Source organism: Sceloporus occidentalis, unplaced genomic scaffold (assembly GCF_023333645.1).
Source record: "Sceloporus occidentalis isolate IW3139 unplaced genomic scaffold, rSceOcc1.0.p SCAF_5, whole genome shotgun sequence".
NCBI classification, from domain to species: Eukaryota; Metazoa; Chordata; class Lepidosauria; order Squamata; family Phrynosomatidae; genus Sceloporus; species Sceloporus occidentalis.
In genome coordinates, this window is record NW_028316985.1 from 35,487,743 (window position 1) to 35,631,921 (window position 144,179).

At 41.3% G+C, this 144,179-nt stretch overlaps 3 protein-coding genes and 1 non-coding gene across 5 annotated transcripts; 2 read left to right on the forward strand and 2 right to left on the reverse strand.

Annotated features, from left to right (window-relative positions):
* Nucleotides 1-15,380: 15,380 nt before the first annotated feature.
* RPL3 (ribosomal protein L3) lies at nt 15,381-24,654 on the reverse strand. The gene is made up of 10 exons (XM_089528222.1): nt 24,555-24,654; nt 22,377-22,569; nt 21,678-21,846; nt 20,510-20,645; nt 19,216-19,402; nt 18,613-18,773; nt 17,442-17,543; nt 17,087-17,182; nt 16,404-16,523; nt 15,381-15,485 (listed from the first exon to the last, which is right to left on the reverse strand). The coding sequence occupies exons 1-10, from the start codon at nt 24,555-24,557 to the stop codon at nt 15,441-15,443; spliced, it is 1,212 nt and encodes a 403-aa protein (XP_089384348.1). The 5' UTR covers nt 24,558-24,654; the 3' UTR covers nt 15,381-15,440.
* On the reverse strand, nt 19,016-19,108 carry LOC149311947 (small nucleolar RNA U83B). Its single transcript, XR_016281552.1, has one exon. It is a non-coding gene; the product is annotated as a small nucleolar RNA U83B (small nucleolar RNA).
* Nucleotides 24,655-36,622: 11,968 nt separating the features above from the next.
* On the forward strand, nt 36,623-83,893 carry SYNGR1 (synaptogyrin 1). 2 transcript variants are annotated; one of them, XM_089528224.1, is made up of 4 exons: nt 36,623-36,856; nt 59,952-60,189; nt 72,384-72,529; nt 76,548-83,893. In XM_089528224.1, the coding sequence occupies exons 1-4, from the start codon at nt 36,755-36,757 to the stop codon at nt 76,764-76,766; spliced, it is 705 nt and encodes a 234-aa protein (XP_089384350.1). In that variant the 5' UTR covers nt 36,623-36,754; the 3' UTR covers nt 76,767-83,893. The 2 variants fall into 2 exon arrangements, with proteins under 2 accessions (XP_089384350.1, XP_089384351.1); XM_089528225.1 differs by having other exon boundaries at nt 75,219-76,640.
* A 3,790-nt stretch (nt 83,894-87,683) lies between these two features.
* TAB1 (TGF-beta activated kinase 1 (MAP3K7) binding protein 1) lies at nt 87,684-106,027 on the forward strand. Its single transcript, XM_089528223.1, has 11 exons — nt 87,684-87,772; nt 90,999-91,135; nt 91,321-91,474; nt 92,521-92,607; nt 93,192-93,330; nt 93,642-93,755; nt 98,104-98,215; nt 98,322-98,466; nt 100,448-100,670; nt 102,922-103,078; nt 105,376-106,027. Exons 1-11 carry the CDS (start codon nt 87,740-87,742, stop codon nt 105,578-105,580), a joined length of 1,506 nt encoding a protein of 501 aa, XP_089384349.1. The 5' UTR covers nt 87,684-87,739; the 3' UTR covers nt 105,581-106,027.
* The last annotated feature ends 38,152 nt before the right edge of the window (nt 106,028-144,179 follow it).

Genomic DNA, 144,179 nt, shown 5'->3' on the forward strand with positions numbered 1-144,179 from the left:
CTTCAGCATTCTATCATGGTGCACGAGATTCCTTGATTTATCCTACAAACATTTCCAGGCAGATCGATTAACCACAATATGACTCTGCTGCTTGAGGACGTAGATACCCAAATCACTGCACAAATTTTGTGCAGTTGTAGACAAATGATTAAGGAATAGAATTATTGTTAAATGATGGAAACAAGACGTTGAAAACTGTCCCCTTGCCTCTGTTGTGTGACCCCCTCCCCTAATCTGTATACTTGAGTTTTAAACAATTTTATTCAGATTTTAGAATTCTCACTTTCTTTTTAAGAGTTTTTATTGGTTAATACGTATATAATTTTGTAAAAATCTATCTATCTATCTACACAGGCTGGACTTGATCTTTCCATGTTGCTCAGTGCTCTTCCTGGAAGTCTTGAGTGTAACCTCTCAGGTCCAGTGGTTGAAAAATGCTTCCTAGAAAATGTGATACACATTTTCTTCACACACACCCCAAAAAATTCCCTACTGTGGCATAGCTATTGCAGGCCATATCATCACAACATTTGGGGGGAAGTTAAGTCAGCCAGAGAGAGAAAGTAATTATATTTAGCTGATCCTGAAATTTGCCAGTGACAGCAAAGAAACTCATGACTGTCTTATACAGAAGGAACAAGAGCAACTTCCCCATAAAGATCACATGAAAATTCATGAAAGAATACTCCTTTCTAGGAAGCAAAGAGGTTCCCAAACAATCCTGAAACTAAATAGGCTAACTGGAGCAAAATGCATGCTCCTGGTGACCTCTTTTACCACAGAAGGGTGTAGTCTGGTACCCTCCAGATGTTTTGACCACAAATTCCCATCAGCCCCAGGCAACATGGACAGTAGTTGAAAATTTGTGCCCAAAAACCATCTAGTTTAGCACCAGATTAACAAATCCTGCTCTACTAGAACATGAGAGGGACTTCTCATTGCCATAGACTTCTGATACTTTGGCTTAATCAAAAATTTATAGAGTTGGAAGAGACCTCAAAGGACATTGTGTTCAACCTCCTGCCATGCAGTAATACACAATCAGAGCACACACACACACCAAGAGATGGCCAGCCTCTGTTTAAAAGCCTCCAAAGGAGAAGATTCTGCTATACTTAGAAGTTTATCGCACACCTTTCCCCCCCTTTATGGGAACTGGAAGGGGCTGTGCACGACCGGGGAAAAATGGATTTTATCGCATAGCAAATCATCTTCAAATGGGCCCCGTTCCATCCCCAGGTGCCAAGCTGTCCCCAGTCAGTGTGGAGGAACGTTAAATGTTCTGATTGGAGGTCTTCTGACCAAAGAAAATGGCATCCATCAGCACAGAATGGGGACGGCTTGGCACTGGGGGACAGAACAGGGTCTTTTTGAGGACGATTTGCTGTGCGATAAAATCCGTTTTTCCCCAGTTGTGCGCTACCCGAGAGTCCCCTTCCAGTTCCCATAATGGGGGGGAAAAGTGTGCAATAAACTTCTTAGTTGCAGCATATTCCAGTGTTGGAACAGCTCTTACTGTCAGGATGTTCTTTGGAATCCTCTTTTCATTTTCTTCATCATTTGTTTCTTCCCTCACTACCTCACTACATGAATCTCTTGGCCACATTTTGTTCTATCACAACTGTTGCTTACAAAATAACTGTGATAGACAAAATTGTCTCAACCAAAATACCAAAGATTAAACAAGGTTCTGTTTTGATTTCAGCATTTATATTTCCTTATTGTGGAATTCATACTCTCCAACTGTCCTAGCTTGGCAAGGACAGTCCCAATTAGTCCTCTGACGTCTCATTTTTTTTCCAGCTGCTTTTAAAATATCCCAGCTTCTTTCTCCTCCTCCTCTTGAACTCATTATTAAGTGAATTTAGAGTAAAAAAGTAGTTTGCACCCAGTTAATTCAAGAGTGGGGGGAAATCTTGCCCTTCACAGTTGATTTAGGGAAAAGCAAACTGTTGCAGTCTCTTTAGCATGTCTGTTTTAACTCATTAATAACCATTGCCATCTTGACCATACTCTGATCTTGCTGGGCCACATATGTCCTGTTTTAATCAATGAAATATTGAAGGGTATGGGAATTCTGTATTGCCTGCATGAGCTTAATGCACAGGAAAAGCTGTATAGCTATAGATCTCAGCCCCAGGACCTCCAGATGTTTGGGGTTTTGATTCCCAAAAGCCACAGCCATATATATCATGATTAGCTTAATTAATCTAAGTATTATTTTAGTGGGTTTTTTATTGTTAAATGTGCTTGACTTTTAAAATTATACTTGCTAGCTCCTTTAGGTGTTCTTTTGGTGATAAAAATGTAATTTAATAAAATGAGTCCAAAACAGCTGGAAGACCAAAACATAATCACTGCTACAGAGGTTGCAGTTCTGCAGAATGAGTATTTAATAGGAGTCTACAGGGTAAGCCGAGTAGAGGTTTAGGGAGTAGGTTTACTCTGTAAAGCACCCAGTGATGGCCCTATATATTAAGGTTAAGTCCTGAATAAGCATGACATTGCCTGAAAATCTTCGTCGCAATCGTGTGACTTTGCCGGGAGTATGCCTTTTTCTTCCCTGATTTCCCCCTGACTGATAATCTCCTATGCCAGTGTAGGGAAAGTATTCAGGATAGGGAAAGTGCCATAGCCAAACAGATTTTACATCCCCAAAGCTCCCAGGTCCAGTTTTAATTAAGGAGGTTAAAATCACCCAGAAAATGCTGGTTGCAACAGCATTATGCATCAAAAAACCTCTTCACCCCATGTACTTATAAGACCAACATTCTAACTAAAAATTGGAAGTGCAAACCAAAAATAGACGTCTGGGTTGTACTTTAAGCCTGTTTTCTGATTTTCAAAGGGTTGAAAGAGAACCATGTGGTGTAGAGGTTTGAATGCTGGACCATGATTGTAGACTAGGGTTCGAATCCCCACTTGGCCATAGGAACCCACTGAGTGAGCCTGGGTAAGTCACACAGCCTCAGAAGGCAAAGGCAAAGACCCCTCTGAAGAAATCTTGCCAAGAAACCCTGTAATAAGTTCACTTTAGGGTAACCATAAGTCAGAAATAATTTGAAGGCACTCAGCAACAATAATGGGTTAAAAATGGACACCGTTGCCCATTCCTGGCTTATATAAACAGACACATACATGGTATTTTGCTGAGCTACAAAGAGGAGTTTGGGAAACTACCCATTTCCCAAACCCCTACTCCTCTTACCCTTTAAAGAGAGTCCTTGCCACAAGGAGCTTACCAATAGGAGACAACAAAGGATAGCAGGTAAAGAAGTTGAGATATTATGAAATCCGTTTAAGGATATATGTACCGTGGGCCCTTGGTTCCAGGACCCCCTGTGGATAACAAAAAACGTGGATGTCCAAGTCCCATAAATACACTGGCATAGGAGATTATCAAATGGGGTGAAGTCAGGGAAGAAAAAGGCATTCTCCTAGCAAAGTCTCATGATTACAATGAAGATTTTCAGACAATGTCATGCTTATTCAGGACTTAACACATGAAGATCCAGGAATGCTCCAACAACAAACCATTCCCAGGACTTCCCAGGAATAGTTTGTTTCTGGAGCATTCCTAGATCTTCATGGGTTAAGTCCTGAATAAGCACAATGTTGTCTGAAAATCTTCAGTGAAATCGCACGACTTTGCTGGGAGTATGCCTTTTACTGCCTGCTTGCCCCCCCCCCCCCCCCACCACACACACACACCCCGTCTGATAATCTCCACAGCAAAATGGCAAAAATCAAGATTTGGTTTGAATATTTTCAAGCCATGGATGCTTGAATCTGTGGATACAGTGGGACAGCTGTACATAAGTTCCGTTAGGGGATGGTAACTGAGAAACATCTTAACCATTAAGAGCAGTTTGGCAAGTTAGGTAATTACTTGGGTTTTACTGAGTAGGGCATTAAACTAGTAGCCTAGAAGGCTCCTCCAACTCTGTGAATCACAGCTATGCTCAACAGTTGACACTGAGAGAGCAGAAACTATGGTTAAAAACATCAGGTATTTGATTCTGGGATTCTGCCAGTCATATCCTTCCTGTAGCCTTTGCATCTCACAGCCTCAGATCCTCTTGCCTGCTTCAGATTCCTCCTTCTTCTGTAAGCAGCTGTAAGGAATAGGGTTGTGTTTGGAAATAAACCAAGTCAATAAATAAACAAACACTTAAAATGGTAGAGAAGCATTCCACAGTCTGGGAAAACCTTCATGGAGAACCATTTTAAAAATAAATGGTCATAAGAAAGAGAAACTGCTGATAATGATAGCTCAGAAACTGAAATGGACCAAAGTTTCATGCAGAAACAGTTCCCCCCCAGTTATTTTCCCCAGCCCCACTTTTTCTGTTCTTTTTTCTGAGCAAGAGTAATTTCTGTGTCCACTTGACATTGTGGAAGCAATTGTTCTCAGAATACTGAACTTTTTTTACTTTATGTATTTGACTTTAAACTTTTATCCATTCTATGAGATTTCATAAGGTGCATCTGCAGTGTAGAAATAATTCAGTTTGACACCACTTTAACTGCATTGCTCAATGCTATGGAATTCTGGGAACTGTAGTTTTGGGAGACATTTAGCCCTCTCTGTCAGAGAGCTCTGGAGCCACAAGAAAGTACAGTTCCCAGAATTCTATAGCACTGAGCCTTGGATTATTTCAACAGTGCGGATGCAACCTTAGAGCCTGTCAGTTTGTAGCTCCATTTTTTAAAAGTTAAGAACATTTTTAAAAAAACTTCATAAATTTGGACCTATTGCCAGAATAAGAAGTCTTTTAATATTTAATATACCCACATATGGCAATTTTATATGCAAAGCAAGTTATATAATATACATTTTGGCTGGCATCTTGTTCACTCGGTCAATCGACTATAGTCTATTTAATCAACTATTAAATGGTAAGTGAACACTTAGATAAATCTAATGGATTCATCTACTTTAGTCAGGATTATTTTAGGCCAATGTTTTCTTGCAGTAACGAAGGTCTGGGACAGACACACAGGCGCTGCCATCTTGACATAAGTGACATTCAGCATATAGACGTTACTGCACATTGCTTATGTCACAAGTGTGCCATTGGCACACTCGTGACATGCACACGGTGACCCAAAAAGGACCCGTTTTTTCCGGGTTCTTTTTGGGGTGGAGGGACACCAGGTAGTTTAGCTGCTACAGTGTCCCTCTGGAGGAAAACTGTCCTGGGCCAAAGTGACATGAGAGCTTTAAAAATGAGTATTAGATATATACTTTTGAATATTTCCCCTTTCCCCCCTGGAAAACATCCCTCCTCCCCATCCATCTAACTCCTGTGAACCACCAGCTTCACCATTTCTAAAAATGTTAAATTTCCATTCTTTGTTATATTTATAGTCTTTCCTCCAAGGAATTCAATGTGGTACCAGTTATGTCCTTTCTCTTCCTCTTTCCTCATAAGGAAGAAGTTGTTCTTGACTCTTCCTCCACCCAGGATTTAGGAACAAACTGAAGACAGGATGGTTGGGTGCTTTTAAATTGAAATTGCAAAGAACGGAGAAAAGAAAGGGAGTAAATAAGAAAAGGGAAGATGGATGGAACTGTGTGGCAGGTGAAGACTAAGAACACTGTTACATTTCCTGGTTCATCTACAAGCTGGCATTTTGAAAATATGTGCACAAAGCTGGGCTTTAGCAAAATCATTCAGGAACTTTGCGGTATGTATATATATATATATATATATATATATATATATATATATATTAAAACCAGGATTGTAACTCCACCTTGTCAGTTCACTAATCCCAGGATAGGAAATATCTCAATGTTCCAGTTTTACATCAACTCCGTTGAGGCCTCTGGCTGCTGCTGTCATAAACTAATAAATAACAATTAAGGTGACGGAGAGTGAGCAGTTTGAAACTTGCCTGAGTCAAACCAAGCTACCACTTAAGAGAAACAAACCCGACAGCATGAAATATACACTCGCAGGTTAGATAGATCTCTCTGCATTAAAACAGCACGAGGCGGTGGATGGGTGTAATAATGATAAAAAATAATAATAATATCTTTCAGGGCAGAGCATGGGGGGAGCCAAGGCACCAGAGACAGCCGCAAGCAGCTTTATCCCCTTTAGGCACATTAATAAGCTGCTTTTCCATGTTGAGTGTACTTGGAGCACACCACCTGTCGCTCTGATCAAAGCCAGAGGCCTGCTTCAATGCTTGCATGTCAGATGGGCTGCTTGTGAAGCTAATTGTGGGAACAGAGAACTCCAAACTCAGCCTCACTACTTCCTTGTGAGCCTGAGGCAGCGCTGAGCACCTTCAAATGTCTTTATAGCAGAGAAGGGGAGAAAGCCACAGCTGCCTTCCTTTTCACCTCTGAAGAGGAGATGGCAAGGCAAAAAAAGGAGAGAGGTCTTGAACTTCTATTCAAGGCTGGCCCTGCTTCTTGGCAGAGGGAGGTAATTGCCTCAGCAAGCAATGAAGGCAGCACAACTGGTCTTCCTCCACAGGAAAGATACTTTCTGTGTTTGGGGATACGTTCTTCAGAAAATAGAAACAGTAAAAGAATTCCTGGGATCAAACATTGATAGCAACTGGGATTGCAGCCAGGAAATTAGAAGAAGATTAAGAATGGGGAGAGTGGCTATGAAAGAACTAGAAAAAAATCTCAAAATGCAAAGATATACAATGGAACACAAAAGTTGGAATCTCACAAGCCATTGTATTCCCTCTTACCATGTATGGATGTGAGAGGTGGGTAGTTAAGAAACAAGACAGGAAGGAAATCAGTTCATTAGAGATGTGATGCTGGAGAAGAGTGCTTAAGACACCATGGACAGGCAAAGGACAAACAAGTGGATCCTAGAGTAGAACAAGCCAGAAATCTCCCTGGAAGCCAAAATGACCAAACTGAGGCTGTTGTACTTTGGCCACATCCTGAAAATGCACAACTTATTGGGGGGGAAAACAATAATGCTAGGAAAGGTGGAGGGAAGTAGAAAGAGAGGAAGGCCACATGCTACATGGACGGACTCTATTAAGGAGGTCACATGTATGAGCTTGCAGGAACTAAGCAGAGCAGTGGAGGACAGGGAGTCGAGGTCAACCTGAGGGCAGTTAACAACAGCAAACATTCTTCAGAGGGATCCATTATGGGGTAGTGGCCTGAGCACTGTACTATGACTCTGCAAACTAGGGTTCAAATGCCACCTCAGCTATGGAAACACACTGGGTGACCTTGGGCAAGTCACACTCTCAGCAAAGGCAAACCGCTTCTGAAGAAACTTGCCAAGAAAACCCAGGATAGGTTCACTTTAGGGTTGCCATAAGTTGGAAGTGACTTGAAGGCACACAACAATAACAACAACCATTTTCTTCAGATCCTCTGAGCCAGCATGGTACATTGTGAGTAGCGGGAGCTTTCAAGCTCTACTCATGACCTGCATGGCCATTTTCCTGTCTTGGAGGCAAAACTAGCTAAACCTTCAGATACTCTCTAACTGTCTTGACTTGGCAAGGACAATCCCAGTTAATTCTCTGTCATTCCACTTTTTTGGCTGCTTTTAAAATGTCCCGGTTGCTCTTTCCTCTTCCCACTTTCCCACTTTGTCATCAGTAACTTCAGTTGCGGCAAACTGAGTTCAAAATGCAAAAAGTAGTTTACTCAATTATTCAGTTAATTCAGCAGTGGGGATGGGAGAGGAGAGGCAGAATCTTGCTCTTCCCATAGGCTAGGCAAAAGGCAAACTGCTGCAATTTCTCTTAACTTGTGTACTCTTCTTCATTAATAACTTTTGCCATGTTAACCACACTCTGATGTTGCTTGGCCTCATGTGTCCTGGCTTTCATCTGTGAAATGTGGAGGGTATGCTGCCTTCAAATGTGGTGATGCACCCTATCCCATAGCCAGTGCTGAAGCATGGAAACTTCAGCGCCAAGTCAAGGGACTTCTGGACCCGGAATATACATAGGTGCCATCTTATCCTTGCAGAAAGCACCCAGGAAGTTTCTGATAACACACTCATGTATCCCTTCTGGAGCACAGTTGCAGTTCTGTCAAGGCTAGACTTTGAAAGTCCAGGGCTCCACCTACCAGCAGGAGGATCCCCAAACACAGCAGCATGGATTTATTGCAGTATGAAGTGATATACTTCATCATCTAAAGCACCTACAGTACCCACCATTAGGTTGAGAGTTTAAAACTATGAAATGGCAGTGGTGGTGAAGGGGGCTGGGATGCTATTTACAGCCTTTGCAATATAACTTTGGCCTGATGCAGACTGGCGCTTTGCGCCAGCCTGGACAACTAGTAGGGTTGCCTGGGGGCGGAGTGACCACATGCCCTGCAACCCTACTAGGTGGCAGCGGTGTAACAATGGCAGCGCCCCGTGTACACGGGCACCGCCATTGTGACATAAGTGCTGTGCAGCATCTGCATGGCGCCGTGTGTTGCTTATGGCATGACATCACTGTGGCATCACACAAAGAAACCAGAAAGTCTGGGTTCTTTTTGCTCCACAGTGGCAGCGCACCATTTGGGGGCTGCGCCGTCCCTGAGGAGCAAAAATGGTCGCCAGCAGACCACCGTTTCTTGGCATTCTGTCCTGCGCCTCCGTAGAACCAACATTGCAAGTTTCAATAAAGGACAAGAGTCCCTGATCTTTCATAGTACACTAAAAAGAAAATGTTAGAACACATCTTTTGTCACAGGTTTGTAGTGTTGGGATAAGTGCACTACTGATGTTCTGTCATGCAGGTTGATTTTAAAGGCAGAGTTGCCTACTAGGCACCAGGCAAAAGCAACAAACTTACTGTTCAAAAAAAGTCCATATAAACTGATTGTAGGGAAGACTGGTGTTCCTTAGTTTTATAGCCCCCAGTATAACATTTTCAAGGTTCTCTCCACAGTCATTAAAAGCAAGGCATTCAATGCTGTGGCACCAATGCTAATTTTCCCTTTAGTATCTGATATGCTCCAGGATTTTCTGGGTTTAGATGTATGTTGAAAACTTGCCCATTTTTTTCCAAGCCTCCCTGTATAGTCCAGCATCTCTTTTATGTACAAGATAAATATTATATTTCATTGTGTGTATTGTTAAGTTTTATTATCATTATACATTGACTTGACTTACTCAGATCTAAGCAGTTTATAAATATATGCAGACAGACCATGAGAGAAATCCCTGTTCATTTTTTAAAACAGTCAGTTTGAAAACTCAGTGGCCAAGACATGCTTAAGTTCATCTACTGTAACAAAAATGGTTAAGCCTTAGATCCATCCAGAGGTCTCACTCTCCATGCTCTGAGGACCCTTTCACACTATGCATTCATAATGCTATGATTCCACTGCCATGACAACATCCTATGGAATCCTGGGATTTGCAGTTTAGGGAAGGAATTTCCATCCAGAGATCTCTGCTGCCTCACTATAGTATACATCTCAGGATTCCATAATATGCAGCCATGGTAATTAAAGTGGAATTGTTGCATTACAGATATGTAGTTTGAAAGGACCCCAGAATTCTTCTCCTTATCCACATATAAAGGGAAGGAATAGAACTTCAAAAAGCCCCTGGTTTATGACATTTAAGTAGCATAATTAGCTTTGAAAGAAACTTGACTCAAGTGTTTTGTTTTTTGTCACCTTCAGTGTTAGGAAGCAAGGCCATTAGGCACACACTCACCTGCAAATTTACTTTGAGACTACAACACCCAGAACCCTTCAACCAGCATAGCTATGCAATTCCATGGAAAATTATGGATTGTAGGAATTTCACATACTGCGTCTCCGATAATGAGAGATGATTGTGTTGGAACAGGCAAGGAACATGGCATTTCTGCACATTCTCTACCTCACACTCTTTCACCTGTCTCCATCCACTATATGCATCTGAGGAAGTAGACATAAGTCTTCAAAAGCTCATGCTGCCAACTTCTTTTATTTCAGTTAGTCTCAAAGGTGCTACAAGATCATACTGATTCTACAGACTAACACTGCTATATGTTTGAATTCTGTCTCTATCCAGCCACTTGACTGGGCAGCAATGTGGTCTTGCACAGGGCCAGCCTAACACATTTTGCACCCTGAGGAGCTGCAAATATATGGAAGTTGATACAATAGTCTCTTCAATCTTCCTTCCTTTCTTTTTTGGATAAATATCTTTTCAGACTACTTTGGGACTTCCAGAGACTAAAGATTTGCTTGCTTTTGACAAGGGCACACATACCAATGGGCCATACAAACAAAAGAACCAAGGGCTTCTTTAAGTAATTTGCCCTCTGCCCCCTTTACTAAGTCTCTGATCTCAGGCCATGTTATCCACACAGAAACCACTTATCCTCTTAGCCAAGTCTCTTCCACACTGCCTGAGTCCACTGCAAAGCAAAGGCCTAGCTGGTGACCTCACTCAATTGTTGGCCTGTTGCTTTGGAGATTGTGTGTATCCTAAACATAGAAGGCAGGCAGATCAGGGAGAGCAAAAGGAGACCACCAACTCCATCTACTGGATTGTTTGATTATCAAATGCAAGCTCTTGGCCGTACCCAAGGAGACTTTCCCAACCTGAGTCTGGCTCCAGCAGTATTAGACTGCGGCTCCCATTATCCATTACTAACAGCCCCCAAATACAAGTGGAAGATGCCAGGGTAGGGAAAGACTGGTGGAGCAATGTATATTAAATGGGAAACTGCAGGCACTGATGGGAATGACTATTCCTGGGCCAACACAGACATTTCCTTCACAAGAGTTACTGAAGTAAGAATCCCTTGAAGACTCCAGCTGAAAAATGTCCTGGATGATTTTGCTGCATATTGCCTGGATTGGCTTACTTCCCTCTCACCCGCCCCCAGGCTCTTTCATATTACACAATTATGGCACAACGTTCCCACTCTACCTGCCAAGGTTGCACCCTGTGGAGTCCTTGGGTCTGTAGTCTAATGCGGCACCAGAGCTGTTTGGCTGAGAATTGTGAATGTCTCTTCCTAAATGCCCCTGTGTTGTGTGCCTTCAAGTTGTTTCCAACTTATGCCAACCCTAAGGTGAATCTATCATTGGATTTTCTTGGCAAGATTTGTTAATTCCCTTTCCCGGAGGCTGAGAACCATGACTCCCTGAACTGTAGCTCAGCCTGCGTAAGCACATTGAAGTCACCAGATCCCATCTGATCCTGAAAGCTAAGCAAGGTCAGCCCTGGTTAGTACTTGGATGGGAAACCATCAACAAATACCAGGTGCTGTAGGCTATATTTCAGAGAAAGGAACTGACAAACCCACCTCTGTATACTCTAGGAAAACCCTATGGAATTCATGGAGTCAGCCGTGTTAGTCTTTAGAATCAGTACATAGAGAGATCTTGTAGCACCTTTGAAACTAACTGAAAGAAAGAAAACTACCAATTTCTTTCTTTCAGTTAGTCTCAAAGGTGCTACAAGATCTCTCTACGTGCAAATCCCAGGATGAAACTATGGTAGTTAAAGTGGAATCGAGCCTGTTACAGACTGCCAAAATAAAGCTGCTTCGGGTCTCTTTGGAGGTATGCTATTTAAATGATGCATGGATCCTAAGAGTCCGGAGGTCACGCCAAAGCCACACTCCATTCCTAAGCACTGGAGTGCAGCTTTGGTGCAGTTTCCGGATTCTTAGGACCCATGCATCATTTAAACAGCATACCTCCAAAGAGACCTGAAGCAGCTTTATTTTGGCAGTCTGTAACAGGCCATAGTGCTAGAATTGCAGTGTGAAAGGAGCCTCAGGTGGCTTCAAAAAGCTCTACATTGCTATAGGAAACTGCATCTTCCAGAGACTGATAACTCTTGAATTCTTTGCACATTTGTTGAGCTATTATTATTTGTACTATTCAAGCCAGTGTGGTGTAGTGGTTTGAGTGTTGAATTGTGACTCTGAAGACCAGGGTTCAAACTGGAAGAATTAACTTGAATTAATGACCTTGTTAGACACTTTTCACATACACTTTGGGGCTGGGAAAAGCTAGGAAGGCTGAGAATCAATTGGGGAAGTGCATTTTTCTCACCTGCTTGTATAGTTCTCTTACCTGGTGGGGGGCAGAGGGAGAGATAGATCATGCTTGCCACTTTTTGTTTGCTTCTCTGCAGAGCTTGGGAAACCCTCTTTCATTTGCCTCATCTTCTGGGGGGTGTACCCCAGCCCAAGAGCTCCTCATATATCCAGCAATGGAGATTTGATTCTCAACTAGGGGATAAGTCTGGGTAGAATTTGGGTCTCCAATTCTGCCATTGGCTGTGAGATGCTGGACTTCTTCTGGCAAAAAAGCCAGAAAGTTTCATCATTTGCCACCAATATAAGCTCATGCTAGAGCAATCACGAGTGTCCAGGTCCAAAAAAATCCTCCTAGCGAGGCCTAGAACAGCTCTGGCTTAATACACAGACTTTCAGATGTTGAAATGCAACTTCCATCAGCCCTGGCCATCACAGCCAATGCTGAGGGATGGTGGGAGTTACAGTCCAAGATCAAGTAGTCCACAACTTGCCGAGATCTGGCATACTAACTGCTGCTAGGTCCTAGGGTTGACTGTACCATAAAAATATTTGAAGAATCACAACTTGGTAAGATCAAGGCCCATCTAGGCCAGCATACTGTTCACACAAGTCAACCTGTTGCCTACAGAAAGCCCACTAGCATAAAAGTTCTAAGTACAGTTGGCCCTTCTTATACACAGATTTTTTTATACACAGATTCAAGCATACACGGTTTGAAAATGTTCAAAACAAGTATAAATTTCAAATATCAAATCTTGATTTTACATTTTTTATAAGGGACACCATTTTGCTATGTCATTATTATGCATGGATTTTGTTACACACGGGGGAACCAAACCCCAGCGTATAACAAAGGTGCACTGTATTCACCATCTGAAGCATGGTACCTCCAATAGTGTAGATAATACAGCCATTATGAGTAGCCAAACCATTAATAAACTGCATACTCCTATCACTCTTTAATTGTTCATTAGTAGCCATCACAGTTTATATCACCATGTGGTAACAAATTCATTTTAATGACTCAGTTTATGAAAAGGCATCCCAATTAGTTAATACAGCTGGGAAGACATAGTAAGATACTAGATGACAGAAATATGTGCTTCACCCCATGCTAGCTGGCTGTCCTAAGGTGAAGATGTTGTTCATGTGACTTAAGTACACTGAATGGGGTGACTCCTTGTCCTTTCACACAATACAAAAATGTTTTGGGTTGCCCCTACCATATCTTGGCTTAAGATTACCAAGGTCGGATATACACCACTTAAACCTTCAAGGCTTGAAAAGTTGTCATTACTTTCCTAATAGTTTACTTTCTCCTTCATATCACTCAGCTCCCTCTTCAAGCAACTACTTTTCTCCAGAATTTATAAGCATTGTGTGTCAAGTCATTCCTGATTTATGGAGACCCTAGGGTGAACTTATAATGGGTTGTTGGATTTGTTGCAGAATTTGTTCAGAGAGGATTTGTTTTTGTTTTCCTCTGATGAATATTTGACTTGCTTAAGGTCACCAGTATGAGCAGCCTTTATTCCCTGAATGACAAAAGAATGAGGAAATTTAAGTCTCATCACCTCTGCCATGAATTAGGTTGCACCATTTAATGTTATTTAAACATGTTCTAGGCAGTTACATGTCCCCTGAAAAACTGTATAGCTTAGAGGTAACTCTGGATTCATATTTAGTACTTCAGGCTTGTGATATCAGCAACTAAGGTCCAAAACACACTGCAGATATAATCCAGTTAGAGACCACTTTAACTGCCCTGGCTCAATGCTAGAGAATTCTGGGAACTTTAGTTTTGGGGCATTTAGCCAACTACAATTCCCATGATTCCCTAGCAGTGAGGCAGGGCAGTTAATGCAGTCTCAAACTAGATTATTTCTGCAGTGTTTTGGATTTAAGTCTTCTTTATCTGGTGTCTCAATTATGTCTATACTGTAGTTCATACACTGCTAACTTCAAACACCGATCATTCCAAGGTGATCTATGTTGTCCTTGTGAGACTGGCCAGCAATTTTGTAAAGCAACCTACTACCAAAATGTAATATTTTCACTGAAAGAGTTGCATCAGCTGCCTAGACACTGCTGAACTATGATTAAGTTTATACTAACATACAAGGTCCTAAACAACTTATGACAAGCTTGATACCAGATACCATCTTGTCCCCAGAATTAAAAAACATGTCAGTATGTAAAGGGATTTTGTACTACCTTTGAGACTAAGTTTAGGAAAGTTTCTTTCATCTCAAAGTTCACCGCCCATCCCTGACACTCTTCATAGTGCCCAGTCTTCAATTCTTGGTTCACTGAATTGAACCCAATCAAATTCAGAAGCACCTGAGAATTTGCTGCATGATTTGTGGGGCAGTCCTAAAAAATGTTTTGGTAGGATACAGCAAGAGATTTAAAAAGTCAATGTGATATGAACAGTTCTGTAGGCTTTTACATCTCCTGTAACAGCCAAAGCAATAAACACCTTGGAATGGATGATACAAGACAGTCTGCCTTGCTCCAATTTGAGTGGTACTAATGTGCAAGGCAAAACCAGTCCAGGCAGGTAATATTTTTGGCTGCTGCAGAGCAACACAATGAGGAAAGCTCAGTAGCAACATTTTCCCTCATTAAAAAATGGGTCCTTTGTTACAGCTCTAGAAAACACAACGATTAGCTATAAAGCACAGATTGGAGCTTTAAATGACTACAGTGGACCCTTGTTATCCACTGGGGTTTGGATCCAAGATCCCCTGTGTATAACAAAATCCGTGTATGCTCAAGTCCCATTACATATAATAACATAGCAAAATGGTGTCCCTAATAAAAATGGAAAATCAAGGTAAATTTATACTTTTTTGAAACATTTTCAAACCGTGTATGCTTGAATCCGTGTATAAGAAGGGCTGACTGTACTACCCATGAACTGCCATTTCTTTAGAACGTCACTTTTCCTTGGGATATGGCCAAAGCTGGGTGATAAAGGGTGCAAAGCCCAGTCACTGGTAACTTCATCTGGATAACTCTTCAGTCAGTGCAGACAATAATGAGGTACATGAACCAACATTCTGACTTGCTAATAAAGGCAGCTCTCCAATGAAAATCAAACTGAATTTTCATGTAGTTTAATATTAGAATCCATTGCTGCAACTTTCAGAAACTGGCATGGTTCCATCTATTCCCGTCACCCTAATGCTGACGTTATGTCTTCAAAGTTTACAGCCCACAGCAAGCACATCCAGTGACAAGAGGTTGTGTTTTGCTACAAACTACTTATGCTCACAGAACTGCCATTTGTTTTCTGTGCTTTATGGCCCAAGTCATTATCACATTTTCAAAGTAAACACTGATTACTACAATAGTCCTGTCATTCAAAAACAAGACAAAAATGGCATTGATATTTGTTGCTTTATTATAGACTACAGAAAAGAAGTGCAACATTTCAGATATTAGGCTGTTTCCTCTTTGGCAATACGGTCTTTCTTGAGTGGTCCCTGCAAAGAAAATTAAACATGTGATACAGTAGATCCTACTCACAAAAGCAACTCAAACTACTTAGTATTAGCCAGCTAATGTGTTCTGTTTGTTTTGTTTTTTCAAGTGAAAGTATTGAGTATGGTATGACATCAGAAACCAATTGCTGAAGCCACTGCCACCTACTGGTCACAATATTTTGTTCATTGATGGACTATTGGCTATATTTGTGGACTAAGGTAGCCATCTACTGGTTGCCGAACCATCCAGAGTACAAGTTAGGACAGGTGCCATCAAACCTAACTTGCTCTGACTTATTACATGTCTAATACTGAACAGACACGTTTATAGAGCAACATGAACACACAATGGACCACAAAAATCTCCGTGAATACAAGAAACTTCCTTTAGGAACTAGATGAAGGAAACCTCCCACTTAACATTTCACTAAGACATCGAAAGGCACAAACTGTACCAAATGAATCTGAATGTCCAAGAGTTTAATTAAGCCTTGAAGTGAAATTACATAAGAACCTCTAATAGCTCATTATTATATAATCATGTGGAATTTGGGATTTTAACTCTCATGTTCTATTTATTTCTAGCTCTCAGCACTACATAACTATTACAGAACAAGGGCAATGATCAAGGAAAGATGTCAGGCTAGAAAATGGTACTGCTTTTCTCCACTTAACTACTAATTCAGGGGAAGGGGAATACAGCTCTTTTGAAAATCAAATCTGCAGAAGAATGTGCACATTTCCAGGCACAAGATTATTTCCTTAAGTCTTGCAAGTGGCAAATACCATAGTATTGACCCTCTTTCTGAACAGTTAATCTTGCATATGATGTGAAACAAATGCATGCTTTGTTAAGTAGCTCAGCTTCACAATGGTTGAAGAGGACCAACTCACACTAGAGAAATGACTTATTCTTACCATGAAAGCTTTCTTCTCCTCTGCTGTCTGGAAGCGGCCATGACCAAATTTGGATGTGGTGTCAATAAATTTCAGGCCAATCTTCTCCAGAGCCCGACGCTTGGTTTGCACAAGCAAAGACTAAGGAGAAAGACAGAATTTGAATGAAATGGACTGGCAGCTGCAAATCTTTCAGCTGGAAAGAATATATGGAGATGTGTACAGAAAAACGAATAGCCTAGAAGTATGAACGAATCTTTCCGAGAAAACACCATAATAAATCCTATGTTCTCTTCAAATTAAATAAGGTGTCAAAACACTATCTCCTAGATCAAAACCCTGCATCTAAACATTCTGCAAATGCATAATTTAATATTTTAGGTGCAATTTACTATGGACCAGAGATTAACAACTGGTAGATGTTTCTGCATCTTAAAGAGTTGTTTGCTGGCAATCCTGGCCACTGAATATTCAAGGCTACTGCAATATATGTGATTGGCAAAAGTAGTCCACTCTCACACTTCTTGGGAAAACTGGACATATCAAAAATACTGTGCTTCTCTCGACAGTTTATTGAACACTGCCCAGTTCTGGTACAGGGAAAGACTTATCTAGCTTTCTGGCTTTATTTGTATAATCTGAGTATGTAAGACAACTATACTTTATCTCACACATACCCATGTCAATACCTACTGTGTACTCACCTTACGCAGAGTGAGAACTCTCTTCTTGGTCCCAACAACACAGCCTTTCAACATGATAAAGTCATTGGTCACTTCACCGTAATGGACAAACCCGCCCTGTATGACAAGAGAACAGGTGAAAGGTAATATTTAATACGGTGTTCCCACTACTTAATTCTGCCATTTCTGTGAGAGGACCTACTACAGGACATCCTCTGCTCACTAAAAGAAAATGAAGTGTTTGAGAACTGTTAAAAGTATATTATCATGCAGCTCCCACCATGAAGTGACAACCATTCATCATTTGATGGAGAGCTAACAGTATTCCATCCCAACATGATTTTTTCCAGGCTTCCAAGTATTAATTTTAACTCACCAGAGGGTTAATGCTCTTGTCAGACTGATCATATTCTGTTGAAGCATTGTTTTTAATTAGTTTCCCATCCTTGATTTGGTAACCTTGGCCAATTTTGTAAATCTAAGTGATTAAGAAGAGAAAATAAACATTCATCATATAATTATCAAAATGCTGATCCCTACTTCTGAGGTTTATTTCCACTGCAGTTTGATTTATGAGTCTCATTCTGAGCAGCAGAAGACACTTCCTATTTCTGACTGGGATAAATGAAAGAAAACTATTTTGATGAGGAAAAGTGCTTAATGAATAGATAGTATACACAGCATATGATTGGTTATATGCTGTCACTGGGCAGACTTAAACTGTTGTCTTCAATTCACTACCAAATCCACTCTTTTAACGTTGAAGGGAAATACTCCCCACGACAATGCCTTGCTCTCAATCACTCTAAATATGCTGGAAAATCCTGGAGAGGCAAGTGATGAGCACAAATTAAAGTGCCCAGTCATACTAGTATCTCTGGGCAATACTCAATTTTTAGGAATACTTTTTACACCTAAGGACTTACTTTCTCTAACAAATGTCATCAAGATTTGTTTTATGTCAGTTGGTCATCAGTCCACATATTATAAGATACAAAAATCATTCTGCCACCTAAATTTCTTCTAATCCAATTAGATGATCTACACTGAAATGCTGCATTCTTTCTCTTGTGGCTGCTGTAGGGCAAGTGTCAAGTGAAGCAGTCTTGCAGAAGAGTCTGGTGCAAAATTCCCAACATGTAGGCTCAAACGGAAGACAAATAAATCATTTTACTGACACTGTGTGTACATGCAGAGCAAGCTTCCTGTCAACTTATAGCAATCTTGTTTTAAGGCGGGGGGGGGGTATTATGTATATATGGATGTATTTTAACCTGTTGTACACCACTTTGATTGCCTGGCAAAAAGTGGGATAGAAATAAGTTGATTATTATTATTATTACCACCAGCAACCCTGTTTTCTTAAGACAAGGAACACTTTAGAACTGGTTGGGCACTGCTTTCCCCTGAAATATACCCTACAGCAAACAGTATTTCTTAACAGCCCATCATCCGCTAGATACAATGCAGTTACTTTTATCAAGCCCCAGAACGAGCATCTCCTATACCAGCTTAACAATGCATACTGCCAAGAACTCTTCCCTCACCTTCTTATTGATTTCTGTCCGGTGATGGTATCCCTTCTGACCAGCTCGAGCTACAGAGAAGGCTACACGAGCAGGATGCCAGGCACCAATACAGGCCACTTTGCGCAGACCCCTATGAGTCTTGCGGGGCAGTTTTTTGGTGTGCCATCGGCTGGTAACACCTAAGAATAAGTAAGACACCAAACAGTATAACTATTCAGCATTCTCAATTAACTGATCAATTAACTGAACTAAAGCAAATTATTTCCTCCTCCTTCTGCACATGAAGACAGTGTGCAAAGAGAGGAAAGTTACCAAGACACACAGTAAACAGACCATCACCACTTTACATTCTACAACCCAAGAGTATTATGCTGTGATAGTAACACACTCAAATTGACCAACTCCACTCTTTTTCTATAAAGCTGGTCTCAGAAGGAAGGCAGCATGGAACGACTCCTCATGAGTATCAGGCACTGTGCCCAGTGCATATTCCATGATCTCATCACTGAACAGCTTTTGCTTAGTGGACACAAGATACTATCCATGGTACCAAAAAGCCTAGACAGAAATGTATGGATACTCTTATGTCAGTTTCAGCTTACTATTGCTTGTGGATGTTACCTTTGTATCCCTTGCCCTTGGTGACTCCAATAACATCAATCATTTCATCCTGGCCAAAGACAGTTGACACAGGTACTTGCTGCTCCAACTTTGCCCGGGCCCAATCCACCTTTTCAGCCACAGTGCCACCATTCACTTGGATCTCCATCAGGTGAGATTTCTTTTGACGGAGTGGAAGCATGCGCATCTGGGAAGCCAGAGAAACAGGAAAGTCTAACTAAATCTGCTTTTGATATTTTTTTTCTCCATCAGATGACATTTCTAGCTCATTAAATCCAAAGTGAAGGGCAATTCTGAGTTTGGGTTTTTATTTCCTATTAAAAAAGGGCAATGTTAATGCATGGCTTGAATTTTGTCATTTACCATCACACTACTTGACAGTCCCGAGACCCTAAAATAATTCCCAAGGACTGTATCAATGATACATGTCATATTTCCTTTCTAAAATCTTCATCAACTTCATACAATTGAAACACTTCATAAGCAAATTATATGAAGGAGCAAGTAAATTATTAAATGGTGAATTCTTCACAGAAATCAATTGGTACTGCAGTTAAATGTTACTATATTTAGATCTTATTCAACATCAACCAATTATGTTTGACAAGCCTTTAGTACTGGGCCAGAAGTGGGGCAGCAAAGGATTTGACAGAAGTGGCAAGATCTGATAATATTCCATACAGTGGAGTGGCTGCTTTTTTTGTCTAATAATGTATTACCAGAATTTCCCAATGTTTTAAGAACACACAGCCAATTCAAAAACTAGGCAACTGCTACCCTGCTGCAAAGGGTTCACAAGATTGGTTAACTGTCCTTTTATGGAACAATGACATCTGCACTAAGTTACATTGACACCCCAGTTACAAGCAGGTCCTAGTAAACAGCAAAGTCTTGAAAAAGCCAGATAAGGTTTTTTTAAAAAAAAATTGGCAAGTAAGCAGAAATGTTTGGTAAGCGTTTAAAAATATGACCAAATGAATAACAGGCATTTTTTGTGAGAGGAAGACTGCTAGAACAGAAATTTCTGTGGCATTTTTCCTCAACAGTTGCTGGACCCAAACTAACCAGAAGAGCAAATCATCACACAGCAAAATGAACATTCATAGTAACATTTACTATCAGGAGAATATTAGCTTGTGACAACTAACCATCTGCCATGTTTGTGACATTTGATTAATCCAACTAAAGTCTACACAACTCTGAAATATGTTTTTATTTATGAATCATGCTTTTGTTCTTAACTTCTTAGCATGTATAAATCTGTATGTGCTGGGGAGAGAAGGTACAGACTCACCTGAGTATGAGCTATGACCCTGATAACCTGACAGTACTTCTTCATGCTGTTGAAATCCTTCTCCAGCTGCTTCTTGCCATCTTCATCCTGCCACTTCTTGCAATATTTAGTAAAGGCCTTCTTCTTGGACTTATGCCTTCAAGGAGGAGCAGAGAGTGGATTGGCATAACCCTTCATCAGCCCACCAAGAAAGGTGGTTGAGTGGAAGAAGTTGCCACAGTGGTTGGTTTTGGCTCATTGCCGGCTTCAAAGCAGCCTTTTCCACCGACAAGCGGAGCCTGGAGCTCATCAAACAAAAGCAAAACTGCCAGAGTTGAGCGGAGCTACCACAAATTCACCCAACAGACATTAGTATGCATTGTTCAGTACTGTTTTTAACAACAGCATTGTATGGTTTCAGAATAGCTCCTCTACCTTTCATTTAAGGCTACACAACACAATGGTTATCACTGGGGTTTGGTTCCAGGACTCCCTATGGATACCAAAATTCGTGGATGCTCAAATCCCATTATATAAAATGGCATAAGAAAAGGTGCCCCTTATATAAAATGACAAAATCACCGTTTTTGGAATTTGTATATTTTTAAAGTATTTTCAAACTGTGGATGCCTGAATCTATGACTATGGACAACCATCTGTATAGTTTTACAATCTAACAACATTAATGTTACCTTCCTAAAATAATATAACTATATTATCAAGGGCAACTTTTATAATCTGCCAACACCTAAGGAGAATTCAGGACTCCTGGAAAAAACTCCCTGAACATACCACTAGGCACTTTCTACTGTATATAATGTGGGAGAAGTTGTTCACCAGGCCTAGGTTAACCCTGGAACCCCACTGGAACATTGCATTACTCTGCAATAGTAAACTACTCAGTACTCGACAATCAGCAAAAAGCGCCAAAGGCGATTTTTTTATGTCCGCCCGTCGAGTAAATCATCATGTGTAGTCTTAATTTAACAAGTGTGTAACTTTACTCATACAACTCAATACACACAGATCTCCAACACATAGCTTTCAGCTCTACACTTAAATGAGTGCTCCTACTCTTAATTAACTCAGATTATAGGTAACCATTTATCCCTCCCTGTAAAAAATACAATGATTTGGAGAAAACCCAATTTTTCCAAGTAGGAAATTTTTGGCACTTTGGTCACCATACCAGTTCTTGTAGAAACGACGCTTGCATTCATCACTGATGTGCTCAGCAAATACAGTCCTGAAGGTGCGAAGGCCACGGGGAGTTTCCACATAGCCCACAATCCCCACAATGACCATGGGAGGAGTCTCCACCACAGTGACTGCCTCTACAACTTCCTTCTTGTTCACCTCTGTGGAATAGGTATGATACAGGTTAGCACCAGACGACAGCAGTGAACCTGCCTTTCTCTAATAGCAATCTAATTCTTCAGACCTGACAAATCAATTAAACCAAACCCCTCAGTCTAAGACCACATAAGCACTATCCTAAAAATCTGATGGCATAATTAAGTGGAAATATGAGTTATTGCTGATTTTTTTGAAACCGTCATCAAAGCAATTCACTTTTTTGCCCTACTTTATAGGAACTGGCGTAATATAATGTAAGAGCCAATAAATTCCTGAGGTAAGTATCACTCCAGTTATGAATCAAATGGGCTTTCATCTACAATATGGGAATGTCACTGCAAATAAATTTTACACAGCTGTATGCTTATATGAAAATATAAAACATCCTAAGCAAGGCATCCATTTCACCCCTTCATCCCAGAGTTTGGCAAAATTTCTTTTTTGGGGGCTTAAAACATCCACGAACCCTTAAACCAGTATGGCCAAATGCCTCTCCTAAGAACTTCTCTTTGTAAGAAGAAGGCATACATACTAGATCCAGGCCTGTCAACTTCACGGACAATGTGGGTCATGCCAGCCTTGTACCCGAGGAAAGCAGTGAGGTGGATGGGCTTGCTGGGGTCATCTTTAGGAAAGCTCTTCACTTTGCCTCGATGGCGGCGGCTTCGCTTCCGGGGCAGGAAGCCCAAGGATCCATGTCTGGGAGCAGAGAACTTGCGGTGGGACTGGGGGAGAGAGAGACAGACATATTTTGCTCATTAGATGATCCTAGTCATGTTCCCTTAGAAGATCAAGACTATACTTCAATGAAAGCCTTCTCCTAACTGGTTAAAATACAATCCCCATCAGCCCCAGGCTTAACTAGCTCCATTTTAGAGCAGTATAACCTAAGCCTGCTGTGCTTCCCTATCAACATCAACCTTTAGAACCATCTCAATCTATGGAAGTAGACCCAAGTCTACAAAAGCTCATGCTACCTGTTTCTTTCAGTTAGTCTCAAAAGTGCTACAAGATCCCTTTCTACAACCACAGTACTAATGGTTGGTTCTCTGCAAGTTGGACAAGAAGTCTAGCCATAAAGCATATGCCTCATGCTGGCTGCAGCTGAAGTAAAAACAAAACCAACACCCCAGTAAGCAAGAAATGAGTATATAATGGAAGAATGCAAACAGCTGTAGAAAAAAACCAGCTTGTCAATTCCATGTAATTTACAGGGTTTTTATACAGAAATGAGAGACGTTGCTTCTGGAAAAAGCTATATATATATATATATATATATAGACACACACACCCCCCTAGGAGCATCACTAGATTTTAGGTGCCTGGCCTAGTGAGTAAATAGGTGTAGAGAAGGGAAAAAACCCAGCTTCTTATTCAGAGAATACTTGTCAATTCCATGTGCCCTTTATGGGTTTTTTATACAGAATTAAAAATTGCTCTCGTGAGTCAACATCTGTAGGGAGAAAAAGCTTCTCATTCAGACAATATTTATTTATTGCATGTGCCCTTTACAGTTTTTTTTAATGTAGTAATTAAAAATTGCCTCTGGAAAAAAAATCTAGGAGCCCCACAGAGTTTTAGATGCATGGCCTAGTGTTTTTGAATCAGTCTCAAAGTGTTTTAATGTCTTTAAATATGCCTTGAACTTTTTGTAAATTTTTAACATACATACTTAAAAGATACACATGCATATAAAAACCGTAACACAAAAGACGTAACAGGGGGACATAACCATACAATTTATTCTTTGTGTTTAGGGGCACCAACCACGGAGTACTATTCCAAATCTACACTCCTAGCTTGCAACATAGACAGAATAAACCTGCCTATGGCTTACAGTCTACAAAAAACCCAATTAAATATAATGCATATTAGTACATGCTAACGTTTGATAAAGCAGACAACAGATTAAAATATCATTAGATAACAATCATGTAATGCCTGGGAAAGCTATGGGATGTTATCCCATTCTTTCCCATATCATCCATTGATCTTGAGTTTATCCATTCCAATGGCTTCATGCATTTTAATCTGCCAATCTTCCACAGTATGTTTTTTAAATATATATATGTTAAATATATATTTTTAGAAGTTTTATAAAAAAACTGAAACCAGATTAAAACACTTTTGAGACCGATTTAAAAACCTACAAAAGTAGAAACTGATAAAACATGTATCAATATTAAAAAATAAGCCTTCCCTGTGATGTTAAGGAGCATTCTGTTTTTCAAAAGCCTTCGTTAGGCATCACTAGACTTTCCTCCCCATTACCATCCTCTGCTGAGGCTTCCCTTTGTGTGCTGCCTCCACACTGCGGAAATAATCCAGTTTGACACCGCTTTAATTGCCCTGGCTCAATGTGGTCTGCTGTGGCACTAGAGCTCCCTGAGAAGGCTAAATGCCTCCCAAAACTACATTTCCCAGCATTCCCTAGCATGAAGTTAAAGTGATATCAAACTGGGTTATTTCTGCAGTGGGCCTGCAGCCCAGGCCAACTCCATTGAAAGAGGCCTAGGCCGCCTTCCAATAGACTGGAACCGGATTCACTTCCAGGGCTCCCTCTTCGGAAATAACGAACAAAGGCTCAAAATATCTATCTGGGAAAGCAAAGGGAAAACCCCAAAGCCAGAAAATCCGGGGTTGAAGGGGAACGAACACGACAAAAGAACGGATGGCGACGGATTACAATCCTGCCCCCTTCCATACCCACCATTTTGTCTCCGAGCCGACGCAGAAGGGAAGTAGAAAGCCGCGCATGCGCTATTTATCTACTCGCCGCCGGATGTACTTAAGAGTCACCCCGTCAAGGTTTTTCGCGCATGCGCCTTCCGAGTCGTTCGACCTTGGAGACCCGCCCGCGCGGTGTGACAGCGAGCAAGATCTCGCGAGAACGGGAAGACAACGGTGATTGCAGGGTTCCCCCCCCTTATTAAAAGGGACGGAGTGCAGAAGGGGTCAATTTTTGTCAGAAGGCGCAATTTTCAATGGGTCAATGTTTCGAAGGTAAATGCATTGAACACCAATGAGACCTGAATCTAGGAGTGTGTATGCAGAAGTATACCATGTGCAATAGCATCCCAAATCCACAAAACCATAGAAGTGCCTGTGGCTTCACAAAGGAAGGGGGGCAACTTGGATTTAAAGAGGAGCATCTCCTTTTGTGTTGTGAATGGAATGTGAACTACTACACCTACATAAGTCCTTGTGAGTCTACTCAGAGTAGTAAGGACAGAGTAGAAAGGGAAATATTGCCTAAATCAACCTGCTCCTTGCCTCTCCAGACTTTGAATACTGTATCTGAGGTCAGAATTTTGTGGGAGCTGCCTTGTACTGAATCAGACCCTTGGCCTATCCAACCCCCTCATTGCCATCTTTCACTCAGACAAGATTCTTTGTTAGTCTTACCAGGAGATTCCTGGTATTACCTGCTGAGTTCCCTTCCAACCATTAAACATATCCAGCTCTCCCTAGCTTCTTGAATCAAACAAGCATGGCATATTCAGGATGGTACAGTGCACTCAGGGTAGTATTCCTCTCCTCCCATTAGAAGTCAACTACTGGAATGCTTACAAGAAGCAAATGAGAAGCAGCCTTTCCTTGTTGTTTGTCCCCAGTATCTGATATGCAGGGATTCAGATAGTACCTCTGCAGTCAGCAGTGTCAGTTCTTATGATCAACAGGTTTATAGCTCCAAGAATGTGATTTATTTGAACTCTGGTTTCAAAGAGTTTGCTCTTGCAGTTCCATTTTCATAAAATTTGCCCAAAGCTTGCAGTGCCCACTCCATTCACTAGCTGGCAGACTTCCCTAACCCTTGTTTCAGACTGAACTACAGTGAAGCCAAGGACAATCTCTGGCAGTGGCCCTCCAGGCACCTCCATGTCCTTCCTTATTCTGCAGCAGGGCTCTCAAACTCTTAATTCTTAACCAGTTAAGAAAGAAAGAAATTGGCCTCCTGGATAGTAAGGGGCAATGGAGGTAGAGTAAGCAGAGGACAAGGCTGTGATAGAGGAACAGAAAGGATATTAAAAAAGAAAAAGAGAAGGAGAACAGAAATAAGAGAGTGTGCGCTGGGAGGAGGGGAATGAGGGGTTTCTAACCTTTGAGAAACTGGGTTTTTCTGCTAGTGTATATTTGGGCAAATTAACAATGTCATCTTCATGCTGAACTGAGAATACTCCAGGTATTGGTATATTGTGGCTTCTACAGTTACATTGCATTCTTCCCTTCTTTTATACTTTCACTTCCAGCATCCCATCCTCTGTACCTTCCCCTTCTATGGAAATGGAGGGAGGCATTGGATCTGGATGGTTTTAATGGTGGGGTGTTTCTGATGCCCTGCAAAGTCTTGGTCTCAATCTGAGGATGACTATATTTATCCCTCTTTCTGATGTAATCTACTGCTGTGACATCGCCCAGTCACATAAGGATAGTCCCAAACAGGTGCTGGGGCCTGAAAGGAAGAGAAGGAAAGAGTGTGGCCTTACATCTATAGTACCTACATCAACAAAATGCAGAGCAATAAAGATCTTGCGGTTTACCAACCAACCAGGAAGCAAATTACAACGCACAAGCCTGAACAAGCTCTGAGGCTGCCCCAAGCCCAGCTCATGGTACTGTACTTCTTGATATCTTCCATTTTTGTCAAAGTATACAAGCCATTGCTGCACCTCTTCTCTATCATAGGCAAAGTAGTTTTCTATTTGGTCACTGTTCATGTGACTGGGATTGTCACCCTGTGCTACTTCAGCCTAACAATGTCAGGTGTTTTGCAGTTAATTATCATTAGGAAGCTCAGAAGAGAAGTGCTAGCTCCAGCAGTCCAAGTCCTACGGCATTCCCTGGCAGCTGTAAGGAACTTTGGTTTTAATTTGGCCAGTGTCTTGCAATATTATGCTGCCAAATGGGTTCTCGAGTTGCTTTTTTCACTTCTGAAGCAAGAAACTTTGGCAAGTGTTTCATCTGGGAGGCATCGGCTCCACCATTTCACTCATCCTTTTCTTCAGGAGAACAGTGAAGCTTACCAGACTTTGTTGCGACCAGTCATGAAACAAATAGCTATTGCCCTTTTCCTGGGATTCCTCGATGTAGTTCAGGAAGCTTTCTGCTTGCCAATACAAGTGGTGAAATATGTACTGTGCCAACTTTATGACTACTGCAGGGCCACACAGCATTCATCTGGCAAAGACAGCATCTCAGAGGACATCACCTGCATCCTCCCACGCACCTGCATTCCCTTGAGCAGACGTTTTAAGCGCCCTGCCACTTCCATTCGCAAAGACATACCCCCAAGCTTTGCAGCACTTAAGTTTGTTGTGGCCACAAAACCCACTGTTAGTGGACTGGGCAGGTATGGTTTAGACATCACCAATATCCCTTTGCATGTGAGATTTCAGAACAACATCAGAATGATAAACGAATGTTCTTCTATGCAAGAAAAAGATTCAGCAGCGAAGTGGATCAAGGCTAGCTGTGCAGTCTTCTTGGCACTCTACCTTTCCATGATCTCCAACATTATTAAGAACATTAGATAAACAGACAGATGGTAAAACCTTTTATATGTTGATAGCTCTTTCATGAATTATATCTTAGTTTTAGCCCAGAGCTCAGCAACTGCATTCTGTCTTGGGACAGATTTTCTTTCCTTGGGACTCTACGGTGGCCTCACAGACTGGCAAAAAATAACAAAAACATTCAAGTAGCTAGACATCCAATTCTGGCTTTGAAAAAAAGTTTGTAAAAATCTTAAACAGTACAGGGAAAAGGCCTGGTACCTATTTAAAAGCAGATTGTATCTCACAAACAGAAAATATACTATCACAAGCAGAAGGTGAGCAACAACCTCACATCACTAGCACACCATGTTCAGACTCTAAACAGGCTTAGACTTCCTTGTAAAAACATATGAAGTAGGTTTAGTTACAGATAGTAAAAGTGCCATAACATGTTGTGGCTAAAGGTTTTGTAACATGGTCTTCAAACACCAAGGAGAGAGAACCGTAGACTACAAAATGGAGAACAAAGGCCTGTTACAGACTGCCAAAATAAAGTTGCTTCAGGTCTCTTTGGAGGTATGCTATTTAAATGATGCATGGGTCCTAAGAGTCCGGAGGTCGCACCAAAACCACACTCCATTCCTAAGCACTGGAGTGCAGCTTTGGTGCAGCTTCCGGATTCTTAGGACCCATGCATCATTTAAACAGCATACCTCCAAAGAGACCCAAAGCAGCTTTATTTTGGCAGTCTGTAACAGGCCAAAGAAAGCTCAGACTAATTGATACAAGAGGAGAGGGTATGGCTAAAACAAAACGGCAAACAACATCTACTGAGATGTATGCTACTGAGCATAGGCATGCTAAATTTGCTACCTCTAATATATTGCTACTCCTGAAGACTCTTGAGCAGCTACTCCCTTTTTTATATACTAGAACGGTCTGGAGGTCTCACTTTTGGTGAGTCACATGCAGCCCCAAAAGCACCCCTGCTTTAACAGTAACACTCTGCTTTTCCCTAGTAATGGAGATATACCAAAGCTTATTATGGAATCCAGAGCCAAACAAGGCTCTGTCTTTGTTTATACAGCTCTTTTGAATTAGGAGCTATTAACGATGTTCAGGCTTATGAGGCCATATCAACCAAGAGGTATTAATGTCAGGAAGGTTGCCAGGATGAAAAGGTGGTACCAAAAACAGAAACTCTAGATATTTTTAATAACAAATCATGATAGGGATATAACTGAAAACTGTTTTCTTGCAAATAGATATTCCATGGTCTGAAATGTGTTTACTATGTGTCTGGTTCTGGAAATGCTTGAATCCATCAGTTAAAACATGGACACAGAAGCAGAACCTGCCATGAGAAATGCAGGTGCTTGAATAGTAGCTGATAGGCTGAAAAGGTTCATACTCTGGAGCAAAAGTGTAGTGTGAACAACACACAGCCCAGAGATTACATGCGCCTAGACATTTTTGTAGCTGGGTAGGCTTTGTGGGACACTGCTGCTAAAGTTGCCACCACAGAGGTGAAAGCCTCAACATTTCCTTCTTTAAAAAAGGCATACACTCCCCATGTACCTTATTTACAAGTGGGAATGTATTCCCAGAGACAGTTCTGCTTGAGAACAAATCATGTGGGGAGTGCACACCTTGTTTTAAAACCTGCTGTTACATGCCTTCAACTCCCAACATACCACAATCCTATCCTAGGGTTTTCCTGGCAGGATTTATTCAGAGGAGGTTTGCCATTGTCTTTTTCCCCCCGAGACAGTATGACTTCCCCAAAGAGAAGATAAAAACCCATGGCTTGGAGGTCTTGGACACTTTTCACCAGACTTCAAAGTCATTTCTGTTTTACTTCCTAATTCTTTTTTTTTTTAATGGTATCTCCTGGGCCTAAAAATAGCTGGGAGATACATAGCAGTATTTCCTTCCACACCCCCTAGAAAGGTACAGAGGAGATTTTGAGCCAAAACATATAATTAAATAGAGAGGGGCCCTTGGGAGTCTAAAATGGCCTGGAGGCTACATTTCCCCAGCTGTATTTCAAAAGGAAAGTTTTGTGCATATTTTTTGCTACAGCAGGCAGGAGGTCCTAAAACCTGACTGACACATAGCACAGATCTGAAGAAATTGTTAATATCAATGAACAATGATCTCTACATGGGCCTGGTTGGTGAGAATTGGAATTCAACAACATCTGGAGAGTTACCTATCCCTCAAATCTCATCTAGGATTTCTGTGAAGTTCCTTGCAAAAGCAATACCAAACCAGACTCCATCCTGGGCATGTTGCTACTACCTGTATAGGAATAGTCACTTAATGAAGAGGGAAATGAAAACAAAACTTAGAATGGAAAAAAATGCCTCAGCAACCACAATAGGGTTATCAGTTTTACACTGGAAAATAAAGCATTCACAACACCATAATATCTTCCTAATCATATTCTGTAGAACACAAAATATTTAATATACATCAGCAGATATCACAGGCTGCTGTGTCATTCACTGATTTAAACCAGATTTTTCTGACAAGGCAAGATAGATAATGCTGTATAAATAGATTAGAATTGCAATCTGAACAGGTATTAATTGAGAGCCAGAGGATCAGTAATGAATTATTAACTTTTCTTTAGGCAAATGGAAAATAGTGCTGAAGGCAACGTATGGCAAGGCGTATCTTCTTAGACCTGTTTGGATTTGCCACTTCACAACTACTCTTCTAGCTAAATCTCTAATTCATGGGTATAGAATGTGTGGCCCCTGAGGTGCTGATAGATTACAATTCCCACCAGCCTAGCCAGTCATGAAGTATGAGTAGAGTTGCAATATAAGAAAATCTAGAGGTCCACACAGCCCCCATCTATGAAAGGAGAACTACAACACAATAGAAATCGCAGTCTCCAGCTGTTGAACCACAGCTCCCAGCATTCTTTACCACTGGCAGGCTAAAGCTACTGGGTATTTCAGTCCAATAATATCTGAAGGAAAGCAGAATTCCCACGCCTAATCTAAAGAGTATGCAAACACTTTAATTGCTTCAGGTTTTTGCTTTAACTTAGCTTGGTATTTTCAATAGCAAAACAATTGTATTCTGCTCAGTGCCACTAATGCAGACTTCTCCAAATAGCTATTCTCCAAATTGGTTTGATTACAGCCTCCATCATCCCCAGCCAATATAACCATTGGAAAAAATGGTATTGTACTGTGACACACCTCTAGGTTACCAGTTTAAGGAGCTGCACTACCCAGTTTGTTGGACTTCCATTGACAAAAGAACAATTTTAGCAAGCATTGCCTTCTGTAGCCAAGGGGAAAGGACATATGGTCCTTCAGATGTTATTGGGTTCCCATCAAGCTTGAGCTAGAACAACCAATGGTGAGGGCAGATGCAAATTGCAGGCCAACACCTGGAACACCACGTATTCCTCTGTAGTATTTTACTAGCCATTACACCAGCTAACTCTTCCTATGAAATTGCAAACACCTGCTTTTAAAGTTTATTTTTCCCATTTGGAAATCTTGGATATTCTTATGTTATTTAAAAGCTAACTTCCAAATTAATTTTGAAAAGTAATATCTACTCTTCTCCATTTTGCCAATTTAATTTCCATAATATAATTTCCAAAGAAATGCTATTTGTACTGTCACTAAATTCTAAGATGCAAATTGGTCAAATCTGAAAAATATCTGAATTAATTTATAATTAGCACCCGAACTGTTAGCTGGACTTTGAGCCTCTGGTTGGTGAGTTGTAGAAGATTCTAGCTTGCTAGTCAAAGTATAGCATATGTACAGAGCCTGGGAAATCTGCTTTGGGGGACCAAAGTTTCCAAAATCCACCATGCATGCTTTTCTGTGCATGACTTTTAAAAAGTAATGTTGTAAACTGTGCATAGGAATTAATGTGGCGAGGATTACTGCATGGACTGCTAGCTTATATTAGCCCTACTGTTAGGCATTATCAGTCCCCAGCCACATAAGCATCTCACAAAATAAGCTTTTCCTGATATATAGATAAGTGGTGAGAAAATGTATATTACTCAATGATTGTGTCTCATGCTGCTGTAATTAAAGTAGCAGACATAGAGTCAGTGAAACTTGGCATCGCTATGTAGAAGACAGGTTCCAGTCTGCTCCTGCATATGAGGAACTGTATGTACAAGAGATTTTATAAACAGATGCCAAGTCTGGGTTTAATCAAATCTAACCACAATAGTATTGACATGCCAAAGCAGCCTTTCTGAAATTCATTATACTCTTTTAATAATGAGATGGGTTATTAAGGGTAATATTGCTATACAACAGGGATGTTGGGTGTAACTCTTTTGTCCCAATAGCTGAACTGAACACAAACTTATCAGCAATGAGGGGGACGACACACACCAAAATAGGCAGGGCTACTGAAAGCATGCAATCCTTGATGCTGCATTTATTACATACTTATACCTTCTTACCCATCCCCTCTCCTTATCTATTTCTTAACCCGTTATTTGTTGTTATGTGCCTCAAAGTAAACTGATTTATAGTAACCCTCCCATAGGGTTTGATTGGGAAGATGATTCAGAGGAGTTTGTCATTGCCTTCCTTTTAGTCTGAGTGACTTGCCCAAGGTAACCCAGTGGATTTCCATGGCTGAGTGCTGATTTGAATCCTGGTCTTCTGAGTCCTAACATAACACTCAAAGCACCCCATCCTTGTGGGGGCATCCTAAACACTTCTGTTATCTTCACCTACAGGGTAGTTTCCCATGGTAAATTGGATTTGCCACTTAATTTCTACACACAAAGGCTAGTTCCCAATGCCTTTGTTCACAAATGACCATAGTTAAAATTGGACTTGCCACTTCATATCCATACACAAAGGATTTTGAATTTGAATTGACATTCTCATATACCAATGGCATATATATGGAGTTTATCACATGGGACGGATTCTGTGCAGAAACTGGATTTTCCAGACCCGTTGGGGTTAAGAAGCAATAATGTGACATTAACCCGAACAAAAAGTCAACAAAGTCCACTCCTTTTTACTTTCGGGATTTTCCTAAAGTAAAAAGGAGCGGGTTTTGTCTACATTCTGTTCGGGTTAATGTCGTGTTAATGCTCATTAACCCTTACGTTGTGTGAAAATCAACTTCCTTACAGCAGCGAGAATAATCATACCATGATGTTGGAAAACAAAAATAACTGTCAATACTATTGGCATGTCAATACTATTGCGGTTAGATTTGATTAAACCTGGAAGAGTGGTATAAAGAGGTATGGAAATTAGTGATGAATGATAAATTGACATGCAGACTGAAAGTAAAAAAGGATTATGGGGGGGGGGGGTGAGTGACTGATGAAATTTGGAAATAATTCGTTGAGAAAGTATTGAGAAAAGAAGATGGAAAACTACCTCCACGGGAGGAATTGAGATTTTGGATGGAATATAAGGGTGAAAATGGCTCCGGCGAAGGGGAGCACTGAAGTGGGATATAAAATAGCCAAGTTGTAATAGAATGTAAAAAATATGTATATGGAATTATGTATTGTATAAATTTTATATGTATAAGCTTTAGTTTCAATAAAATTTTTATAAAGAAAAGAAAAGAAAATCAACCTGCTTTGGGGTTTTTTGTCCACTTTCTGTTTGGGTTAACCCCTGATGCCATCTGAAAATCTACCCACTTTTGCGGATTTCCCCCCACTTTAAATTCAGCATGGGACCTGTCCTGTGTGTTAAACTCCTACGTCTATCCCTGGCTTCCACTCCACCAAATGCAACTAAGGAAGCAGAGTGAAATCTACGAAAGCTCATGCTACCAACTTCTTTCCTTCAGTTAGTCTCAAAGATGCTGCAAAATCTCTCTACATGCTGATTCCACAGACTAATATGGCTAGATCTTTGAATTCTACCAATATACTATTAGCCTTTCCAATCAGCTGTTTTTCACCTTTTCTGAACTATAATCTATTTTTCCCCAATCTCAAACCAGCATGGCCTTGCCCTCCTTGGCATTGAGGACATCTGGTCACCCTGCCCCTGGATATGTTTCCTTTAAAAAGCAGGAAAGAGTGTTAGCAACAAGGCAGGTCTGCAGCCTACCGCCACCGACTCTTTGCCTCAGTTAAAGGAGATTACCACAATACACTCTTTTGTTTGTTAACTGCCCTTGAGTCGATCTCAACTCATGGAGACCCTATGGATGAGATATCTTCAAGACCCTCTGTCCTCCACCGCTCTGCTTAATTCCCGCAACCCCATAAAACCCGTGAACTCCTTAATAGAGTCCATCCATCTAGCACGTGTCCTTCCTCTCTTCCTACTTCCCTCCATCTTTGCCAGCATTATTGTCTTTTCCAATGAGTCCTTCCTTCTCATGATGTGTCTGAAGTACGACAGCCTCAGTTGGGTCATCTTGGCTTCCAGGGAGGTTTCCGGTTTGTTCTGCTCTAGGACCCATTTGTTTGACCTTTTGGCTGCCCATGGGATCCTCGGCACTCTTCTCCAGCACCACATCTCAGATGAATGGATTTTCTTCCTATCTTCTTTCTTAACTGTCCAGCTCTCTTACATGGTAATAGGGAATACGATGGCTTGTATGATCCTAACTTTTATGCTCAGTTATATCTTTGCATTTTAGAATCTTTTCTAGGTCTTTCATAGCCACCCTCCCCATTCTTAATCTTGTTCTGATTTCCTGACTGCAGTCGCCATTTCTATCAATGTTTGATCCCAGGTATGGGAATCCTTTTACTATTTCTATTTCTTCATTGTCTAGGTTGAACTTGTGAAGGTCCTCGGTGGTCATTATTTTTGTTTTCTTTATGTTCAACATTAAGCCTGCCTTTGCATTCTTATAGTGCTGGTATTCCACTTTAACTGCTCTGGCTGCCTTCTGCTGAATTCCAGGATTTGCAGTTTAGGGAAGTGGCATTTAGAATTCTAAACCAGAGAGCTCTTAGGCCTCACTGAAGTACAAACCCCAGAATGCAACAGGAGGCAGCCAGAGCAGTAAAAGTAGAGTAACAGCACTATAAGAGAGTATCTGTGGAACGCACTCAAGGACATGGGGGTGCCACCACATCTGATAGTCCCGATAAGAAATCTGTACCAAGGACAAGAGGCCACTTTCAGAAATTGGAGAAACAGAATGGTTCCCAGTTGACAAAGGGGCCAGGCAAGGCTGCATCCTATCATCCTATTTATTCAATGTATATGATGAAAAGATCATAAGAAAAGCAGAGTTAGAAGAAACAGGAGTGAAGATAGGAAGAAGGAACATTAACAATCTAAGGCAGTGGTTCCCAAACCAGGTACTCCAGATATCTTGGACTTCATCTCCCAAAATTCCTGCTGGCCAAGGTTGTTAGGTCTTCTTAGAGATGAAGTACAAAACACCTGGGTCCACACTGCAGAAATAATCCAGTTTGAGACTGTTTTAACTACCCTGGCTCAATGCTAGGGAATTCTGGGAATTGTAGTTTTGTTAGACATTTACCCTTCTCTGTCAGAGATAGCTCTGGTGCCACAACAAACTACAAATTCCCAGGATTCCTTAGTACTAAGCCAGGGCAGTCAAAGCGGTCTCAAACTGGATTATTTCTACAGTGTGTTTTGGACCATTGATCCCCTGCCACTAAAGCTGCATCTGCACTGCAGAAATAATCCAGTTTGACATCACTTTAATCACCCTGGCTCGGTGGCAGGGAATCCTAGGATTTGTAGTTTGTTGTGGCATCGGAGTTCTCTCTCTGACGGAGAAGGCTAAATGTCTCATAAAACTGAGCCAGGGCAGTTAAAGCGGCTTCTTAAAAGTGGATTTATTTCTGCAGTGTGAGTTGGATCATTCCTGTTGTTTGCTGTTGTTGTTGGTCCCAAACACACTGCAGAAATATTATAAATCCAGTTTGAGACCACTTTGATGGTTCTGGGCTCAGTGCTAGGGAATTCTGGGAACTGTGGTTTTATGAGATATTTAGCCTTCTCTGGGAATTTGTAGTTTATCGTGGCACCAGACCAGAGCAATAACATGGAGCCTGGGGCACTTCAAGCGGTTCTTAAAAATGGATGATTTCTGCATTACGTTTTGGACTAGAGACTTGGATGAAAGAATAGAGGGCATGCTGATCTAATTTTCAGATGACACCAAATTAGGAGGAGTAGCTAATACCCCAGAGGGCAGGATCAGAGTTCAAAATGACTTTAATAGACTCCATAATAGATTAGAAAGTTGGGCCAAAACTAACAGAATGAATTTCAACATGGAGAAATGTAAGGTACTGCACTTAGGGTGGGAAAATGAAATGCACAGATATAGGATGGGGGGACACTTGGCTGAATGAGAGACTTACATGTGTGAAAGGTATCTAGGAGTCCAAGTAGACCACAAGTTGAACATGCGTCAACAGTGTGATGCGGCAGCTTAAAAGGCCAATGCAATTCTAGGCTGCATTAATAGAAGTGTAGTGTCTAGATCAAGGGATGTAATAGTGTCTCTCTATTCTGCCTTGGTCAGGCCCACCTGGAATACTGTCTCCAGTTCTGGGCACCACAATTCAAAAAGCATGTTCAGAAACTGGAGAGTGTCCAAAGGAGGGCGACTAAAATGGTGAAAGGTCTGGAAACCATGCCCTATGAGGAATGACTCAGGGAGCTGGGTATGTTTAGCCTGGAGAAAAGAAGGTTAAGAGGTGATATGACAGTCCTGTTTAAATACTTGAAAGGATGTCACATTGAGGAGGGAACAAGCTTGTTTTCTGCTGCTCCAGAGACTAGGACCCAGAGCAATGGATGCAAGCTCCAGGAAAAGAGATTCCACCTCAGCATTAGGAAGAACTTATTGAGAGTAAGGGCTGTTCGACAGTGGAACACACTCCTTCCTTCCTCGGAGTGTGGTGAAGTTTCCCTCCTTGGAGGTCTTTAAGCAGAGGCTGGATGGCCATCTGTCGGGGATGCTTTGATTGAGAGTTCCTGCATGGCAGAAGGGGGCTGGACTGGAAGGAGGCCCTTGGGGTCTCTTCCAACTCTAGGATTCTGAGTCTATGTATGGGGTGAAATGGGAGGGTGACACCATGAGTCAATGGGAGGGGGGTGACACCATGAGTGACTGCACTGGGTGACACCAGCCCTAGTGACGTCACTGCTCCCCCTATTAGAATGTTCTATGGCTCTAGCATTCCGAGGTGCGCTCCCGCCTCCCAGCGCTGGCGCATGCGCAGTTGGTGCTGCGAGGCGGGAGCGCGCCAGAGGGAGGCTGAAGGTGGCGGTGGCTGCTGCTGCTGGGTTTTCCTCTCCGCCGCCTCCTCCTCCGCCATCGAGGCCGGGCGCTATGCTGAGGTAGCTCCCATCTTCCAGTTGACAGCGCCGCCGGTTTCCCTCAGCCTCCCTCTGGTTCTGCTGCAGCTGCTGCTTCCGAGGGGAGAAGGAGGATGGAAGCTGTAGGCGCCTATGGAGCTGGCAAAGCCGGGGGCGCCTTCGACCCCCAGACCTTCCTCCGGCAGCCCCACACGATCCTCAGGATGGTCTCCTGGGTAAGGAGCAAGAGGGGCCTTTTATTTGGGGGGGGGTGTTTAAGGTGGGTCTCTCACGGGGTTCTGGGTGCGAAACCTGCGCAGGGAGGATTGGAACCCAGAGCCCAAGGGCGATTCTGCGTCTTGGCGGCCAGGGAGGGCAAGGCAGCCCTTACATGTAGGACTTACAGTTTACATCGAACTATCTATCTGTCTTCTCTATCTAATCTGTCTTATCTGTCTATCTATCTATCTATCTTTCAAAACAGTGGTCCCCAAACTGTGCCCTTTAAACGATGTTTGGACTTCAGCTTCCAGGATCCCAGACTATTGGCCAACAGGGCCGAGGTCCTCCATTTCCACCCAGTCCTCCATTTCCATCCAGGGTGACCAGACCTCCTCCATTTCGAGCAGGACTAAGAAGCACGAACTTGCATTTCTGTCTGTCTGTCTGCCTATATTTTACCAATCAGTCAATGTTTTAAAGCTTTGATTTGTCCAAGCCCTGCCTTTTTCGCCTCGAATGTCCTACCTTTCGGGGTGTGTGCCTTGTCCTCCATTTTGAGCCAAGGACACCACAGGCCCTCCTTTCCCAGGACCTGTCCTCCATTTCCACCTTCTGTCCTGGAGGAATTTCCAAAAAGGTCCTCTATTTTCATCCAGGGTGACAGTTTGGAGACCACTGTTTTAATATATATATATATATATATAGAGAGAGAGAGGGGGGGGGGGACCTTTTTGGAAATTCCTCATGAACAGAAGGTGGAAATGGAGGACAGATCCTGGGAAAGGAGGACATGTGGTCACCCTGACTCAAAATGGAGGACATTTTGGAGGTTCCTCCTGGAGAGAAGGTTGAAATGGAGGACAGGTCCTGGAAAAGGAGGACCTGTGGTCACTGGCTCAAAATGGAGGCCCTTATAGCATTTCTCCTGGACAGTTACAAGTGAAATGTAGGACATTCAAGAAAATGTAGGGGAACTGACCTATGTTTCATTCTGCATTTTATGTTTGTGGCTTTTTTTAAAGCATTGTATTTTAGTATTTTATTTTGTAGAAATAGTTATAAATGTTTCCTTCTGTTGTTAAGGTGCCATGTATATGTATTTTAATTGTTTTCTTTGTGTTTCAACATGTTGTACTCCACCTGGAGCCTTGAGGAGAAGAGGAAGAGAAATAAAAAATGGTTATGGCTATTCTTATATAAATAAATGATGATAACAGCAACAACTGGAAAGGGAGGCTCCCCAGTTCTCTGGGCTTCCTTGGAGGAGGAGGAGAGAGAAGATGTCCTCCCCAGCCATGTGCGTGAGGGAAAAATAGGATTAGGACAGCTTTGAAGGCTCCCTTCGCCTCCACATGAAGCAGGAGGGCGACTTTCCTTCTCCAGTCTTCCTTTCTCAGGACCTGCCCTACATTTCAACCTCACATCCAGGAGGAAGTCCCAATGTCCTCCATTTTGAGCCAGGATAACCAGACATCCTCTTATTCCAGAATCTGCTCTACATTTCAACCTTCTTTCCAGGAAGAATTCCCAAATGTCCTCCATTTTGAGCCAGGGTCACCAGATGTCTTCTTTTTCCAGGACCTGTCCTCCATGTTTGCCTTCTGTCCAGGAGGAATTCCCAAATGCCCTCGCTTTTGAGCATGGCTAGGAAGCAGAAATTTACATTTATAGGAGTGGTTTCAGCTTTTCTTTGGTTATGTCCTCCCTTTTTCTTCAGTGTCCCGACATTTTGTGGTGCCTTGTCCTCCTTTGAGGTGAGGGCATCTGGTCACCCTGGCCAGAGGAGGGGCGAAGAAAATACACATACAGCTAGTGACCAGATATTCTAACCACAAAGGAGTACGAGGCACCACAAAATGGAGGACATTCAGGGAAAAGCGAGGACATGACCAAATAAAAGCTAAAAGACACTCCTAGAAATATAAATTCATGCTTCTTAGTCCTACTCAAAATGCAGGACATTTTTAAATTGCTCCTGGACAGAATTAGGAATGTAAGACATGTCCAGGAAAAGGAGGACCTGGGGTTACCTTGCCCCAGCAGCACACACACACCATGCTCCTCTTGCCCAAAGTGACCTCTAAAATGGGAGCCAGGCAGTGTTGCTTCCCAGCCAGCCCAGCTCAGCTCAGGTTCCTTCTTCCATTTCTATTTGTTTTCTTCTTGTCCTCCAAGGAGCTGTTGCAGGGAAGGAGCAGTGTTTGCAAACTGGTGGGAGAGGAGGAGGTTAAGGTGGCAAAGAGGCGGCAAAAACGGCCTTACTGTTGGCCCTCCAGATCCACGGAATCTATCCACAGATTCAACCATCTGTGTCTTGAAAATATCCCTCCTATGTATGTGTCTGTGTATGTATGTATATGTATATATATGCAGTATATCTATGAATATTGGAGTCCTGGAACCAGACCTGAGCAGATACCAAGGGACCACTCTGGAAGTGTGTGTGTATGTGTGTAGTATATATTCCAAAAAGCAAACCTTAATTTTGCCATTTTATATAAGGGACACCATGTTACTACACCATTGCATTTAATGGGACTTGAGCGTCTACGGATCCACAAGAGATTCTGAAACCAAACTCCAGCAGATACCTATCTCTCCTTGCTCCTTCCCATTTTCTTTTCAGTGCCTAAATCTTCCAAAGTAAAATGTATTATTTAATATTGGAAGCTGCTTTCCTTTTTATATTTGAGTCCCTCCTGTCTTCTCCCCAAACTACTACATTTCTTTTTCTTTTTTCTTCATTTAAAAGAAATGGTTCAACTGTTTCTTCTTAAGTCTGACTGATTATTAATAGTAATCACAGTGGACAAGAAATAGAAGAGGACAGCAATTCATGTATGAGCTGTAAATACTGTACCGTGAAGGGAAAAAGTTGGAGGAGGAAATTAGCAATTCAGAACAGCTTGGTCCTTTCCTCACCTCACCCTTAATTTCTTTTCTTAGTTTGACTGTTAATTTCTTCCCCTACACATGTACTGCAGGAATAGGGAAGTTGTGGAGGGGAAAGAGATGAACGTTGGAAATGTGTGCTTTCCTCCAAACCTTTCCCCTTTCCTTCAGTTTAAGCATTTCTTTCCCCATCACTTTAATGTGTAGTTTTTATGTAAGAGCATCTCTGTGCAAGGGAGGAAGTGATGGAGTTCATGGAAAATCAGTCTGCAAGAGGGTGAAGGGGAGGAGGTTCCTTGCTTTCTCCTTCCCCCTTGGAATGGCTGGACTGAGTGGGGGAAGGTCACTTTGTCTTGTGACACTTTTGCCATGGCTGCCTGTGTCCCTGTGGAGCGTATGCAAGAAGGTCATTGGGATTAAGAGAGCAAGCTGCAAACACAAAGCTGGAGAGATTTGTCTCCTGTGGGAGTTGCCCTAGAGAGGGAAAGAGGAGGGCACAGAGAAGTAGAATGGGTCATGGAAATGAGTCGACCAAGATCAGCCGTGGGAGGGTGCAGGGTGGATAGGGAGAGGTGTGGGGTTAGCTTGGCCAGTCGCCTTGGCAGCTGAGATAAATCCAGAAGGGTGAGGAAACTGCCTTAAACATATAAAGGGGGGTGGGGGGGAGATAGTGACATTTCAGACTGAATTACTCCAAGAATCCTCCAGGCAACATTCAAGATGGCCATACTGATCTGGGGACCCTGGGGACTAGTCCAAAAAAGTAACTTTTCTAAACTTTGCTTGCATGAGATCAAACTGTTTCTTGGTCCAGCCCAAGGCAGCGGCTGAGACAGATGTTTTTCTACCACTTCATGAGACCTTTGTCATGCAGAGCTTGTGCTCTGCTTATGTCCCCCTGCAGCACTCGTCATCCACAGCCATACTAGCTAAGAAGAACAGAAGCTGTAATCCAACATATTTGGAGAGACCTGAGTTGAGAGAGGCTTCATAAGTTTAACCCATGTGTTTCCAACCCTTTATTTATTTATTTATTTATTTATTACTGTCAGTGGCCTTTTCCTTGCTGCCTGACTGCATATGACTTGAAGAAGTTTTGGACGAGGTATTTGGTGGTGGGGAGGGATATGCTGACAGAGAGAGAATGAATGAATCCCATTTTGGGAAAAGGGAAGGAGATAATTCAAATAAACGAATAAAATGTTGCAGAAATACTAGCATTGCCTTGAAAAGACTGAAGATAATATAATATGGTTAGTTTCTGTGACATTTCTATGGTAGAATTGGCTAATATTATGCTTACCAGAGAATAGAAGAGATGCTAGCAATAATCTCCTGGCTCACATCTGCCAATAAAATTCAGTTTTAAGTGATGGTGGAATAACCTTTTGTTGTACGAAAGCTTGAAGTAAAGCAGTAAAGAGCATAGGTGACAACACAGCAGCATTGGTCAATAGTGTTTGGCATGAAGTGATGCTGTTAAACTAGGGACACTTTCTGTCCTTGGTAATCTGGGACAGAATGTTCTTCCCTTTAAAGCTCTGACTTCATTCTGTTACTGCAGGGCTTCCCAGGTACAGGAGAAGAAAGAGGATTTCTGCAGTGTGCTGCTTCCTGATTCAGAATACTGCCTTATTGGCTCTCTTGATGAAATTAGATGACTTCCCAGCTGCAGAAAGGAAACTAGCATCCAATTTTTTTCTTGGATGTGCTCCTGTTTCTCAGAGATATTAACTGTTTGCTGTACCTTGACCTTGGGAATGACTTCTATACCTTTCTATTTCATGCTGTAGCCTTACCTTGCTTGATCAAGACATGAGTTGCAGCTTAGCATAAACACTTTACAAGCCATTCCTGTGCATGCTTGCTTGGAAATATGTCCACTGAGTACAGTAGGCTTACTCCCAAGCACATTCATAAGACTGAAGTTTTGAGAACTGCAGTATTGGTTTAGAGGGGTAAGCCAGGAATGAAGGCAGCTAGGAAATGAACCTTTTCTTTCATTATTTGAACATTTAAACATGTTTACTTATAAGCAAGCCCCCTTAACATTTTTGAGACATATTCCCATGAAAATGTGTGTAAAATTGTATGTAAATTGTATGTAAACCCTGCCATTTGTTACCATTTGAAGCATGTTTTTAATTATTCGTAATAAGAGATTGAAAAGTAAAAGATACTGTGTTCATTTCCATTAAGTTTGAAATGCTTAATAACAGATGTAAATACCAGTTTCCTTTTTTAAAGTTATATTTATTGCAGTGGTGATCTGTTGCACAATTTTTACCTTAAACATAGTCTCCAAAGTTCTTGAAAATTATATACAGTATTTTGTGTCATCTTGCAATGCTCAGCTCCTACATGGGTTTCTGGAACAGTTCTTTGGAACTTTCAAGCCCTTGAATGTTTTTTTAAAAGCAACATCACAATAATCATCATAATACAATTGAAAATACAGAGGGAATACCTGTTAAAAAGGGAGAGTCAGTGTGGCATAGTCGTTTGAGTATCAGACCAAGACTCTGGAGACCAGGGTTCGATTCCCGCTTGGCCATCAAACCCACTGGGTGACCTTGGGCAAGTCACATGCTCTCAGCCTCAGGGGAAGGCAATGACAAACCTCTGAAGAAATCTTGCCAAGAAAATCCCATGATAGGTTTGTTTAAGGGTCTCAATAAGTAAGAAATGACTTGAAGGTACATGACAGCAACAATCCATTAAAGACTGAGAAATCAGAAGATCAGAGCCAAGTTTAGACTTTTAGCTGCTCTGACTTCCAAATCTAGTTCATCTAGTTTCAACTCTTTTACAGTTAGAGCTTGGCAGCTCTAGAATAAAATACTGCAGAATTGATTCTAGTATATTTATCACTGCTAATATACCTGTACCATTTTTATATAGGTGATATGAATTTAAATGTACAAATAAGCAGGAGTCCCCTGATGCTATAGATTTCCATTATATCCTGAACAAAAATGCAGTGGGTCCTTGGTATCCGCTGGGGTTTGATTCCAGGAGCTCTGTAGATTCCAAAATGTATAGGTGTTCCAGTCCCATTATATACAATGGCATAGTAAAATGGTGTTCCTTATATAAAATTGCAAATTTAAGGTTTGCTTTTTGGAAATTCTTTTTCTTTGGGGGGGGGTCCAAACTGTGAATGGTTGAGTGTGTGGATGCAAGTCTGACTGTAACAGGATTTTTCAGTACTTATAAGAAGCATCTGATGTGCAAATTTCAGTGGCATATAAAAGCAAACTTTGAGCAAATGCTGTTATTTTAAGCCCCATTTGTTTTAGGTAGGGGATATAGCTCCATTCCTAATTTAGGCAAGAGCATCTGAGCTAGAGACAACAATGACTAAAAGAACTCAGAAAAATGTATACTTGAAACCTGGAATGCCATTTTGGAGTGAACATCATCCCCTTTGAAGTTTAATTTGAAAAGAAAGGTTATGTTGCAGAAGAGACATGTCATTGCTTTGGCACTGGATGACTCTTAGGGTCGATTTAACAGCTCAGTCCTCTCTATGTTTACTTGGTTAATATAACTGAGATTTACTCTTGAGTAGGTTTGTAGACTTGCACTAAGTATGTGCAAAATTCTGCTCAAAATTCTTCAACATAGATTCCAACCATACAAAGAAAGAGGACTCCCAGAGGTGCAAGTGGGTAGGTGTGCTGCACATCTCCCCTTCTCAAAAGGGCATGCCAACATGCATGTTCTTTTGGTGATGACAGGTAGATCTGGGCTAAAATTAGGAGAGGGAAATTTGTCCCTCTTGAGGCAAGTATAATTTACTGGAACAGCTTGATTCCTTAACGAAAGCAGAGATTAAAAAGAAGCTGTATCTAAAAGAAGATTCAGAGTGGGAGGGAAATATGCAGGTATGTCTTATTACATAGTGGGTTCCAAAGTAAGAGACATGCAGGGGATCTAATCCTGGCAATACCTTTTTGGCAGGACTTCTGTGCCTTAACAACTATCAAACAAATTCTAGAAAGCCTTTCTCATTTCTGTGTTAAGAAAAAAAACCCTGCTTTTTGCGATTTTGCTTGCCATTCAGTTGTGAAAAGTACAGAAATGCCATAGAATGTATACTACCATAGATATATACTACCATGTGTAAATTTGTTAGCTAAAAAACAAACACTTAATACAGTAACATTTTAAGTGTGTGTGTGTGTGTGTGTGTATTTAAAAGGACAGAATTGAGATTTGTGAGTAAACATGCTTAGGAGCAGGCTGCAATCTGTATCATCTGGGGCTAAACTGTGTGTGGTTGTCTGCTTTTTAGTTGGTTGCTGCACTCATACCTTTAGCAGTATCTCCATATGGAGATATTAAAAAACATATTTTCATTGTATAAAAAAGTGCCCACTCTCATATTTGTACATCAAGCTACATAAAGAACAACTCAAACTAGTTTTTCTGGTTGTCGAGCAACCCTAAAACTGTGCATATTTATCTGTACTTCTTTTTTTAAAATAAAATTTATTCAAAATATATCATACAAAATCTTACAATCATAAGACAATGGTATAAAGAATTTCAAATTATTGAAAATCTTTCCTTATTAAAATTAATAAGGTATTCCTTATTAAGGTTTTACACAATTCAAATTATTTAAAATAAATCTGACCATAAAGAACAGTGGCTAGATGGAGGAGAAACGGATATAAAATTTGTATTAATATAATCTATAAGGAGAGACCATTTTTCCTGTAAGGGTCTTTGATTTTGTTGTTTTGAGTTATATTTCATATTTTCTGATAATTTCTCCATAAGCCATTGATCCCAAACTCTATTCCACCAGCTATTGAGGGATACAAAACATGTTTTCCAGTTGTTAGCCACTTCTAATCGAGCAGCTGTCAACAAAAAAGAAATCAACTTTCTATTTTTAAGGATTTATTACTTCTTGTGTATATTGAAAATAATAAAAGAGCTGGGCAAAAGATTATTTTTTTGTTTTGTAATTAAAGCAGTTATTGATCATGTCATGCCAGAAGTGGTTAATTTTAAAACAGTCTGACCACATATGGATATAAGTCCCTAAGACTGGACAACCTCTCCAACATAGGGGTGATATAGAATTTATCATCTGTGATTTTCTAATAGGAGTTAAATACCATTTATGTACTAGCTTTAGAAAGTTCTCTCTGATTAAAGCTGAGCTTGACTTCAATACAGTAGATGACCAAATAGCATATCAATCTGAGTCCGAGATTGATATACAGTGTGTCCTCGGCTTACGCATGCTCAAGCCCCATTGGAATGAATGGGGCTTGTGCAGGTGGTGGTGCGCATGCGCCATGGGCGCGCACCCCATTCATTCCAATGGGATGCGCCGCCCTGTGCACTCCCGCGTGGCTCTACACAGGTTTGAGCGTATGCTCAAATCCGCGTATAGTGCACCCGCGTCATACGCGGGCGCACTGTATTCAGTTCACTATCCCACAATGTTGTAGTACATATGGTATCCTGAAAGAAGTTTGTCAAGATAAGATGATATATGTGGGAGACTGAGCCTTTACTATTTCCACTAGGGTCATTGCACAAATTTTCAAAGGGAGTCATAGATCTCAAACTTTCCCCTTTCTTGAGCAAGCTAGAGGAGAAGGTTTTTATTTGCGTAAACTGAAACCACGAAATCGATAATGGATCTAGAGATGATGCTAAGTCTTCAGTTGATTTGAGTTTATTATTCTTAAAGAGATCTTTAATTTGATAATTTCATTTTTCTTCCCAATCTTTGTATTGCCAGAATTTATCTATATGAAAAAAATTGAGTGATATAAAAACGGACAGTTAGGTGACAATTCTGGAGAGAGAATATCTTTCCATTTTTGCCAGACCTCAATAGTAGTTTTAAACCAAAGGTTGTTTAGTTCTTTAATCTCTTTTCTGATAGTTTTTTTTGAAGTTGCTGTAATAGGTGTGTTGATCTACATTAAGTTCCATTTTTACCCATGAGATATTAATACTTTTTTTCATTAAAGGAATTGCCTGAAATAGTTGAAAAGCTGTAAAGTATAATTGTAAATCCAGAATGGCTACCACCCCCCCCCCCCCAATGTTTGAAGGAAGGAATTTGATAGATTGAGAAAAACGAGGTTTTTTGTTATTGAAAATATATGAATTAATAAACTTTGCCACTTTTTAATTCTCAGGGTTGAAGGAGACATAGGTATCGTTTGGAATTTTAAAAAAGGTGAGGGGCAATAAACATTTTCACAAGAGCAATTCTCCCTAACATCGAGGGGAATAGATGTTTCCATCCTTTTAATTTTGCAATAATCCAACTAGTGTACTTCTTAGCCTCATTTTTTCCCTAAGGAGGATTGTTTTCTGTTGAATTCACAGGATCTTCTTTTAAGGATAACATGCTTCAGTTTGTATCTTTAAGTTGCATTAGTACTTAATACAAGACTGTTTTGATGACAATAACACGGATGGTGTTTAGAGATACTGTACAACAGTATCCTTAATGCTTTTTAGAAGAAAGGAAGCCTTTCATCTCTTATAGCTATACATCCTGAAACCGGGTTTTGGAAGAGGTCCTTCTTCGGACTACAGCTCCCAAAATTGCACAATTGTAGACCAAGAAGTACATTTCCTAAGCTCTATCTTGAACACTGGGTGGATGAGATTGTGTTTGGGCAGTCACCAATTAAAGACATTTTAACTAATGAGATGTATACGTTTTATTTAATAAAATCTGTACAGTATAACCTTGCCTATCTGAAAATAAAATAGTTCTGAAACAAAAATACACACTCATTTTAGTTTTTATGCCACAATATGCCTCCTCTTAGAAAAGTAATTCCATCCCCCCTTGTGAGTGAGGAATACCTATTATAACACGTTCACATTAGATGTGTTAAATATATATTTAAACACTTCTAAAAGGAAAGAATTGCCTGATTAACATTATAAATAGGAATTCTTTCAAAGTTTTTTTAATTAAATGAAATACTATAGTATTACAAGGTATACAGTCTGACACTGTAATAAATGAGGAATGCATGCATATGGCTGGAAGTGCATGGATACTCCCAGTAGCAGCTGGAAAACAACATATGAATAAGAAGAATGCTAACAAAATTATTGTTGTGAAGTCATATCATTTTTAAACATAGAAATCATATCCATTGAGGCTAATTCATGTAACTTTAAGCTCCATTCGAACATAGTTGGAATGATATTGGATTTCCAATATTTCGCGTATACTACCCGAGCAGCTGTAATCATATACAGTAAAACTCTCAGTTCATCTTGAACCATATTTTCGGTAATGGTGTTGGTTATATTTAGCAAAAACAGCTCTGGAGTCAATGGGATCTTCTTCTTAAGAGTAAAGGTGATGTTTTTATGAATCCTTTTCTAGAATTTTTTTTGCCTTATGACATGACCACCAAAGATGATATAAGGTGCCCTCGCTTCTGGTTGCACTTCTAACATTAGAATTGCCATGACTCCCAATTTTTGCTAGTCTAGATGGTGTAATGTACCAACGGAAGAACATTTTATAATAATTTTCTTTTAAATTATTACATTTCGTAAAATAGAGATTTCTTTTCCAAACGTTCTCCCAGTTAGCCAAAGGGATTTCTCTCCCTATATTCTGGGACCATCTTATGTTTGCTTTAACCGTCTCCTCCATCATTTCTATACTCAACAGAAGTTTGTAGATTTGTTTAATTACTTTTATTCTAGTTCCCTTCATAATTATATCAAATTCATTTTCCTTACTTTCTATACCGACTTTAGATGTAGCCCTTTTCCAATCCTCTCTTATTTGATAGTATTAAAACCAATTCATTTCATGACTATTTCCAAACATCTCAGCACTTCTAATTCTCCAGATTTTTAAAAAAATATTTTAAAATATTTTAACCAATTGCTTTTTAAAAATATTTTAACCAATTGCTTGCACACTTTTTATCGTTTTTATGGAAGGCCTCTTGTGAGGACGTCCATCTTGGCAGTTTTCTATACCAATATTTCTTGTATTGGTTCCAGATATTCAATAGGGCATTTCTAACAAAGTGCTGTCTAAATTCTTTTAGTTTCCTCTCCGTTCCATAACAAATATAAGCGTGCCATCCCACGTCTAACCCACAATTTTCTAAATTCATAATTTCATCATTTTCTAATAATACCCAGTCTCTAATCCATGACAAAGCACTTGCATTATGATATAACTCTGAATTTGGGAGCCCCAGACTGCCTCTATGATTCAAATCTTGCAAGACTTTAAATGTTATCCTTGGCCTCCTGTCTTGCCACAGAAACTTAGAAATGTCACTACTCCATGTTTTAAAGAGATTCTTATTGGTTAAAATCAGTAGGACCTGGAACAAAAATAACATTCTTGGCAAGACATTCATCTGAATTGTTGCTACTCTTCCTAATTAAAGATGTTTGTTGTTTTCCCCACCTTGTTAAATCAGATTTTATAATATTCCATACAGGTATATAATTGTTTTTATATACATCTGTATTTTTATTTGTCAAAAATATACCCAAATATTTAGTTTTATTTATCAACTGAAATTCTGTGATATGTTTCATTTCTTCCTCTTCTTTCTTGGTTAGGTTTTTGGTCAGCATACTGCTTTTATTTTTGTTAACTCTAAATCAGGGGTAGGCAACCTTTTTGAGCTGGGGGCCGGGTTGCTGTCCCTCAGACAACTGGGGGTCCGAAGCCAAAAAATAAATAATTAAATAATTTTTAAAAATTTAAATAAACAAATAAACCGGGACAAATGTAGGACAACATTTTCAAATGGTGGACACTTTTTAAAAAAAAGTGGAGGACACGCAAACAAAATAGCTGATTTTTTTAAAAAATGTTAATATAAATGCGTGTTTCTGAGGCATTTATAGACAATTGCCCCCCTTGCCCCTGCACGCAAGAGGCCAAAGGCCCTGGTGGCAATCGGCAGCAGGACCGGGCTGGGGCCGGTCCCAAGGCCTCGCTGGGCCTCATCCGGCCCGCGGGCCGCAGGTTGCCTACCCCTGCTCTAAATCCTGCAAACTTGCCAAAATTAACTAGAATGTCTTCTAGTCTTAACAGTTTTTCTTGGATTTTCTAAAATAATTACTAAACCATCGGCAAAGGCTCGGATTTTATAGTTATACTTAGAGACTTCCAGTCCTAGTATTTTATCATTCCTTATACTATTATTCAATACTTCCATTATCAAAAAGAGCAAGGGTGATAATGGACACCCCTGGCGAGTGCCTTTTCTAATCATAATTGATTTTGTCTTTTCTCCATTCAAATCAATTCTAGTAAATTGTTTATTATATATGTTCCTTATCCAGTTAGCAAATCTTCCATTAATGCTCCACTCCTCTAATAATATCTCTAGGAATTCCCAGTTTACATTATCAAACGCTTTTTCGATATCCAGAAACACCATCCCCAGTTTTCTTTCCTTATGTATTTCAGAAAATTCAATCACATTTATTATTACTCTGATATTATCTTTGAGGTGTCTTTGTGGAAGAAAACCTGTCTGTTCTGGATGGATCTTTAAAGATAGTACTTTCTTCAATCGTTCTGCTAAAGTTGAGTAAATGTTATAATCCAGATTTAATAAAGAAATTGGGCGATAATTCTCGATCAGCTCTAGATCTTTATTTTCTTTTGGAATCAATGTTATTGTTGAATGTCACAATGATTCTGGGTAGTTTCCAAAATCAATTTGTTTTACTTTTTCTAATAAGGAGGGTATTAATTCATCTTTGAAGATCTTATAAAACTTTGCAGTAAATCCATCAGGACTGGGGGCCTGGTTATCTTTCAGGTTTTTAATAGCTGTTGCCAATTCCTCCTTTGAAAATGACTTATTTAATGCCTTAGGTCAGTGATGGTGAACCTTTTGGAGGCTGAGTCCCCAAACTGCAACCCAAAACCCACTTATTTATTGCAAAGTGCCATGTCCTTCTGGCTTTCTAGTAACAAACTCTGGCAAACTCTGTGCTGGGACGACGGCACATGTGCCCACAGAGAGGGCTCTGAGTGCCGCCTCTGGCACGCGTGCCATAGGTTCGCCATCACTGCCTTAGGTTGTTCAGTAACCTGGATTTTACCTTCTTTCTTTATACATTCTCGTATACAAATTCTCTTTTCTTGAGTTACTTCTGTCATGTATAGTATCTTGTAATAATTTGTTACTATATCTTTTAATTTGTCCTGCTGTGTAACAGTGGTATTCTCTTTTCAATATGGCTCTTTTTTCTTTATCTTTTTAAACCTCTTTCCTACTTTGTTGGAATTTCACTCATATTCAAGCCCTATAGGCTTGAATGGGGGCGCATGCCTGCGAGCAGGCATGGGTGTGCGCCTCATTTTAATCCCCTTCGCTTGCTCCTCGAGAGTAAGTGAGGATCGTGGATACGAGGGTCCATACAAATAGAGGGGCAAGTATATATGTTTGGGGTAGCAGACCTGCAGGGTTTCATATGGGGGCCAATGCAGCTCTCTAACCTTCAATAGTTGCTCATCCATGTTTTAGATGATGAATAGTTCCCTATTAAGTTTACTGTAGTTGGGACTAACAACTAGCTGGGACCAAACGTTTGGTCATTTCTAGTGATAACTATTACAGAGAAGAATGCTTGTGACCAATTCCACCACTAGTAGCCTTAGCATTCATAAAATTAAATGTAAACAGGTATTCTTGCCTTAAAAGGCTATGTGAGAGAGAGCAGGCTTTCAGTTTCTGAAAAACCTTCTGTACAGATTTTGCTGTAAAGGCCACTTCCAATCCACAAATGAAATAATGGTGACTCAAACTATGGGAGGAAACAATCTTTCTTTCCATGCTGCTAAGCCTAGAAGGCAAAATATAGCCTGTGCACTTTTTTATGCCTCCATCAGCAAACAGAATGTTAATTGTAATGAGATATGCCTGTTGCGCATTGTTTCAGTTTTCCAGGTTGCCTAAAGACCTGTTCTTTTCTCTTAACAGCTGGACTGTTCCATTTGAAATAATCAAATTTCTTTGGGGTATCTGTTTTGCAATGTGAGGCCTTTTGAAGTGGCATATGTTCAAGAAAGCTAGTACACAAGACAGCTCCACCTGCCAAAAGCTAGCCTTCAAATGCAAGATGCATTTGAGTGTTCATAAAAGGCTGGGGCTGCTACCTTTTGTGCTGGTCTTTCTCCTGCACCTCCTGACACTCCCAAAAGCATACACATTTAATAGAACTTCTTTCTGAAATCTTGAGTTGTGTTACAAAGGATGATGTTGAGAACTTCCCAACCTCACCAATGGAAGAATGAGATTTTTTTCCAAGATGGTGTCTCCCAGACAGTTGTTAAAGGCACAGAAGTTCTGCCAGGAGAAAGAAACTGGTTACTTTACTTGTAACGATTAAACAAAATCCTTTGTCTTTGCTTTCAGATAAGAAAGCAGCTCTGTTATTGAGCAAACCATAGAACTATATGTTGTATATTTACATATTATTCAATCATTATCAACTACTTTGGGAGACCTTACTCTTGTCTTAGGGGCTCTTAGATAGGAACTATCATGTGAGTGGAAAAATGGCTGACTTCAAGAATCATGATAATTGTGTGATAAGGATTAAAAACAAGCTATACTTTGTAAAGTGGATTTCAGAAAAGGGTTTGTTAAAAAAAATCCAAGTGCCTACCTAGATCTGGAAGTATTTAAATACCATACAGTTGCAAGCAGCATACTAAATTGAATAGACATGAATTTCGCTGAACATAACAAACCAGTTTTTGGGCAAATGAGGATAGGTTGGGTTCACTTTCAAAAAACTGCAGAGAAGATAGAAGAAATCTGAAATGGTGAGCTAGATCAGAGGTGGCAGCTGTACTGTGAATTAAATGTGAACATGTAGTTGGGCATGGCAGCAAAGATATCCTTGTTATTTCATTTAAGATAAATAGAAGATCAGAATGGAAAAGATAGCCATTCCCTCTTCGGTATATTGAAAAAGAGCATTTTATGCTGCAATCATATACAGTTGCCCCTCTGTTTTCGCAGACTTGAGATCCATGGTTTTGATTATTTGAGGAGGGGTGACCTCCGTTAAAGTTAATGGCACATATGCCCATGACATGTGGCCATTCAAGCCTATGGGGGCTTGAATAGCCATGAATTTGCAGAGGGAGGTTCCGGAATGGATGCCCCGCGAATTTGGAGGGAGGACTGTATACACTTACTGGGTGGGATATATTTCCGAGTAGACCTCACAACGCTGTCTTAAATTTTCCCCAGTCCTGGGACTCACAGTGGAATACAAAAGTTAAAACAGATACAGCCAACATCATACAAAAATTAAAATATAATTAAACTATCAATATAATTCAAACCATGCTCATTAAAAATGTGTGGGGGAACCTAACAACTATAGACAATACAACACTTTATTAAAGCACTCAGTCCTCAAACCAACCCTGATTCTATGATTCTTCACCTGCTTATGGAAGGATAGCACTAGTCTAGCCTCTCTAGAAACTGAATTCAAAAGTCTGGGGACAGTCACCAAGAAGACCCTTGCCTGTGTTCCCACCAGAGCCATTACTGTGGAATCTGGTCAGAATTGTATGTATGGATTGTCTTGGGGAGCATAATTATTACTGTCTATGTGCTCCATCAGTGCTGACCTCTTCCTATAGAAGGTAAACCAGTTAATACTGTGGGATCAGCAATTAAGCTGCAAAAGCTTGTGATATTATTCAAAAGCAGGGAAAGAATGGTTTTCTGAAGGCTAGAGAGCAATTGACTGCCTTGTTGTTTCAATCACTTTCTACTTACAGGTGATGAATGTTTTCATTGCTTGACCACAGCTGCCTAACATGGTTATCACACATGATTCTGAAAACCCCAGCCTAATCAGGCTTCCCAGGTGCACCTTCAGGAGCATGGTTTGTGGCTCCCTACTGTTTATGTACCTGCTATGGATAACAATTTCTAGAAAGAATTATAATGTGGGGAACTCCCTTGTATACTTCTGCTGGTGAAGACCCTTTGAGAGCATGGTTATTGCTGCTGCCAAGAAGTGTGTATTACAGGGTCTTCTTACCCTCAAAATCTACATGATACAAATCCAGATGGATGTATTCTGAATCCTGCTGAGAAGTGTAGCATTGATGTTTTCTGCTGACTACTTGCTCTGAAAATAAGTGCCCAGTTCTTACAAGCACATAGGATCTTAAGACATCCCGGGAACAGAACTGGGTCTTGAATATTACCTCAGCTCCTCTCTGACACAGGTTATTCCAGGCCATGGCTCAGACATATTATGTAGGAAGTGCTGTGAAGCTTTTGCTGGCTGCACAATTGATTCTGTGCTAAATGAACAGTGTTATTTCTCCAAGGAAGTGATCCAACAGCAATCCTGAGATAGTAATAAAAGCATTCCATTTTTCCTTTTTAGTTTTTCTGGTGCCTGTTAGTTTCAAAAAACTTGTGGCAGTGAACCCTTTTTTTTATTCCTTTTGCCATAATGAATCATTCAGCAGGCATCACCTGAATGGTAAATGGTTGATGAACGTGCAGCCCAGTCCTGTAGTTGGTGCAAGATGTCATCACTCACAACATAATACATCTTTAAAAGTGTTTGAGATTTGAGCTCAACCTGTGTACATCTTATGGCATTAACTAAATAGTATTTTGTGAGAAAAGGAAGGGGTTGTGTCATGTTGGAGAGGAGGAGAAGCAAATAACAACACGTAATTCCCCCCCCCCCCCCCACATATTTTAACTGAACTGTTCTGGGTCGGACTATTGCTTGTTCTAGCCCAGTACAGTAACTGGCAGCAGCTGTCCCTGGTTTTGGGAAAGACATTTCCAGCCCGAACTGGAGATGCAAGGAGTTTGACCCGAGAAATACTGTATATGCTCATGTATAAGGGTAAACATTTTAGTTAAAAAATTGACCTAAAAAAGCTGAGCCAACTTATCCATGTACTTCAACTCTTATATAAAAAAGGATCCATTCCTTGGTGAAAGGCAAGAGTGTAATCTGCTGTGGAAGCATTGACCCACCTTTACTCTCTCATCCATCCAGCCTTTAGTGTGAGCACAATTATGCCTGCTCAAATTTTGTAAGTTCTTTGGCATCATTTTCCTTTGCTTCATTATTTAGTTCGTTTGTTACATACCCTTATATTTTATCCCTAATTTATCCACAGTTCATATCAAAATCTATAAGTTTGGCTCGAAAACATACCCTTCACTTATACATGAGATGGACTTGTAGTCGAGTATATACGGTAGGTGCTCTACCAATGTGCTATGTTAATAGCTGATAGGTACTCCATGGGGTTGACCTATATCAGGGGTAGGCAACCTGCGGCCCGCGGGCTGGATGCAGCCCGGCAAGGCCTTGGGACCGGCCCCCGCCTGGTCCTGCCGCCGATTGCTGCCGGAGCCTTTGGCCTCTCGCATGAGGGCGTGGGGCTTTTGGCCTATCAGGAGGAGGCAGGCAAGGGGGGCAAGCGGTGGGCAAGACGAGCAATTGTCTATAGAAGCCTCCGAAACATGCATTTATATTAACATTTTTTTAAAAATCAGCAATTTTTTTGTGTGCCCTCCAATTTTTAACAAAAGTGTCCTCCATTTGAAAATTTTGTCCTACATTTGTCCCGGGTTATTTATTTATTTAATTTTTTAAAAATTATTTTTTGGCTTCGGCCCCCCAGTTATCTGAGGGACAGCAACCCGGCCCCCGGCTCAAAAAGGTTGCCTACCCCTGACCTACATCAACAGGCAACTCGAAGGCACATGCACCCTCCATAACTATTATCCCACTTAAGCTGAAAAAGTGAAATTGTGCGCATGTAGTTTTCTAGAACTCATCCCTAGAGAGAAATATGTCTGTTTATAGAGCAGTTAAGCTCCACGAGAACCTCTTTACAATTCCTAGAATATCTATATTCGCTAATGACCAATGTGCCTGCCCCATAGCTATATTCTCTATATATATCCCAAATGAGAACCACAAGATCATATAGATGGCTGCCCAGCTCTGAAACTAGTCTCACACAAGAGATTTTGCCAAAATCTAAGTGAGAGTAGCATCTAGAATTGAGAGGCTGTGGCTCACCATAAGGATATTCTCACTATTGAGTTTTAAAGTGGCATTAGTTCTCAGATTTATTTCCATTTACAATTGGTTGTTATCCCAGCCTGAGAGATTATGTTAGACATTTATAGGGTAGTAATAGTTGATAATGTTCTTTTAAAATGGAATAATAAATGAGAGTACACAGAGGAAACTGTAAGATTGTTTCAGACTCTCCAGAGGTATCCAAGGCTTGCAATGTTAAATGGCAGCATACAAAATAAAATGGGAACTGAATACTGTAATCTGTAGCTAGCAGCTTGCTCATTTTTCTTGCTGTGAACTGGAAATAATTTCAAATACTGTATTTTATATAAATGGGAGTTTCTCCACTCATGTAGAAGAAAAATCTCTTTCTTTCCTCAAATGGAAGAAAAAACTCTTGTTTTATTCTGTCTGGGTTAGATTTGATTATAAATCTGGGGACAATTATATAACCAAACAATTTCCTTGTCATAACTGAATTTAAAGAGGGATGGGTGGGGAGGGAGCATGACTGGTGTATCAAGGTGAGTTAAGGGCTAGAAGGAATCAAGATAAGATGGGCATTTTCAAAAACAAAGTAGAAGGATGGTGAAGAGCAATTACAGTTTCCTTCCTGTGATATGCAAGAAACATTAATGGGCTGAGCTGCAGAGGCATCACATGATATTCAGGAGGGCTGAATGCACTGCTGGAAATGGGTATCATGCTGCAAGCATCACATGGTGCTCAGGAGGTTCATTATCCTATGCTGTCTGCTTAGTCTACTATGTTGTACTGGGGCCCAAAGAAGGGAGATCACTTTGGCAGCTCTACATTACTGGAGGTGATTTGGGAATAAAATATCTAGTGAAAATTTGAACATTACATGGAACATGGGGAGCTTTTCCAATGGCTGAGGGTACAATGCTGGTGTCCCTACATAGGGGTGAAAACTAGGTGGTTTTGGATCTACTACATAGTAGATCATTGGGTAAATCTGCAGTAGAGCTGGCTTTCAATTGTTTAGTTACAGGAGTAGTGAAACAACTTTCCGTCCAGCCTAAATTATACTGCTGAGATGGGGAGAGGTTGAAATCATCTGGAATAGATTCTGAGTTGCACTCAGTTCTGGTACACAAATCCTTGGACTCAGAATTCTTTATTTTCAACTATAAGTTTTTGTATCAGGTGGCAACTGGTGGCTATTGGGGTTCTAATATAAAGTAGCCCACATCCCTGAAAGACTGGTCTTGCACAGCAGTTCCTCTCTCTCTCTCACTCTGTAGAGGTGGTTGCTATGTAACGTAAGTGCTTGTTTCATATTTCTGTCTGTGTCTGTTTTTGTTTTGTCTTTTGACATATGTATTGATTGGTTCAGGCGATACAGAACCACCAGTTCATTCTATCCTCAATCAATAGCTAGGGGAACTTTATTATGTGGCCAGATTGTTTACATTGTTCAAAAACAACAGAAACAGGGCAGATCTTACTTGGAGGCAATGCAAAGCAGTTGTTTAAAGCAGCCAGTTGCAAGGGAAGTACAGTTTCCCTGCTTTAAATCTTTATATTTATATTAAAAGGGCAGAAAACTGCAGTCTGCATGTGAGACAGAGAAGAAGACCTATAATGAGCCCTTAATTTTGGCATAAGCTCATAATTATTCAACCCTTGAATTTTTCAGAATCTCCCATATCAATTTACATTGGCTTGTTTCTTCCTCCACTTTAAGACTGGACTGAGAAAGGGTATGTTTTTGAGCATATGCAGAGCATCTTTCCATCACCAATAAACAGCCAGTTCCGAGCATAATTATGCATATTAATAAGATCTCTCAGTGTTTTAGAGGAAAAAGCTTGTATACAGATGTTCTTGAGAATTAATCATGAAACTACCTCCTTTTTGGTGATCTACAAAAATCAACATTTGAACATTTTCCAGAGGTGCAATAAAATCCTTTTCTTTAAATTCTGGTGATGGCTAGGAAGACATACAGTGGAAGTGTGCGAAGGTGTGAAGTCTTAGGTTCTGTAATGCACTTGGATTAGTAGGTATGGTCAGGTGTATAGAATATCTTGCAAGGTTTACAGTTTCAGCATATGGGTTCCTTAGGTTTTTTCCCCCTTGGGACAAAATGTTCATCTTAATTGTTAAAACCATAAACAGCTTGGAATATTAAAGACAACCACCTCTCATATGAGTTTGCTTGACTTCTAAGGGCTTCCTCAGGCTGCTCATACTGCATAGCTGTATTATACATCAAACTGGTTAAAGGTGTGGGAGGGTGAAGAGGCCCCTTCCTTTTCAACATCTTGGATTGCAGTGGGGAAATAAAAGAAAAGAAAACTTCCTTTCTGGGTATCATTTGGCTCAGATATGAAATGCATGCCTACTTCCAACAGGAAGTTAATCTGCAATCTGTGTTGAGTGTTATGTCAACAGTGAAAATAAATCTATTTACAGAGAATGCTTTTGGAAATAAAAGCTGAACGGTAAACAGTATTCAGAGGTAACATATACATCCTGAGGCCCTTTCATATAGCGCTGTGATTCCACTTTACCTGCCATGGCTGCATCCTGTGAAATCTTGGGTTTTGTCATTTTGATGGGGCACTCTACCTGAGAATCGTAAATACCCCTACCTAAACTGCTAATCCCAGGTTTCCATAGGATGCAGCCATGATACTAAAAATGGAGTCATAGTACTATAATTCTGTAGTATGAAAGGACACCAGGACTCTTACTCCTGATTCCTCTACTTTCAGAAGAGCTTTTATCTCCCCCCCCCATCTCTCTTCTCTGGCACTGTCCTATGTCACATGGTTGACATCTCTTCCTCTCCAGCCCTCTCCCCCTATAACAGTGATGGTGAACTTTTTAGAGGCCGAGTGCCCAAACTGCAACTCAAAACCCACTTATTTATTGCAAAGTGCCATGTCCCTCTGGCTTTCTAGTAACAAACTCTGTGCTGGGGTGACGACACATGTGCCCACAGAGAGGGCCCTGAGTGCCACCTCTGGCACGCGTGCCATAGGTTCGCCATCACTGCCCTATAACATCCTCACATGAATGGGATTTTTCTTCTCAGAAAAAGAAGACCCCCATCCTTATTCCTTCTACTTCAGGTAGGCTGCTACGTTGAGAGGAAGGAGAGGTGGGTTGAAAGTGATAACTGCACTTTGTCAAACTTTCGTAGGTAATGATCCAAGTAGAAAACATTAGCTAGCTCCTTTGACCAACTGCTGCTTGATGAGTTGCTTCTAAGAATTCTCTCTAATTCCCCTAATGTTGGCTTCTGCTGGTGAGGATCTGGCTTGGTCTGTAAGTGGAGGGAGGAGGTAACTGGGGACAAGAAAGGGGCATGAGCAAGTTCCTAAGGGAAACCATACCACCATCAAAACAGACATCTGCATGTCTAGTGGTTCTCAATCTTTGGTGCTTCTAATAAAAATAATATTTATTTCTACCCTGCCTCTCCAACAAGATCGAGGTGGCTTAAAACCCATACAATACAACAGAATAAAATCCCACAATCCCCCTCCCTCCTTAACCCCAAATCATCAACAACAAGTATGACATAATAGTAACTATAATAAAATACAATTAAAATCATTAAAATTATTGCTAAGACAAAAATAGGACAGTCAGTGGGATAGTCAGTTAGGTGATACATATCAGTGGGGCGATTGAGTCAATTATCCTGGGAAGTCCTGTTGGAAGAGATCCATCTTTTATTTTGGACTTCAACTCACAGAAGCCTGAGCCAGCTTGGCCAGTGCCTAGAAATCCTGGGAGCTGAAGTCCAAAACAGTTGGAGGACCAAGATCTGGGAATCACAGAACTCACTTGTCTAGATAATTTCTAGTGACCCCCATGTACCTCTCCAGGCATTTCAGACCTTTCCTGTGCTTGTATTACAGTTTGAGAACAAAGGCTTGACCCTGCTATTAGAGTTAAGCAGTCTGCTTCCAGCGGTAGATTTTGAAGTTCTGTTGATGGGTAGTAAACTGTCAGTGATTTAGTTTCCATATTTTTACTACTTTGGGTTCATTTCACTTAGATTTTCTCTTGGGTTATTTCTGTGGAGAATCATGGTTTTAAATTAAAGTTTCCTGACAAGAAATGTAATGTTGTTGTGGCTGTTTTAGGGGCTTCCTGCTGTTTTGCCTCTGAATTATTAAGACAAGATAACTGTTATAGACCATGAGAAAGGTGGCCTATGATTGTGTGCTATGTAAATCAACTCTGGAGCAGGTTACAGAAGTGGGCCATGAACTTTTGCTTGGACATTAAATAATTACTAGTGTGTTTCATAGGTCTCTGTGTGAATTCATCTGCTGTATGAAATGGGGGGGGGGGGGTAATGCTCTCCTCTCTCATAGCCATTTTAACATAAAAGCACATTTTAAAAAATACTATAGCAGAGAAGTGGAATGAGTAATTGTAGTGGCTGCAGGTATTCCTAAAACTTTTTAAAAGAGCACATTTGAGAATTTGGATTCCAAATCTTTTTTGTGCCCTAACAGGAGAAGTGAGGCATGATGGAAATGTAATTCATCACAACCTAGAGGGCTGTAGGTTCCCCACCCCTGAGCTAGATAGATGTTATTTGGCAAAACCACCAAGAAAGTAAAGGAAACCAGAAGAATGCTTAATGAAAGAAGAATGAAACAAAAACACTGTCAAATAAATGAATGGGGTGTGGAAGGTCTGTAGTTGTAATATTTGGATAGACAAAGGCAGAAAACTGAGTTGACAGATGGGAAAATAAACTGCGGAGGGATGGTAAGTGGCAGACAGAGTGGGTGGTTGAAACATAGTGGTATAAATTACTAGACCTAGGTGACTGGAAACAACACTGATATTGTATTTAAACATATTTAGCCAGAGTAATTTTCATTTGAGATGGAAGGCAAATGGCAGCCACATGTAGAATGTTGTATTAAAACACCTGTGTTACAATTTGATTGCACTCATGCATGTTTAAGCGATAGTTATGCATGTGCTTAACTCTCTTCCATTGAAATGAATGGGATTTAAAAGTGCTTATCAACCGCTGAATTGCACCCTTGGTATAGGTTACATGTTTGTAGAAGAATCCTCTTTAACACTTATCTCACTTTCCTATATACTGTACAGCTTTTCTCCATTGTTGTATTTGGCTCCATTGTGAATGAAGGCTACATCAACAAGCCAAATGAAATGGAAGAATACTGTATCTACAACCGCAACCAGAATGCCTGCAACTATGGCATCACCGTGGGAGTCCTTGCCTTCCTCAGCTGCCTTCTTTATCTGGCGTTAGATGTCTACTTTCCACAGATCAGCAGTGTCAAGGACCGCAAGAAAGCTGTGCTCTCTGATATTGGTGTATCTGGTGAGCTTTTTAGTACATCAGCACTACATGATTTTCTTTAGAGATGTGTTTGTAGATAAGTCAGCAGTTCCATGTACACATTCTTGGGAATAAATTCCATTAATATAGAGTGGAACTTCTCAATAATTACACAAGGTACTGTGATGCACAGGAGTCTGTCTTGTTCTACAAAGCAGTGAGGAGCCATGGTAGTAAGAAATATATCTCTTTCTTTTCCTCCTCTCCACCATCTTTATTTATCTTTTTCCCCCATGATTTTTTTCATTTCATTCTAATTTATTTTGCAACTTTTATTACAGATCTCTCTGCCTGCTTTTCTCATTCTTTTCTCTTTTTTTTCTTTTTTCTTTTCTTTTCCTTTTCTTTTCTTTTCTTTTCTTTTGCAGAGGGGATAGCTCAGATGTAGAGCACAGGTTTAGTAACTTCCATGCTGCATTCCCTACCAATTCCAGCTGAAAGGATTCAGGATAGAGATTCTGAATCTTTTAAGAGATTCAGGACAGGGGGAAAGGACTACCATACTTAAAAACTCCATGTCTCGGTCATCAGCTTTGACTTCAGATGGCGCCTCTCCTCTCAATGACTGCCTTAAGGCAGTAATGGACTGGATGAGGGAAAACAAATTGAAGCTGAATCCAGACAAAATGAAGGTACTTATGGTATCGGCTCCGAACCCAGGTATTGGAATACACCCTTCAGTCCTGGAAGGAGTCACACTCCCCTCAAAAGACTGTGTCCGCAGTCTGGGGGTGCTCCTAGATCCATCTTTTCACATGACAAATCAGGTGAATGCGATGGTCAGGAGTGCCTGTTATCAGCTTCGGCTGATATGTCAGCTGTGCCCTTTCTTGGAAGTGAGGGACCTTGAGACTGTAGTACATGCACTGGTAACCTCATGCCTTGATTTCTGTAATCACTCTACATGGGGCTACCCTTGTGCTTGGTCCAGAAACTTCAATTAGTTGAAATCATGGCAGCCAGACTGGTCTCTGGTACATCCAGAAGAGACCATATAACATTGATCCTAAGATCACTTCCCTGGCTGCCCATTAGTTTCTGGGCCCAGTACTAGGTGTTGGTTATCACCGTTAAAGCCCTAAATGGCTTGGGTCCAACCTATCTTCAGGACTGTCCTTCCATATAATCCTCCCCCCACACTTACATCCTCAAGGAGGAATTTGCTACAGCCTTATAAAATAAGACTGTCCATGACCTCCCAAAGGACTTTCTCAGCTGTCGCGCCCAGATTGTGGAATGGCCTGCCGGATGAGATCCATCATATTGCCACTCTAAACAGCTTTAAAAAAGCTATAAAGACGGACCTCTTCTGGGCAGCCCTTTCCCGAATAGTTTCTCCGGCCATCAGAAGAACTCTTAAGAACTCCGGCCGCATTTTAGTCACAGTTTATGGTTTGTTGTATAATATTTTTTTTAATTTATCTTATTCTTATATATGTTTTAATTCTTACATTGTTTAATTGTATTTTAAGAGGGGGGATTAAGGGTGTTGGAATATATGTTTTTTAATCTTTGTAAGCTGCCCTGATTGCATCTTGTAGAGGGGTGGGATATAAATAAATTTTATTTTTATTATTATTATTAACAACAATAAAGCATACAGTTAAACTATGAAATTCATTGCCATAGGATATAGTGATGACTACCAACTCGGATAGCTTTAAAAAGAGGATTAGATATATTCAGGTTAGTGTTGTCAATGGCTGTTAGTAAAGATGGTTATATATCACTTTGTGTGTGAGTCATTAGGAGATCTGGCATGGGATGTACTGTTTCGTTCATGTTGTGTAAGGATTCCTGAGATTTGGTGCTTAGAATTCTCTGCTAAATAGCTTTAGTGCACTCCCCTGAACTACTGCAGTCAAGCTCTCTTGCAAAGAATTCTAGGTGCATGTAGCCATGACAGTTAAAGTTGTATCAAAGTGCCTTAATTGTGTAGTGTGGATATACTGCTAAAGTGAATTGGGTCAGTATGAATTCCACATAAGACAACTTCAAACATTTTCATTTCTTGAGTAGTTGTCAAATGTAACATTTCTCTGACCAGTTTTGCACAGGTTCTTTGTTCAGTGAAAGACCACTTAGTTCTTTCCTGAAATATCTTGACATAACCCACTTGGTTTGTGAGTTAATTTTCCCATGCTCAAGGAACTCAATCAAACTGGCATAAAGCACATCCATATTTATCAGGGACTATTCATTCAGAATCACTACAAAATGTTGGTAGTTTGTGGACCTCCAAGCAAGACTGCTCAACTGTTTGTTACATATACATTGATGAAAACCTCCTAGTTATTTAGATGTCATCCCCTGCCCGCCTCCCAGTCTCTATCACCAAATCTGCTTCTGGGAAATTTATAGTGGAGAATAAAAGAAAGAATTGCATTTGTATGTTACTATTTATTACCTTTCAGGGAGCCAGAATTAATTTGCAGCATGATCCCAGGTTGGTCATGTTTATATGTGCAAGAATTAATATGTAGTTATTGCAGGAAAAAGTTCTAGTTCTCTCTTTTGTGGAACAAAAATTTGTTATACTTCTCAGAGAATAATGTGGTTTCTGTCCTTTCTACTCTACTTCCATTGCATTATTATGGAAAGTAATCACTGATTCCAGAGAAATTTTCCTTTCTGCTTATTGTCCCTTATACAATTTCATATTTCCAAGAATAATGTAATTCTTATAAACTCGTATGTAACTCTTATAAACTCTTATAGAACATGGCCACATAGCCCGAAAAACCCACAAAAAACTAATAATGTAATTATTAGAGTTTGCAGTGTCAGATGCTCAGTGAATTAACCATAGAGTAGAATGCATAGAGGAAGCTTTCTTTTGGGTGAAAGTTAGTACATCAAATGCAGATTGGGTTCAGTTTATTGTATCTACATGTTGAGATGTAGATACTAAAAAGGACACATATACCTTAAGCAGTCTGCAGGAGGCTTAATTATTATTATTATTATTATTATTATTATTGTTATTATTAACCTTTATTTATGAAGCGCTGTAAATTTACACAGCGCTGTACATGCAGTCTTTTTAGTTAGACGGTTCCCTGCCCTCAGGCTTACAATCTAAAAAGACATGACACAGAAGGAGAAGGGAGTGGTGACGGGAAAGGGTAAGAGGTCCAGCAGTTCCTCTCAACCTCCGAGGCCTGGACCAAGGCAGATGGACAGGAGGGAGGGCTTGGCTTCAAAATGGAAGGTTAATCATTATCAGGGAAAATACATACTCACAAGTAGGATAATACATATACAGTACATAGCAATACAGGAAATGGATCGATAAACAGTCAACAGCAGAACATCAGATAGTAAGCGACAATTATGCGATGCCTGGGAAGGCTTCTCTGAACAGGATGGTTTTCAACTCCGTTTTGAAGCTGGTTAAAGAAGTGATGACTCTTGCTTGTGGAGGAAGAAGGTTCCAGGAGTGAGGGGCAGCAAGTGAAAAGGGGGCGAATCCGGGATGGGGCAGAGGAAATCCTGGGCTGAGACAGGAACCCTTGACTTCCAGAACGGAGGGCCCGAGTGGGAAGGTGAGGAGAAAGAAGGTCTGATAAGTAAGGAGGGGCCAGTCCATGGAGGGCTTTGAATGTCGACAGCAGGAGCTTATACTGAATGCGGAAAGGGAGAGGGAGCCAGTGAAGGGATGCCAACACAGGAGAGATGTGGTCAGAGCGGTGGGTGGAAGTGATAATGCGTGCAGCTGAATGCTGGACAGAGATTAAAGGACGGAGGTGAGAAAGAGGAAGCCCAGCCAGGAGGACATTACAGTAATCAAGTCGTGAGACCACTAGGGCATGGACCAGGATCTTGGCAGTAGAGGCGGAGAGATATGGTCGGATTTTGGCAATATTGTACAAAAAGAATCTACAAGCCTTGGCTGTGGTCTGGATCTGAGGGATACACGACAGAGAAGAGTCAAAGATAAATCCAAGACTGCGGGCTTGCTGGACTGGTTGAATGGAAGTGTTGTCCACAGAGACAGAAAAGGAGTGTTATGAATAATTATGAATAAAAGTAGCCAGAAAGGTTTTGCAGCATCAAAATGAGAAAAGCGGTTTTTAGGAATCTTTTATGTATAGAGTTGTAGTGTAGGTAATTGTGTATCTAGACTTTCAGCAATAACTTCACATTAGCCTTTTCTATCAAAAAAGATGTTAATCCTCAGCTATTGTCAAAAACACCAAATTAATAAACCTTTCAAAAGGTCACTTTGCAGACCTCCCATCTAAGCACTGATGTGGGGTTTTCAGGGCCTTACTCACTTTTTGACACTCATTTCAAAACTGAAGTGATTTCCTCCTCCTCCTGAACTAAAAGAAACAAATTAAAATGAAAGTGGAATGAGGAAGCACAGAGGCTGTAGTCAGCCTAGGGCTGTGAGGGCAGTTCTTCCACTGTACAGGGAAGATCCTGTCAGAGCTTTGGAGTGGAACTGAAAAATACTGCAAATATTAAGTGCAGTCTGTGTATGCTGGATATTTTCAGCTGGAGGGTTGTGGAGTCATGAGGAAAATCCGTGTGCTCATACCAACATCATTTATTATATGCCTCACTTCACTTCACTTCTTTCTTTTCTTTCTCATTCTTTTTTTCTTTCCCCTGCCCCCAGTCATATGTTCAGAGCTTCTTGCTTGGATGCTTTTCCCCAAGCTTCCCTTCAACTGTCCTATGCTAGAAAAAAAGTCATCCAGTGAGCTTCAAATGCAAATTGGAATTGAAACAGAGATCTTCCATAATCCTATGCCAGCAGTCTGGCACCCTTTGGTGGGCTCTACCTGGTAGCATCAGGCAGTGGCAATAGCATTGTGACTCACAGTGTGCAGCATGCAGTTGAAGTCTAATTTTCTGCAGTGTCACACCATAGCAACCCTCAAGGGCACTATGGAAACTGTAAATGCCCCCCCCCCCCCCCGTCCATAGGCCTCTGTTGTAATCCAGTATTAATTTTACTCAGTGCTTGCTGTTCTCAAAGAGAGACAGATTTTTCTGGGGAAAGATAATTTACAGTATAAGTGCTGGGGATGCTATCATGAAGGTGAAGCTACACCTAAAATGGCAGACTGGAGTGAAGGATGAAATGTTGGGTAAGGTGGCAGGCATCAGTGGTAGGGTTTTTTAGGAAGTTGAAATCTCTGCTAGATGTTGACAGTTCTTTTATAGTGTTCTCTCAATTCACTTGAGGGCTGAATCATCTTAGTGAGGGTCATAGAGATTCATATTAAGATGTCACTGGAGTCCCATAAATCTCAAGGCAAACATGATTTTATATTTAAAAAACAAGCACAAAGCTAAATGAAAGAAGAAACTAATGTGATATAAGCATGGGGGGTGGAGTAGGAACACTAGTTGTCACAGCACTGCTCTGTACAGAAGTACTGAAATCCAAAATATGTCTTACCCTAAGCTTCTGATTAAGTAAAAAAGTCTGATTACCATCTCATAGCAAAGTCTTACAATTCTGACACTTTTGCACACACTATTCCACTTTATAGTGCTCTGCAAAGCACATTGTGAGATGTTGTCACTCTATTTTTGAGAGATAAATTTTCCTCACCCAAGTTAGCTTACCCACTAACATTAAAACTGCTTTTGTGAGGGGTTGAGGAATGTTATGTGGAAGGGTGGAATTGTTCCCCTCTTGAGCGAGGTCACATCCATTGATCATGCCTCTGACACCATTTGGTCCTCAGGAGTTACCTTTGCCAAGTGTGGTTTTTCCCTAGTGAGATTCCGATCCCAGGCACTGGTGGCTTTGTATCTCTGGTGGTTTTACTCCAGCCCATTTGGGAGGCTATAAGGCAGGTGAAGTAGCCACAGCTGTTACTTCAGTTGAGAGGTTGGAGATGACAAAAGAGATTTCCCAGCACTCTGCTGGCTTTTGCAGTTTGCACAGAACATGACCAGTATATAGCTTGTGCATAATTGGTTACTTTTCAAGCACCTGATTGGTATTGATTTATAGTTGTTGTCATGTTTTCTGCTTATTTGCATAATGTAAAGTCTGTTGCAACAGGAACCTTAGATATTTAACACTGGAGGCTTGTAAATATTTATTTATTTCCTCCAAGGAGCTCAGGTCTCTACTTTTATCCCCACAACTACACATACGAGGTAAGTTAAGGTGAGAGGCAGTGGCTGGCCTGAAGTTGCCTAATAATCTATGTAGTTCATCCGGATGTAGAATTTTGGTCTACTTGATCCAAACTCAGTATTCGTGCCACTACCCCACATTCTTCTATGGTGTAAATTGCTGGCCACATGAAAACATGTGAAGAGAAAAACTTGCTTTTAGGCATCTGATTAAGAGAGCTTAGTAGTTGCAATTTGAAATCTAAAAAATAAATCTTAAAAAATCATTCTCAATTAGAAAGAGTTCTAAGATTTCAGATATACTGCTCTTGGAATCAGCTCAATAGCACCTTCATCCTTTAGACAACAAAGTCTGCATTTGGACTGAACAGCCTGTCAACAAATTGAGGACATGTAGGTATGCTATCAAAATTCAGATTCCCAAGATGCTTTGCTGGTGTAAATTACAATTACTGTTCATTGTGTGTGTTTATTCTACTGTTGCAAATTTCCCCAAGGAACTGGTTCTCATGCTGCCACTGCTTTTGATTCCTCTTTTTTTCTTGTCCATTGCAGTAGAAACAACTTTTGAGTACATAAATCACACATCTGGATAGTTAAATACACATGTCCACACAGACACACAAGCAGCATGGTATAGTGGACTAGGACACTGAGAGATCAGGGTTTAAATCCCTGCTTGACCATGGAAACCCCTTGGATGATGTGAAGTCGAAGGCTTTCATGGCCGGCATCCATAGTTTTTTGTGGGTTTTTTGGGCTAAGCGGCCATGTTCTAGAAGATTTTCTTCCTAATGTTTCGCCAGCATCTGTGGCATCTTCTGAAGATGCCAGCCAGAGATGCTGGCAAAACGTCAGGAAGAAAATCTTCTAGAACATGGCCACATAGCCCGAAAAACCCACAAAAAAACCCTTGGGTGATCTTTGGTAAGTCACTCTCTTAACCTTAGAAGAAGGCAATGCCAAACCTCCTCTGAATAAATCTTGTTGAGAAAACCCCATGATAGGTTTGCCTCACGTTCTCATAATTAAAACACTATTTGAAGGCACTGAACAGCAACGATAGATAGATAGATAGATAGATAGATAGATAGATAGATAGATAGATAGATAGATATTGCTTTAGGCTTCCTACCTCAGGCCTATGGAATTGTGGAGATTGTAGTTTGTTGTTGTGGCGCCAGAGTTCAAACTCCTCAGAACAAACTACAGTTCCCACGGTTCCAAAGCCTTGAAGCATGGCCTTTAAAAATAGGTGTCAAACTGGGTTATTTCTCCAGTGCGGACGCAGCCCTGATCTTCTGCTTTCTTGACTGCAGTCTCCATTCTGATTAATCTTGAACTGTTTCAGTGTCTTCACTGTCTGCTTACAAGTAACGACTTAAAGGTAATGACTTAAAAGTAACCACTTAAAAGTAACTACTTTATAGTTACACTTCCAATAAACAAATTTGAACAGATAGAGATAGATAGATGTGTGTGTGTGTGTGTATGAATTAAATACAAGCGCCAAATCAAGACACATACATATACTTTAAAATCGCCTTTCCTCAAGTCACACATATATGCAACAATATCTGCAGCTTTTGCAGCAAATATTACCGGTAAGTCTGATTTTCATAGCTACAGAATTTGAAAACAACCAGAAACACTCTGAAGCTTAATGAAGAGAAAGCTAAAAGGGGACAAGTTGCAGAGTACAGATTATTGTGGAAGAAGTAAGGATCAATACATATTGTTCATTAACAACCCAGTGGGAGAGCAGATTATTTAAATAAGGATCCAAAAGCATTTTGACAGTTCTTATGTCTTTCTCCCAAATTATAATGATGTGTATTATACTTCCTTATATGACACTTTTAGTCAAAGAAAACATTTGCCCAGTCTAGCTATATAATTTCTACAGAGAAATTACAAACACTTTTTCAGTTAATTTCATTACTGTGGCACGTTACTTGTTGACACTTTTATTAAACTGCAGAGTGTTTCCTTAAGGCTTAAAGTAAATCACTAACTTGTTCTTAAAACTTCATTCTGTGAACTTGATTCAGATTGTACTAAAATATAAATTCTAGACGCGTTACAGACCGCCTAAAAGCGGCGGTCTGCTGGCGCTGCTGGTTGCTCTGTGAGGGAGCTGCAGCAGCCAAACCGCGCAGCTCCCGCGCGGACCAAAAAAGCTCCAAAATGGTGCTTCTTCCCGCGGCACAGTTATGACGCTGCGAGGCACCAATGGCGCACTCGCGACATCATAAGCGACGTGCAGACGCTATGCGTCCGGAACGTAATAATGGTGGCGCCTGTGTGTATAGGGCGCCGCCATTATTACGCCCCCATCACGTGCTAGGGATGAGGCCGGTGTGGACGCTAGGTCCCCGGCCAACCCCTAGCACGTGATGGGGGCGCCTCAAGAGCCCGTCTGTAACGGGCCCTAGTCTTGGCTCTCCTGCAGTTGATGGCATGAGCCTGAACATGAGAGGGATGTTGGCTCAGTGTTTGTTCACTTTTTGGTTTTATATTTAAGAATTGAAATTTATCCATCCGTATTAGCTGGGTTGGATGGGGTACTCAACATCCATTGTAAACCATTCTGAGCGGGTCAGAGGGTAGTTCTCTTAACAGCATAAAGAACTATATAAATGCCAATGGTTAATAATACTTGTTCTTCGTGTTGTTAACTGCTCTCAAGTGACCTTGACTCATGACAACCCTGTTCTCAATACTCCGTGTACTGTATATATAAGTTTCTTACACAGGTACTTCATGCATCTGATCTGTTAGACTTAGACTTTGGTTCATGAAGTGCGTGGCACAGTTTAAGTTGTGAACAGTGAGTTTGCTGTATTAGTCTGTTGCAGCTAAAATGACATCAAATCTTACAGCATTTTAAACAATCAGGTTTTCTTTGGCAAAAGCTTTCATGAGCTGCAATCTGTATAATCAGTGTCACTGTTTAGATTGCTAAAGATTATTTTTGTGGTTGCTGTAACAGGCTTACATGGCTAGTGTTCTGAAAGTATCTTCCTCCAACTGAAGTGTTTCCATATGTATAGTATATGTGACAATGGCATTGCTCATTTCTACATTTGCCATTTGTGAGTTTGGAATAACACAGGTTTCAAGGAAATCGAAATTTGTTTGGGAGATGTTATGTTTCTTGCAGTGTACCCATACATTTCTTTTGTCCTGATGTTGGTTCACATATCATTGGTTTTACACGGCTTCAAACAAAGGAAGACATGCAAAACCTGTTCATTGGAATGGATGGAATAGGTGTGGGAAGAGAATCTATAACCAGGCTTCTCTCTTTTAAACTCCCTTCTATGAAAACATATTGTCTCTTCCCACACAGGTCTCTCTAGTTCTTGTGTTTAAATATGAAAAACCTAGGTCTCCTTGTTTTCTTTGTTGTTACAGGTTGATTTCCTTTGTCTGGTATTCCAAAATCTGAAATGTTCCAAAAACCAAACGTTTTTCATGGGTGGCTAGGATAGTGACACCATTGCTTTGTAATGGTTGAATGTACACATACTTTTTTAAATGCACAATATTATTTAAAATATTGTACAAAATCACATTCAGGCTATGGGATAAGGTGCAAATGAAAAATAAATGAATTTATTGTTTAGACTTGGGTCCCACCTCCATGATGTCTCATTATTTACGTATAGTTGGCCCTACGTTTTCTTGGAGGACCCACCCCCGTGAAAATGGAGATTCATGTGTTTTCAAGCCCCATAGGCTTGAATGGGGCATGTGCTGCAGGTTGCCCCTCCGTGAGTATTCAAGACCAGGGACCTCAAGTTCGCGAGAAAGGAGGGGTGACAATATATGCAAATACAGGTATTCCAAAATCTGAAATCCAAACCATGTCTACTCTCAAGCATTTCAGATAAGGGAGACTCAGCCCGTACTACTTTCTAATATTATTTTCTTCCTAATTCCCAGTCTGTTGTTGTTGTTTTCTTATATCCTGCCATTCTCCCTCCTTTTCCTGGCTGTACACCTCCCCCCCCCCCACACACACAGGACTGGTTATCAAAGAGGCAGCAGAGAGACTGGCCCTGGAGTCACTCCTCAGTAACCCCATGGGCAGCAGCCACAACCCCACAGTAGTCCCTGGCCCGGGGGCTAACCCAAGGCAGCTGGGCAGTTGCTGGGAACTGCTGGCTGGGCCTCTGTCCTGCCAAGAGGCAGCTCTCTCTGTGGTGGTGAAGGAGTCCCTGGGTGGAGGAAGAGGTGGCAGATGGGATGTGCAGTTGCTGAACAGCAGACAGACTCCCTCTCCTTCACTCCCAGATGATTTGTGGGAGCTCCTTACTTTTTGCAGGATGCTGTGATCCACGTAAAACTCCCCGGGTGATCAGACATACTTTGGTGCCTGAGGTAAAAGACAAGATGGCCGCCTTTCCCTATTTCATATACATAAACATATAACATAAACTAACATATTTCTTAGAATCATAGTGAGAAGAGACCACAAGGGCCATCAAATCCAACCTCCCTGCCATGCAGGAATTTACAGTCAAAACATCCCCGACAGAACTGTCAGGAAGTTCCTCCTAATGTTGAGGTGGAATCTCTTTTCCTGTAACTTGTACCCATTGTTCCGTGTCATATCCTCTGGAGCAGCAAAAAAACCAAGCTTGCTCCATCCTCACTATGACACCCCTTCAAATATGCAAACAGGGCTATCATATCACCTCTTAAAGGTCTCTTCTCCAAGCTAAACATACCCAGCTCCCTCCAGTCTCTCCTCATAAGCCATGGTTTCCAGACCTAACATTGACCCAGACCCAGTTTCAACATTGAGGATGGGATTGTATTATCCATCACACATGAGGCAACAGCCTAGCTAAGGCAGCCCATGATAGGTGATGTGGCATATAACAGAGGGAAACACAAATATGTATTCAGGAAGTTCAGCTAGGAGATATCATTATTGCTTCCCAGCATAGTGAGACCATCATCTCACTATGTCCCTGGAAGGTCAAATTTTCAATGAGGAATAAAGTCCATACTACAGGCCACAAAAATTTATGGTTCCATTATACTTTTTCTTCTAGAAGTATGAAAGTAGCTCTAGAAGTCTGAGAAGGTGTCAGAGAAATCTAGAGTTCCTGAGCAGTTGATTTTAGAGAATCTCATATTTCAGCTGTATCCCTACTTGACAGTGTTTCATTGTACAGTTTAGTTCTACAGAGAACCCACATTTGAAGAATAAATGAAAAAGTGACAATACTGTTGAGAGGCTTGCTAAGATATCAGCAGTGTAATTAACATACCAGCTTTGAATTAAGCAGTGAGCCAAAGACTCTCGAAGCAGCCTTCCCTTGCTGTTTCACAATAACCTTTTCTTTCTGACTTAGGGATGTACTGCATATTTGAAAACTTGCATTTGCTGGAGTTAATGCAGATATTAGCACAAGGGGAAGTACTTGTAGAGGACAACTGGTAGAGGGAAGCAAAGTCAAGTAAAACTTCCCACACCTCCTGATTCTCCCCTGCAAAAGTCCCAGTGTCTGATGTGAGGATATGTGACTGAAGAATATTGCTGAATCTGAACAAGGCAGTGATTGTCTGGGAATCCACATGCAAACACTACATTGAGTTGAGTACCAGTATGAAAGAACAGTGGGATGTAAATGTGGATTAATCAATATATCAAGTGGGAATGGCAGAGAAAGAGAAAGAAGAGAAACAGGAATTCTATTCTGGATTGTATTTTCCTACTGCTGGGATAGGTTCTAATCTTGACCCCAGCAGGGAAGGGGACAGTATTTGTCAGAGAGAACGGACAAATAGGAGGAGATCCTTCCTGTCCACCAGTTTTTCCTTGCTTTAATATTATGGAGAAACATATGTTTGGGCATACATTTTTGTCTTTCAGCTACAGTTTCACCATGTTTGCCCTTGCAGTGGGGCTACACAACTGGGGTTTATTCCAGTCTGCAAAATCCAATAGGGTAGATTCTTTAGGATAGAAATAACTGAGGAAATGAGAAAACTAAAATGTGTGTCTATCTAATTTTCCCTTTCCCTCCTTTTGTTTTCATGGTTATCTTTCTCAGGCTTCTGGGCATTTCTCTGGTTTGTTAGTTTTTGTTTCCTGGCTGATCAGTGGCGTGTTTCCAAGAAAGAAGACAACCCATTGAATGAAGGAGCAGATGCAGCCCGAGCAGCCATTGCATTCTCCTTTTTCTCTATTTTTACCTGGGTAAGTGAGGCAATTCTGGAACCTGGCTAATAACTGCTTGTTTATTTTTATTTTATTCAAGTACTTATCACTTTTCTGCTTACCAAGGCTTTCAGACCTAGGTAAAATGTAAATGTACAGTATGTTATACTTTACAGTAAAATTCAGCATTACATACAATCCAGCTCACTTGTTGCAGGCTTTTCCACTAGAAAGTCACAATATTGGTCCACATGATCATTGATTGGACTATTGGGGGGGAGGGGGAGATTATGTATTGACTTTTCTATTTTTGTATAGCCCCTTCAAGAAGGATGTAAAATAGACATAAGCTGAAATGTGCTGGGATTTGTAACTATTCAACATCATTCTGCAGCATGTTGAAAGCTGTTTCCCTGTTATTGCACAAACATTATCTAAACACTTCAGGGGCTACAAATAAGGGGGGAGGGACTGCAGTGGGCTTCAGGGGCCACAAAAGTGGAGTCTAAATACCCATCCCACTCTGTATGATTTCCAAACATTACATGGGATGCAGCCTTCCCCAGCATTGTAGGCATACTTCAGCACATCTGCAGCATACCAAGTTGAAGATAAGAAGACATAATAGCTGAAAGCTACAGCTATGCTGTTACACTAAGAAGCCACTGATGCAATGGATCTAGACTAAAGTCCTGTTCTACTTTCTTGCTCCTTGTTTCTTGATGTATTTTTTAAAATTGTAATGTTGAGTGTAGCAAAGGTATGTAAGAAGAGACTATATTCAATACAGTGCATTGTTCCTGTGGGTTGTGTTTATGTGCGTGTGTGTGTAAATAAGGTGATGGAACCAGTGTGACATAGTGGTTTGAGCACTGGACTCTGGAGAGCAGGGTTTGAATTCCTGCTCGGCCATGGAAACACACTGGGTAATCTTGGCCACATATTCTCAGGCTGAGACAATCCTGTAATAGGGTTTTTCTTTCTGACTTGTGGAACCTTAGAGTTGCCGTAAGTCAGAAATTACCTGAAGACACTCCACAGCAACAATAACAACAGCAAATAAGGTGAGTGTGATGGAGTTGGTGCCAAATAATATGGGAAGAGGGTTTTTCACTCATAATAAAAATAATCTAAAATTATCCAATGAATTTGGATGATGGGAGAGTCAGAACAGATTAAGGGGAATACTGGTGAAAACATACATGGAGGATAATACTATCAGTAGTAACTTGTCATGATGTCTCTCTAGATTACTTTCAGAATAGGAGGAAGTGTCCTTTTGAAGACCAGCTGATGGAAAACATGAGCAGTAGGGGGCTTCTAAGTATACATTGTGCTTGTTAAAGTATTTGAATCTAAAAACAGTTAAGTTGTGATGGATGGAAAAAATAATTTGCCCTGTTCATACAAGTACCTGCAAGTTACTAAGATTAATAACAACCTGCTTGCCAATGTTGACCCCCCCCCCCTCCGAAAAACACATTGCTGGAGTACTTGTGCTCTCTGTTGAACAAATAGGAGTGAGAAATCCTTGCTAATTTAATGCAGGCTACTTAGAAATCTATCCTGATCTACTTTTGCCATCCCCCTGTTGTATGAACATCAGAAACAATATACAATTAATGTCCCCTAGAGTGGGTAGTAATACCCAGGTGCTGTTCATTTATAAATATTAATTCACATTCATGCCTTTAAATTTAACATTGCCAGCTATCTGGCCATGAAACTGATGGCTTGCAAAGTCAAGCCTCAGTAGAACCCATATACAGTGCGTCCGCGTTATACGAGGGCACGCCATATGCAGCTTCCAGCATATGCTGGAAGCTGTGCTGGAAAGACTTCTCCCGCACCCCGGAAGAAGCAATGGAGTGCACCGGGCACACACCACGGTAATGAGCCCCATTAGTTCTAATGGGGCTTCAGTTTACACATTTTTCCCTTACGCGGCAGGGTCCGGAACAGATCCCCCACATAAGGGAAGGACCAACTGTAGTATGAAAAGTGCTCAGGATAGCTTATTATTTCTACATTGTAGAAATAATGCAGTTTACCACTTTAAGGGCTGTAGCTCAGTATAATGAAATTTGTTGTCCTACAAGGTTTTTAGCCTTCTCTGCCAAAGATGATGATGCCTCACAAAACTACAAATCCCAAGATTCTGTAGTATGGATCCATGGCAGTTACAGTGGTGTCAAACTGCATTCTTTCTACAGTGTAGATGCACCCTGAGATTAGGAACCTGGACCCACATTCATAGGCTAAAGGTCCTCAACATTACCTTATGGCTGTAGCAAAAGTTGACATTGCATGATCTTTTTGTTGCTGTAGTTCAAACTTTTGGGAAAGAGCCAGGTTGCTGTGCATTTTATGTAATAAAAATTCTGCAGGATTTCTTTAGCATTCTAGGCACATTTCCCCTTTTCTTTGACTCTTGGTGGCTCTTGGGTTTTTCTGTTTTTACATGCTGCCTACTCCTTTCATTTATCACTTTTCCTGATGCTGGCAGATTTTGGGTCCTTCTTGATCACAACAAAGACTAGCACCCCTCAACTGTGGAAAGCTTTTGTTTTCATGCAGGATCATTTTGTAAAAACAGCAGCTGCCCACTGATGGATATCTTTCTTTTTCCCCATGATACCTTACTTTACTCATAGGGTCTTACAAAAGTCTTCCATGTACAAACCCTCTTCTCTAATGCCCCTTGTTCCATCCTGTTCTCTCCCTACAGGGCTTCCTGACATTTCTGGGCTTTCGGAGACTTGGAGAAATTACTTTTCAGGAAGAATACAACACACTGTTTCCTAGCTCTCCACCAGTGCTCCCCTAACCCCATTTCCATAAAAATTTTGAATATAAGGATGGAAATATTCAGGGTGAAAATACTTCCAATTCCCATTCTCAGGGACAGAAAGAAAGATAAGAGAGAAAGAAGAATAAAACATAAGATATTTGTGCAGCCGATGTGGTGAGGAGAAAGAAACCACCAGCATTCGTCAGAATTTGGAAAGTTGCCCCCATCCTTTAGCTCTAAGTAGCTGAAATCAGAATGGGTACTACTCACATCTTCCAGGTTTTTTTATTCCCTCTGTGTCCTCTTCCCAAGCTAATTGCAGATAACACTGATGTGCCTTTCTCTCAATCTTTATACAGTCTTAATATGTTTAACCACAAGAGGTCATTGTCAAAAAGCATTTTATACTTCTGCTTACTATTGTCTCTTCTTGGCTTACTTTTCCCTGGCACAATCCATAATACTGGAAGACAACAAGAACTGAGCTGATTCCTCGGTGCTTGTTTCACCAAAGAGCATTGTGCAAATAACAGCCTCTCTTTACCATTGCCTTGATCAGTTTTGTGTGTGGAAAGGGCCAATCTACTCTGTCTCCCTATTTACCAGCCTCTGTAGCCACCTAGTACTGGTATAAGCATGCCTGAATATTCCTAGTAAAAGCACGTTTATTTTGCTCTCAGGAACTTCGCAACTCAGCCCAGTACTGCTATTGCTGGCTACACAGTGGTGCATCTGGCACTAATCCTTCAGTCATTCCTGCCTGCCAGGCATATGAATGGGAAGAAGACTGATGCAGGCTGAAGCCCTTGGTATGTGTAGGCTGTGCAATTTGGGGATGCTCTTCCAGAAATAGGTGCCATGTTTCATTTGGTGAATTGGAACACACACACAGAGCCACTTTCTCACTTCTGCCACCCTTTTCTCAAACTGATGAAATAGTAGAGGCTGTAGACCAAGCCCCCCACAAAAAGATGTATCCTTAGAGCAAATTATTCTTTCCAGTTCTCTTTGTCACTCTGTTGCATCTTTCCTGAACTCGCGTTCTCCGTGGGCTGTGCCAAACCTTCCTGCTTTTTAAAATGCATTTGCGTTCAACTTGTTTAATTCCAGGTATTTCTCACGCACTAATTTATGTCTTGTGCACTAACCGCTACTAACCCACCTTCTGTTTGTTTCTCCTTGGTATGTTTCCCTTTCTTTTCCCCATGTCTTTCTCCTTCCCATTTTCCCACCATCTCTCCCATACTGCCACATCCTTCCTTAAAGGTGGGCCAGTCATTTCTGGCATTCCAGCGATACCAACTTGGAGCCGATTCAGCCCTCTTCTCCCAGGACTACATGGACCCGAGCCAGGAGGCTGGCATGCCTTATGCACCCTACACAAATGAGGCTGACACTACAGATAGCATGGGGACGTACCAACAGCCCCCTTCGGCAGATGCTTTTGATGCTGAAACACAGGGGTACCAAGCACAGGACTACTGAGAGGTGGTGGAACCCTCCCATCTCCCCTCCTTTTTCCTCTGCCCACTCCCCTCTGCCACCAACAAGCCAAGGTGGAAAACAGACACGTATGTACCAGAGCAACAGGTGGCACTCAGCCATTCTCTAGCCTTCTGGGTTTTCCGTTTTTATTTATTTTTTAAAAAAGCAGAAAAGCCTAACACCTCCTCCCTCTTCAGAACTCTGTACCAAAACCAAATGGTTGGTTACAAAATATTGTATGGTCCTTGCTGCAGTAAAAGAGTTTGTTCTCTCTCTTTGTCTGGGAAGCTGCTGGGTGTAGGAACCTAGTTCACTCTTTCCATAGGGGGAAGAGGGAAAGGACCTCAAGATAGTTGTGATGCGAAAGGTACAGCAGATGGGGATATGACTGGGTGAGATGGTACCAGCCTTTGGCATGTCTGTCTGTGCATGAGGAGAGAGGATAGGAACTGGATAGATGGATGGGTATGGGAGCAAGCAAGGGTGAGGGAGTGATGGAAATAACAGCGTAATGGTGTTGTAGGTTTACAAAGAGAAATGGATTTCCATTTAGTTTTATCCTTTCATTTTGATCATGAACAGATGATTTTAAAAATCTACATTGGGTCCTGTCAGAGCTGACTGGATAGCTAACCAGGAAGCTGTTCTAGTTAATGTTCAGGAATATTTTGGCAATGCTGGGATTGTGTGGGAGCTGTGGTTTAGTTTGTTTTGTAGCTTTTGGTCTAAATCCAGTCCGAGCTACACTAGAACCATTGGATCCACGAGAATTTGGTCATCAGTTCTGAAAGTTCTGCTAATTCAGTGGGTCTTTTCTAATTAGGCTTCTCATCTTTGCTTATATTTTGCTTGTTGGAAATTAGCCACATTAGGTGTCTATCACAACTATTTCCTGTGGCTGGAGACTCCACCTTCAGAGGAGTCCAATGGAATGCCCACATGTAGTTGGCATGAAGTATTATGTAACCACTTCACCAGTGGTAAAAAAAATCAGGTAAAATGAGTGGGAATCATACAACCCTGTTGAATTGCAGCTTCCAGTATTCTGGTTATACAATGTTTGTCTGCTGTGGTTTCAACCCTACAGCATCTGCAGGGCCATAATTCCCAGCCGTGAAGTAAGATAATAATAATAAAAAAATACATCCTGTAAAATTACAAAAGTATTGTGAGCATTTGTTTTTAATATGAGGCTTCTATTTACCGCTCCATAACTGATCTGTTTATCTCATAGCAACCTAATGTAGAGTCTGGCAGACTTGATATTACAGTTGGCCCTCTGTATCCATGAATTTTTTATCCACGATTTCAACCATTCATGGTTTGAATACATTAAAAAAAACCCAAGAAGCAAATTTTGATTTTGCTATTTTATATAAGGGATCTCATTTCGCTATGCTATTATGTCTAATGGGACTTGACTATCCATGGATTTTGGTATCCATGGGGGGTCCTGGAACCAAACCCCATTGGATACCAAGGGCCTACTGTAATTTGTTTAAAAATATGTCTGGAGGAAAGACATTTGAGAGCTGGAAATATGTGGGGACATTTTATTTATTTACTTACTTAGATCCAGTCAGTTCCTAGGTAAAAAGCCAGATTCAGTTAGGAAGATAGCCAACTATTGCCAACAGTGACCTAGAAAATCCCCTGAAGACTCAAACCCACCTTGACTGTGTACATCAAGCGCTGGTTGAACGGAATTATTCTGTCTTAAAGCCCACTGATAAATCTATTTTTCTATAACTGTCCTGTCTAGTTCTGTAACCAACTTTTCTGTTGGTTATTAATGGCACTTGTTCTCTTGGGGAAGACAGTAATTAAGAAAAGATTTTCTGGGAATAAGCCAGACCCAGAGGTTAGACAGGTTGATCTGATGCAGGTTTACGCAGAAGCCCCATCCAATAAAGTGTCATCCAGAGAAGATGTGTCTAGAAGACTGCAGCCAAAATTATTTTACTTGTACATATTAATGAACTTTGGGGGGAAAAATACTATAATCAAGAGTAACCTGGGGACCACCGTAATAGTATTAGGTAGCATGATATGCCACATTAACATGATAGCAAATACATGTCATATAGACAGTGTAATAAAGTAAAATTCTTTCCTGCAGGGTTAGGCCTTTCAGCAGCAGATAGTGACCTGTTGTTCCCATCAGCCCATCAAAGGGGCTATGCAGGTAAGGTCTGATAGGAATTAAAGTCCAATAATATCTGAAAAGCTACAGGTTCTCCAACCTTACTTTACCATGTTAACTTGTCGTAGTGACATCCATGATGGTCACAATGCTTATGATCAATGTCAGTATGAAAAAGCAAGAATTCAGTGGACTAGTCTGCAGAGCTATTATGCCATTTATCACTATGACTACTATGTCCCTTCTTTGTTTTCCTGGATATATTTTCTGGATGTTGTGGATTTAAGATGGAAGACTCTTTAAGGTCTTGTGCCAAACCATCTATGTTTCCCCACAATGTTTTTCCTCAAGAATAATAAAGCAAAATTTCTACACTGAACATTTTGCTTTGCTGGGAGAAAGTTTGTTGTCTGGTAGTTAGGGAGAGGATATTCCAGATTTTCACATGATTGAATTTCATAATTGTGATATATATATATATATATATATATATATATATATATATCCACTTTAACCTTATCTGGGCCTAACCCTTTCAGGAGCATCAGAAAAGGAGTGGGAGAACTACAAAGAAATTATATCTCTTGCTTCTACAGATTTATGTTGCAACGCATTTACAAGACCCCACTTTTTATGATTAATCAGTCTGATGAAACTACTTTCCAACTCCAGTTTCATATATGTAATTTGGGGGGATGTATCCATTGACCATTGTTTGACCATATTTAAAAACAAGTAGAGACATGTAATGTGACATCTTTGTTTTGGGTTCATTGCAGTATCTTGTATTTGATTCCTAATCTCTTGGTTCCTGACAGCTAGCTGTCTTGTTCCTTTGTCTCTCCTGTTCTGTCTACTTTTTAAGGGCTCACTTTAAGTCGTGGATGGGGGACTGCATGGCCCTCCACATGTAGATAAGCTCAACATTGACTCTGCTGGTTAGAGCTGACGGGAATTGCACTTGAGCAACTTGGAGAGAGTCACACATTACCCCATATTTGCCTTACTTTGTACATTTCAGGAAAGAATCTTATTACTGGCTAGCTGTAATACTGGCTAAACTAAGAAATCAGTGATTAGACACATGGATTTCATTACCATTACCTCTTGAAACCAAGGTATTATATGACACTGGACATTTTTTAGCTTGTGCCTGGATTAATATTTACCGTTAGGGTATAATAATACAGTACACCCTTGTTATCTGTGGGGAATCTATCCTACTCATTCAAAAGTGTAGAAATCAGAATAATTAGAGGGTCAGAGCAAGAGCCAGTAGATTACACAGCACTAAACATAGGTTGAAAAGATAGTGCTTGGCCATAATATTTTAGGCCGTTTCCAGACATTACACTTCTCATGTGTAGAGAAATCAAAGGTGTATCTTTCTGTTGCTGGAGGGACCTCCATCTTATAAAGCTCCCAGAATCTTCTTAGTATATGTTTGGTTTGACCTTTTGGGCATTCTAGCAATATATTAATCTTTGCCTTTTTTCATCTGTTTCTCTATATATGTTTTAAAATGTGAGTAGGGAGATGCTGTAATAGAAGAAAGATATTTTTAGTCTGCTGTTTCCCTTTGCTACTTCCATGGTATGGAAAGGGGAGATTAAAAAAGATACAGATGTAGACAAAGAGGGGATACTTCTTTAACTGATTAGATATGCTTCAGTTTTTGTTACTCACAGATTTTAAAAAGAGGGTCCTGAGACTACCATCAAAGGATGACGGGGAGGTGAATGACTATACAGTGGACCCTTGTTATACGCTGGGGTTTGGTTCCAAGATCTCCCATGTATAACAAAATCCGTGTATGCTCAAGTCCCATTACATATAATGACATAGCAAAATGGTGTCCCTTATAAAAAATGGAAAATCAAGGTAAATTTATACTTTTTTGGAATATTTTCAAACCGTGTATGCTTAAATCCGTGTATAAAAAATCAGTGTATAAGAAGGGCTGACTGTATTGGCATTGAGTCGTCCCCTACTTTTTTATGTGTGTGGTTGCTTCTGAATTCTTTCTGTTGACACCTCTTTTGTAGAGATTGGAAAAGTTCCTTTTTGGAGTTTCCACTTCCAGAATCTTCCAGCCAGCATGGCCACTTGTCATGTTGGCTGGCAGATTCCGGGTGTTGTAGGAAAAAGAGAGAGATAGAGGTGGTGGTGGTGGTGTTTTTTGCTTTTTGGTCTTCAGAGCCTGACAGTGTGTGGCTAGAATCTAGCAGGGAGTGAAATGAGGGATGTTGTAGTCCATTGCACATAAAGCACAACAAGGAACTACTGTAATCCCCTTGTTTTATGGTCCCAAGTGAAAGCAATACTGTATAGGGTTTAAGGTGTGGGGAATATGTTCTCCACCCATAAGCTTCTCTTCTATTGGGGTGGCCTAATATTTAGGCTTGTAGGTGGGTGGTGGGTTATTTTGATGATGGATTTCTTTATAACAGGCTAGGGAGAGGTCCTTCCATTTCATCTCTTCCCCAGAGGGAAAGAGAGAACTATAGAACTGGAGGGTGGAAAATCCACTGTTGGTATAGTTTTGCTGATGTCATTTGCATGCTTTCATGTGGGGGTGGAAGGGGGGATTTTCCATTCCACAACATCTGTTCTGTGTAAAGACTATAACAGGGTTTTTACCTTGGGGAATAGACCAAACATGTATTAAAATGTATTACTGTGCTATGGGGATTGTTTTTGCACCCATTTCCCTGTCATATATTAATACATTCCAAATTTCAGACAGGAATACTTTTCCCAATTGCACACATTTCCCTTTCATAAAACCAAAGAAAAACATGCTCATAAATACACACACCCCTGTGGATAGAACATAAGGTTAATGAGACACAACAGAATTAGATGAAAGACTATTGGTTGCAGTTTGTGTCAGCACACCAAACCCTGTATTGGATTGTAACCACAATCATTGGAGAAAATACTTTACATAGAAATAAAACATTCTGCCCAAATGGCATATCTTTGCCTTGCTCCTAATAAAGAATCCCATGGTGATCTCCAGCTTGTGTTCTCTGGCAGGAAATTTTTCCATTTTGCTTCAGGTACACTCAAGGGGGATGTATTCACACTTACTTGGTTTAATTGCACAAGGAGAGTCTGTACACCAAGAAACCTGTCTGATAACACTGTCAATTATGCATCACGAGTATTGGGATCAGAGTTCCGAGGGATAAAGGAGACATCTCGCTATCCAGAAGCTGCACTGCTGTGGTTTATCTTTGCTGCTGGAACACCTTTGTGCCATGTAGAGCCACAATGAAGTAGTGCTGCACATAAGTATTTACTATATGGTAGCACATAAACCTTTTCCATGTGGGGTGCGGGCGGGGTGTTTCCACTACCACCCTGGATAGGAAAAATGTTGATGGTCATGCCCTGTGTTATTCACTGGGTGGTGGTGTGTGTGTGCCAGCATCAATTCATTGCCATGCACACATCTCCATTGATTGATATAGACTGTGATGATCTGCAGGCAGTTGAATCTGAATTGCTAGCCCACTAATGCAGCAGGCCCACTGTATAAACTACTTCATGTTTTACAGAGCAGTACAGTTATACCAGTGTTCTCTTTAATGTAAAATGTGAAGGACAGGTGAGCATCATTTATGCATATTAGACATGTTCCAGAGAGCTTCAGCCTGTTGCAGTTCTTTCTACATTTAGACCCACATATCTCCCTTTCACACTTGTGTTTCCTTGTGGGAAACAATGTTGTTACTGTGTCAAATATGAAAGAACTTTATAGTGGTATTAAAGACCCTTATTGTGCTTTAAAATATTGCTTGGTATTTCTACAGTATAAAGTGCAACTTCCAGATGTAACTTACGTGGGAGAGTGAGAACACAAATCATGCACAGAGATAAAATGTTGCTAAAAAACTACGAGCATTTGAGATATCTCCAAGTCAAACAGTATAGTCAACCTGGCTGTCTAGCTCCTGATCTGTTAAAGCAAATAAAGCCCATCAGTAAAATACATGAGTCTGCCAGGTATCTGCATTCCTAGATAGGCAACAAAAATATCATGATGTTGATCAGTGGATATACATGGTTGGGTTTAGGTTGATAGATTCGAACATGCACAGATCTGCAGTAATTAACCCACAAGAAATGGGGGAGGAACCTGATAGGAGTGTATTTACCAACTCTCACTTCGAGGCACAATTAACTGAATATGGGTGTAGGTGAGCCAGGTTACCATTTTAAAAATCACAATCAGAACAAGTTATCTAGCTCAGGATGTGATTAGGCATGAGCTGTAGATACGACTATCATTACATTCCTCTTTACCCATAATGGCAATACATGAGTGTCCCATTATTTGGCACGTCATTTCATTGTGCTATCACAAGCACACAGGCAGAACCTCTGAAGCCAGATCAGATAGGTTGGTCTCCTTATGTGTCTACACTGGAGTATCTCTGAGAATTAAGAAATCATGAGTCAGTCTGATAATTGTGCAGCCTCAGAGCACTAGCAGTGTCACTGAGCTCTTATTGACTGTGCATAATATATAGCATATACTATTTTACTGTGGGCACTTTGTATCAACTGGGGTTTGGTTCCAGAACAATCTCCATCCAACCCCGGGATACCAAAATCCATGGATGCTCAAGTCCCATTATATACAGTGGTGTAGTAAAATGGCAAAGTATGCCATGGGTGGTTGAATCTGTGCCTGCAGAGGGACAACTGTATATATGATGGTGTACAATATGAAACTGTATGCATACATGTTCATACATATGTGACAATGGGCCTGGTGTATACAAAATCCCTCACAATGTCCAGTTAATTCCAAACTCCAACCCACTGATCCATTCTGTCCTCTCCAGTACGTTTCCCTCTACCAACTTAACATAAGCCCTGCCATCTTGACACCTGTGTTTACAATGTCCTATATACTTGTGGTTTTAAAAAAAGTGAAGGTGGTAACTACTGGTGTGTCTTATCAATAAAGTTATTGCACTCAAAAATTGTAAAAGCAGAGTTATGAGTTTTTCTTTCTTAATTTTAAATTATATCTATTTTTAAATGCTTTAAAACTGGCACATGACTATTACATACAAGAGTAAAAACAACTGAAACACTTCAATATTTCTCCTGCATAAATAAAAATGGGTTCATCCACTAGATTACCGCATTCTGGCCTTGGCAATGATATATTCCCAGAGTTTTAAAAGAATATATGTGACCTGTAAAAGATAGATATAGTATATTTCAAGTGCAGTGAGCTCATCTGGAAAGTGAATTTGCTTCACATAATCCAAACACCTTTTCCTCTGCTGGACTCTAGTTCATGAGGGGGAGCAATATATCCTGCTATATACTGCATGGCATTGATTGGCTGGGACTCTATGATCCACCAAGAAGTCCTCTATACCTCCAAATGATTTTGTGTTTTTTAAAAAAATACAATAGCCCTATTCTGATTTTCAAGTCAGATAATCATGGAGAGCAGGACTCCCTCTTGCCATCACAGTTCTGTTGGTTCTAGCCCTCAGTGTCTCTATTGCAAGGCATGTCCCAAATAAGAGAACATGCTCCATCCATCCCTTTATTTATATCCTGCCTTTCTCCTAGACTGGGACCCAAGGTGGATTACAAAAAGGCAGAAAATTACAATGACATAGTTAAGAGCATACAAAATTATAACAACAGAATTATAAACATTTAAAATCTTATTTTAAAACAAAGATTAAAAACAGCACAGCACCATAAAAAGCCCATTTCCATTGCTGAAGACTTGCTGAAAATGAAAGGTCAGATCTGCCACCAAAAAGATGACAAAAAAGAGCCATCCTAGCTTCCCTAGAGAAGGAGGGAGTTCCAAAATGAGGAAGATTTCTGCATTCCTACCATCTGTGAAGTCAGTCTGGTAGAAGTATCTCCCCTGCAGATCTTAAAGAGGTTTATATGAGAACATACAGTCCTTCAAATAGTTTGAGCCAGCGCCCTGTGCAAGTAATTTCCACCCCCATTATGGGGAACCTTAATTCCACATCTCCATGCGTAGAGTAGGCCAAACGGTTGTGGGGGGGGGGGGGGAGTGAAGGCAGGGCCATACATGATTAAACTGATTTTTGAGCACAACTGGAAAGGACTACTCCCCCCCCCCCCAAAAAAAAAAAGGCAGTGAATAGTCACTATTGCTTGCTTGAACAGGGCTTTAATTCTTTTTTAAAAAACAAAACTATGGCAGTAAATGGACTGCATCAAAATATAGACAAAATTTTAAAAATAAATGCCAGTGGAAAGATTAGGAAAAACGAGCCTTCCGAAAGTGTAGAGATGAAGGCCCCATGGCTGATCAATCCAGTGAAACCTTCCACTTAAATGACAAAGGAGGAAGAAAGGTAAGCTCGCAAGGATGCTAAACTGCATTTTACGTTTTATCTCCATCCTGGAATAGTGAGGGTGTCCCTTTTTCCAGAGATTGCCTTGGCTGATTGGTATCTCAGTAGGTTATAAAAAAGGAATGAAACTCAAATCTCTTTTAAGTTTTCCTTTAGCACCTGTAGAACATGCTCCAGAGGTTAGAGTTGCCTTGTGCTGAGTTACAGTATTTGCTCTTGAGCTCAGTACTGTCCATATGAAGGGGTGAAGAAACTGAAACTCCAGATGCTGCAGTCTTAATTCCCATCAACTGGCTGTTCAGTGGTGAGAGATGATGGAATCTGTAGTCCAAAAGCATCTGGATGACTTCAGGTTCCTCACTCGCTCTGGTATTCAAAAACAGTTATATCAGTCTGACATGAATGGTCTGACTTGAAGCATTTTTCCATGGGTGGGAATTGTGTGCTGCTGCTGTTGGACTGCAACTCCAAGCATTCTTCATCCTTAGCTAGAGTTGGAAGATTCAATCCAACAACATCTGGAAAGCTTCAGGATGTTGATGGCAACTTAAGCAGATCCACTGAAACAATGGTAACTTGATAAGCCAACACCGTAAGATGTATAAGTCAAGGGCAAGTTTGAAAATTATGGATTTTGATATGACCCATGGATAAGTTGAGGGTAAAACTTAGGGGCATGTAACAAAGGATCTAAGTGATGAAGCAAAAGAAAACAATGCCAAAGAACTTACAAAAGTCCAGCAGACATAACTGTTAGCGCTCATGCTAAAGGCTGGATGGATAAGAAAGTAGAGGGGGCTCAGTGCTTCCAGGACAGATAACACTCTTGCTTTTCATCAGGGGATAGTTCCTGTTTTTTAATAAGAGTTAAAGTGCAATACTTAAGTTGATCCGCAGGTAAGTCTAAGGTTTTTGGGGTCAATTTTTTTACTTACATTTCTAGATGTATGTATGAGTATACAGCACCTAAGTGCCATTGATTCAGCGAGAGCCAGCATGGTGAAGTGGTTTGAGTGTTGGACTATGGCCTGCAGATCAGGGTTCAGTTCCTCGTTAGAGCACAAAAACCCAGTGGGCGACCTTAGGCAAGTCACACTCTCTTAGCCTCAGGATGGCAGTGTCAAACGCCTTGTGAAGAAATTTGTCAAAAAACCCCTATGATAGGGTTGTCATAAATCAAAAATGACTTTGAGGCACACAACAACAGACTAGCTGAGGCTAACAATAGGATTTGGCTGGCCCATTGTGGCATAGTGGTTTGAGTGTTGACTACAACGCCGAAGAGCAGGGTTCAAATTCCGTCTCAGCCATGAAGCCCACGGGGTAACTTTAGGCAAGTCACTCTCTCAGCCTCAGAGGATGGCCATGGCAAACACTTTCTGAAGGAAGTTGCCAAGAAAGTCCCATGATAGGTTCGTCTTAGGGCTGCCCTAAATTGGAAACTACTTGAAGGCACCCAACAATAGGATTCAAGGCAGGGATGGGAATCCTAGAGTCCTCCAGATGCTGTTGTATTGCATCTCCCAGCAATCCTAGGTAAAAACATGGTGGGAGCTGCATTTCAACTCTCGTCTTAACATTACGATTTTATGATTTTATCATCAATTATATATATATTAATTTGCACTATTTTATCCTATTGTGTAATTTTAGTATAATCCTGTTTTATTAATTTTATATCTCCTCATTGGTTAGATTGTATGTCGTAGGCGTTCATTGTTTTGCTTTGTAAAGCGCTGTGTAAAGCCTACAGCGCTCTATAAAGTAAATGTAATAATAATCATAATCATAATAAATTTAGAGCCACATCATTTCTAGCTCAGGTTTAGAGTCGTGTTTTGGAAACAAATCACCAATTACAGTACAGAAAGTGTTTATCCCTGCCTTCTCTGCAACCTTCCTCATCATGTATTAAAGCTATGGCTATATCAGCATTGCAGAAATAATCCAGTTTGACACCACTTTAAATGCCATGGCTCAGTGGCATGGAATCCTGGGATTTGTAGTTTGCTGTGGCCCCAGAGCTCTCTGACAGAGAAGGCTAAATGTCTCACAAAATTACAGCTCCCAGAATTCCCTAGCATTGAGCCAGGGCAGTTAAAGCGATCTCAAAATGGATCGTTTCTGCAGCCAAAGCCTTTTTAAAGTGCAACAAATCCACGCATGGTGCCTTTCCCCGTCTTTTTCCCCCGAGGGCTGCCTCCAAAACAGAACTCTCTGCGCCTTAACGCCGCCATTTTGTATTTTACAAAACCTGTCACAGCAGGTAAAAAAAAATGAGAGAAGCGAACGGCTTGCAGTGCCACCCTCAAGCCTCTAGGTGGCGCTACAGCCGAGCGAAACCCAAACGGAAGTGTCGCCCCGCAGGAGCCCGTCATTTGGTGGACGCTCTGGCCCTTTTTCTGCTACTCGTCTCTCCTTTTCCCGGGGAAGGATGTCGCTCCTGATCCAAAATGGCGGCCGCGAGGAGGAGTCTCCTGCAGAGTGTGAGTAGTCGGCCTGTACCATCGCAGAGGCTGAAGGGGGGGGGGGGGAAGAGAGGAATGTACCACTTCCTTGGTTCAAGGGAAGGGTTTTTCTCTCTTTGTATGTTTGCATCAATACTCTGTATAGCATTTGCTCTCTGGCTGGGGATTCTAAATGATGGGTTTCGTGGGGTTTTCTTGGCCAGGTTTCTTCAGAAGAGGGTTTACCATGACCATCTTCTGAGGCTGAGAGAGTGTGACTTGGTCAAAGTCAGCCAATAGGGTTCATGGCAGAGCCAGGATTCGAACCCTGTTCTCTAGATTCTTAGGTCCAAAACACTCTGCGGAAATAAGCCACTTTGATATCGCTTTAACTGCCCTGGCTCAGTGCTAGGGAATCCTGGGAACTGTAGTTTATTGCGGCGCCAGAGTTCTCTCTGACAGAGACGGCTCAGTGTCTCACATAACTACAGTTCCCAGGATTCCCTAGCACTGTGCCAGGGCAGTTAAAGCGATATCAAAGTGGGTTATTATTACTGCAGTGTGTTTTGGACCTATACAGTGATATGTAATGTGAAAGGGCCCCTTCACCATCCCCACAATTCCTCCTGGACAGAGGCTGAAATGTAGGACATGTCTTGGAGAAGGAGGAGGGCATCTAGTTACTTTGTCTATGGTTGGGAAGATAAACATCCATCATCCCTTGTTCAGTGGTCAGAGAAGGTCCAACTGCCTTGTCTATGGATGAATGTATATTTTACAGAGTAGCATTTAGTGGAGGAAGAGCAGCAGTAATGCCAAGTCCATGAAAGTGCACCCAACCCTTGTGTAAACAAGGAGGGTCTTTAATGAAATATTGGTTGCAATGGTTTCGGGGAAGCTGATACCTGGGAGAATCCTAACATGGCCATGGTTGGTAGAGAGCTTTCCTTCTCTTCTGTAATGGACAAGGAAGTTTACCCTTTCACCTTGCATGGAAACATCAGTTCAACATTGCTGTTGCTCTGTAAAGAGAAGAGAGCCATTACTATCTGTTCCAAAAACATAAGCAAAACGTTTCTGATCTAAAGCAAAATAAATAAATAAATTCAAATCATGCATGAAAAAGCACTTGCATGGGAAGAAAGCTTGACTTTTCTTTTTCAAAGATATAGCCGTGTTGGTCTGTAGAACCAGTTTGTAAAGAGATCTTATAGTACCTTTGAGAATGAAAGAAAGAAGTTGGCAGCATGGGCTTTTGTAGACTTAAGACTTGCTTCCTCAGATGCATTTGGTTCAGTGGAAAGCCAGGGACTTTTTCAGTTATTGCAATGAAAATGCATGAGACTTCTCCAGCTTTGCTCTGCAGGACTAGCTCAAGGTGCATACATTTAATGCCCAGGGCTCAGCAGTGAAAGGTTTCAGAACAAAAGAAGAACCTGGTTGGATCAGATCAAAGGGTTCTTTGCCAAACCGTTTAACCAGAGCCAGTGTGGTGTAGTGGTTTGTGCATAGGATTTGGACTCAGGAGATCGAGATTCAATTCCCTACTCAGCCATGGCAACCTACTGGGTGATCTTGGGTGGGTCACACACTCTTATCCAAAGAAAACTGCACCATAGGGTCGCCTTAGGGCTTTAGGATCACCATAAGTTGGGAAGACTTGAATGCACACAACAACAGTTAACCAGGAGACTTTGGGAAAAACAGGACATGAGCACAATGGCCCTCTTTCACCTTTGTTGCCAGCAATTGGTGTTGGGAGGCATAGTGCCTTTGATAACAGAGGTAAGAATCAAAGACTGGTTTGGGGCTTGATGATGTTTTTATGTCCTGCTTTTCCCACAATACAGGAGCCTAAATGGCTCAGAACCTAGATTAAAACTAAGTGAAGCTAATAAATAATAATAAAAATAAAATAATGAATTATACACACACACATGCACGCACGCACACAATCATAATAAAGTTGAAGCAACAAAAAGCATATAATCTTTGAAGAGCAGTTGTAGAAGCAAAACAATATTATGCACACTGAACACAGAAGGATGCCCAGGAAGCCAAGAAATATTACATGAAATAACTCCTGCTACTCAACAGACACTGAAGAATAGATATACAGTGGTCCCTCCATAGATATACAATAGTCCCTCCACATTCGCTGGGGTTTGGAGTGAAGGACCTCTGTGAATGTGAAAGAACTGCAAAAAAGAAACCGCTGTTCTTTTTATCTAAGAGAACACCTATCTAGGAATCTCCAGGTCCTCCAGTGCAAGTTAATGGTCAGCATCTACCAGAATTTGATCACAGAATCATACTGGGGGACCTACAAATGCCTAAAGAAGTGTTTTCTTTAGGAACTTTTAGGTTCCTCAGCACAAATCTATGGTCAGCCTCTGGCAGAGTTGCACTGGAGTACCTGGAGATTCCTAGAGAGAAGATATTAATCAAAGCAGCAAAAGTCAAAGCCGCAAATGTAGAGGGCCAAGTGTATTAATTAGATATGATGATGATAATTTTAAGGTACTTTATATTTGTTGATAGCAGGTAATACCTCCGTTCACCTCATACTGCAGATGCATGAGAGATCCTTCTACAGAAAACAGTTTGTAGGCTAAAGTTGTCTAAATACAAAGGACTTGCCTGCAAAAGGAGGAGGAGGCAAGCTTCACCTCTCATAAGAGGGAGTTCCACAGCTTAGAGCAACCACCAAGAAGGCCCTTTCATGTTTCCTCACTAAATGTGCCCATGATGATGGGGCAACAATAAAGAGAAATCTTTTCAAATGTTCTGGACCCAAGCTATATCACTAAATCCCATAGCTTAACTATGCACTGTGTGAATAGAGCTTTCTTTTGTATTTTCTGGATGAAGGAGGATAGGGAAGCAGGACCAGCAGAGTACCAGTTGGAGGAGAGGTATATGTGAATAATGCAATAAAGAATGATTAAATGAAGAAAATCATGACAGATACTGAAGCAAAAGGAAAGTCAGGTGTGTCACACTGCAAAATCATAGCATTTTTATTAGCACACCACTTTAACTGCCATAGTTCTATCAGATGGAACTCTGGGATTCTATAGGATTCAGATTCAGTGGTATCACAGTGCTACAGTGGTATAGCTCAAAAGAGACCTCAGAGTTTATCAGCTAATTTCCCACATTGCCCTAATGGGGAGGAGAATGTTTCAACTGGTGTATAATCACTGTCCCTTATACTTTTAGTGAAAAGATCATATTAGGGGTTCTTTCTTGTCTTGTTATCCAGGAACAACTGTCAAGCTGGACAGATGACTTGCCCCTCTGTCAGCTTTCAGGTGTGGGTTCAGCTCCTAATCGTTCCTACACTGCAGATGGAAAGGGGACAGAAATACACCCATTAGAAGATAATTGGTTGAAATTCAGGTGAGTGGCCCATGGGTTTGAGTGGAACAGTTAATCTACAGCACTGGCAATCTTAACTATTCTACCCCTTTAGCCTGGTAATATGTATTGTGTGGTGGGTAGACCAGATTGTTACTCTAGAGTCACACAGTGTATGTCACTGTCTTAACTTTCCTTTCCCATCCTTTTTTTTTTCCCTTTGGCAGAAGTGAAAACAACTGCTACCTCTATGGAGTCTTCAATGGTTATGATGGTACCCGGATCACTAATTTTGTGGGAGAGAGGCTTTCTGCAGAGCTCCTCTTGGGCCAGCTGAATGCAGACCATGATGATGCTGATGTGCGTAGAATCCTGCTGCAGGTAATGGAGCTCTTATTTGGAAGAAATCAGACACAAATCTGTGCTCCCGCTTTTGCATCACAGGGCAGGGTCTTTTGGCTGGATGTGGAGGAGATAGGAAGGGAATATAGTAGTTTGTGAGTCTCTCAAGATGGATGCAGTGGAAACAGGGGCATCACAAGAGGGTGCAGGCCACAGCAGATGACACCCTAAGGGGGTAGTGACACTGCTGCTCCCCACACACCTGTCCTTTGGAAGAAAGAAGTTGTGGTGTTTGCTAGCATCGCTTTAAAACACAGGAGCTCAGTGGTGTGAGTGGAGTGAAGCTCAGTGGGAAAAAAGGAGAGGTTTTTTTATTTTTTATAAAAAATTAATTTACTTTTTAAAAATTCTTTTAAAATGTGGTTAAAGTGAAAATCTTACCAAATTTTCACTTTAACCACATGAAACTGCATAGTCAGCTCTCCACTTTTGTGGGGATTTAGGGTGGAAGACCCCTGCGAAAGTGCAAAAACAGATGTTGCTAGTGGTGGTGGATGTTGTATTTGTTGTGTTATGTTGTTATGTCTATGCATGTTTGTTCTTTATTAATAACATTTAATTAAAAAAAAAAAGAAAGTGCACCCCACAAGCACCTCCCGTCCCATGCCTCAGTCAGCTGGGACCATCTGGGACGAGGCATGGAAGGGGTCCGAGCAGCACATACACACCCTTGCTGGCTACTCCTTCCCTCCTTCTACTCCCTATTACTGATCTGTAATGCAATCTTCCTCCAATTTTATTTCAACTTTCCTCTACATCATTCTTTTTCCAGTGAGTCTTATTTTGTCATGATATACAAAAGCCTCAGTTTCGTCATTTTGGATTCTATTGTGAGTTCAGGCTTGATTTGATCTTGAATCCACTTATTTGACTTTATGACTTTATTGACTTTATTGGTAAAACTTTCCCCCTAGCACTATATTTCAAATGAATGAATTTTGCTGGGTTGAAATATTTATTTATAAATTTTATATATCTGGCCTTATAAAGCATTATTGTACTTCCTATCTTCTGGTGCCTTTCAGGCTTTCGATGTCGTGGAACGGAGCTTCTTGGAATCCATTGATGATGCATTGGCAGAGAAGGCCAGCCTACAATCTCAGTTGCCAGAGGTAACCTCTGTATTTTCTTAGAGAAATGTTACTGAATTCAGGGAGCACTAATTTCATTTTCTCACTGAAAGAAATGCAGTTCAGAAACTTCAGTGGGCTCAAAATATTGAAGTTTCTGAACTGTTGGCTGTGGCTGGTTCAAGGCAAAACATAACTCCATTGTTGCATCAGCTTCACTGACTGACAATCTATTTCCAAGCAGAATCCAAAGTACTGAGTATGAATTGTAAAGCCCTTGGGTTCAGACTATCTGAAAGACTCTATTTCTGAGCATGTCTGAGTTTTAAGATTTTTGGAACAAGGCTCTCTCTCAGTTCCATCACTGTCACAGGCCCATTGGGTGAGGATATATGGGAAGACCTACTCAGTAGCAGCTCCCAGCCTCTGGAATTCCCTCCTACATGAGGTTCAGAAGGGTTTGGTAGGCAAAAAAATGACTTTGTATAAAAGAGCTTGTTTGTCAGAGGCTAAGGTATCTAGGAATCATGATCTTTTCTTTTTGTTTTTTGGTGTCTGTGTACAGTATACTGTAAAGTTTTCCCCCTAACAGTTTTTAGACTTGTTTGCATAACACTGTGTTGTAGGGGGTCCCCCATCACCAGCTGCCCTCTCAGTATCAGAAAATCTTGGAGCGGTTGAAGGCTGTAGAAAAGGAAATCTCTGGAGGAGCCATGGCTATTGTGGCTGTCATTCTGAACAGCAAGCTCTACATTGCCAATGTAGGTAAGTTCCCCTTTAATATTTTTTTAAAGAAGTTTAGCTCTGAACAAAGAAAAGTAGGGCATTACTTCATCCTCTTTGTATGAGAGAAATACTTCAGTGCCTTCATTCAGGGCTGCTGAACCTAGCTGCAGGGGTCTGCTTGATATTGTGTCATCTGCAAAAATGAGGAAGAGATGAGACTCTTACAAGCATGGCTTCAGTGTTTTACCATCAGGTGGTAGTTCTGGCTTGCGCTGAGGACGTGTGTTCATTTTCTAGGTGTCTCCTTTGTTTCCCTTTCCGTATTTGCAATATGCACTCCTTCTCTGCAGGAACGAACCGTGCACTGTTGTGCAAATCCACCGTAGATGGGTTGCAAGTGACACAGCTCAATATGGATCACACCACAGAGAATGAAGATGAGCTGTTTCGCTTTTCTCAACTGGGTGAGTATTTTGCTCCAGACACAGCAGTGTAGAAAGCCCAGAGGGTTGATGGGCTACAACACACAGGTCAGTTGAGAAATAAAGTGTTGCTAGAGCATACAGTGGGTTCTGTGGTGGGCAGTGTCAAGTTGGAGCACTCAAATTAACAAGTTATATTCTTCCTACCGCAGAGGGTGCATCACTAAATATACCTTTAGAAATTACTCATAACTGTCTGAATAACTATCTGTAAGCTGCTCTGAGAGCCTTTAAGACTGAAGAGCAGGGTATAAATACAGTAAACAAACAAATAAATAAATAACTGAGAGTAGTGTTATGTAGAAATGACCCAAAATTTACAGATTGACATGTCACTTTTAATTTTTTTATTTATCCAGCACAATTATCAGCAGCTCAGGACAGCTAGCTTTTAGAAATTATTCATTTCATGTTTATGTCAGAAGAAATCCACTCACAACATGTACTGACTCTTGAAAAGGGGAGTTCCAAAATTGGGGGCAAAGGGAGGGCAACCAGGCAGTGTACCTCTCATGTACATGATTGCATGTCCTCATGGTTTTGATTATGCACATGAAGTGCCCTGTAAAGAGACTGATCTTTGCTGAAGTTGTAAGAGAATTGAGTAGGGTAGGGCAACATATTAGCCCTTAGCATTTGCTATGTTAGTAGGGGCTGATGGGAGTTGCAGTACAACAACATCAGGGAGACTTCAAGTTGTCTGCCTCAGGGTAGAAAGAAGAGGGCAGGAAAATACTGCTTCCAAAGCTATAGCATAGTTGTGTGTATTTGGAAATTGGAGTTGGGGAAGTTTGAAAGACAAACTGTAACAACAGGTGATTTCTTTCCTTCTTAGGAGCAATATCCTTTCATCAGCCAGACAGGCTTTATTATGTCAGAGGCTTTAGGAAGTGGGAGGAAAAACATGATGGCTTCATTTTTCACTTCATCAGCCTTTGTTTCCCACTTTACTTCTCTAATCCTCCATGAGCGCCACCAGAAATGAAATTCCTTTCCTCGTTCTTTGCTTGACATAGTTCAGTTGGCATTTGGCAGGCAGCATCTACATTCTGATAGAAGTGATTTAGTGCTGGTATTGAGAAAATATGGTTGATAGCACAAGCTGCATAGGCTGGCATGCATACAAGCCTTACTTTTGTCAGTCACAGCAGGCACCCAGAGGCCACTGAATCGTACAGTTAGACTGTCTGGATGTCTGTCATAATGACTGAAGTAAAATAGCCTACTGAGGGAACTCAGCAACATAGGAACCTGTTCTATACTGAGCCAATCTATTCGTACATTGCTACCCAGCATTGTTCACTCTATCCAGCAGTGTGTTATCAAGTTCTTAAGAATATATCTTTCATAGCACTTTCTGTCTGATTCTTTCAGTTGTGCTGTGCTGAGGATTGCACAATGGATCTCGCATTCAACATTTTGAAAAGATTGTACTTTTGCACTACAGCTTCCAGAATCCCACAGGCAGTGTGGCATTTGGCCATACTGGATGGGGATTTCTTGGAGTTGTACTCCCAAAAAGAACTTTTCCTAGCTCAGATCTGCTTTCAAAGGGTATTTATCACTGTGCTGAATTGGTTCTTCACAGGATTTGGCTTTTGAAATCTGATGCTTTTGATAGTTTATGTTAGAATCCAAAAAGTGGAAGCTGTCAGTTTGGATCAAGATTAGAAATCATTGCAATAATTTATACTAAAATTGTTTCCTAAATGGATTATTTTTTTCTCTGTCCCATCTCCTTCCTCAGGGGAATGAGATCAGCTTGTCTTTAAACCTCTGTGTCACTTTGCTGTCTTTTATACCCCCTGCTGGAAGCCTGGTTGGTCAGCTCCAGGTTTTGCTGATTCTTTGTTTTAATCATTCGTGTAGTCCAAAAATCTTTACATCAAACAGTGTTTGAAGTCAGATGTTTCATATAAACACTGTTGGAATTCTCTCAGTGGAGAACAATAGAAAAATCAGCCTGAGAAATAACTTACATTGATTTTCAAACTAGGAAAACATGTACGTTGTGTTTGCACAATGTTTGCTTTGAAAATAGAGATCGTGCATCAAGAAGATACTACACAGAGTTCGGATGGAGGCAATTTAAATTCATTTCTCATCCATGAAGCAGAATGGATGATTTCGCTCTCAAGTTGTTGTGCCTGTGGCTAAGTTGCATTTCAAGTGAAGATTGTTTAGGCTTCTATGAAGATGGAAGAAAATGAGTTCAAGCTATATTAAAACTAGCTCAGAGCTCTTGGGATTGGCTAGAAGAACTAATCTGTGAATTCACTGACACAGCTTTTGGTTAGGTTGCTATGTAGAAATTATTGGCATGTGGATTATAAAGTACAGTGGAGAGCTGTATTAGTAGAAATGGGTCAGATTTGCAAATGATCCTGAAATACAGACCCACTCAATTTGAAAACCTTCCCTCAACCAGGCTGGTCCCTAACCCCTCTTCACATGCAGGTCTACATTAAAATGCAGTTCAGCATCCACTGCTAATCAGTATCATTGGCCTTTGAGATCTTTTGGTGTTATCTACCCTTCCTCAAGGTTATTTTGTTTTTCTTGGCTTGTGGTTTTGTCAGGAGAGAAGGATGGCCTCTAATCTCTATTTGTTTGTTTGTTTATTTACCTCCTAAAAGTAAAACTCTAGAATAGCTTCATAGGATTTTCTTAGCCAAGGAATATTCAGAAATGGTTTTGCAAGTTCCTTCCTTTGAAATATACAGCACCTGGTATTTATTGGCATTCTCCCATTCAAGTACTAACCAGAACTGACCCTGCTTAGCTTCTAAGATCAGATGGGATCTGGCGCTTTTAGGATATTTAGGCAGCCAGGATTTGATTCCCCACTCGGCCATGGGCACCTACTGGGTAATCTTGGAGAAGTCACATTCTCTCAGCCTCAGAGGAAGGCAAGGACAAACCCCTCTGAATAAATTCTGCCAAGAAAACCCTCTAATAGGTTTGCCTTAGGGTCACTGTAAGTCAGAATTGGCTTGAAGGTACACAACAAACAAATAATCATTGACTGTTGTGCAGTAGCAGTCCTCTAGAGGGCAATCTTTTGTAGCCTCTATTAATAATTGGTAGTTTGTACAATAATTAATTTGACATAAGAGATTCTTTGGCCATTCATTTCTCTGATCAGGTAAACTATGGTCCAAAACACACTGCAGAAATAATCCAGTTTGAGATCACTTTAATTGCCCTGGCTCAGTACTAGGGAGTTCTGGGGGCTCTAGTTTTGTGAGACATTTAGCCTTCTCTGTCAGAGAGCTCTGGTGCCACAATAAACTACAATTTCCAGAATTTCCTAGCACTGAGTCAGGGTACTTAAAGCGGTCTGGATTATTTCTACAGAGTGTTTTGGACCTATGTTTTCTGCCTTGATTTTTGCACCAGATGTTGATTAAGAGACTCAAAATAAGTTCTGTGGAATCAGTACATCCATGAAAACTGAAATACAGACAGACATGTTAAAATATTAAAGAAGAACAAACAGGAGCAGTAGTGCACTACCATTATTAGTATCAGATGAAAATTGCAAATTAGGTCTTAACATTTCCTTTTCAGAGTGGATATTAATGAAAAATCGTCAGGGTCTGTTTGAAATATGGGACAGTCCTAGGATGAAAAAACAACAGGGACCACCATATTTGTTGTGACATAAATTAGCCTTCCTAACCCAACACTTTGCTAATGAGTAGAAATTGCTACTCTCATCATTCTCAGCCAGCATGGTCAGTGGTTTTCTGGCTGAGTAGATGGACATTGTAGTCTGACAGAGCTGGAAGATGTGAGGCTGAGGAATGCTCGCATAAACTTGCATGGATGCCTGATTGAAGACTCATTTGGCAGATATTCACATTGAGTCCTAGTTTTGGAGAAAAGGCAGGAAATAATAATAATAATAATAATAATAATAATAATAGAAAGAAGAAGTAGAAAAATAAATGTTATAAATGACTTAGCCAAGTCACATACTCTCAGCCTCAGGGAAAGGCAATGGCAAACTTTCTCTCAACAAATCTGCTGAGAAAACCCCATGATAGAATCATAGAGCTGGAAGATATCACAAGGGCCATCCAATCCAACCCCCTGCTATGCGGGAAGACACAGTCAAAGCACCCCCGACAGATGGCCATCCAGCCTCTGCTTTGCAGCTGACAAGTCTGATAGCCTTTAGGGCTGAAGGGCGGAGTATAAATACTTATAAATAAATAAATAAATAAATAAAAATAGTTGGGGGTAATTTTACTTGATTTTTTGAAATGCAGATATGGAACATTTAGAATGTGCGCCCAAGTGAGAAAGCTGATATTTTTCTTGGCAGGCTTGGATGCAGCAAAATTGAAGCAAATAGGAATCATATGTGGGCAGGAGAGTACCCGACGCATTGGGGATTATAAGGTCAAATATGGATACAGTGACATTGAACTTCTAAGGTGAGGCAAGATCCTCTACATCTTTTGCCAGTTTCTTTTTTCCTTGAGGGGCACATCCTTTTTCAGTTGCTTTACAAAAGCAGGAATTCTATTTGCTTTTTTGAAGTGCTGCAAAGTCAAAGCCAATCATAGCAGAGCCTGAAATCCACCGAGGACTGCCGCTGGATGGAGTCACAGGCTTTCTTGTTCTCATGTCTGAAGGACTCTACAAAGCACTGGAAGCAGCTCATGGACCTGGGCAAGCCAACCAGGTAAGAACGCCTGAGCAATTTTTAATGGTCCTTTTGCAGCACATGAATTTCTTCTGGCTTGTGTCCACCCCTAATATGTTTAGATTTATGGACCATTTAGATCTGTATCTTGTTTGAGCTCTCAGTGCCTGTAATCTCCATTGGCTGGCTTGGTGGCTATGGAGATGAACAAGTCCAATGTCTACAAGCTCATAAAATCATGAGTGGATGAGAAGGCAGACAAGGGAAAGAGGCTTCATAGAACCTCAACTTTCAGAGAAGCTATAATTTTCCCACACTAAGCATTTTTGCCTTCCTTCTCTCAACCCTGGGGCATTTCTGACCTGTTAGATCAGATCCTGCTAGAAAGAATGGCTATTATATCCTTCTCTTAATATCCACTGATCTAGAATGGAGAGTTATTTTTTAATCCTACTTTTTCAACAACAAGAAAAGTAAGTTTTAAGGTGGTTATTATTGTGAGTTTTCCCTTTCCTTCCACTGCAGTGCCCTTGGCAGATGAAGGTGATGCTAATCAAGAGATAGATAAAGGTTGCTTGTTTATAAAAATGCTGAGTGTTTTCTCTGCTGTACCACAATGTTTCTTTCAAACCACCTGATAAAGACAGATTGACTTGCATTTTGTAGGTTTGCCTGTAGATTTTATTTATTTATATTATTTACTTACAACATTTTACTCCATTCCCAACCCAAAAAGTCTCTTGGAGTAGTTTGCCTAGAATCAGTTAAGGAAAGACTGTCTCTGCCTTCTTGGTAACAGTCTTAAAAAGGCACAACACACACAGAAAAAGACAGGTTGATGAAGATAATTAAATTTTCAGAAATTGATAAATTGACAGTGCTTGTCAAAGAGAAATCTATGAAAAGATTTTTTAAAAATGGGGAATTGTTAATTACATATATACAATGTAATTGGGGGTGTGAGTAAGCTTTAGGCTTTGTAAAACAGCTTGTATATTGTAGAGGCATAAATATAATATTACATACAAGGAAGTATGGTAATAGTGGTATATATAGATCAGTTGGGGGGAAATCACTAGAGTAAGTGTAGGTAAATTGTTTTTTGTCACTGCTATTGCTGTATGTATGTTTTAATTAAATGCATAATACTTGTTTGTGTTTGTGTTTAAGTTTAATAAAAATGATTTTTAAAAAAGGCATCAATAGGGAAAGAAAAGGGGTGGAGAGGAAAGACTGTGTTGAGGAGCCAAGAAGCTCTTTCACTATGTTGGGTGGAACAGCCTTGCTTCTCATTCCATTTCCCTCTATTACTACCCCAGAAAGGTTACTTAGGCTTGGTACAGAGTGCCAAAAAGAGGCGCCGAGGAGGCGTCTCTCCTTGCTCCGCAGCAGCGCCGCAGCAACCAAAAGCAAGAAAGGAGCACCTGGAAGTGGCTGTTTTTTGCGATGCACTTGCGCCACCGCAAACCACCAGAGACGACACGATGGTGTCGCAGCTGCGCATCGCTGTTTGGATGCTGTGCTGCTGTGACGTCATAGCTGTGCGCGCCGTGTGGATGGTGCTGTGCAGCTGTGGCATCCTCGTCATGTGCTAGGGTTGCGGGGTGTGTGCACGCGCTGCCCCAAGGCAACCCTAGCACATCACCATGTCGCCACAAAGGGTCCATCTGTCCAGAGCCTTTGATTCTCTTTGATGTTCTCCCAGCTGTTTGGGAGTTCTTTCACTGCATGCGGCTTCTGTATAGCTGTGATACTCTTTAAAAAGCCCATTCATGTAGGCAGGGCATAATTGTGTGCCACTTTCCCTTTGAATCGATCGGCAGCATGTGCAAACTCCTTTTTATGGGCTGCCAATTCCATGATTCGGATCTTCCCAGTCGGCCAGGTCATTAAAACATCACCCCAGGTGCAAAGGGGGAGCTCATGAATAAGTAATTCCTACAAGACTGGGAGAACATCTGAAGGGCCCCAAATCCTTTCAAGAATTCCAAGGTCTTTTCTCACTCCGTTTCCTTTCCAGGAAATTGCAGCCATGATTGCCACAGAGTTTGCGAAACAAACCTCACTGGATGCTGTGGCTCAAGCAGTTGTGGATCGGGTCAAGCGCATTCACTGTGACACGTATGCCAGCGGTGGCGAACGGTCCAAGTTCTGCTCTCGTCACGAGGACATGACTCTGCTGGTGAGGAATTTTGGGTACCCACTGGGCGAAATGAGCCAGCCCACTCTCACTCCAACGCAAGGTATGGTGGGGTGAAGTGTGTGTGTTCAAATGTGAGGGAGATGGAGAGAGAAAAATATGTGGGGAGGAGAGAGAAAGAGCACTGCAGGAATATTTGTTATGTACATTAAGCAGACTGTAACAGGTCTAGTACAATGTGAGCTTGTGGTAGAAGCAGGAGTTTTTACTCAGGATGCTCTTGTAAGTTAAAAAAGAAAACTTATGTTTATTGTCTCAGGAAATCCATCTTGGAATAGGAACAGAGATAGGAAAAGAAGTTGACTTAAACTTGACTAAGGCCTGTTACAGACTGCCAAAATAAAGCTGCTTCGGGTCTCTTTGGAGGTATGCTGTTTAAATGATGCGTGCATCCTAAGACTCTGGAAGCTGCACCAAAGCTGCACTCCAGTGCTTAGGAATGGAATGTGGCTTTGGCGCAACCTCTGGACCCATGCATCATTTAAATAGCATACCTCCAAAGAGACCTGAAGCAGCTTTATTTTGGCAGTCTGTAACAGGCCTAAAAGAATCCCTAAAAGCTGGCTCTTATTTGTGAGTGTAGGCTAGCATCCATTATTGGGTTGTGAGCCCCATGGATGTTCCTTGCTAGGCAAAGGGAACAAAGAGTAACTACATGAGAGAAGAGGGAAGTGACCTCTGCAGATAAGAAGGAAGCAAAATGCTTGAGTACACAGGTCAAAGAAAGATACAGAGAGGTGAAAACAAAGGACATGTATTGTCTAGTCTCCCCTCTCTCATTAATCACTTTATACAAGTGTTGATACCTCTTTGCTTCCAACAAGCTCAAGAGGGATGGAGGGCCAGGATTGAGATCAAATCTCTGTCTGTTATGTTTCTTGTCCGAAAGTACGGCAGTAGGCCATCAACAGGCACAGTATGGCCCTGGGAGTGCATGCAGCCCCTGCAAGGTGGTTCTTGCAGCTTTCAGCCTCTCCAAACTCCCTGTGCTGCCAAAGATTGTCTTGGCTGGCAGCTCCCAGGGGTGGTAATTCAACTTAAATAGGTTGCAGGTCTCTTTCCTCTTTGTGCTATTAACATAAAAATACTCATCTTCCAAAACCAGAAGTGGACTCCCAGCCACTTTTTGTTTTTGTTTTGTTAACTTCCCTTCCAATGTATTTATTTATTTAGACAGGCTCTTGTGGCCTGTAGAGGCTCCTAGGGACAAAATATGAGCCCTAAATACACTGCAGTTAGCTGTCCCTACACTAACAGTGGAGATTACTTTGACAGAATTACCAGTTCCCTTTACCTTTTAATAAACTTCCAGGTACTGTATTTTCCGACGTATAAGACGACTGGGCGTATAAGATGACCCCTGACTTTTCCAGTTAAAATATAGACTTTGGGATATACTCACCGTATAAGACTACCTCTCTTCCAACGCACACCAAATAAAAATGAAAAAACATCAGATTTGATTTCAATATGGTAATTTTAATTCAAATGCTTATGACTTGCAGGTACTTATTATGAAAACTTGTTGTATACAAAGCCTGCTTGGATTGGTCATCTCTCCCTGCCTGCCCAGCCCACCCTGTCTCCAAGACTATCAGAGCAGTAGCGCAAACACAACTCTTTTTTCCATACTCTAGGCGTCCCGGATGCCTGCAGCTTGCTCCACCCTTCACTTACATCCTCCCGATGAGGCAACCCCTCACATCGTCATCGGGACCGTGTTAAGTCACTCCTTTCCACGAATCCTGATGAGTGAATTTTCTTCTACCGTACTTGCACAGCGCCACTCTTGCTGCTTTCATACGGTCGCCGCATACAGCGGGGATGCAGCCGCGGCCGTTTTTGAGCTCCCCTCACCATATGTGACGGTCGCAGATTCTCCAGTCCGGCTCGGAAGTTTCAGCACCTGCCCTATAAGACGACACCCGGTTTATAAGACGGCCCCCAACTTTTGAAAAGATTTTCCTGGGTGAAAAAGTAGTCATATACGCCAGAAAATACAGTATTTTAGGGCCACATGGGAATTTATATGATCTGGATTTCCAACTCCCAGAATCCCCAGTAGACATGATAAGGGGCAGTAGGAGTCTTATTCCAAGGCTTCTGGAGGGCCAGATCTGCCACCTTCTTAGAGTAAACTGTGTAAGCATTCATTACTGAATTACAAAATCATGGCTGTTGGCTGTGTCTGGGTATATCTCCTGTCAGTTATAAAGCCTCATAGATATTAGGAAGGTGTGTTGAGTCTCTTAGCCATTCTTGTTTCACAGTGTCATTTTATTCCACATCTTCAGGTGGCCGTGTTTACCCTGTGTCGGTGCCATACTCCAGTGCCCAGAGTACAAGCAAGACAAGCGTAACGTTATCCCTTGTCATGCCTTCCCAAGGTCAGATGGTCAATGGTGCTCATAGCAGTTCCACGTTGGATGAAGCAACACCCACCCTCACTAAGTAAGTGTCCCTTGCTTAGACTGTGTGCCATGTTGTCCTAGCTTGCTAATTTGACAGTTCCTTGACCTCAGGCTTACAATTTTAAAAGACATGACACAAAAAGAGAAGAGAATGGCAGTAGGGAAGGGGATCATGTCCCACAGATACTGCCACTTCTTCTCTCCCTCCAAGGTCAGGACAGTGGCATTTGGAATGGAGGGATAGTCCTCCACCGGCTTCTGGGTCTGGGCATGATAGAGCTGTGCCTGCCTCTTTTCTCCCTCTGAGGCCAGAGTGGTAGCAGTTAAGATGGGGGGAACACCTTTCATCAGTTGCAGCATTGCCTTTTTGTTCCTAATGGCATCCAAAATCATATGGGATAGCTACAGTTTTCTGTCTTGAACCTGGTATATAAATGTGATTATCACCTGCATATAGCTCTGTGCTATCATAATTGTTTCTAATCAGTATGACCTTTGCTTATCCCAATTACATTTTGAGGTTGTCTTAGGCTATTCAAAGGACTACACTGGAGGGTAATCCCCCTCTCATGGAGGAAGAGAGTATCATCAGAGTAGTTTCCATCCTCCACAGTGTCTTAGGGAATCATGAAGCATAACAATTGTGTATGATTTCATGAATATTTGCTGCTCACAAATATAGCATTGTATCCTAACATCCTGTGCAAGGAATCCCGTCTTATATCCCTGTTCCTTAACTAGTTTTTAGGAAGCCCTTGAAGTGCACTGCCAAGAGTGCCTTCTCAAGGAACTATTTGGAAAACTTTTCCATCTGACTATGAAATTGCCCAATCCTGAATTGGACTATTGGTCCATCTCTGGCTCTGCGTTGTCTTTTGTGAACAGATACATCTCCCAGGAAATTCATACCAGAGGTCCTTCCTAGCACCTGCTTCCTGTGATCCTTTGTCATTTTAGATCCTGGGGGACCTGGAACATTCTGCCTGAAGAGCACAGGCCCTGCCTCTGAGCTACAGGCACTCTATAAATCAGGGGGCAGGTTCTCCAGGTCAGAAAGTGGACAGTCAAATTTGGGGCTTAGGTGGGTGCTAGAAACTTGCCAGGGAATTGATTTCTCTCTCTCTCTCTCTCTCTCTCACACACACACACACATCTTTGAGCTAAAGCAAAATTAAATCCTTTGACGTCTGGTAGTTTTCCAGAAAAAAGTGGAGCAACTATTCTAAGACCGCTGACAGTTGATTTAAGATGATCTCACTTCTGGCTAGATTAAAATGCTATGGTTCTCTGTTCCATTATATTAAACGGCAAGAAAGCATGCAAAAATGTACAATTCCTTTATTGTTATTGTTGTGTACTTTTAAGTTGTTTCCAATCTATGGTGACCCTAAGCCGCACCTATCACAGGATTTTCTTGGCAAGATTTGTTCAAAAGAGGTTATCCCTTGAGGCTGAGAGAATGTGACTTGCTCAAGGTCAGCAAATGGGATTCTATGGCCAAGCAGGGATTCAAAACCCAGGCTCCAGAATCATAGTCCAGTGCTCAAGCCACTACATGCTGGCTCTCACAGTTCTTACATAGCTGTGGGTTAAATATCTTTCCATCTGTTTGGCCATCTCTCTGTCATCTCCCCCTCTGTATGGATAGTTTCTGCTAAAAGCTTCTCCAGGGTTTTATAAATAAGTACAAGTGGGTTGGAACACAGAAAACCTTGGAAAGAAATAGTTCTATGTTTCCAAAGAGAAAATAAAAGCAGCAGAAAAGTCGAGCTTCTTGCAACCCATTTATACCATATATGTTTCTTTCCTCTTCATTATGCACTGCCCTGCACTCTTGTATCCCTTTCATTCTTTTAACGTGGTCAATGTTTGAGAGGTTTTAACACTTGAGGCAACAGAAGGTTGGATGGAGAGGCATCAGAAGATAACTATTGTTAACCAAGGGAATATTAATAAAAAGACCCTATCCTTGGAAGTAACAGGAATAGAGCTTCAGCAGTCTGCATAGGCAGTTTGATATGGAAAGAGGTGTATCATGTGGAGCCCTGGTGGCACAGTGGTTAAATGCCTGTACTACAGCCACTTTCAGCCACAAGGTTGTGAGTTCGATCCTGCAGGGCCCCAGGGTCCACTCAGCCTTCCATCCTTTTGTAGGTTGGTAAAATGAGTACCTACCTTATTGGTGGCAATTGACTTACACATTGTAAACTGTTTAGGGAGTGCCAATTCACTGATGAGCAGCATAGAAAGGTACTTGCTATTGATATTGTATGTGAGCTGATTGAACTGAATATGTGACTGTTTTTTCTTTCTTTTCCTTTCTTGGCCATAATGCAGCCAAAGTCCAACAGTGACCCTCCAGTCTACTAATACTCACACCCAGAGCAGTAGCTCAAGCTCAGATGGGGGCCTCTTCCGTTCTCGGCCCTCTCATTCTCTCCAGCCAGATGAAGATGGGCGTGTTGAGCCCTATGTGGACTTTGCCGAATTCTACCGCCTCTGGAACATGGACCACAGTGAACAAGGGGCACTTGCTGTGTAACAAATGCAGAGGGATCAATCCCTGAGACTTCCTATTAGGTGGGGGAGATGGTGCCTGATGAGGCAGAAATAGTTAATCACCTGGCTGGCCACATTCTGCCATAAAGCATGCACTCCTTTAGGGGGAATGAGGCTAACATTTGGATAGGCTGCAGATAAGGTTTTTCTCATCAACTTATCAAAAATGTTAGCCTTTTCTAAATGTCCCTTCCACTGTGCAAACCTGTGGACATAAGAGAGGGTTGTGAACCCTTCCTGCACCTCTAACATTAGTCAGCAATCAGGGCTATGTTGTGAGGAAGACAGCAGCCACAAGGATCCGTCAAGGGATGAACTGTATGTGTGCACTGCTGTTCCAAGACTGGAGTCTGGAAATACAGTGTCATGATAATGATGTGTTAACTTCCTGGAAGATACCTCTTTTTTTCAGAATAAACAGTAACTTATAGGTGCTTCTCTTGACTTTTTTTGTGTAGTGAATTTTAGAACTGAAGTCAATGACAGAGCATATGAAATCCTTAGTCATCTTGGAGCTCAAGAAACAGAGCCACTTTGTGAGAGAGCAGGACAGACACAATTAAGCACGTGTCTGTTAAGAGTCAGCCCAGGTGTCATTTCCTGAACAGGTGCAATCTATGAAGCAATCCTTTCAGGATTTTGTTTAGTAGCCACTCTTTCTCAGCTATTGTTAAGTGGTTTCTCTGTGCCAAACTGCATAATGGGGATATACAAGCAGTCTGAATGTAATAGTGTGGAACTGAATCAAATCTGCCCTCTGCCTCCTACCTGGGTTAGGCCTCCTAGCTGGTATAAGTCAGTATAAGTCAGTAGTCCCCATACTTTTTCACACTACCACCCACTTTCCTCTTGGATAACCCTAGTTTCACCCAGTACCTACTTCTCGATATTAGGTCTACTGTTTGTACAGCAGACTGCTGGCTGGTGGCATCAACCTCAGCCATGCCCAGTTTGCCACCACCTCCTCCTCCATCTCAGCCTCCTATGTGTGAATATAGCAGGTCTTCTCCCTCTCACCCTTGCTGGTCTTACAGCAAAAAGATGGCTGGCTGGCCAGCTGTTCACTTGCTGCTCCCAGGATGATCTGGTACAAAGGGAACAGTGGCCAGACAGCTAGTCAAGCAGCAACTGAGAAGCATCTTGCCTGGCAAAAGCCAGCATGGGCAAGAGGCTTCTTGGTCGCTGCTCTCTTTATACCCATTCACCTTGGGTACAGCAATTGAGCAGCTGGCTGAGCAGTGACCAAAAAGCTTCTAGTTGGTGTCAGCCACGTGGCAAAAGCTGGTGCAGGCAAGAGCATTCTTGTTCACTGTTCCACCAGCTGCTCAGTTGCTGTTCTCTTTGCACCCAGTTAGGTTGGCTAAGCCCAGGCAAAATTTGCGGTAAAGACCAGCGTGGGTGAGAGGCTGCTGCTTGACCAGCTTCTCGATAGCTGCTCCTTTTACACTCGGTCACCCTGGGAGCAGCAACCAAGAAGCCTCTCACCCATGCTAGCCTTTGCCACAAGGCTAGCATTGGCAAGATGCATCTTGGTAGCTACTCAACCCTGCATCTTTTCACACACCCCAGGGGGGCAGTACCATCCACTTTAGGAATCACTGGTATATGTGATGCCTTGAGCAAGGCAAGTTTTGATACAGGCATATAATCTAGTAGTATGTCCATCTTCGCATCAGTTTTATAGTTTGGTCGGGTTCATCTGTAGCAGCAATAATGTCCTCATATTTTTTCTTGATGTTTGGGGATCAAGATGATGTCCTTCATTTGAGAATATACTAGGCCTTCCATTATCACAGATTCAAGCATTCATGGCTTGAAAATATTTTTTAAAAGTATAAAAACGTATAAATTCAAAATAGCAAACCTTGATTTTGCCATTTTATGTAATGGATACCATTCTACTATCCCAGTGTATTTCATGGGACTTAAGTATCCATGGATTTTGGCATCCATGGAAGGTCCTGGAACCAAATGACAGTGGATGCCAAGGGTCCACTGTAATATCCTTGGATGATCACCTGTAGCTAAGTAAAATGTATTTTTTCCTGGGCAATTCTTCAGTACATTACAGGTTTCCTTGCTTCAGCTTTCTTCAACCAATGCTCTCCAGATGTTTGACTCTAACTTCCATCTGTCCACAACAACATGGCTAATGGCTAGGGATTATATCAATTGAATGCCAAAACATCTAGAGGGCTCCAGGTTGGGAAAGGTTGCCTTAGTTGAATTTTGACCTGAGAACCTTCCAAGGAATTTAGGGACAAGGCAGTAGGTTAGAGATTAACAACAACAGGCCTCTTTTTATGGCAGATTGGCTAGAGATGAGAACAAGATGTGATGTGCTTTTCTAGTAATGTCTTGTCTAAAGGCTAAGAAGAATGACATTTACACTTTTAACCTGAGGGCTAGGTAGAGGAAAAAATGCTGGCATAATAATGATAAACACAGTGAATCTAATTTTGTGAGGTAGTGCTCAGTAAAAACATTAGTCCTGGCTAGAACAATGCATAATTCATAGCCAATTATTTCTTCTAATGGCACCAAGCCTTGAAACCACCGTACTTCATCCATAAAATCTGCTGATGTTTGCTCTGTGGGGAGCTGGAAGCATCTCAAGGCTGGCAATAAATGTAATAAATAAAAGAATGACTGGGAGCTCAAATCTGGGACTGCTAGAATTTAGCAGCTAGTTTGGGGGTCTTATCTAGGTCTAGCTTACCTTATATAATGCATTTATTTAAGGGATTTATATGGCCCTTTCAGCAGAGCTTTTAGGTCAATTTTACAAAAACAAGATGAAATATAGAAAATACATTTTTTAAAAAAACATAAAATACTAAAAAGCCTGGGTGAGTAAAATGTATTTTCCTGGCACTGGAAAGAGGAGAATTAATGTCTGGCAGGAAAAAGGGTTCCTACAAATGGGATACTACTAATGAAATGTACTCCCTGCTCACCACTCACCATATTTCAGACAGAAGATGAGATCAATGCATAGAGGGAATGGTACAAAAGCAGATGTTTCTTTAGATAGCTGGATCACCAACGATGCAGGGCCTAATAAGGATACTGAATAACACTTTGAATGATGCTCAGTAATAGACCAGCTGGCAGTGACACTGTTTCAAACATCAGCAAGATAAATTGCAGCCAAACAATTCCAATCAACAGCCAGGTGGCTCTGTTTTAAATGAACTGAAGTTTCTGGACAGTCTTCAAAATCCAGCCCATGTTCAACACATTACAATAATAGTCCCATAATAGATGTTACCAAGAGAGAGCTCTCCAGACGCTGCTATGAAAACCACCTTGCCAACAGAAACTCGAGGGACCAAGCCAGATCCATCAATATCCCACACTAGGAATTCCATCTTTCAAAGCAGGAACAGACAAGCTCCCAGGGGTTAAGGTACTCTCCCTGGGATTAAGCCTGGGGGCTTTGAAGAGTGACATTTTTGGCTAAAATGATGGGGAGGTAAGGTCTGGGGGTCCAACAGACCTGGGGCTGTGTATGGCCCTTAGGCCATGTGACTTTGGGCACTGGTGGGGCTGACTGTTAGTTGGAAGGTTCTGGGAGTTGTAGTCTAAAGGGGAACTAATCGAGCTTTGCTATGAACTTTTCTGGGCCCAAATATGTTACAGGAGAGCAGTGCATCCCTTTGCAACCTGCAAGCTTCCTGTTAATTTTTAAATTACTTTCCCAAGCATTTTTGAAAATTCAGGAGGAACAACTTGCTTGATAGGCATCAAGGGAGGTGTCTGCAGGCCCTGTGGTCAACAGGTCAGAGACCCAAGACCTCAGGAGCAAAGGATCAATATCATGCATGGATTTGTGTCTATAGGTCATCATGGGGTATATGACTAAAATTGCCTGGGCAGGACTGTCTGAGAGTGAGATCTCAGGATCAAAAACGGAGACCTCAGGACAACTATTTGTGATGTCACAGTGTAGGTTCTGGTGATGTTACAAGTGTGATGGTACACAAATGGATGCCATTAAGCACGCTACATGAAGTATCAATCATAGTTGCACAAATTATGCAGATTTTTTTAAAAATGCCACTTCCAAGTTGAGCAAATGAAGAAAATATATATACGCACACTTTTCAAGACAGTTCTCTCATACTGAGATTCCTCCTCTTTTCCCTGAGGACAGGCCCTGAAGTCTGGGAATGCTGTGTGGAAGAGAAATTAAATATAATACAAAAAATAGAATCCTACACAAACTATAAATTGTTACACATGTGGAACCGCCCCAGTTTGGCTTAATCCCAGCCAGACATTGTAAGATAACCTAAACAGGAAGGTCTTGCAAATGTTTAGTCTTTGCCAGATCTCCAAGAGGAAGGAAGTCCTGTTGTTATAAAGCAGTTTTCCAGACCATCTCTCTGTGTGTCCACCTCTTAGAATATGTGACAACTGAGGGACTTCTGCTCTTGAGCAGTCTTGATGGTGGTGGGAGACGTAAGACTCATGACAAGAACTTTCCCCATTCTACTCTGCAGAGTGTCTGATAAGCTGAAAATGGCCCATTTTATAGGTACAGTCATTCTGTGCCTTCAAGTGACATTACCTTTAAGACTGACTAGTGATGCTTAGAGGTGTTGCTACATTTCTTTTTCCCCTCTCCCTCCTTGCCTTGTGAGCCAGCATAGCATAGTGGTTTGTGTGTTGGACTATGACTCTGGAAGACCAGGATCTGATTCCCATCTTGGCCATGAAACATTCTGGGTGACATGAAGTCAAAGGCTTTCACAGCTGGCATTCATAGCTTTTTGTGGGTTTTTCGGGCTATGTGGCCATTTTTCTAGATGTTTCACCTGCATCTGTGGCTGGCATATTCAGATGCAGGCAAAATGTCAGGAATAAATTCTTCTAGAACACAGCCACATAGCCTGAAAAATCCACAAAAAACTCTGGGTGACCTTGTGGAAGTCACACTCTCAGCCTCAGGGGATGGCAATGGCAAATCCCTCTGAACAAATCTTGCCAAGAAAACCCCATGATAGCTTGGCCTTAGGGCTGTCTGAAGTCAGAAGTGACTTGGAGGCACACAACAACAACAAAAACTTCAATTCCTGCTTTTTATGCTACAACTCACTGGGTATCTCCTGAGCTATTTGCACACATTGTCTTACATACTCGACAATCTGTTGCCTTCACTTCCTTTACAGGCTTGTTATGAGGATCAGGAAGGGAAGAGGAGAGCTATGTATGCCGCCTTGAAATCACTGCAGAAAAGGCAGGTTATAAATGTAACAAACACAAGCAAAACCTGTTTCATCGTGATTAATAAGGGTTTAGAAATGGCTTGCTACCAGGCAATTGTGTGTTGTGGGCCTTCAAGTGCTTTCCTACTTATGGCGACCCTATCATGGGTTTGTTCAGAGGAAGTTAGTCATTTCCTTCTCCTGAGGCTGAGAGCATGTGACTTGCCCAAAGTCACCCAGTGGGTTTCATGGCTTAGCTGGGAACTGAATGCCAGTGTCCAGAGTTGTAGTCCAACACTGAATTCCTTCCAGGATAAGAGATATATCAGAGGGAGAGAGAGAGGGGGAGAGAAGAACTATTTCTTCTTCTTCTTCTTCTTCTTCTTCTTCTTCTTCTTCTTATTATTATTATTATTATTATTATTTCTCACCCTTCTCCCAAGACTGGGACTCAGGGCGGCTTGTAACATTAAAAAAAATACAATTAAAAACATACAAATATTCCAAAAATAGTTTTTGCACCTCTTGGAAAGATTAGCATAGAAAATTGAGGTGCCAGGAGATGGCAGTAGTCAAATAGGCTCTGAAGTAGGGCTATGATGTGTTTTGCAGTAGGCTGGAGGTTGCTTTAGCAACACCTGCCTGCAATGCTGCAAGTGGGTGTTATTGGGTTAGGATCAGGAATATTGAGCTAGGCAACACGTGTGACAGGGGCAGGATCACAGATGAGTGGGCTGGATGTGACACAGCAAGGAGCCCTGCCTTTGAATTGTGATACGCTGAGAGCTACATGCCCTCCGTGCCTGTGTGGGTGGGCAGCTCTTGTGCATGCCAGCAAGAGAAACATTTGGCTGTGCCATGCTCACCCTGGCATAGCACCAAAGCTATAACTGTGGACTATTCAGTACCACTGAGAAATTCACTTTGTTGCCTCTCTTGCATGAGAAGAGGGACAGCTGAGTAGGACTTGGATGTAGGAATATTTGATATCTGTATCAAGCAGAGTGTGGCAAAGGCAAAAAAAATTAAAGGACTTAATTGTTAATTGTCTCTGGAAATCTGCCTCAAGAGATCTGTCTTGGGATAGGAAAGAAGATGGACAAAAGATGTTGGTTACAAGAGCCCCAAAGAGCTGGCTGCCATGTGTAATGATAAGCTAACAACAGGATTGTAGCTGGGGGGGGGGAGGGGGGCATTGCCTCCCAACAAGAATTCTGTCCCCCATTAAATTTTCCTTCAGTCTCCAATTTTCTAGCATTGTAATAACTTTAAACATTAATTGAACAATTAGAAATACAATATTTAGGTATCCAGAAAAAAATGGATAGGCAAAGTTACAAAGCAAATATAAGACTTCTAGGGGTGAATGGTTTTCAATTTCTCGTTCTCTACAAAACTAGAAATTTGGGGACTGAAAGATAATTTCATTACATTTTTATTTGGGGTTCAGGGCTCTCATTTTGCCTCCTCCCCAAAGCTACAATCCCGTGTGTGTGTTTTAGATGTCTTTCACAATACAGAATAATAGCACTTTGTTACTACTTTAACTGCAATGTCTTTATCCTATGAAATTCAGGGATTTGTAGTTTCATGAGATTCTCCAAACTACAAACTCCAGGATTCCATAGGAAGTAGTCATGGCACTTACAGTGGAAGAAAAGTACTGTTATTGTGTAGTGTGAAAGTGATTTACCGGTAAGTGTCTTTAAGTCACCTCTCAGTTTTTGGTGCCTCCATGAATTCCCTAGGGTTTTGTTTGGCAAAGAATACTCAAGATGTGGTTTGTCATTGACTATAGCCCTTATTGAAGTAGGAGCCCAATGGTTGTGCCCTACTCAGCAAAGGTAAGAAAAAGACCAAGGGGTTATTCAGATGGTGAAAATAATCCAGGATGAATCTGATTTGAATCTCCATTGTTCATATGCATCCCAAATGCACCCAATTAATTTGGGCGGGGGGCGGCTGCCAAAACCCCCACTTAATCGCTACCATTTCCCCCTGCATTTTTTTAAAAAAAGATTTACATCATTGGCAGTGTGGATAACAGATGTGAATAGACCCGGGATTAAACTCTGCATGCCTTGATTGCATTTCGAATACAGTTGTTCCTTCCCATTTGTGGGGCATCCTCCCAAGAATCGGAAAAACCACAAATATTTGAGCCCCATTGTTTTTAATGGCAGCACTGTCCCATGTGCAGCCCTGCGCATGTGCCACTGGCACACGCACCATTTTTTCCCTCCTGACTTACTGTCCTTGGAAATTAAAAACCATGAACGGGAAGTCAGCAAATTCAGACAGACAATTTTAGATTCACATTGCTGATTCCATGTTTATTCTAGTGCTGGCATGTGTGAGCAACCGAACTAGTAGAGATGCACAGAGATGCAGTTCCATAGTGTGAATGACAAACCAGGAATGTGTGAGTGAGGTTATTCGCATCATTCCGCTAAGAAAAGCAACATTTGAATGACTCCTAACTACCTTCTTGAAGAAGGAAGTAGTGACCTCAACAGGTAAGAAGGAAGCAAAAGGTTTGAGTATATCAAAGAAAGATACGGAGATGTGAAACAAAAGGCAGGCTGGCCTTTCCCACTAATGACTTTATATAAATGTTGAGGCCTTTTTGCTTCCCACATAAACATGCCTAGGTTTTATCTTGGATAACTCTTTTGAACAAGTGACTCTGGAAAAGGTGGTTAAGCAACAAAGGGAAGCAATGATGCTTTCTAAGAACAGAAGAGCATAAGCTGTGCCTACTGATGAACCGTTATCCGACAGTGATATTTTCATGATTTGTACAACTTTTCAAAGAAACTTTTGCCCTTGGGAAACTAATAAGTCTGACGATTGCAACATAATTTGGTCTTGGCTAAGCTACCTAAGGCTGTGATGGCCAATATTTTTATTTTATTTTTTTACTTTTAAAAGTAACTTTATACAGCCCATAACAAACATCAGATGGCAAAAAATAGATAGAATACAGTGCAATAAATTAAACTGGAACAATAACAACCCTTTTGGCTCTCTCTTTCTAAATGCTTAATGAGGTGCATTTCCAGGATGCCAGTTCTCTAGTTTTCAGCTGAAGAGACTAGAAGGAGCCTTTAAAGGTGGGAAATTTGGTATACATTTGCTAAAAGACAGAAGAACAAATCTTTGAAGATGTGCAAATGTCCAGAGGTAATTTGTTTCAGCAAATAATTGTGCACTAGAGCTAAAACAAACAACTTTACCATAGGTCTCTGCTAACCCCAAAAGTTTGCTGTCATCAATAAAAGGATACAGTCCATGACAAAAGTGACCTGTGTGTATGTGTGTGTGTGTGTGTGTGTGTGAGAGAGAGAGAGAGAGAGAGAGAGAGAGAGAGAGAGAGAGAGAGAGAGAGAGAGAGAGAGAGACAGAAAGAAAGACAGACAGTCAGACAGGCTGATAGGCAGACAGATTAATTTTTATTTGATTATATTCTCACTCTCCCTCACAGGGCTCTCGGTGGCTAAAAACCTACATTAAAACACTTAAAATCACAACTCTAAATCCACAACTAATAAAAGCCAATAAACCAGCAATCAAATCAACCATAAAACCAAGCAGCAGAACAAATAAAACACTTGTGTACACTCAGAAAGCCTGTAAAGATAAGTACTTTTTAAACTGATGTCTGAATGATAACACATGGAGGACAATCAAATTTTTACCAGAAGGGAATTCCACAGCTACTATATGTGGTAGGCTCATGGGCCGCCCTCCGCCAGAGCAGCACAAGGAGAGCCTCTCTGGCTCATCTTAAACTCAGGTAGTTTGATAGGAATATGGTTGATGGATCTCAAGGCAAGGTCTCGAGTTTTCATGGGTCATCTCCAAGAGAAAAACAAGGGTGCTAATTGTCCATGTTTTGTGGGCTCATTTTCATGCAAGAGGGAAAATGTTCCAAACAAATCTCTAACTTACCTAGTAGAGTAGCTGCTTGTTACCATTTGCAAGGTTAATTGATTGGTTGCTGTAACTTGCAAATATTCTTTGGGTGCTTATTATTTACTTAGTTAGTTTCCACCATCCCTCCCAGTCATTGTGGCACCAGCTCCAAATCGATTCTGCATCCACTTTCTCATTAGAAACAAATGCCTTATTCTGTTTAAGTTAATGAGAAGGAATGAAATTCTTTCATTGCACTTTGATGTGGGAACAGTACCTTTAGATAAGATTTCTTTCTTACTTTCTAAACAAAAAAATGTGTGTGTGTGTGCGCGCACGCATGCACCCTTTCCAATAAAAAACTCAAAGCAACTGTGGTTAGTACTTAATACACAACTCTTAATGATGTCACCAGGGACCATCCCTAGGTCAGGCTGAATTGGCAACCTTAGTGAGGGAGGCTATCTAATTTTTTATTTTTAAACAATGCCAGTACCTTGACTGGAAGTCAGCCCTTCCCCATCCCATTCCATTCCTCAAAGTAAACAAGGCTGATACTTTAATCTTATTTCATTATTATCAATGGCATACCATCTTTCTCTGATTGTTCTGGACAGCAGGTGACCTGAACATAGGGAAGGGTTGTCTTGTACACATAACTCTCTGCTTCTGCAGCTTTCTACCAAGCCTGGCCTTTCTAATTTCTGAGAGACTGCCTTGCTATGTATGATGGTAGAACCAGCCCTGAAATGAAGGACCAAAGAAGACTTGGAATCATATCCAGCTCCCTGGAGAATTCCTGATCTCTCTCTCTCTCTTTATCACAGTGGATTTGCACAATCTTTGGCTGGACTGTAGTCAGGGCTGAGATTCAGGCAAAAGGCTCAGATGAACCACAAAATGCAGAACAAACAGGTTAGATCAAAAAGGCTAAAAGGCAGGACCACAGAACCATCAAGAATCATGATCTATTCTAGACTTGTTCTTTTCTCACCTCACAAGAACCCAGAGGCCAGTAGTAAGGTGCTATTGTACATGACTATGTGGCCCATCGTAGAAAGTGATAGAGACAGCTTAATCAAGACATTGACTAGAGTTGCAGTGGCATTGTCCCCAAAGAATGATGGCAACGTGTTCCAAACCAGAACTTGCAAAAATTATGTCATGGTAGAAAGTTATTACAAAGTCTGGTGATGCAAACCAGTACTTTCCAGGTGGCAGTGAACCCTGCAACTGTTGTGCAAAAGGAGTGCTGGATGCAGTTGACAACACATGTAGCAACAGTCACAGCGTCATGTATCTATCCTCCTTAGCCTTAGATAGAGCAGTCAGATAGTTGGTCCCAATGATATACCATTAAATGTACAGTTATAAAGACTGAAGGGTAACAGTAGTCATTTTAATTGTCTTTTTCACCATCTTTTTCTCATTTATTTTTTAAATAAATATTATTATTCCTGATTAAAACCCATATTTCAATTTGCACAAAACCTATTTTCTACTGCACATTTTCTTTTGCTCCATGTTGCTGTGATAGCTGCCCTCAGTGGACAGGCCATTGCTGGTGCAGAGCAGAGGGGATGGGAGAAACATCTGGCTATGTTCCAACAGTGAGACACAAACCAATGACAGCATCTGCTGAGACCTCCAGAGGACCTCCACATGTATTCAACAATGTCCTCAGTCTGTGTCTGGCTATGGGCATATACAGTAACCAGATCTTTCTCTGATCTGCCCCCACTTCACTCTCTACTAGCCACAGAATGGCTATGGGGAGGTGGCTATCACATTGATGCAATGAGTTCTGGGGCTGGTGACCAGGAGCCATAGCAGAATTCTACATGTGGAAGTTGTATACTACATGTAGGCATGTAGGATCTCAGTCATTGTGCCCAATTGCAAATTAGAATATTGCCTGAGAAGGATTTTTGAACATTCAGAATTCAAGAAGGCCTTGTTGCTCATGCTAGGCCCCAGTGGAACAGGAGGTTCTCACACTGAGTCAATGGCCAGCTTGGGTGAGCACAGCCAGCAATCGGCATAACGGTACCTTCCCCTGCAGTTCAGAGGTTCACCAAATGGAGCAGTAATCGACAGATCCCAACATTTCCTTATCCTGCGGTGGCCAAAGGGCTAGTGGCCAAAGGGCTACACTCCAGATGTTACTTGACTGCCACTCCCAGTTTCCTTCACCATTGGCTAAAATGGCTAGGACTACTGAAAGCTGCAGTTCAACATCTGGAAGTCTGCACTGTCTCCACTCCTGCCTTATTCTGTCTTTTCCCCCAAATTAGTGCTGCCCAGACTACAAATCCCACAACCCTCCAGCCAGCATGGCTGAAGGATTGCAGGAATTGCAGCCCAACGCAGCTGGATATCATCAGCTAGGAGAAGGCTGCATTATTAAATTTCTGGTTATCTCCAGGGTGAGCCATGAATTTCTGTGACAAATAAATCAGACTAGTTGGATTTTATCTGATCTATTGTAGGGATTCATAATTTTCCACTATGGGAAGCTATTGTTACCCATATGGATTTCATTGAATTCTAGCTGGTTCTTTTTCATGGCCAAACTTCATATATTGGCATTATGTAGTGTCCAGATGTTTCCATGGGAAAATGCTTCACAGATAGTGATCAATCACACTGTAGTGATGTAGGAATCATGTTTTCCTTCAGATGTTGTTGAACTATAACTCCCAGCAATCTTAAGTAGTATAGCTAGTAGTGAGAAAAGCTGGGAATTGTAGCTGAACATCTGAAAGTCTACACAGTTGCTACCTTGGAAATATACTTGCGTACTTTTATACTCCAGCTGTTGCATTATTCTAGTAGTTTTTTGCACTCAAAGAAACTTCATCATATACATAAACAGCATCCTTTGTGAAATTCAAAGCCCATGATGCAGTGCAGATGTGAAGAAACTATGAATACATTAATATACTTAAGCTCTCTATATGGCCTAAACACCCTAATGACAACAGATGCCATTTGATCTTGGAAACTAAGCAGGGCCAACTCTGGTTAGTAACTGGATGAGAAACTGCCAATGAATACCAGGTGCTGTAGGCTATATTTTAGAGAAAGGAACTGGCAAAACTACCTCTTGAATGTTCCTTTCCTGAGAAAACCTGATGAAATTAGTAGGATCACCATACATTGACAGCCACCTTGAAGACACATGCATACACACACACATATAGAAAGCAAAACAGTACAAAGGAGATCAGTCAGCATCTGAAGGAAGGAGATTAGGAAAGCATTTTGAAAAACTGTTTCCATATAGCAGAATCACTAATTTCATCAGAGTTCATTCTGTTCCCTTTCTTGGCCCCATACAATGTATACTCTTGTCCATGTCAAAAATTTTCTGAAAACTTTGAAACTCCAGACATTGCAATTAGAGAATAATTTATTCAGCTATAAAAAGAAAGGCACAACTTCCACCATTTCATCTGAGCTGCAAACCTGGCCTTTCCATATCTTGCAAAATTTGGACACTTTTCACAAAGAGCACATCCCACCCCTCTACCAGCAGTTCTTTAGATTTGTTGCTAATATCTGGTTTAATGTTTCTTATTTCCACTTTGAGCCCAGTTATCCATGAACAAAGGCAGCCAGTGATTAGCTATTTCAGAGACAAGGTGTAAGAGCTGTTAAAACAGAAACATAAATATAGGTCAAGCTCGACTCACTCACTTCTCCAACATGATTGTCTGCTTGTAGTAAATATAGGCATTAACATGGCAGTAAGAACAGCATGGAGGAAATGCTCTGAGGTATTCATGTAGCACCACGAGAACAGCAAGGGAAAACAATGCTTGCTGTAAATGCTACAGAAGGGGATTAGAAACCTCAGTAATGACTGTGAAGAGAATCTGTAGGTAAATCGGATCCTGCCAGAGATCCATGCTTTAGTATCTTTCATTAGTAAGATACAAGAAGAGATGGACAACAGAGGTGATTGGATTTCCGAATATGATTCCAAAACAGATCTGATTATACAACTTGAGCTCATGAGAGGGTGGACCTCAACTACAATGTGATCCCAGGGAGGCTGGAACACAAGCCTGTAATGTAATGTGAGGAAATTCAATCTCACTGAAAGACTGATGTCCTGCTCAGAAGGAGAGACAAACAAAGGAACAGCCTGCTCAGTTGGGGACAGCTTTCAATGGCTTTCAAGAATGTGGCAACCAAATGGGGAGCACGCAGGGGTAATGTTGCTGGCACATGAAAGGCGAGAAATTACACACACACATACACACACCCTTCTCAGCAAATGTTTTTCTTTGCGGAATTGTTCCAAACAATGTCAAAATAGCCTAGTCAGGAACCTCTGGTGTGTGGATATAGGAATGATGAATGGAGACACAAAATGCTTGTAATCATAACCAGATGCTAGTGGAGGTGGGGGTCACTGGGGCTAAGATAAATGCAGTCTCAGAACACCTTGAGGGGGGTGGAAATATAAATCAAGAAGAAGTGATTGCTCTGAAGCCTTCTCTCCCCTTCTTTTGTAGGGAGAACATGAAGCTGAAAGAGTAATGTGCCCAAAGCGAAAATGATGTTATGGGAATGTCGATGTTGCAAAGGCTAGAACTGGGACCCCCTCCCCCCCCTTTTTAAAGATCCCAGAGAAAAAGCTGTAGATACTGTTTCTGACAAGGCATGTCTCTTCTCATGGTGAGCTCATCATCATAGTACCCTGCAGCTGCTTCTCAAAGTGGGTCCACAATCAAGCAAGGACTTGATAGAACGGCTTCACTTCTCTGTTGACCTTTGAGCGTATGTTGCTTCAAGGTATTGATTTTCTGAGTTCTCAGGTAACAAGAAAGAGACTTCATCATGGAGTGGGAGTTGTGTTGCTTCCTTTTATTTGAGTACCAATTTGGTCCACTGACCTATCTCCAAGGATGAGCAGCACTGAGCAGCTGCTCAAATAAGACTACATGGTCCAGCTAGTATGCTTCACGGCTGAATTGAGATATCATCCTGGCCAGAGTTTAGAAATGTTACAACTTCCTGGTTCTGGCTGTGCTGGCAAGGAAATTCTGGGACCTATGAACCAAAATGTAAACTTTGGCCCGGTACACAGGACCAGGAAGCAACATCCTGGTGGCAATAGTAAGGCTCAGGAGCACACAGTAACCACATACTCCCAAGCCCTACTATGTGCAGGTGGTGCCATTATTACATGGTACCGCCCACAAGGGCACCCACACGTCTTTTAGAGCAAGCAGCTTCTTTTTTTGCTGTGCAGCTGTGCCGCATGGTTTGGTCGCTGGGGCAATACTGCACAGCAAAGAAGACCAGTGTTTCCCTGCTGGTTTGTACCGGGTCTTTGTCAAGTCCTGCTCCTGGCCTTGTGACATAATGTACTCACAAACTCCAGTTACTTGGTAACATGAGCTTTGCCACTGGGCCACAGCCCTTCCCCTGTTGTACCTATAGATCAGACTTCCCCAACCCAATGCTCTGAACTACAATTCCCATCATGCTCTGCCAGCATGGCCAGTAGCTAGAGAAGATCTGATTTATGATTCAATGCATTACCAGCACATCAAGTCAGGGAAAGTTGATGGCATGCAGAGAGACAAGTTTATGTCTTCATTATCAACTTTCCCTGTGTAGAAGATTTTGAGTCATCCAGGCCTAGCCTGATTCTGGAGAACTGATGCCTGGCTGTGTAATAAAATGTTAGATTGATCAATGACTTCACTAATTATAACCAATCCATGTGCTTCTTGTCTCCCTGTACCTAAATTAATGGACTTCCAAGAAGATGGATTTCCAGCAGAAATCCATCTTGTTGGTTCATTTTAAGTGATTGCTTGGAGCAAAGGGTAAGCAACAAACACGGAACAGTTATGATTTGCCATCCCATTAGATGTAATGTTAATAAACACATCAGTGTCAGCACATAGACATTATTGGGGGAGGGAGGGAGGGAGGGAAAAGTTCAAAGGTAGAGTGGGCAACTGGTGATTCGCCTAATGCCATTGGACTGCAGCTTCCATGATCCCTCCCTATCGGCTTCAGTAGCTAGTGCTGATGGGAGTTGACATCACACACTGAACCACAATTTCTGTTGAAAGTCCACATGTAGCCCATCCCTGTTCTAAAGAGCCAAATTCAAATGTGCACACTTTTCCTAACAAGTAGGAAATGTCTCCGCTCATTTAGTAGCTACATGTCTTGCTACAGCTAAGCACCAGTGCCCACAATGATGCTAGTCTAGTAGACAAGTGATTTTCTAAGGACAAGGACTTTTCTCCACCTCTCATGCATGTTGTAGTGCTACCTGTGAAGCACATGGTAAGAAAAACAAACGAGACCCAGTCTTCTCAAAGTAAATTAACAGTGCAATGCAGTGGCAAAAGAGAAAAAAAGAAGGAGAAAAAATTGCAATTCATTTCTAGGCTGTATCAGCAGAACTATAGAAGCCAGAGGAAGAGAAATAATTATATTTTGTTTGTTTTGGTCAGAACGCACCTGGAATATTGTATGTAGTACTGTACTGTGTATGAACTCTTGAGTTGAAGAAGACTGTTGACAAGCTGGAATGTGACCAGAGGAGTACAACCAAGATGGTAAAAGATCTGGAAACCATATCTTTGGGGCTACATTTGAAGGAGCTGGCCATATTTAGCCTAGAGAAGTAAACAATCAGAGGTGATATGATAGACATCTTTAAATATCTGAACAGCTGTCATGTGGAAGAGAGAATGCACTCATTTCCTAATACCCCAGAGGATATGATCCAAACCAATGGATTCAAATTGCAAGAAAGGAATCATAGGCCTATTACAGACGGGCATAATAGTATGGACTGGGTCCGTACTAGGGTTAGAAAGGGACGTCCCTTCCAGACGCCCCAACCCTAGTACGGATTGAGTCTGTACAAAATGGCGGTGCCCGTTCCACACAGGGGCCGCCATTGCTATGTCACCACCGCGCCACCTCCAAATGAGGCAGCGTGGTTGTAACGTGCTGGCGCCGCGCCAGGGTGCATAGAGCGCCCTTTCCGTGGCTCCAGAAGGAGCTCTGAAACGGAGCTCCTTCTGGGATTTGCATCGCTGGTGCAGCCTTTAGACGGCTGCATCAGCGACACAAGGCAGAAAGGGGCCAAGGGGTCCCTTTCTGCTTGTCCCCGCCACCGTTGGATGCCCTTGGGGCATGAAGCCCCAAGGACACCCCTTTCCAGGCCGCGGGGAAGCAGCCTTTTGCCGCTTCCCCGCGGCCTGGAAAGCGGCAGATCAGGGCCCCAGAGGCTGCCGTTCTGGCAGCTGAGGCCCCGAGCCGGCAGGGAAAGGAGCGCCTACAGGCCGCCTCAAAGGGGCGGTCTGTAACCCGCCATAGAGTTGGAAGAGACCACAAGGGCTGTGCAGGAATTCAAATCAAAGTGCTCCCAATTATCATCCAGCCTCTGTTTTAAAAATCTCCAAAGAAGAAGATTGCAATTAAAGAGTAGAAAACCCTTAGTGACAATTAAGAGCTGTTTTACAGTACACTAGATTGTCTCAGCACATGATGGATTCTTCTTCATTGGAGGTTTTAAAGCAGTAGTTGAATGGTCACCTCTCAGGAATACCTTGCCTGTGGATCTCTGCACTGGCAGGGGTTAGACTAAATGGGCCTTGGGTTCCCTTTTATAATTCTCAGTATGAGTACTGCACAAATGGTTGTTATTCTGTAGCACATACTGCACCATAGCTAATGTTTTTAACCACATGACCTGAGACATTTTCTAGCCTATTGTTTGGTACTGTGGGTTATCACATATAAAAGTATTGTTTAAAATGTAAAATATGCTCTCTATGGTTTCAGGAGACCTGATGGACTAGCCTGAACAGACTTACGGCCAGCCCTAAGAAGCTGAACAGAAGAAAGGGTGGCAAGAGCTTAATCACAGTGAAGCTATAATCCAATACAAATAGGGCAAGAATCTGTGAATTGTTCCATCTTGAGTGCTCACATACAGCTCTCTCATGTCCAAAATCAATACATAAATAAACAAAACAAAAAAGTGCAGTTGCCTTTCAAAGGGGAACATTTCTTTTTAAAGAAACTTGAGTTCAATAGTTCAGCTGTTCTGGGAGCCATGAATTAATTTCCATCCATGTCATTGTTTAAACCCACTGTGCTATGGCAGACAGTAATACAACTAGATTCAAAATCCATGTTGGATACCATACCTTAAATTGGTTGTTGTTATGTGTCTTTCAGTTGACTCCCACCTATAGTGACCCTATTCTAGAGTGTTCTTGGCAAGATTTATTCAGAGGAGCTTTGCCATTGTCTTCCTCCCCTACACAGTATCAACCAGTGGGCTTCCATGGATGATCAGGAATTCAAACCCTGATTTTCCAGAGTTTTAGTCCAACACTCAAACCACACTGGCTCTTCATATTTTTATTAGGCCACCCTTTTCCAAAACACACACACACAATTGTGTGTAAGCTTTCAAAATGATTAGATGACTAGATCTCTTCGTCAAGCAAAGTATTGGAAAAAGGGGATGGTGCAGGAAGGGGAGATGGAAAAACTGGAAAGACAAAAATGTAAAACCAGATTTGATCTTTAAAAGATTTCATTGTCCTCATTATCACTCAAGCTGTGATGGAAGAGAAGGACATTACCACACGAGCCTTGCTCTTGCAGCAATCACATCAGTTTTTATAAAAATGGAAACATTCTGCTTTCAGAGCAGCCATCATTACACCTCCTCTCATTCCCACGACTGGGGCTGCTGCTTCCATTGCACTCTCTTTCTGACTTTTCCTTAACCTATGCACTAACCAGCATGCTTTTGGGGGTTTTCACACAATTCCAGAATTTTATTAATATGAGTTAGGATTTTATAGAAGAAGAGGAGGAGGAATAGAAAAAATAAAAATAAAAGCAATCCAGATGTTTGGGAATAGCAAGGGGAGGGGGACAAAGGGAGAGGAGAAGACACTGACATCACATGACTACTGATCTCGCAATTTTCCCAACAGTGATGTTTTGCACCTGGGAACTAGTGCAATTGGGAAGTCATTGACAGGTTCCCACGTCAATAAAAAGGGATGCAGCAGCTATGGGTCAGAGGTGTTGTTGTGTGACAAATATCACCAAATATACTTTTTTCCTGGTGGGGTATAGTGGTTTACATATTGGCCTATTACTCTGGGGGACCAGGGTTTGATTCCCAGCTTGGCCACGAAACCTGCTGGGTGAGTCACACACTGTCTCAGCCTTGGGGAAAAGTAATGACAAAACCTCCTCTGAACAAATCTCACTTTTCTTGTGAGAAGCAAATGCTTTTGAAGGAACATGGCTGGCATTTGGTACTATCATTTATTTATTACTTCATTTACTTTCCCTCCTTTCTCCAAACACAGGAACTACCATTTGATATTTGCAAGATCTGACAGTTTCCATCAAAATTTTATCAGAGTTTGGAGAAATTGCTCTTTTTTTGGACTACAGCTCTTAGAACATGGCTTGACAATGGCCATGCTAGCTGATGAAACCTGGGAGTAGTGGTCCAAAAATAATCATCAACAACATTTATTCAAAGGTATAAGCTGTGCTAATTTTGAAAATCAGTACACAAAAGGATCTTGTAGCATCTTTGAGACTAACTGAACTAAATAAATTAACATTTATTTATAACACTCTTTTCGTCAAAGGGCAGAACATCAAATATATACACCAAGAACAAAACAATAAAATACAACACTATAATATCTTCAAATACTAAAATAATGTACTAAAAACAAAATCCTCATCAGTTACTCATCAGGATAATGAACAGGTCTCTCTGCAGGAGTCTTGGTGCTGCTTTTCTCTGCAAAAGTGATGGTCTTCCCTGAAGGAAGGCTGGTGGTGCTTCCTCCAGAGCAGGGGTAGGCAACCTTTTTGAGCCAGGGGCCAGGTTGCTGTCCCTCAGACAATAACTTTGACATCCTGAGGTCACGCGGGACTTCGGATGCCATTTTGAAAAACAAAATGGTGCCTGGAGCGGCGAAAAACGGGGGAAATCGGCGGCAATCGGCGGCAGGACTGCTCGGGGGCCGCTGGGAAGGCCTTGGCGGGCCGGATCCGGCCCGCAGGCCGCAGGTTGCCTACCCCTGGTGTAGCATTAAACTACAGCCCTGGAGAACTGAGTTCAAACCCCTGCTCAGGCATGGAAACCCACTGGGTGACCTTGGGTAAGTCACACTCTCTCAGAGGAAGGCAAAAGCAAACCCCCTCTGAATAAATCTTGCCAAGAAAACCCTAAGGTTCACCTTAGGGTCTCCATAAGTCGGAAATGACTTGAAAGTACAAAGCAAGAAGTGTGCCTTCAAATAATTTCTGACTTATGGCAACCATAAGGCAAACCTATCATGGGGTTTCTTGGCAAGATTTGTTCAGAGAAGGCCTTGCCATTGCTTTCCCCCTGAGGCTCAAAGTATGTGTGATTTGCCCAAGGTCGCTATTATATTCCTAAGGCTGAGAGAGTGTGACCTGCTCAACGTCGCCCAGTGGGTTGTCATGGTTGAGCGGGAATATTATTCCTGGTCTCCTGGAGTCCTAGTCCAACACTCAAACCATTACACCACACTGATGGTATATATACACTGAATACACTGCCCATGTATAGGTGTGTGTGTGTGTATCTAATAATCAAATGATTTTATCTATTTATCATATATAACAATAATAGTGTGTGTGTAAAATCCAGAAATTAAAAAATGGGGTTGAAGAACATGAAGCCCTAGCCTAGATATTTATAGTTTATATGGTTTATACAGCTTTATAGTTTATATAGTTTTATAGTTCCATCTTTACTGCCATGGCAGCATCCAATGGAATGCTAGGATTTGCACTTTAGGGAAGGGCCATTGAGAATTCTCAGTCAGAACACTAGTGCCTCCTCAGCCTACAAACTGCAGAATTCCATAGGATGCAGCCATAGAAGTTAAAGTGGGATCTGTTAGAGAATAAAGCCTGAAATAAAATATCCAGATGTGGAGAAAGTGACAAAGGTAACTATGGGTCACTTGCAGCCTGATAATCAAGGAATTGGTTGCAGCTGGTACAGGACATGTGATGTATCTGCATGGTCATCATGTTCCGGAAAGCATTGTGAAGTGTTGGAAAACTAATGTAAATATGCTTGGTCATCTTGGTCAGGGGACAACAATTAAGGTGACACAGCAGGAAGAGGCTGGACTTAGGTGCCGCATGGCAAAAGTGTATATAAAGCCCAAGCTTGTGGGTTTGTTGATTGTCAGTGGTGGATGTTTAGCTTTGGATTTTGGTTTCTGTATATAGCAACTGGAAGATTAAAGAGCCTCTTTGAAGAGACACTTGTTTCAGTGTGCTTTCTCAGCATCTGGAGGGAAGGAGGACATTCCAGATCTGGCACACAGCTCCGTGACAGTCTGCTTGGTGGTTCTTCTGGCAAGAAGCTTTTGCGTAAATCCACGCAGTCTGCGCACTCTGCACATTCCAACAGAATCATAGTGCTATAATTGTGTGGTCTAAAGGGGCCCTGAGTGATGGGGCACAACTCACACAAAGTTAAGAACGTAATCCTCATCACTTTCAGTGGAAGCAAGTCAAACATATGTTTATTTACTTACTGAAGTTGTCATGGCTTGAAAATATTGAGTTGATCTGTGTTCTACCCTGTATCTTTTCCAGGAAAAGCTTTCACCTAGTTTCACACTGATACCTTTTAGACTATATGGCTTGTGTACACTTACAGCGAAAGTGTAAGCACTAAAGATTTGGTTATCTCTTCATTTACATTGCAGTCTTTTTCAGTAAAACATTTTGCAATCTTTATCTTGCTTATGGCCACCCTCCCACATTCGTGTTTGCTCTGGTTACTCATAATAAGCACCACTTTGCTACCAATAGCAAATATTTTGGCATGGCCCCAAGCCACAATAATGTGCTTTGAGTGCTGATAGAGTGTTTGGTCAAATCCATAGTAAAATCTAAATTTAAAGATGAAAACAGAGTCAAGTTCAGGTCAGGGATTTGATAAAGGACTTTGTTGTTGTCCCTGCTGCATTTGTAATCCCATCATTGTTGCATTTATAATCCCAATAATCTTTGCAGAAATCACACAAGGAGGCTTATCTTTTAACAAATGAATAAATAAAATGATAAAAACAAAAGAAAAATGCCACTTTTAAACAAAAGAACCAAGCAGAAATTTCAAACCGCAGCAGATAGCATCATGGGAGATGTGGTTGTCTCAGATTGATCACCTCCTTCAACAGCCATGATGAGACACTGTAGTGGTGCAATGCCCTAATGATGTGTACCAAGAGGACACATGCTTTGAAAAAGGAAACCATGGTCTTTAGATGTGCTTAGTCTTCTTTTATCATACCTTGGAAAGGGTACTTTTTTGGGTCCATAATTCACCAACCAAGCTAGAGGATGGTGGTAGATGTAGCCCAGAAATAACTTTCCCAAGTTCTCCTCTATGTCCTTCCAAGTAGGGAACCACTGTGCAGCACTCAGCATAGTCCCCTTCTCACCAATATATGAGCAATGACCAATAGGTGAGAGTAAGGATGCAACCCAAATTCTCTGTCTCAGTCTGCTTTCTAGAGAATCCCAGAAGCATTATTATTGCTAGTCAGAATCCTTTTGATTTCATCCTTCTGAATATGGAACTCAAAGAAAATATCAATGGGGCAACATTGTTTTCATGTGGAGTCTCCTTCCTTGGAGGTCTTTAAACAGAGGCTGGATGGCCATCTGTCGGGGATGCTTTGATAGTGATTTCCTACATGGCAAGTAGTTGGACTGGATGGCCCTTGTGGTCTCTTGCATCTCTATGATTCTATGATTTATGGAGCTTGCTTAGTCTCCTGGCAACTGATGGAATAAAATCTCTCTTTCTGAGCATATCACATGCTCTCACATCAATGTACAAAGCCAGTATGATGTAGAGATATGAGCATTATAGTAGGATTCTGGGAGACCAGGGTTCAAATCCCTACAAATCCAGAAGGTGGGTTTTTCTTGGCAAGTTTCTTCAGAGGGGAGTTGCTATTGTCATCCTCTGAGGCTGGGAGATTGTGACTTGCCCAAGGACAAGGGGTTTACATGCCTGTGCCTGAACAAATCTTGCCAAGAAAACCCCATCATAGGTTTGCTTTAGGGTTGCCATAAATCGGCAACAACTTGAAGGCACACAACAACTAATTTATTTGTTTCCATGCTTATAAAGTATGTGTCACTTATTACAATGTATGAGAAAAAGGTACTCTTTGCTTTGCTTTTGGCTCTGTTTGTTTCTTTTCCATTAATTTCATTCCATTTTTTTTCATTCTTTTTTTAAAAATTTCATTCTATTTTTGAGAGAGGAAACCCCTTAGCATTGTTAACAGAATGGCACAAATGCTGAAAAATCCCTGCTAAAGTGCCTTTGAAAATGCCTCTGGAAAGGGAGCTTTGAAAATAACTTGATATGTTACTCATTACACTGATAAAATCACTTTGCTTTTACCTGCTGCATTAGGTTTGAAATATACATTTGTTTTGCCTTTGTTACATTCTCTCTGACACACGCACAGAAAAACTAGCCTTACCCACATTGTTTGTGACTTATTACTTTCAAGCCCTATGACAAGTAGACAATGAGATGTCTAGGCTAGAGGCTTTGGGGGATTACACACTGCACAATTATGTCAGTTTGATACCAGTTTGGTACAATCTAAGTGCTGGTGCTCTATTCTGTGGAATCCTGGAACTGGCACTTTGGAGAGATACTTAAGAATTTTCTAGTACACTTCCTGAACAGCAGTAGTTGAACGCTCTGGCAGAAAATTCTAAGCACTTAATAAAGCTATGGGCTGAAACAGACAGCCCTAAAGGGGTGATATCATGCTGCCCCATTGAGCTCTGAATCATGACCGAGGCAGCCACACGCCGTGGCCCCGATCTGGCATTTTTGCAGCCCCCCAAAAAAAGCAGCAAAAAGCTGCTCCTTTTGGGGGGAGAAAAAAGGTGTCCTTGCCGCCACGGCTTTTTGGTGTTTCGGCAGTGTGGAGGATGCAAGTGTTCTACCACCAAAGTGCTGTAAAGCCACTGCGTGTGCAGTCAGCTGTGCAACAGCATGGGGGTGGTGTCAGAGCATGTGGCATCTAAATGCCACACTCAGACACCACCCCCAACCCCGAGCTTACTGCCAGTCTGTTTTGCCTCTATAAATCCCAGGATTCCATAGAGTGGAGCCATAGCAGCTAAAGTGGGATCAAAATGTTATAACCTTAGAGATAATCAGGGGACTAGGGCAAACAAAGAAAAACCCAGGATAACCTAGCAAACAACCAGTTTAAGGGAGAGGGGGAGAAAAAGAAAAATACTTGATGAAAGCAGTAATATAATAGGTTTTCTTTTTCTTTTCCTTCCCAATTTTATGAAGTTTGGTCAATTTTACATGGTTTGTTTCCATTTGAGATGTTCAATGAATTGTACTTCCAAGGAAGAAATGAGAAAGCTTGTCATTTTTCAAGGGTAAATCTTTCAGACCCTCACCATGAGCATCACATTTCTTGAGCCTAGGGGAAATCCAGATGAGGCTATTGTCATGCTCTTGTCTACTTGGTGCCCATGTTTTTCTTAACACAATCATCAGCACCAGGGAAGCACACCATTTTGTTTCCTTCCCCACTAGGAGCACAGATACAACCCCTCTTTCTCCTAGGTATCGTTGTTGTTCTTGTTGCTGTTGTTAACTGCCCTCCAGTCAATCCCAGCTCATGGTGACCCTATGGATAAGACATCTCCAAGACTTCTTATCTTCCACTGCTCTACTTAGGTCCTATACATCCATATGCCTGACCTCCTAACAGAGTCTATCCATCTGGTGTGCAGTCTTTCTCTCCTTCTTCCCACCACCTTTCCTGGCATTATTACCTTCCAGTATGTTGTGCTTTTTCATGATGTGGACAGTGTATGGCAGCCTCAGTTTGATCATTTTGGCTTCCAGGGAGGTTTCTGGTTTGACCTATTCAAGGACCCATTTGTTTGCCCATCTGGCTGTCCACAGTCTCCTCTAGCACTCATCACCTCATCTCAAATGAATTGATTTTCTTCTTTTCCGCTTTCTTCACTGTCCAGCTCTTGCATCTATACATGGCTTGCACAATTCTAACGTCAGTGCTCAGTTGTTTAGCTTTACTTTTTAGGATCTTTTCTAGTTCTTTCAACGCCACCCTTCCCATTCCTAGTCTTCTTCTTACATTACATGTAATAGCACTAGAATTCCACTTAACTGCCATGACAATATCCTATGAAATCTTGAGATTTGCTATTTAAGCAGGGGTACTTAATTTCTCAACCACAATGCTCTAGTACTTCACCAAAATGACAAATCCCATGAGTCCTTGGGATGCAACCATAGCATGTTAAAAGTGGCATCAAAATGCTGTTAATTATTTAGTGTGAAAATGAAGGTCATGGACCCCCCCCCCCCCTTCAGCTGCATTGTTCCATTCCCATCTCAACCCCTTCAGGCTCTTTCATGGATCCATCTTTCAGTAGATACTTCTTTTATTTTCAGGTGACCTGCCTACTCTCTTTTTCTCCAGAGAAAATAATTCTCTAGCACTGTTTTTGTCTCTTGATGTACCCATATAGTCCTAAGTTTGACAGTGTCCTAATTTTTAGATATCTGCCCCAGATAAGTTATTGCCTCAATTTTCTTTCCCAAGAGAAAGTGAGCAGAACATTTTATGGATGCCTTAAAATATTATTAGATTTGTTGTTCTTAATTGCCTGGTGTTAGCTTGCAGTGCTTTACAAGTAGAAAATCTTGACCTGAGCTGTAATTGTGCTATTGTGACCTATGATAATTTCATTCAGCTATTGTGTCAGTCCATTTGAAATTGCTCCCAGAATACTTCTCACCACTGGAACTGTAGCAGTTGTTTTGGGCTTTTTCCCCAAAGGTGCAGAATCTCATTTTGTAGGTCTCAATATTTCATAATATTTTGCCTCTCTTTAGTCTAATCTACACTGCAGAAATAGCAAAGTTTGACATTGCTTTAACTGCCACGTCTCAGTGCTGTGAAATTCTGTGATATGTAATTTTGTGAAAGATTTAGCCTTCTCTGTTAGAGTGCTCTGGTGCCACAACAAACTATGGGCCTGAACAAACAGGCCAAAATAAAGCTGTTTTGGGTCACTTTGGAAGTATGCTATTTAAATGATTCCTGTGTCCTAAGAGGCCAGAAGCCACACCAAAGCCACGACTGGAGTGCAGTTTTGGTGCAGCTTCTCGCCTTTTAAGAAACAGCACACCTCCAAAGTAACCCGAAACAGCTTTATTTTGACCTGTCTGTTTGGGTCCAATAATTCCCAGAATTCCTTTGCACTGAGCTATGGTAGTTTAAGGGGTTGTTCTCACTAGGTGAAACCCCGCGTTCTGAATCGAATCCAAGGAGTGGCGTTCCTATTAGGATCCGATTTAAACCTAGAACGGTTCTAGAGCAACCCGCAATCGTCTCCACTACAAATCGAATTGTAGAGCGGAATAAAATTTTGATTTGAGTTTTCCTCATTTAACGCGTGTTAAAAAAACACTAGGGTCTGACCTACGTTTTTCCATTGATTCGATTTAAGAACCGGAGCATTTAAATAGGAACGACAGCCTTTGAAAGCGTTAGATGAATGGGAGGAGCGGAGTGCGATGGGGCTGTCCTTGGGGGAGTTGCCCTTTCTGTCCCCATCCGTCTGGCTGTCGCCATTTTTGCTTCCCTCACCCCTTTGTCCGCTGTGGTCTTTCAATAAGAGATAAGGATTATTTTTATTTTTTATTTTAATGGTTTACAGGCGCTTAATCTCTTCAGCGCTTTAAGCGCCTGAAGTCCCGGCTGCTCAAGCGCCTGCATCTGCCAAAGGAGTACAAGGCTTCCCCCGGTGGATTGCAACCTCCCCTCTGTGTGGGGAGAGCCCATTTCTAACGGAGGAGAGGCAGGAAGAGAAGGCTCCTCTCAAAGAGGCATTCCCTGCCCGCTTGGGCACTGATCTCGCCCAGGCAGGGAAGGGAAGGCTCCTCGCGAGGAGGCATCTGATCTCGCCCAGGCAAGGAAGGGCTCTGATCAATGGGGGGGGGGGGGATAGAGCCTTTCTCCCTCCATTTCTCAAATGGAATCTGCCTTCTCCTCCAACCCTGGAAAGAGAATCTTTGGGAAGATTGCTCCCTCCCTGCTTTTCCAGCAGCCTCCTTCATTGATCTCTGTGCTCTCTGAAGGGATTCTCCCTGGCTGTCAATGAAATGGAAACGATGCCAAAAGATAAATCGCTTCCAAATATTCCGGATTAACGTTACGTCATTCTGACGTACTATTGATTGACAGCTCCAAATAAGGTATGGAGGAGAAGAATCGCTTTATTTAAACACCGATTTCATGCCAAGTAGGAACGCTTGCAGGTAAAAACTTCGATTTAAACAAACAGATGGGAACGATGAACAAAGCGATTCGGATAGCGGGATAAGAACAGTGTTATTTTGAATCGATTTTATTAAAAACGTTGTATTTTAAATCGTTTCAAATCTTAAGTGGGAACAACCCGAAAGTGGTGTCAAACTGCATTATTTCTGCAGTGCCGATGAGACTTTTGTCTTTGATTCTGCTGCCCTTGGGATTGTCACATCTGTAATCTAATTTTTATTTTTCTTAGACACAATTATGGCTGACATGTTAAGATCTAATTGTTGGTCAGTTTGAAGCTTAAATAAAGTCCTGCAGGATTTTTATGTCACAATTTTCAATAATTTTTTCAAGCCTCCCCCTGCCTCACCCCACCAAATGTGATTTACAAAACTTAAAATAGGTATTTCCTGCCATATGCTGTGGGATCTCAAAAAAATAAAATCAATTTGACCAATTTAACACAGTTTAATGTCTTAAAAAACAACAACAGTGAGATATATTTAATGTATATTAAATAATCTGACACATTAAAACAAGACAGTGTAAAAACAGTTAAGACAGTTTAAGTCAATTTCATGCACATGTCCAGATTTGGAAGACATTCTTACATTTTTTGTTCGTTTGTAAAATGGGACATTTATTGCAGTTCTCTTTAGCAGTCCCTTCTGCAAAAGCCCATAAAATTAGGCTACTTCAAAGTAAATGAACACAGTGTACAAGTGTGGACTTGGAAGTAAAAATATTACTTGTAATGAGCAAAATGAGCAAGAATGTTAGAAAGTCATAGGTCAAAATTAATACAATGAGTGAAAACAATGTTGTTTTGGGTATAGCCAATTACTTCCTGGTTAATTTTATTTAGAGTCGATTTGTGTTTTATGCCATTTTATTATGAATTTTCTTAAAATTTTAATCTTACCTAAAATTTGACAGTGGCAAACACATCAATCTCTACTACTCTGATTAATAGTATAATTGTAACAATTGTAACAATGTATCAGAATATGATTTTTATTTTAAGTACTGTGAAGTGGATTAGGCTGTGAAGCTATGATTGGCTCAAAGTGACCACACAAGTATTATATTATGGGAAAACTGGGATTTGGCCTGATCTATAACATACATTGGTCACCACTGGGTGAACTTGGAAAATTCACATTCTCACAACCTCAGATGATGACAATGGCAAACCTCCTCTGAAGAAACTTGCCAAGAAAACCATGATAGGTTCACCTTCGGGTCACCATAAGTTGGAAATGACTTGAAGGTGCACAACAACAAATAATGTCCATTAGATGCAGGGGCTGGCTATAAAAGCAGAGTTCATACAGTGGAGCTGAGAAACAGCTGCAATTTTGAGCAAGTTTGATAAACATATTTGGATTTTATGATAATGTGTATAACACAGTAAGCCTTGGGTATCTGCTTGAGTTTGGTTCCAAGACCCCATGTGGATACCAAAATCTGTGGATACTCATGTCCCATAATATACAATGATATAGTAAAATGGTGTCCCTTATATAAAATGGCAAAATCAAAGTTTGCTTTTTGGAATTTTTGTGTGTGAATATTTTCAAGCCATGGATGGTTGTATCCATGGATGCAGAATCCGTGGATATGGAGGAGTGACTGTATATTGATTGATAATCATGTTGTGCACATGCTTTTGACAACAGAAAGAACTGTATTTGTTGAACTGGTTTTTCCTCCCCCATCCCCAGGATGCTCTAAACACAGTACATTTTTTGTGTATTCTTCATCAATACCTTTTGCCCTCTTCTTACTTGGCCACAGCCTTTGACCACACGGTGAAGTTGCTTGGCCAAACCTGTTCCAGTTTTCATCTGTGAAATGGTATCTCAACAGTTTTCTAGCCTCATGTTCTTCCCACCTCTTCCCATCAAAATAACACAGCCTCACCTATTCCTATGTGAGGCTCTTCTACAGACTCTGATTTTTTTAGGGAGTCATATGGTCTGTATCTTAATTTAGGGCTGCCATTTGTCCTGGAAACCCTGGAAAATCCCAGATTGAAAGGACTAAAAAAATGTCTCAGCTGGCTGACTGAGCCAGTTGAAACAGTAAATCCTAGATTTTGCCTTCATTGCAGGCCAATGGGTAGGTTAAAATGTGGTGATGAAGCAGGGAATCATGCAAGAACACTGGCACTGACAGAAGCATTATCCCACCCTGCAGGCTTTGGTTGCTATCGCACAGACATAGCATTGCCACTTTATTCTTCCATGCCCCCACCTTCACTTCAACGGTTGAGAAGATGAGAAAGGAAAGGAGGCAAGCAGTGATGGCTTTGTGCTGTGTAGTGATTGTGTTGGAGGCCAGAGCCTAGGGTGAGGCAGCATGGTAGAAATTTGCTTCCAGACAATCTCGAGAGTAAAGGGAGTTACTTCTGGGGCTGCTTGGAAGCCTCCCTCTCTTGACCCCAGCTCAGGGAATATGGAAGAAAAAAAGAGCTCTTCATTTGATACTGATATTGAGGTTGAAACATAACAGTAGAAAAAAATGCAATGATTAATGTACCGAGCTTGCATAATCAGAATGCACATTAATAATATGCATAATATGCATAATTTGCATAATATGCAAACTAGATGCCCTGATATGAAGGACTGGAATATGGCAATTCTAACTTAATACATCTAGCTTTTTCATATATCCTTTGCTCAGTTAGGTTAAAGTTGCTCTATTCGGGGCCTTATTTGTCTACCTTCAGCCCTGTGACTTTTTGCTTCTCTGGCTTTCTTTTCAGTTCTTCATGCATTGCAGGTCTGCTTCCCAGCCACCATGCCTGCCCAGCATTCCTCCCTTTGTTCCTTTCAGCAGCAACAATGGCTCCTCCTTAGCCCTTTGTGAAGTTGTCTGCAGGGCCCAACAGCCCTTTCTCAGAGAACTGGGAGTGCCCACATTCCATCACTCAGGGTGTGTCTCCAACAACTCCTTTCTACCAGATACACTGCAGAAAATGCTGGTGGGGATCAAATATTCACACTCAGAAGAGCTTCCCTTTTCTGATTTTGTTAGTATGAAAGGTGACATTTCATGAAAGCCTCCATAGTATCTGTCGATTATGCTTAGGCTGTATCTACACTGCAGAATAAATGCAATATGACATTGCTTTAACTGCCATGGTGGCCCAATGTTATGGAATGCTAGGGTTGGTAGTTTTATATGTTTTTATATGTCAGGGAGCTTTGGTGCTACAGCAAATTACAAATCCCAAGATCACATAGGATGGACCCATGACAGTTAACATGGTGTCAAACTGCATTATTTCTGCAGTGTGGCAGCAGCCAATATTTACTAGTTTTGATGACTATCTAATACCTCCAAGATCAGAGGTATTATGCTCCTGAAATCCAAGGTGGACTGGATTTGATGGGAACAGTAAGTGGAAGAAGCACTCTTGAATTAAGGCTCTGTTCTCTGCTTCTCATAGACATCTGGCTGGCCACTGTGGGAACAGAATGTTGAACTGGATAGTCCTTTGCTCTGACCCAGCACTTCTGTTCTGGTGTTGTTATAAGAAAGATCTCATCATGTTTCTGCGTAGCTATAGTCCTGGGCTTCCAGCCAAATACCTGTATATTCACCAATTAACCACCCACTTTTATTACTGGAGAAGTTATTACAAGTTAACTGTCATGGTGCCAAAACACACTGCAGAAATAATCCAGCTTGAGACCACTTTAACTGCCCTGGCTCAGTGCTGGAGAATTATAGGAATTGTAGTTTTATGAGGTATTTAGTCTTCTCTGTCAGAGAGCTCTGGTGCCACCAAACTACAATTCCCAGGATTCCCTAGGACTGAGCTAGGGCAATTAAAGTAGTCTCAAACTGGATTTCTGCAGTGTGTTTTGGACTATTGTTTGTGTTCCAGAACATTAGCTACACATGATCTTAAAAACCTAGGACAGAGGTAGATAGTGGGTGGGCATTTTCCTTGCTGAAATCCATATTACCAAATGGTCAGGGTATACATCCAGCCATGGATGGAGCCAGAGCCAAAACTAGGCAACATTACATTTAGTACACTGTGCAAACCATTTGCATCCAAGCATTTTCATGCCATAACAAGCCCATGTTTTCCTCCAAAATCTTTGTTATCAGGGCACACCAGAGTAGAACAAAACACAGCACTGTCACTGTTCCTTGGAGCAATACTAATAGATCATTCCCCAGGATGAAATTTTTGTTTGGAAAAAAATCAGTTGAAAAAACTCAGTTGTCCATGAAGCTATACAGAAAATAACAACAGTGTGCATTGTGCTCCCCAACATATAGAAGCCAACCAGCTGTGGAACAGTACTCACTGCATTTTGACAGAGCTTTAGAGACATTACTTTACTGGACTACAGTTCCTAGAAATCTCTAGCTAGCAGGCATGAGGGCTGGGGGATTCTGGAAATCATCATCCACAAACATAACTTTCCCAAAGTCAGAACGTAGTACTGAAGTTCAACCCCTGCCGCTGGATTTTGCTGAGGAAAAACCTATTCCTCCTCTTCTTCTTTCCATCTCTTTCAGCTGCAAAAAGTGTTCATTAGCTAGCTCTTTACAAAGCCATTTCCTCCATCTGCTGTTGCTGAAGCTTTATGATGTGTATAAAAGTCTGGGTTGTTTTTTTTTTTAAAGGAAGCACCAAAAGAATTTGATATGGTAAAGATGCAAGGTTTTCTTTTTTTAAAGGATGGTGCTTTGTGCCTAAAGCAAGAAGATGACACAATTGGTATTCAGGTGGGAAGCTGTCTGTATCTTCTTTGAAAAGCTGAGACTACCCCACGGCAGAAAAACTCACACCTGTTCCTGTTTGCAGGAACGGCTCAAAAGAGCCAGCATAAAAGAGAATATAGAGTCAGCTTGACTAGAAGCTACTGGTGGTGTTATCTTCCATGCATTTGTCCAGTTCAGTTTCATAGAATCACAGAAGACACCACAATGGCCATCCACTCTAACCTCTGCCATGCAGGAACACACAACCAAAGCATTCTTGACCGACAGCCATCCAGCCTCTGTTTAAAATCCTCCAGAGAATGAGACTCCATCACTCTCTGAGGCAACGTCTTTCACTGTCAAGCAGCTCTTTCTCTCAGTTTTAAAGTCATACAAGTTGGCAGTTATTTCAGCATCTTGGAGAAGTGAATGCCACAGTTTAGCTGTATAATGTGTGAAGAAGCACATTCTTTTATCCATCCTGAATCCCCCATAATTCACTTTCTTCCAAAAGGGAAAAGTTTTTTCATGTCTCTGGAAAAATAGTATCACCTGTGCCAGCTTTCCATGACCTAGAAAGACCAGGGCTCTCTGTATAATGCCAAAGCTCAGAGAAATGCCAAAGTTCCTTAAAGACAGATTGTCACTACTCAGTCTTATCAGTTTCATGCCACTTTAATTTTTACAACTTTATTCTACGGAATCTTGGGTTTTTAAGTTGGGTGAGGAATACTTATGATAATCTCCTAAAGATCTGTAGTCCAGTGGTTCTCAAACTTTGGTCCTCCAGTTATTTGGACCTGAACTCCTGAAGTATTTGAGCATTGACCCTGTTTGCCGAGACTTCTGGGAAATTAAGTCCAAAACATCTGAAAGATCATGGCTCTAGGACACTTCCCTGAACTATGATACATAACTAATACATTGTTCCTCTCTTATCATAGCTACCGTAAGTACATCACCAAGTTACAAACCTGATGGATTCCTTAGGATGTAGCCATGAAGATGACAGAAATGGTACAAAATTGGTATAACTTTATAGTACAGATGTCTTCACATCGATAAGCACAAAAAGCTGTAGGTTTTGGACGCAGCTGCAATTTACACTGTAACAACCTTTCCTGACCCTGCACCCTCCTGAGATGCTGAACTACAGCTCTCATCATCCAGGCCAGCATTCCCAGACTAGTTGGGGATGGTGAGAGGATGGGAGCTGTAAACCAACATATCAGGAAGGCTGTGAGATATAATGAAATTGGCATCATGCTAATTTAATTGCTCCTGTTTCTCAGAAAGAATCCCAAGAGCTGCAATTTGGCAGGCTCCTTTGAATATTGTGTCATCTAGTCTTCCCCACTCCTGGAAGAACTATAGTTCCCTTGGGCGAGGGAACAGTTAAACCAGTTTAGGTATGTAGAGTAACTATGCCTTTTGTTTATTTATGGCTCCTAAATATGAATCTTCTTCATTTGGGAGGCTGTGTGTGTCTGAGTCTATTTTTTTTTTGAAAGCCACAAGTTCTCTCACCTCTTCCTAAGTACTGTTTTGCTACCGATCTGATCACCAATGTGCTTCTTCTTTTCTTTTTTAGAGCAGAGAAAGAACTTGGTTTTACTCCTACTGCAAACCACAGGAATTTTGCCATGGGGTTCTATGGAAATAACACCTGCCTCCCTTGATGCAAAGAACAGAAACTGAGCAAAATGATGTCAGTTCATAAATATAGCAGGGAAAACAACAGAGATGGAGATCCTGTTGCTAAATCCCAGGAATAATAAAGGCCTGCTTACACAACCAAGATTCTAGGCTGAATTGTGTTGAAACAACATCCCTCATCCACACAAACATGAAATTCCTGGGTATTTGAGTCACACCATTCTTGCAGGGCTCACAAGGTCAGAGCAATGGGACTCTTTGATTAACAGGGAAGATGATGTTATCTATCATCCCTGTCAGACTTTCCTGTTCCCTTTCAACTTTTTTGCAATCCTCACAGTAACTAGAAGAGAAAAAGATTTTCCCAGCAGTAATATATTGTTGATGAGCTACTGCTGTTATAATGCGGAGTATCTTGAGGTGGACTAAGTCAGCATGGTGTCAGCCCTCTCTCAGCCTCAGAGGAAGGCAAAGGCAAACCCCATCTGAACAAATCTGGCAAATGAAACCCTGTGGTAGGTTCACTTTTGGGATCACCATGAGTCAGAAATGACTTGAACAAACAACAAGAACAACAACAGTCTTTTAGTGGGTTTTTCAAGCTATGTGGCCATGTTCTAGAACAGTTTATACCTGATGTTTTGCCAGCATCTGTGGCTGGCTTCTTCAGAGAATGCTGGCATAGAAGAGAGTGGGGTAAATATACACTGTGTGACCTTGTGTAGGGAGGAGTGATTTCCATGTTAATCCCTCCCTACAGAGGGTGACACAGAGAGGGTGTGTGTGCGCGCGCGCGCACACACACACACACACACACACCACTCTCTTCCATGCCAGTATTCTCTGAAGAGGCCAGCCACAAATGCTGATGAAACATCAGGAATAAACATGGCCACATAGCCCGAAAAACCCACAAAAAACTGTGGATACTGGCCATGAAAGCCTTTGACTTCATGGTCTTTTAGTGACTTGGTCTTGAAAAGGCAGCTAAGGACCATTGGAATAATATATCAGCTTATTCTTAAATAAAGCAGCAAAGTCATGCTCCAAATTCTACAGCAAAGACTTTGATCATATGTGGAACAAGAAATGTCACATAATCAAGCTGAGTTCAGGAAAGGAAGCGGTACCAGTGATCACATTGCAAACATGTGCACCAAAGAATTCCAAAAGAAAATCAACCTGTGCTTTACAGATTACAACAAAGCCTTCAACTGTATAGATCATAAAAAGATATCGATTGCTCTGAAAGAAATGGGTGCATTTGATTATCCTGATGCATAACCTGTACTCAGGATAAGAGGCTACTGTTAGAATACGAAGAAACAGAACAGTTCCCAATCAGAAAGGCAAGGATGCATTCTATCACCTTATTTTAATTTGCATGACAAAAATATCATATGCAAGGTAGGATTAGACTTGGAGGAAGGAGGTGTGAAAATGGGAGGAAGAAACATCAAGAATTTAAGATAGTAAAAGATGACACCATATTACCAAGAGATAATAGCAAACACTTGGAACAATTACTGAACAAAGTTAAGGAAGAAAGTGCTAAGGCAGGTTTACTCGTGAACAGTAAGAAAACAACAATAAGGACCACAGATGATTTACATACATTTAATGCAGATGATGAAGAAATTGAAACAGTTAAAGATTTTCCATACCTTGGCTCAATCATTGATCAGAACAGAGATTGCAGTCAAGAAATCAGAAAACTAGGACTTGGAAGGGCAGCTTTGAAAAAAACTAGACAAAGTGCAAAGATATATCACTGAATACTTAAGTTAGGATAGTCCATGCCATTGCATTTTCTCATCACTGTGTATGGTTGTGAGAGTTGGATGGTGAAGAAAGCTGATAAGAGGAAGATCAACTCATTTGAGATGTGGTGCTGGATAAGAGTCCTGTGTATACCATGGACTGCAAAAAAAGACAGATAAATGAGTTTTAGAACAAATCAAGCCTGATCTCTCCATAGAAGCTAAAATGACAAAAGTGAGGCTATTGTACTTTGGCCATATCAAGAGAACACATGACTCACTAGAAAAGACCATAATGCTTGCCAAGGTAGAAAGCAGCAAGGGGGGGAGCACTCCAGATGAATAGATTCAATCAAGGAAGCCATGGCCCTGAGTCTGTAAGATCTGAGAGTGGCTGTTGAGGATAGGGTGTCTTGGAGATGTCTCATTCACAGGGCTGGCATAGGTTGAGATTGGCTTGAAGACAGTTAACAACCAAAAAGAAACTTCTCTTGGTCTGATTCCCAAAACCTGATAGAAACAGAATTCAACTATGCTCTGATCATCAGTAAAATAGACACACACACCCCTTCTCCCCATACAGCTTGTGCTGTATGGGGAGAGTCATTTGAGGAGCAAGTTACAACTGGTAAAATAGGTTGGGGTGTAAATTACCTAACCACAACTGTTTTGTATTCCTGATCACTACTTAGTCATGAATGATTTTCATAACTCACTTCCCAACTGATTTTACTGGGCATCAAGTACATGGTAAGAAGGAGGGCCATCCTGCTTAAGATCAGAGCATGGTTCACTGATGTTTCCATCAGGGTTGGGGGATTCAGGCCAGATGAAGTTACTTAGGCCCGGTACAGACTGGTGCTTTGCGCCAGCTGAGTCCGATTTTAAGGCTTCGTAGGGCTGGGCGTCCATATGCGCCCTGCCCTACTTTCGGTGCCTATGTGCCAACTTGCCACACCCCCATCCACAAGGGGTGTGCAACAATGACACATGGGTGTCCGAGCACCCAAACAGCACTCACCTGAAGTGGCAGCATCATGGCGCGTGAGCCCTTAAAAAGAAGTTGCCTAGAGTGGCTCATTTTTAGGGAGCACTTCAGTGCTGCACCATGTGGCTAGTGCGGCACCGATGAGGGGCAAAAATGGGCAGCATGGAGCCACCCGTCTGTATCCTCCCTCAGTTAAATACTTCGTTAAATATAAGTTGATACAGGATTCTGGTCATTTGCTTACAAAAGACACATTCCAGATGGAAAAGAAAAATATATAGAACTGGTTTGTTAATATAAATCAGTACCGCTGACTACATTTTTATTGTTTTGAAAGAATGGCTATGTGACCTAACACAATGAGTTATCACACAGCAAAATATACTACTCAGTCTCTAGGGGTGATTTTCTGTAAGGGTCATTTTGTACTTTGGCAAAATTATAGATTTTTTTTTTATTTGATCAAAGATCCTTTCTTGTTCTGTGCAGCCTTTGAATGTAGACAACATTAGTGATGGAAGTGAACCAGGCAATTGTTCCAGGATTAGTTATAGTGGGGACTGGAAGAAAGTTGACTTTAGGGCCTATTAGTAGTCCTTTATGTGATCTGTAGTAGACTGGAATGATTTTCATCTCCCAATTTGTTTTACAACAACAAGGCCTTTCCTCATTCCTAATTTAGGCTACTGAAATTAAAAAAGATGGCAGTGTGTGTGTGTGTGTGAGAGGTGAGGGACAGGAGTTATCGTTTTGTGTGTAACTGCAACCTCAAAATTACCATATCACTGAGACAGTAAGTCCTATCACGGTTTTATTCTGAACTTGAAAAGAGCTGCCCAAGGTGGGGTACCTATTTTGGGGATATGGCTCAGAATCTTGGACCATTTTTAAAAAAAATTTGGAACAGAATGCAGAGTGCAAACAAACTCGAGAGAAGAGCCTCTGATTACAGGCACCATATCCCTCAATGTTGTGCCCACCTTCTCAAGTCACTACTTCATAGCTCGGTCCACTTGATAGAATTCAGGGAAGTTCTATTTGGGGAGAACAACTTCCAGAATCTCTATCCAGCAATGCTGGGGATTTCGGGGTGCTGCAGTTCTAAAAAGAAACTTTCCCAAACTGTTTCATTATTCTGTGAGAAAGTCTGAAAGTCTGGCTACTCCTCCTGGTTGACAGAATACTTAGTTTAAGGGACTATTTATCATCATGTGCTGATGAATTGGGGATGGGTGGGGTGTCACAAAACAGACCCCGCTCAGTTAGCAGCCACCTCCCGGAGTGTCTGTCCTCATTTTATGTAGCACTGAGAAAGGCCTTAATATCCAAAAGGCACCAGATATGATCTTTCTGATCTTGGGAGCTAAGCAGGGTCAGCCTTGGTCAGTACTTGGATGGAGACTATCAACAAATACCAGTTGCTGTAAGCTATATTTCAGAGGGAGGAACTGGTAAAACCACCTCTTCCATGCCAAAGAAAACCCTATGAAATTCATAGAGTCATCATACGCTGACAGATGACTTGAAGGCACACAGACACCCATATACATGAAGAGGCTTTCCAAAAATGTAGTTTTAGATCCATTCTCAATAAGAAGATAAGAAGCACATTGTCACATCAGACTGAGCATTTATCTAGTTTAGCACTGTTCCAGCACTTGCTGTAGCATTTTATTCCTACCTTTGGGTGGGAATTTAAAAACAAAAATAACAACTGGGGCCCTGGTTTGCTAAGGTGTTCCTGTGATTTGAAAGGCAAATTTTCTCTGCTCTGAATTTAATTGTTTTAAAAGAATTATTGAGCTACTGTATAGCCCAAAAACATTTCAGTGATGCACTGATATATTATGACAATATAAAGCTAATTTTAAAAAGCACACTAATGGCAGAAAGCAATTAATTGGGAATGGGTTTGTTTTTGTCCCAGCTAGTTTCATTTTAATCAGTAAAATGAAATACCTACAGCAAGTGGCTGGGTAAGATATAGTCTGCAACCCTTCAGGTAACAATGAGTGTAGTCACACAGCACAGTTATAGCAGTTTGATGCCACTTTAGCTGTCATGGCTCCATTTTACAGAATCTTGAAATGTGTAGTTTGGTGAAGAATTTGGAATTCTTTGCTCAAGAACACTAGTCCAGTCCCCTGAACTACAGTTCCCAAGATAATCTGAGTGCCTATTTCCACAACAGAATTAATCTGCTCTAATCCTCAATCCCTCTCTTTCCAGGGTGTCTTGTTGCCTTCTAAGTCACTCACCAAACTGCAAATCCCAGGTGCCATGGCAATGTAAGTGGTAGCACATTGTTGTAATTGTGCAAATGAAAATACACCTAATATTATTGCATGTCTACATTGCAGATCTTGTTCTGTGTTGATTCTGTTCCTGAACAGGACTCTGGGGGACTAAAATATCCCATCCTGGTGCAGGATAGTTAGAAAGACAAGAGAGCATAGCTGCCTTGCCAAATGGACTTTGTTATAATTCTCATTACTGTACCTGAAAGAGATCCCTTCACCACATCAAGGGAGGGAATTGGTTTTAAAAAGTGAGAAAACAGAGAAAGAAGCAGCTGAAAAGGGAAAAGAAAATACCACTGCAGACTAGGATTGAAAGAATCTCAGAGGTATTTGATGCCTGGCTGCTCAAATCAAAAACCATTGTCCAAAGCAGAGCGCTCAGAGTCAGTTATTTATTTAAATGGGGTCTGGAATGTTGCTCAAGTTCCCTGCCAGCAGCTGTCAATCTGCCAGTAGTTTCTGATGCAGACAAAGATCTGCAGGAGACAATAGAGACATTCCATGAAAATGATGCCCGTCTCCCCATGTTTGGAAAGTAACAAATAAAACCAAGATTTCTGATGTGTCCCCAAAAGACAAGCCCA

Excerpts from the sequence above, each read along its gene's own strand:
- RPL3 (XM_089528222.1), bottom strand. Across the intron at positions 21,847-22,376 it reads AGTTGACAGGCCTGGATCTA|AGGTGAACAAGAAGGAAGTT; the intron begins GTATGTATGCCT and ends CCTATTCCACAG. Across the intron at positions 17,544-18,612 it reads GGACAGAAATCAATAAGAAG|ATTTACAAAATTGGCCAAGG; the intron begins GTGAGGGAAGAG and ends TTAATCACTTAG.
- SYNGR1 (XM_089528224.1), top strand. The coding sequence starts at position 36,755 with ATGGAAGCTGTAGGCGCCTATGGAGCTGGCAAAGCCGGGGGCGCCTTC. Across the intron at positions 36,857-59,951 it reads TCCTCAGGATGGTCTCCTGG|CTTTTCTCCATTGTTGTATT; the intron begins GTAAGGAGCAAG and ends TATACTGTACAG. Across the intron at positions 60,190-72,383 it reads CTCTGATATTGGTGTATCTG|GCTTCTGGGCATTTCTCTGG; the intron begins GTGAGCTTTTTA and ends TATCTTTCTCAG.
- TAB1 (XM_089528223.1), top strand. The coding sequence starts at position 87,740 with ATGGCGGCCGCGAGGAGGAGTCTCCTGCAGAGT. Across the intron at positions 87,773-90,998 it reads GGAGGAGTCTCCTGCAGAGT|GAACAACTGTCAAGCTGGAC; the intron begins GTGAGTAGTCGG and ends CTTGTTATCCAG. Across the intron at positions 91,136-91,320 it reads GATAATTGGTTGAAATTCAG|AAGTGAAAACAACTGCTACC; the intron begins GTGAGTGGCCCA and ends TCCCTTTGGCAG.